The following is a 144,179-nucleotide window of genomic DNA, read 5'->3' as shown; positions in this document are numbered from 1 at the left end:
TTTAATAGACAATTTTCTCTCTTAGAGTAACAAGACATTTGATGCTGCAATTAATGTCTTCCAGGTGGAATGGTTCTGAAGTCAGCTCTTGCACGTTATAAGTTATTTTTCTTGCTTTGGTTTGTGTCTCCGCCTTCTGCTCTGCAGTCGCAGAAGAAGAGGGCGTGATGTGCAGTTTTGTCAGGTTTTGAGAGGGTGGCTGATGGCCAGGATGTCTTCTTTTCTAGCCTTGCTGGTCTGACTAGGGTCATTCAACAGTGGATCTGTGTTCAGCTTGCTTGGGTTTTGACTCCACAGCCTTTCTTCCCTCATCAGCTAATTCAACTTGGCTCATTAAAACCACTGGTGTTTAATCTCAGATACAGTTCAAAGAGCCAAATCTGAAATGTGAAATCTGAAACACAGATTTGGATTTTTACAGGACTATTGTGTATTGTATTGTGCTGTCATACAAGTGTGGCATTGTAAACCAGTGATGCCATGTGTCTTAGATTTTTTCTGTTTAGCAATTTTACTGAAATTCTGTCAAAGTGGACCCTGTTTTGTCTAAAAATTATTAGGTGAGTCTGGAAAATGTGAAATGAGGCTCATGTGCATATAAGAGACTTATATAGTGCAGTGCACATGGCGTGAGCTAGTGTGGTAGTACTCTGCTCGAGTCCAGTCTCAAGACCATGTCTTGTTCATTTGGCCTTGTCTTGGTCTTGAGGTAAGGTGGACTGAGTGTGATGCCTCCAACCGAGGTAACTGGAAACTGAACATTCTCTCTATTATTATTGAACATCAACATGATCTTCAATGACAGTCTTTACTCGACATGTTTAAATAAAATATGTATACTAATTGATTTTCTTCATGATGGCTTAACTCGGTATTATTTTTTTGTTGGTGTTCAATGGTTCCAAAATTGGAACATCCCCTGGTGGCAGATTGAATGTTGTTATTACTATCATTTAGAAATAAAAATGATGCATGCTGTTTGGTTTATATTCAGTTGTGTTTAGATGGTAAATCTGAATATGTTTTAGAAAAAAAGGACAGAGAATAACCTCACTGTCACCTGCTTCCAAAGGTGTTGGTGCACAGTTGGACTCGCGTACTACAATGATCTTTTAATGATATTAATAATATTTTAAGGCTGCATATTTATTTTATTTAGCAAAATATATTAGAAAATATAAGTTAACAAATGTGCAATGAACCACAAATGAATTTCATTCTTCTTTTTATTATTTGCTGAACAAACCTTAACCTTGTTCCAGTCTTCTCTCGGACCTGACTGCTACAAAGTCTTGGTCTTGATGTGTCCAGGTCTTGGTTTAGACTCTGACAGGGTCTCTGTTCTTAGTGGTCTTGACTAAAACACTAGTGTGAGGTGCACCTTTTACTTGGCGCTAAGAAGAACTTACTAATAAGTAGTACTTTACTTTTTTTGGATCTACATAGTCACGAGAGGCATTACTCATGACAGCATGACAGAGAGATAAAGATAAGGATAAAGATAAGGATAAAGATAAGGGGAATACCACTGGAAAGTACTTCAGATTTATATGCTGTTTTCCAGCTAATGGTCACTATTACCAAAACTGGTCAGAGTAACTGAGAGGTTATTGTTGTGGGCAATCTCTAACCTTTAATGGGAATTTGGTCAGTAGCCACATTAGGTTGACAGTGCATATCAAAACATTTTCCATGTGTATTTTCAGGCTTCAGGGCGGCACGGTGGCGTGGTGGGTAGCGCTGTCGCCTCACAGCGAGGAGGGCCTGGGTTCGATTCCCTGGCTGGGCGACGTGTCTGCGTGGGTTTCCTCCGGGTTCTCCGGTTTCCTCCCACAGTCCAAAGACATGCAGTCAGGCCAATTGGACGTGTTAAATTGCCCCTAGGTGTGAGTGTCTGTCTGTCTGCCCTGCGATGGACTGGCGACCTGTCCAGGGTGTATCCTGCCTTCCGCCCGAAGACTGCTGGGATAGGCTCCAGTACCCCCCCGCGACCCTGACGGAGAAGCGGCTTAGAAAATGGATGGATGGATGGATTTTCAGGCTTCAGTAGTGCTAACATATTGGCATTTCTCTAGATTCAAAGAAAGTCACAGAATTTGGGCGCAAACTTGTCAAAGAAAACTAAGTTTTGGTCAGACACCAGTACTGCAAAGAATTATTATTATTTTCTTTATAATGAATAAACACTACAATGAACTTTTACTTATATAACACATATTATACACTATAATGCAGTTCAACATGCTTTCCAATGAAAGGAAAAACATTATTATTATGTGAATGATCCTTTGCAACCAACAAGTGAGAGTGTACACCAGTGGTGACTGACCACAGTGACCAACCCTGAACCTTTCAGCAGAGTCTAGTTCCAACTGCAATCTGCAACACATACTGCAGCTAATGAACTTCAGAAGCTCCTGATTGGCTATATGACATGCATTAGTGTTAAGTAAAGGGGGCAGTATGTTAGATGCAGGCTCCAACTACACTCTGCAGGAATGCAGATCTCCAGGACCAGGGTTGGTGACCACTGCTGTAATATGACTCTAAAACGTGTTTATTTCTCTCTGGATAAACACAGGAACCACACCCACGTGGCCCAATCAGGTCTCTCTGACCTGATGCTGTTGTAGTTCACCATCTGTCGTTTTAGTGTTTAACATGAATAGTAGATGTAAGAAACATGCTGATGGATTCATACTTTGCTGAGAATTTTTTAAAGTATTTTAGTGAAGAAAGGAGTTTGCTTTTTACTTAGTCTTTCACATCTAGCTCCTAGTGTTGTTTTGACTGCTTTGCTTGTTGCTCTCCCTTGTTTCTTTTGTGCTTTAGCATTTCATTTTAGACCAAAAAGAGAAGACCAGCAACTGATAAACTTCAGTTCTTATGCTGATAGATGGTGGATGCTAAGAAATTGCACTTCAATTTCTATTTATTCTATTTATTTATCTACTTATCTTTTTTGGTATCTATCTTTATTTCTATGTTTGCTCAAAGATGGCCTAAACTTTACACTGGGCACCATGATCACAGTGATTGTGCAGAAGCCTATTGCTGTTCTTTAGACGTGTAGTATATTTACATATTTCACTGCGTTAGCTGGCACAAGATATGCAAAGACATGACAGATTATGCAAATAATTCTGCCTGCACTTTCAATCTGATCACACTCACTGTGAAAGATGGGCTCAGTTTGGATTAGGCCTAGCCTTTTCTAAATTGCAGTGCAATTTATCCAGTTTTTTAAAAAAAGGCATGTGTAAATGAATCCTAAATCCTATATGGTGGGACAGCTGTATATCACTATTGTCAGGATAAAACCTTGTATCTCCAAAGAGTTTTAGGGAAGAAGGAAGAACAATTTGATCTTATAATGGAGGTTAATGTAAAATTGTTGAATGACCATACCTTAAATAAATACCTTAAATAAAATTTAATTAAGTAAGACAGCCCTGTGTTCACTGAGAGTGTATTCGTCACTGGAGGGATGTTGATTATTTCCCACAGTCAAATTTGAATCTGTTTAATGTAGAATATATTTCTTACACCAGGGAATAATAATTCTTTGGTGTTTGTGTCTCTGTGAGCTCTGCGTCTTCTTTAAGAAGGACGCTGTGGCATAGATAAAGACTTGCTTATGCCCATCTCCAATCGATCTTACCAGGCATAGCCGTGGCTGATGGTATACATGGAACAGGGTATTTCCATCACTGTAGAACTGAGGGAAATGTGAACATTTGGCAACTTTCAAGGCCTTAAGCCTGACTGAGAGTGGCTCTTGCTGTCGTTGTTAAGAGGGACGCTGTCTTACACTATGTTTAGTTAAGTTTATGAACCAGTTCAAGTCAAGCATTGTGATAGTTTTGATTTGTCAACAATTAGATATGTAGACAGAGCCATTAGTGTTTCAGCCATAGGATACCCAGCCACCTATAGAAGGTGTAATGCATTGTAACATATTATTACTTTCCCCACCTCAGTAGAGCCCTCTTAGGGACTAGGGCTCAAGTCTGAAAAGCGCTGTAGTCAGATTTCTGCTCAAAGAATCTAAGCAACATTAAACCACAGGACAGACAGGGCAAAGATCACAAAGCTCTGTGTTTCTTCTAAAGTAATAGGACTTTTTTTATTCATGCTGGCATTTCCCCAAAAGAACAAACAAAGAAAAGGAGTAAAGTACAGTTGTTAAAATGCTCAGGATGTCTCACAAAATGTTTAAGCTGAACACTCTATAGTTATAGAGTTATAGAGGTAGAGCTGCCAAAATGTAATTTCACAATACTTCAGGACGTTTTTTAAGATACACAATATGCCATACTTTTTCTCACATCTGATAAGTTGAACAGACAAAGTAGTGCCACATTAATATATATATATATATATATATATATATATATATATATATATATATATATATATATATATATATATATATATCAAAAACTATGAATCCAACTAATATTCCACATTTCACACACTGCACTGCACTTAATCCAAACATGATTCATTATTCCCTCTTGTTAATCAAACATGCAGTTGGAAAATGATATTTATACACTGACAATATCCACAATATGCTCAGAATAGTGATGTAATGTATTTAGATAATAATGAATATTGTCATACTCCCAGCCCTACTTTGAGGACACGAACGCTTAACGGTAGCATAGAGACAAAAATGAACTGGGCCGGGTTTTCTGTGTTCTCGGTGCTTCTGTAAATACAAACACGCCCTCTGGTGGACGAGACCTGCTATGACGTTCTTGTGATACAAACGCTGCACAAACACAAGGCTGAGGATTATGAGGCTGGCGCTGTCCTTTACATATCTTGGGCATATTTACACGTTTTCCTGCCTAATCTGGCAATCATGATCATATATTTGAAGATTATGCAAATACTAGGCTCTGCAATTGAGCATGGCTGAAAAGTCCCTAATTTAAGTTACTGTACTGCTGTACGCGGAGAACACTAAGCTACATGCTGTACAAACGAACATTACAATTCGGACAGTTCTGGTTCTAAATTCTGATTGGCTGAGCCGCGTTCGAAGCCTTTAAGAAATACTTTAATAAAATACAACATGAAGAATCCTCGTGCTGTTAAGACCCTAATACTGCTCACACCACACTGACCGCCGGGTGTACTGATGAAGTAAAAACCTGGTTTTGTTTTTAATAATGATGACAACTTATTTTCTTCACATAACTAGGTTGGTCAGCTAGCTAACAGTCTAAAAGACAGCAAACAGGCTTAACAATGCCATCATTAATATCACAGGCTTAAACTGAAGTACTTACGTTATGATTACGTTATGATGGGAGGACAACCAAGCCTGAGCCACAACAGTTTTAACGTTCTCCCCCTCCCCCATGGAGCTGTTATCTTTCTAACTTTGCCCTCGTTTTCACCTCCCTGTGTCTCTAACTAGCCTTTTCATGCCGTGGTTTCGGAGTGGCTGTCACTCTCACTTCCCTCCAGTCTGTTTCCTGTACAGACGCTGAACATCATTTCTAAACTTTCAAAACAAAATGTTATAGATGTGGCATATTATTATTATTATTATTATTGTTAGTAATGGTGGTAGTAGTTTAATATTGCCGCTTCCTAATGTGCTGGGGATTGTATTTGTGCGACGCGGCGCCCCTATAAAAGGGTTTTGGGTAAAGCTCCATGGTCTCTGCCTTTGGTTCCCCCTCCCTTTCCGGGTCACTGCTCTGAGGCTTTATTTAATGATTTGTTTTATTTAGTGTTTATCGCCACTGGCCTCTGTTCAAGCGTGCTTGCCTGAGCCAGCGCGCTCCAGCGTTCAGGTAAACGTGCAGGTGTGTCTGTAACGTTGGTCGCTTTATCGCGTTGGTTGTGTCCTCAGCGTGTTGTTTGGTTTGTTTACTCACCTGCTGGGCCTGACGGCGCTTGACCAATCAGCCAGTTTCTCTGCGGCGTTTCTTTCATTCCGTGAGTGTGTCGCGTCTGCTAGGAAACTCTTGGCTTTAATCCAACAGCGCTTAAGCTCATGTTCGTTTATAGGCATCAGTGGGACCAGCGAATATGGTGCCGGCCGACGTGCCCGTTGTATAAACGCTATAAGGGGCCTGTATCTGGGGAATAAGCGGCCGTTTTGCCTCACGGAAACTTAAAACTCAGGGCGCGCGTTTAAAGCGTCGTTGATCGTTTTAGCGTCATTAGGCCGTCGTGCACTCGCATTATTGAGTGGGCGGCTGGTATTTTAATGTTTATTCTTTTGGCTGTTCTATATAATTGATGTGTTTTTGGGGGACTAGGGCGCCCATTATTTACCTTTTAAGAACTAAATGACCGTCAGAGCAGCGGTATGTTAGTCTATCACAGCCTAAGCTGCAGCTATTATGTTAATTGGAATGGTTTAGGTCATATTTGTCAGATAGAACCCTGTGTGTGAAGCTGGCGAATTCAAAATCCTCCTCTGTTCCCCTGTCATATGGGGTTCCACAGGGCTCAGTTTTAGGACCTTTACTATTCTCTCTCCTATCTGCTCCCACTGGGTTCCATTTTAAGAAAACATGGCATCGCTTTCCATTGCTATGCTGATGACACCCAGATTTATGTCCCATTGAAGAAGAAAGATGCCTTTTCTATTAAACCTCTTCTCCTATGTCTCGAGGACATTAAAGCCTGGATGTCTGTAAGCTTTTTAAATTTTAATGAAGATAAAACAAGTGATGGTGTTTGGTCCCAGTGGTTTCGGTGGAGCCCACACTCTTGTGGAATTGGGCCCCCTTAAGCAGTATGAGAGGAAAGTAATTTCTAACTTGGGTTTTAAAATGGACAGTGATTTTAAACTGGATCACCAGATTGGCGCAGTAGTGAAGTCCTGCTTTTATCACCTAAGGCAAGTGGCGAAGGTGAAGTCCATTTTAGCACATGAGCACTTTGAAACAGTAATCCATGCCTTCATTACATCTCGGCTGGATTACTGTAATGCACTTTATTTTGGAGTCAGCCAGTCCTCCCTCAAACGTCTCCAGGTGGTGCAGAATGCAGCTGCCCGGCTACTAAGGTCACGCAAGAGGGAGCACATAACTCCCATTCTGACCTCCCTCCATTGTCTGCCTGTGCATTTTAGAATTCGTTTTAAGATTCTCTTATTTGTTTTTAAATCCTTAAATGGACTTGCCCCGCCTTACCTCTCTGAGCTCCTCCATCTGCATGTGCCCACACGGTGCCTCCGGTCAGCTGATCAGCTACTCCTGGAGGTCCCGAGGTCTAGGCTTAAGCTCAGAGGGGACCGAGCCTTTTCAATAGCAGCTCCGAAATTATGGAACGAACGGCCAGTTTTTATTAGACAGGCCTCTTCTTTGTCCAGTTTTAAAACCAGCCTCAAAACCCACTTTTATTCCTTGGCCTTTCATGTAACATAATTTTATTCCTGCATCTTATTTGTGTATGGTTTTATTTATATTTACTTTTATTTTTATTTATTATCTTACTGTTTATAGCTTATATTATTGGTTTACAGGTCTATATGTCTGTTTTATACCTGCAGTGTTCAGCACTTTGTTGCAGCCTCTGTTTTTAAAGTGCTTTACAAATAAATTTGAGTTGAGTTAATTTGCTGTGGGTTGCCATCGCCTTGTTATCCTCTTTTTTTGGGGGAATTTGGCTGCTGAGAAATACTAGTGCTATTGTTTTGTGCACTTGGCGCATTTAATGTAACAACTTTGTAGTTCAAGCCATTTTTTGGTGGTGCCTAATATTAAGCCCAGTAACCCACTAGCTGAGCAGCATTGCAGCCATTGTCTCCCTTTCTTTTTCTGTGTTGAGTTGGGTTGATTGTAATGTAGGTGCTGAGTGTTCCAGGGGGAGAGGCTTATTGTGTTCACTTAACTTTTGGGAATCTGTATTTTGGTTTGCTTCTTTTTGCACGGGTGACTTATGTTGATTTTTGGTATTGCTGTAGGTAATCTGCCTCCCCTGATGAGTCTCTGCCCTACAGGGTTTGTTGTGTGTGTGTGTGTGTGTGTGTGTGTGTGTGTGTGTGTTTTTTTTTTTTTTTTTTTTTTTTTTTTTTTTTTTTTTTTTTTTTTTTTGTATTTTATTGAATCAGCTAGCAGCCAAAAGATTTTAATTATATTATTTTTAATAATTGTATTAAATTTCCATTTCTAGTTTGATCAAGCTAGTATTATATTGTTGCTGTTAATAGACAACTGCAAAAATAAGGTCTGTCTAGTTTGATTTTAAATTTGATTTTGATTAAATAAAACTTTTGTTTGGCAAATCTTCGTCTCACTGTTCCTTTGTGGTACCCACGAACCTGTGTCCTTCACTTAAAATTCTCTGGGTGCAATTCCCAGAGTGGCGTAGTTGGCTACACTAGTCTTATTTAATTATTTAATCTTACACAACTTCTAGTTCCCCGCTCGCCACGTTACATGAGGACCCTCTGTGCAGGTACACACTTGAGTGAAGCTGGCCTACTCTAATCTGCTGGTCCCTATAAGCATATTCAGTATACTATTACCGAAGAGTAAATAATGCTATACGAGAGTAAATAATGCTATACAATTGATATTTTCCACAAACGCCCATATAAAGTCATACGCTTATGCGCTTTAAATGTCCCTGTTTGCCTTTGATATCTTCACTCAGGCAGAATCTAAAATGGCTCTGTACTCACTAAATAGTGCGCACGTGCTATGTACATTTTCAAATTCTAGCTTCTACAGTCAAATAGAACTTTCTGTCGAGGATGTGGTCCAATCCAAATGGCTATTATTTAGCTTTATTATGAACTGTTCGCACCACGTAGGGATCCATCTGAGCTCGAGCCCCAGAGACGAGGGCGACATTAGTTTGGTGCTAAATATGACTCGCGGTGGTATTTTAAAAAAGTACATATAAAATGTTCACTAAATAGTGCCATGTGATATGCTCATTATATGATAAAGTTCATGAAATGACCTCAACAGACTGATCAGCGACTGAATGGTTTTCTCCCTATGCGGTGGTCCATGGTCGCTCGGTAACGATACCACACTCCAAAGGAACTACATTTCTTTGCGGAATACTTGTTCATGTTGATTATATTATATATAACTTAACTCACTGAAAATTGTGCATTTTATGTTTTCTGCCATTTTAAAAAAGCATGTAAGGTACACAAGGATGTGCGTTACTATTACAATTTGTAGAGAGGTTTGTCAAACACTAGAGGGCGCTCCAGAGCGAGTTCAAAATGAACGGTTTAATATCAAGCATTTTGCGCAAAATCATACTTTATAAATTTTAAACATGCTTAAAATAATACGTACGTTTCCAGAGCATGTGCCAAAAAAATATTTTAACACAGCTTTAAACTCCAGTTATAAGTTTAACGGTGCCTCATGTATGTTCATGATGTCAGCAGAGTCACCTGGCCATTCCTTTCCAACCCCCATTACATCATGCCAATTCAATTTCTTAGCACATCACGTTATGCAGCATTTTACCAAGACCAAAGAAATCAACGGTAGATCATATGTGGCTTGAAATTTACACAAAAGCAGAGTTTTTAGATAAATGGACCAATGCTAATGGTCTGTTACCTCAACTAAAGCTACTATCTGAGCCCTTTTCAGCTTTTATCTTTCAGCTCCAAAACAGCCTGTGAAGAGGTAGTAAACTGATACCAAGAGTGATGAGTGATGCTGAACGTTTGATTTCATTCAGGTTATCCGCGTGTAAAAATGAACCTGAGTCTGCCGTTTATCAGCTCTCCCTGCTGGCATGTCACCAACCGTGGTTACTGCCTTGGTCTTTACAAACACACATTTATGTCTGCAGTATGTTATATTTCCTAAAGACGGAACCTAAGCCACATTTGCAAATAAAATACATGGCAATCGGAAAAGCTCTGCTTTACCATTTAATTTGCACATACCAACAGTCATCGCCCTTAATGTACAAATGTACAAAAAAAAAATTGTTTTCAGATTTGACCATTTAATTTTTAAATCCATAATCTTTCCATCCATATATCGTTGTCAGCACAAAACCTCATATCTCCAAAATAGTACCTTTACATGAGAATAAAAAAAATACTTTACTTTTAATGTCAAGTAAAATTAAATTAAAGTCAGTGGAACCTGACGTTTTTCCAAGTAAGTTTTGGTCATTTCTTTTGGTCCATTCATCATGAAATTTTGACGCAATATAGAGGACAACAGACATTTTTGAACCAAGTCAAAAACTGAAAAATGGCAAAAATGGAGATACAAGATTTTGTTCTGACAGCAGCGATATGTATATTTTCAATGACTTTGTCATTTGTGTATGCAAAGAAAGTTGACCCTGAATTCTGTGCCAGCATTCATTAATAACTGTGAAACAACTGTGCAAGAAAGTGCTTAATAATAAACTGCCCGTTCCAGTCAAATAAACAACGAAATCTGACTGAAAACCATAAAGATTGAAAAACACATTAAAAACAAAACAAAAAAAAACTAAAATATTTTAAACATTAATTGCACATGGACGGCATTAAACATTACAGTTCTCCTGGGCAAATTATCAGACAAAACTGCTCCTGAGAACATCTGTGAATGTATCCAGCTTCCTTTACAGCTGTGTAATGTGTCTTTCTTGGGTGTGGCCACCTGAGGGGATTTTCCATATAGGTCTGACTGACTTTGAAAATTTGGAGGACAGCTGTTTGGATACAAGTACGTTATAGTGCCGGTCATCCTCTGTGATTAGATTAAGGTAAGGCCAGTTTTTCTTGTGGTCATCTGGATAGTATGTGATGAACTCTTCAGTGTCAGTCTTGTAGAGGCGATAGACCTGGATTGTCTGTTGTAGTGAATACCCAAGCAGAAACATCTCCACCTGTATTAGACAAAAGGGACAATGCTTCATCATCTTCATCTAACACAATGGACTGGTGGCTAATCTGCAAAAATACAGAGATTATATGCAGGCAAACTATCGCTTGATATTCTGTTGCTCACTCAGTGTCTGAACAAGTTTTGTAGTTTTTCCATTTGTGCATTAGCTGGTTTTCTTGCAAAAAAAGAAAAAAAAAAAAGATTACAATGAAACCCACAACAACAAAAATAGAAAATATGGGCATATGTGAAGTTGCTTTGTAATACATGAAGTTTATTAAAAGGGCTAGGATGGATGTATTGAAATGCTCCACAGATAATATCTTGCTCAATATTTATTTCAGAAAGCTACATGACAGCTAATTGGGCCTTCTATTGGGCATCCTTAAGACCATGTACAGACTTTCCAAAATAACTTTTTACAGTAATAGATCTATACAGTAATAGAGCAGCAATGTTCTTGTACAGTCATTTGCAAAAGTTACATTTAAAATAATAAATTAATTAAATTTCATAAGTGAAAGTTACACATTCCCTAGAACGTGCTTAAATATGACATAGTTCTGCAAATTCTAGAGTACAATTTCTATTTATTTGCTCAGTTTAACATATTGGGAAAAAAACAAAGAAATAAATAAATTGGGCCAAAATGTTTGCATTTTTCCCCCAATATGTTAAATTCAGCAAATAAACAGCAATTCTGCATTAAAATGTGCCAAAGTGTATTTTATGTAGAGAATGTATAGGATGTCATTTGACCAAGGTGTTTATATGGCAATACAGGTCTTGATTTTATAACACATAGCTGACATAGGTGATGCTGCTGAGATGGACTAGGATGAAATTAATTCTACATATACTTCTGTACAACTGTCCAAATTTCATTAGAGGAAAGGAACAGAACATTAAATTAATGCTAAATGCTACATTTGTAAATCCTTTTAAAGGCATTCCTTCTAATTCCCTGTTCACACTCTAGTTCCTCATGCTTTATAAGCGTCTTTGGCTAAGACTCCTAACAGTACCTTTGCCTACCTGTGTAAAATGATCAAACTGTAAGTCACTCTGGATAAAATCGTCTGCCAGATGCCACAAAACCATTAATTGTAATTGCAAATTCAGTATGTACAGAAATTTAAGGGTTATTCCACTATAAAGCAGTTTAAAGGAAATTATGACAGAAAGCTGCACTTACAATCAAAATCAATAATAAATACATTTGAAATCATATCAATATTTGCTATTTAATTCAATTGTTAATTTAATTGTTATTTAATAAACACTACCTCATACAGTGTAGACTGAAATTCCATAACCTTCTATGGGCTAGGCACCTGAGAGATCTTAGAATGTTTTAATTAATATTTCAACATGAAATTATTAACTGATAATAATAATAATAATAATAATAATAATAATAATACACACACACACACATCTAAGCTGCTTTTCTTCCTTGGTCATGGGGGGTTACTGGAGCCTTATAAAGTAATAATCTATTTACAGTCATTTCAGTTCTCTGCTTTGAGATTTGATCACCGAGACATTCTTTATGATAATTTTTAGAATCATGAGAATCATCTACAGCTTTGTTAATCGTCTGAGCACATCTAAAAACGAAGTTAATTAATTTTTACAGCCTTATACAAATTAGCTAACAATAGTAGCATCTTGTTACAATCATTTTATACATGTGCAGGTACCTGCAAAAACTGGTTTTATGTTAAAGAAAACTCCAATTCCAAACAAAACTGAATGGTAGTGTATTAACATGGAGTTTCCTACAGAGGCACTGAGACATAACTCAGAACTTACCATTAATATAAAATATACTGATGGTCTTCTTTACCTAACTGTAGGCAGAGTTCTCACCTGTTCCAGCCCACCACTGAAGCCCACGTGTCTGAGATGATTGGTGAAGAAGCTTCTAGGGCACTTGGATGTGTCTCTGGCGAAGAGGAGCCAGCAGAACTCGGGAACCTGTGAACCCTTCTCCATGTCTGAGTGAAGCTGGACAGCTGTTCTCAGCATCAGGAACTTCAGGGCCTCCAGCAGCTCATATTCCTCATTTTGACCCACAAACACCTGCTGACAAATATGCTCCTTCTCCTCTGGACTCGCACACTGCACCGCCTCCTGCCACTGAAGTTGAGATGGTAGAAATAACTTTTTTTTTTTTTTTTTTTTGGCAGAAATCATGATTATTTTTCCCTTGAGCACGTCACACATTAAAAACACTCAGGACACAGGCATACAAAAATGATGCACTAAATAAAAGCAGTGCATCAAATCTCCCAGACCTAGACCAATGTAATAATTGCATTCTGTGAACAATGTCTGGTACAGCAGCTACACTGCCTTGACCACAAGGCCCTTAAAGGAGCGGTGAGGACGGCAGAAGCTATCATAGGCAACAAACTTCCAGTCACCCAGCACACAGCCTGTTCACCATCCTGCCATCAGGCAGGAGATTTCGCAACATCCAGGCTAGAACAACCCGGTTATGAAACAGTCTCTATCCACAGGTTGTTAGGCTTCTGAATAAGCTGTGAAGCTGTGGGTCCTTCCCCAACTACCATTTCACTCAGTCACTCTGTCAGCAATATTATTATATCAGATCATCTCTGCTATGGACAATAACATCGTAACACTTTAAAGTCAATAACACAGTCACTTAAGCCACTTAAAAATGTATATTGTCTCTATATTTTGTTTATATTTTCTCTAGATTTTGTGTATATTAAATATTATTTCAATTAGTTTTTTCTTTTTATATTTTACTTATGTGTTTACTTTCTGTAGAGTACCTGATCCTCACCACAAGCATTTCAATGCAGACAGCAGGCATTTCTTGAGAAACTTTTCACTGTGATGGTGATGGGTATGGAAGCATATCAGCATCAACATTAAAATGAAAATGTAATATGTAAAATGCCAATGTATTTGTATGATTGCATTTAAATCCCCCTCATATATGCAATGTTGAGCTCAAAATTCAATACTGAACTGAACTCCTTGTCAGCTGCTTTTTTGCATTTTCCAGTCAACCTTAAACAGTGCAGCAGTTACATTCTGGTGCCTCAGTGCACCTGAATGTTACAGCAACAAAGTTTAAAGTGAAATGAAAAATTCAAAAGAGGAGCTAACGAACTTCTTTTCATAAACTAAGAATGGTGGTTGAAAGTGAGAGTGAACTTAGAGATTCCTGTTGCTGCCATGCAAGGATATCTTTTACAAAGTGAGAGTCAGTGTTGGATATATTGCTCTGCCATCACTTCAGCTGCTGATGCACTCCATGAATTCAAAAGGGCGTTAAGAGAGGTAAAATTGTTAATGCTAGCTAATGCTACATTCCAAAACAGGTTCCTCATCTATTGTTTTTAAGCAGCTGGCTAACATGATCCAGCTCACTGTGAAACACACTTGTCTACGTGTTCCAGAACAGTTACAACTAAATCACTTTAATAGTACACTTTACGTGACAGAGAAAGTGGAACACAGAAATATAACCTCATCTGATGCTCACTATGTATGCTAGAAAATAGCCCTTGGTGCTAGATTAAGCTTTATCTGTATCCAACAGTCAGCTGACTCAGACAATATTTTTGACCAACTGATTAAAACTGAAAAATCTGCAACATGTTTGATTAAAGAACCATCACAAAATGATATACGGCTATGTTTCGCTCCATCTTCTAAAGAAAGATTGGCCGCCATGCTATCAGATAAAGCCTTTTCTGCTGGGCCTGCTGGTGGCCCTGCGGTATGAGCCTCACGGTATGATTGACAGGTTGGGAAGTGCAATCTGGCTGAATGCATCTAGAAAGGCAGAGAGTCACTGTTTCCCATTTACATATGAATTTTAATCTCTTTCTAGCTTGGTGTTCTCTTTGATAATTGAATTTAAATGCATTATTAAAGAGTGAAAGTACAAATAAGAAATTACATTTTAATTTTCACTTTGACAATTATTGCAATCTCAGAAATACATTTTCATTTAAATAAAGCTACCCATAAAGCATCTAAGTCTTTGTGTAAATTAAATAACAATACTAGTATACCCAATGGCATGTTAAAATCGCAGCATGGAATGTGAATTATTTTGAGCTCAACATTGCCCGCACACACACACAGGTGTAGAAAATGATTTGTATTAGCTGTGCTGAAAGTGGATAATGAGGTACAGATGACAGTTACCCTCTTTCTTAAGCGCTTCAGACAGCATTCCAGCTGCTCTACTGCTCCTCCTTCATTTTTATGATCAACTGGAAACCTCCACTGTTTCAATAAATCCAGCTCAGACTGCATTTGTTTTGGCCACTAGGAGAGAAAAGTAGTAATACACATAAGGAACTATGCAATTATGATAATAGCCAACACACACACACACACACACACACACACACACACACACACACACACACATATATATACATATAAAAAAAAAAAAAAAACATGACAGAGACAAAAAGAGATAATACAATATTTACAAGTGCATGCATACATGATATAGAAAAATAGGGAATGCAGCATACAGTATTTTTATAGTTATTGCAAGAAAAATGACGGCGTCAAACCTGACTCATATCAGTGTCTTGGAGCCAGGCTGGAAGCTTTTCAGATTGGCTGAGGATCTGAAAGAGGGTCGCCCTCAAAGCACAATAGTTATCACCTCTCACTCTGCGCAGACTCTCATAAGATCTCTGAGCTACTGCCTCATAGCCCTAAAAGCAATGGCACAAATGATTATTGTGCTGCAAAGAGAGACACATGACAAAGACTGCAGTTGAAATCTCACCTTTTTTATTAGGCGACTTTTGGAGGTGTTGCCTTTCCACTCTCTCTCACCGTAAGGGAGAAGACTCTCAGGAGCAGCCACACTGTTTTGGTCCTCTAAATTAGGTGCTGAATAAAATAACTAGTGTTCAAAAATTTTGAAATCACAATTCAAATGTTTGGATTCAATGCTTTTTTTTGCAGGAACATGTACAAAATGATTCTAATATGAACATTTTACTGCTCTCCATCTTCACAGGTTTCAACCTTTTGTATGAAGCTGTAAAGATGTAATGAAACTGTACGTGTAGGTTTATATGATTAGATAAGAACCGAGAAAGCTGTAAAACACTGAAAATGAAGTTATAATAAAATGAACACTTGCAATGAAATTTCACGCTGGAAATTACAGCTCACCACAGTATATATTTATCATTGAATAACATCTTGGTGTTCCTAAAAAACATGAAACATTACTTACAATATTCTTAAATACTTACAATACTTTTAAACTAATCACTGAATATTCAATTGAAGGAATTAAAAAAAAAAAAAAAAATCATACTTTAACAAATGTTTCGCTAGTGACAATTTTAGTAAATTTTTAACATAACTCAAAAACATCAGCTAGTACATGACAAGCAAATACAGCTCTGAACAGGTACACAATGCTCTAAAACACAGGGTGTGGCTAAAATAAGGCTTTGTCTATGCACTAAATCTCTGTTTCGAAAGTGACACGAAAATGGGGAACAGCAACGTTTTAAATAAAAAATTATAAAACTAAATCTTTCAATTTTACTTTAAAACTAAAAAATTATTTTTTTATAAATCAATTATAAAATTATAAATCAAAATTTATGCATTGGATTTAAGACAACAACCTACTAATTAAAAGAAACCTAAAAAATTATGATTTTGCATACATTTAGCTTATCACAATCTCGATGAATGTCGAATTTAAATATTTCCCCAACATAATCCTTATACAGTCTGAATAGCTAATTGCTGTAAATAGTGTTTTTTACTGTGGGTCCGCAGTCTGAATCAACTTGGTAGATCTATATCTGACAATAATACAAGTGCCTGAGCTCCAACAAATTGTATAGCAGTTAAAGAAAGTTCTTGCTACAGTTAACTCTTTTCTTAAGTTCAAGATTTCAGCTGGTTTGCTGTACATAGATCATGAATAAGATATATTTCCATCATGCAAAAGACCAAACAGCTGATCATTACTTGTACATCCTCTGATTTACTGAGCATGATAATCGCTCATACCTGCACATGACTGTTGCTTCTCTTGCTTTTCTTGTTCTATTTCCTCTGCTCCCCTGTAGAGGTCCATCTCACTGTGGATGGATTGACAGAATGTTGTCAAACTGCAGGATGTTTAAAGAACACAATGCATTCTTGGATATTTCACAAGACAAACATTCCTAACTTGTAGTACCTGTTTTCATCCTCAGCATCTGATACCCTTGTTGGACACTGCTGGCAATCCTGACCTGAAAGCTTGGCTCCTTCTGTCTCAGGTGTTGACTGTGTGTTGGAGGTCACCTCTCTGGCTTCCCCATGTTTAGGGTGACTGGGATTCAGCTGACCAGCAGCTTTTACTGTTTGACTGGGATTCTCCAGAGCTGATCTAAAAGAGACAAGGTGCACTCAGCAGGATGATGAGCATAATTAATTTAATGACATGGTGATGGAACTATGTTAAATGGGCATTCCAGCCTAAAACTAGGGAATATTATGTTATTTCTTGGGTTATGTAACATTCTGTAGTGCAGCACTGCACCCTCAGTCTTTTCAGTTTGATAGAATTCATGATTATTGCATATCATTTTCATGTTTCCATTCATCAGTGCTCTCATTACAATGTCCAACATGTATGACGCAAATACACCATATATCCATTGGGAATCCTTTCCCAATCCTGACTGCTGGCCTAGTTCGTCATCTGAAGGCTAATAACAATTCAACAAAGCTAGCATTAGAGTCACTCTTGCTTCTGCTGTTGAACAAAATGACTAAAAAACAGTGATTCTATCTTTATTCAGCAAAAATTGATGCCAGACACAAGTTACTTCTGCCAAACTGGGGTAAGGTATCTAGATAGCCAGCTACCCTGCCAACTTCAGCTTTAAACTTGTTGTCCTACTTATCTGACAAGTCAGTTCTGTCGTGTGAGTAATCCATTGTAATGATTATTCAGAGCCAGTTACTAAAATTATACGACTGCAATAAGATATTTGGCTTCCTAGCAGCAATGTTAACTATCTGCCTTCTACACCAAAGCAGCTGCCTGGTCTCTCACCTTTAAGACACATCACATTTTACTTTCACTCCACTACATTTCAAAGTCAAATATCTTAGTTTTTACTCCACTACATTATGAGAAATCTGTCGTTCTCTTTGGCTTATGCGTGCATAAAAACATAACATGTCAAAATGAAAGAAGCGCAAAGAAAGAACACCAATCAGGACACAGCACGCACTTTGTTTTGAGCTTGGACATACCGACCCAATGCAAATATACAGTTCAACGATAGTGTAAAGCACGTTTGGAGTGCCTATTCCAACATAAATGATGGAAGAATCTTCTGACTCTAACCTAACTTTAAATAGACTAATTAATGACATTCTCTTAAAATATGGGTGTTATGAGAGTGACGCTAGAATTTTTCACCTAAAATTGATAAAGCAAGAGTCTTCTTACAAAAATGATAACAGGACATTAGAGTTATAATTAATATTTTTGTACTTTTACTTTTCATAGGTACATTTGAAGGCAAATACGTTTGTACTTTTACTCAAGTGGAGGTCTAAAGGGAGGAACTTCTACTTTTACTGGAGTAATATTTTACCTACTTTAACTCAAGTACATGATTTGTGTACTTCGTCCACCACTGCTTTAAGGTAGCGTACACTTACTTGTGAACCTTGAATTTTTTGCTCCGGCTTTGACCACTGGACTCAGGACTGGGGTTCACAGTCTCCCGGGTTGCTTTGGCTTTGCTAGGCTTGTGATTTTGAGCACCTTTTCCATTTGACCCAGCAGGTCGCATGGTGAAAGTGCTCAGGGAGTCGCCTCCTTCATAGGCGACACACCTGAACGGGCAGAAAAGAAACGTGGCCCTTCGCAGTAAGCACTAGATAAATGTTGCGCATTCAATAACGTTTAAACTCAAGTTTTCGACAGGTAGCTGTACTTCCGCGAGCTGTCAGGCTAACGTAGCTGATAAGCTTTACACAGTCAGCTAACATAAGTAGCTAACCAACTTAGCCGTTTATGTAATGTTCGCCAAATGCATGGAATAAATACAGGTACGCAATGCATCAGTACAACGAAGCCTCTAAGAAAAGAGTATAATTCACTCTTTAAACGTTTATTTACCTGTTGACTGGCCACGAAACCAAATTGGCAACAGCGGTTAGCGACGAATTGATAATCTTCAGCTTCCTGTTATGTGGGAATGCTGGGAACTGGAGTTCTCTGAACGACTGCTGGCCACACTTGGACGCTTTTACTCTTATTCTTTTACTCTTTTACTTTTGCTTTAATACATTTTACTTAGTTATTTCACACAGCCATAGAGAATAAAGGCAGACGACACGTTTCGCTAGATTTACTAATGATTTATCACAGGCTGTGTCACATTCGTGCTTTATCCTAGATCTGGGCAATATGGCAAAATTATAAAATTGTGATACTTCAAGAAATTTTCCTGATACACAGTATTTATTTTGTCAGAATTTTGATCAGATGGAACAGAGAAAAAAAGAATCATTAGTGCTACATAAAAAAAATCTATCAAAAACTGTGAGCACAATTATTTTTATTCATTATTTGACAAATCGAGTCAAAAATAACTAATTATGCTCTCTTTACACATGCAGTTGGTCTGTGTTCTGGACCAAGTACGGATGATATACACATTATGTTCAGAAACGCATATTGTACTGTATTTTGGCGTAATTCATCACAACAATATATACTGTATGTTGTTGTATTGCCCTGCCTCTATCCACTTCTACCAGTAGCCTCATGAAACCCATGTGTTTTTGAGCATAAATACCTTTTTGCTGTTCCCAGTGAACACATTTCTAGTGACCTTTTTTTGGATTCTTGATTTGCTTCCACCGTTGCAGTTTTCCCATTACTCTTAGTGTCCTCAAGGCTCCTCACTTGGAATCTGTGCAGATCTTCTTCTCTGTCTGCTGTTACATTGCCTGATGCAGTAATACAGAAGTTTCCCATTCCCGCCTACTGTCTTCATCTGCTGCTTATATATACAGAACATTCTGTCTTGTGTTTTTCATGTTGCCTGTAATCCCTTTCCTAGCAAATTTAAGGCTACGGTTCTGTTTTTTAAAGTCTGCATCGGTTTATTTAACGCAGCCTTCAGCGTTTGCTCGCTGTCAACTAATGCTTGTCTGTTGTGACTGTGTCAATTTATAAACTTGCCTGGATAAAAATAGACTCTTGTGGCATTCGACTAGTTCCCTGAGTTGAGTGTGTCATTTATTTTTGGTCCACTAGCTGGCAGGATTTTACCAAACGGAAATGAAGAAAGAAAGAAAAGTGTTTTTCAGTGCTAAGCCAGTCACTCTTCAACACATTTTTAACCATTTCATTGCTACAGTGATATTTTTGACTTGAAGCAGGTTCACAGCAAAATGCCCAGGGTTGAATTAACACCCAGTTGAACACATATCAACTCTAAGTGTTACTGTAAATATACAGCTAAAGTTTAACTAAACATACATATGTAAATATGCAGCCTATAGAACCAGTACTGATCCCCATTTAGTCTATGACCAGAAACTATAAATTACCAGTACTTCCAGTGGTGTAAAATCAGAACCAGTGAAAGGATCCAGAGCTGACTGTACCTCCAATCAGATCTCAAGATTGACAATGCAACTGGCCAGTCAGATAGCAGGATTGCAAAATTCTAAAAGCTAATCACATTGCAAGATTAATAATGCCACTAGCCAATCAGATTGTAGGATTTGTTATGGAGTTAGCCAGGCAAATAGCCAACTATCCAACTATTAAGAAGATCTGTAGAGGGACACAAAGGCGCTTACTCTTATGCAGTTAAATCACCAGAAAAGAAAAGAAAAAAAGAAGGATAATACAACCCCAATTCCAATTAAGTTTGGACGTTGTGTAAAACATAAATAAAAACAGAATATGATGATTTGCAAATCCTTTTCAACCTATATTTAATTGAATACACTACAAAGACAAGATACTTATGTTCAAACAGATAAACCTTTTGTTTATATAAAAATATTGTTTTTTGCAAATATTCACTCATTTTGAATTTGATGCTTGCAACACATTCCAAAGAAGTTGGGACAGGGGCATGATTACCACTGTGTTACATCACCTTTCCCTTTAACAACACTCAATAAGCACTTGGGAACTGAGGACACTAATTGTTGAAGCTTTGTAGGTGGAATTCTTTCCCATTCTTGCTTGATGTACAACTTCAGTTGCTCAACAGTCCGGGGTCTCCGTTGTCGTATTTTGTGCTTCATAATGCGCCACACATTTTCAATGGGAGACAGGTCTGGACTGCAGGCAGGCCAGTCTAGTACCCGCACTCTTTTACTACGAAGCCATGCTGTTGTAACACGTGCAGAATGTGGCTTGGCATTGTCTTGCTGAAATAAGCAGGACGTCCCTGAAAAAGACGTTGCTTGGATGGCAGCATATGTTGCTCCAAAACCTGTATGTACCTTTCAGCATTAATGGTGCCTTCACAGATGTGCAAGTTACCCATGCCATGGGCACTAACCCACCCCCAGACCATCAGAGATGCTGGCTTTTGAACTTTGTGCTGATAACAATCCGGACAGTCCTTTTCCTCTTTGGCCTGGAGGACACAACGTCCATGATTTCCAAAAACAATTTGAAATGTGGACTCGTCAGACCACAGGACACTTTTCCACTTTGCGTCAGTCCATCTCAGATGAGCTCGGGCCCAGAGAAACTGGCGGCGTTTCTGGGTGTTGTTGATATGTGGCTTTCACTTTGCATGGCAGAGTTTTAACTTGCACTTGTAGATGGAGCAACAAACTGTGTTCACTGACAGTGGTTTTCTGAAGTGTTCCTGAACCCATGTGGTGATATCCATTACAGAATGATGTCGGTTTTTAATGCAGTGCCGCCTAAGAGATCGAAGGTCATGGGCATTCAATGTTGGTTTTCTAACTTGCCGCTTACTTGCAGAGATTTCTCCAGATTCTCTGAATCTTTTGATAATTTTATGGACTGTAGATGATGAAATCCCTAAATTCCTTGCAATTGCACGTTGAGAAACGTTGTTCTTAAACTGTTGGACTATTTGCTCACGCAGTTGTTCACAAAGTGGTGAACCTCATCCCATCCTTGCTTGTGAACGACTGAGCCTTTCAGGGATGCTCCCTTTATACCCAGTCATGACACTCACCCATTTTCCAATTAACCTGTTCACCTGTGGAATGTTCCAAACAGGTGTTTTTTGAGCATTCTTCAACTTTCCCAGTCTTTTGTTGCCCCTGTCCCAACTTCTTTGGAACGTGCTGCAGGCATCAAATTCAAAATGAGTGAATATTTGCAAAAAACAATAAAGTTTATCCCTTTGAACATTAAATATCTTGTCTTTGTAGCGTATTCAATTGAATATAGGTTGAAGAGGATTTGCAAATCATCATATTCTGTTTTTATTTATGTTTTACACAATGTCCCAACTTCATTGGAATTGGCGTTGTATAAAGTTTATGTTCTAAACATATTTGGAGGAGAATACTTCACCAGTCTTCATTTCACCAAGACTTTTAAAAGCTGCCTTTCCAAGAGGAGCATACAGACCTGCAGTGTCTACTTCAAGGCTGTCAGATAAACTTCCAGGGTACATACGTGAAATCTGAAACTGGGTATTTTTTATTGTGTGCTATACTTGATGAGTCTAGTGGGCGTGGCTTTACCCACTGATTTAGAGCTTCATGCCAAAGACTTCTAGTGTATTTTGTATCTGTATGTAAACTTTTTCTGCTATTTATCTAATTATTGTTTTTATTTTGTGCAATTTAAATAAATGGACAATAAAGCTTATTACATTCTGTTCTACTCTATACGGTCCCTGAAACTCACCCCTGCAATCGTGACTGCAGATGCGTTCAGACGACAACATGAGAAGTCTTTTTAAAAGGGTATTTGGTTAATGATAAAGTCTTGATTGGGACCCAGTAAACTCCCATGATATTGCAGTGCTGTGAGGCCTTTTGATTTAACATAACTAAAGCAAAATGAAAATAGATATTGCAAAACAAGCAGAGTAATACAATACCAAACAAGAGAATAATGCATACAGCTTTGAAGAAAGGCCAAGGAAACAGAAGGTCTACATAAAAATAATATAAAGAAATAAGAATGATTAACAACTTTAAGTGTAAAGTACAAAATGTCTTTACACTTTGTAAAAAGTATAAGACTAACTGAGGAACTGTTCAATAATGAAACACCTCTTGATCAGACAGAGCATTATAAATTCTCTCACACTGCACAGCTATTTTCACAGTGCATGCACAGAGATATCTAAATGATCTGAAAAGCACAAAAGACAGACAGAATCGTGTAAGAGGTGGAAAGTTGTAAGCTTCAATCAACTGCAAGTAGGTTAGCTTCAGAGGACACGTTGCTATGGTGATACAACTGGCTTACCTTATGGCATGCTTTATATCACTAAGATGACTTCCACATGCTGGACTATTTGGCCAGAGTAGTGCATCATCTAGGTATGTTTGGCATACTGGAGAAACTCATGTTGGTCATATCCTGCATACGTATGTAAGCAGGATGTAAACTATGTTGAACACAGCCTTTGCTTTCCATCCTTTGCCGTCATTGCAGGGACTCCTAAAAAAAACGTTATTTACATTTTAACATTGCGTCTAACGAAATGTGAATATAATTATTAAAAAATGTGTTAATACTGTATCAAGAACAATATCACATTTTTACATTCTTGACTGTAGTTTGTAAGAGTAACAGGGTTAAAAGTAACATGGTTGAATTTTTTAGCAAATACACAAAATGTGGTTAACTAGCATCAACGCTTAAGGCATAATGCTATTATAGTCATTCTCATGATTTACTTAAAATGTTTTTTTAAAGAATTATTTACTTTCTATCCATAATTTGGGTGACAGGGTTGAAGGTAAGCATGTCCGTCAATATTATAATGCCACCATAAATAAAGAAAAAGAAACTGGAGATCTCTTCTTCATATGATTCTCAGAAAATATGGATGATAATTCCTGTTAAACATGTTTTTGAATATTCCAGAAATTTCAATGTGTGAATGTATTCAGGTGACAGGGTTGATTGAATGCTGTGGGACACAAAATTTTGAATAACCTACAATGGATGACTCGTGAAAATGGAAGCAAGCCATGTTGAATGGATTTACACATTACTGTCTTTTTGGAGTATTTTAAAGATTATATTTCAATATAAAGGAAACCATCAAATGCATTTAGAATTAGCCTTTGGTTAACTTTTAAACCAATATGATCCTTGTAATATCAACCCGTTATAAAAGCCAAAACACATTACAAAACAATCAGTAAACAAGCTAAACACTTATTAGTTTCTATGGGTTTCTCAGCAGAGACCCCAGTCGTAGCGTCCATAAATCTCCTAATACTCTTACACTTACCAACCTGTAAGCGCGGGTTTTTCCATTTAATTTGTTTCTGTGTTGTTATTTTATTTGTGACCTGCCATTCACAGTGGCCACTGTAGCGGTTCCTTATCGTAATGCGTGGCCCCTCTTCTGTATGCTATAGACCACTGTAGTCGTGCGTCATTCTGTAGTCCTCGTTATGCCCATATAGGAACTCCGGGTCTAAGCTCTATTTCTATTTGGGCAGAATGAACAGAGTTTTTGAAAAGTCGCCTCTATCGCACCCTGTGTTAAATAAAAATGTTCAGAACCTGATACGTTTTGTCCTGTGAACATTCTTCTCCTGAATACCACTGGATCCTCTGAATTAAGAGGTTGTAAACATGTCAGTACACGAAACCAAGGCGGGCTGAGCCGGTGCTCAGACAAGTTGTGCTATCTTATCCATGCAAACACAGTTATGTTGTGACAATGTAGTGTTTTGGTGCCCACAATGTTGTCTGCTTGGTGCTCTCGATATTGAAATGTTCTGCTGTAGCGCATATTTATGGGTATACTCATAAGTAAAACCTCTATGTAGGATGTTTTGGTAGGCTAAAACCAGTGGTGGACAGTAACTAAGTAAATGTAATTTGTTACTGTACTTAAGTAGTTTTTTCATGCATCTGTACTTTACTTAAGTATTTCCATTTTGGGCGACTTTTTACTTTCACTCCACTACATTTCAATGTCAAATATCTTAATTCTTACTCCACTACAGTTTGAGAAATCTGTCGTTCCTTTTGGTTTTTGTGTGTATAAAAATGTAACATGTCAAAACAAAAGAAGTGCAAAGCAAGAGCACCAATCGGGGCACAGCGGTCACTTTGTTGTGAGCTTGTTTTGACCTGTTTGTCATAACACCCCAGTGGAGCACACGGTTCAACGTCAGTTCAGCAGTGCAAAAATTCGAGAGCATATACATCTACCTAAATGATGGAATTAACCTAACTTTGTGTAAATACACCACAATATAGGAATATGTACACATATGCAGTCGTGACTGAAGCGTCTTTTTTTCTGAATTTATACAAACACCATTTCATTTTATAGCAAATTAGTTTGGGCTGGTTTATGTTTATGAACAGAGACCTACAGATCAATATAATAAAGGAAACTTATTTGTAATCCTGAGTTTAAAGCCAGTTTTTTATTAAACTTAAACTTGGAACTAAGTTGTAAATAAATCTTAAACTGAAACGTTGCTTGATTGTAAAAAGTGATTTCAGAGCCACTTGGTTCTCCCTGATGGAAACTGTTTACCTTCAGTGTTTTGTGCTTATGATCATTTGAATAGATGTCAGTGTCACTAATTAATGACATTCTATTAAAAGACTGGTTTACCAAGAGAGACGCTGGAGGATTTTCACCTGAAATGAGTTCATGAAGCCAGTCATTTCAGACAACAGAGCCATAATTAATCTTTTAGTACTTTTAATTTTGATACTTAAGTACATTTGAAAGTAAATGCTTCAGTACTTTTACTCAAGTGGAGGTCTAAAGGGAGGAACTTCTACTTTTACTGGAGTAATATTTTATCTACTTTAACTCATGTACATGATTTGTGTACTTCATCCACCTCTGGCTAAAACACCTTATACTACCCGTGTTAAAACTACGAGGCTGAATTTAGCTTCTTTTTTTGCCACCTCACCTTTTTCAATGTTCCCGTTCCACCTTAAATGGTGCAGCAACTGTGACTATCACAAACATTAGCAAACTAGACAAAATACTGACCTGTCGGTTCTGTTAAACAGCAAAATAAGTTACTATCACTCAGCTGTTAAGTGGAAATAGAGAAACCTTCTCATATCAGGGCTTTCAACCCTCCATGAAGCTGAAGTCAGCTTCTTAATGTTCATATTTTAACTCTTTAATGACCTTGGCGACCCCTAAAGGGAGCAGCCGAAAGAAGAAGACGAAGAAGAAGAATGACCTCGTAATTCAGATGATCAGTGGTACTCAGGAGAAGAATGTTCACAGGACAAAACGTATCGGGTTCTGAACATTTGTATTTAACACAGGGTGCGATAGAGGCGACTTTTCGAAAACCCTGTTTATTCTGGTCGGAGAGAAACGATGTTTAGGCCCGGAGTTCCTAATATGGGCATAGCAACATGGCCCAGACTACAAAATGACGACACGACTACAGCGGTCTATGGCAGCCCGGTTGTAACGCCTCAGCCAAGCCAGAGAAGCAGCAGCTCAGAGTGTGAGTCACTGGCAGCTACGAGTCTGAGCCGAGCCGAGCCGAGCCGAGCCGAGCCATGCTCAGGCTTAAAGGGTGAGACGGACAGGGTTTGTCAAAACAAGCATGTTGAACAAAATAAGACTTCGGTGTCGTGTGTATTTTGTGATTAAAGCTTTCGAACAACACTGCATTAGTGTCGTTTAGCGAAATATGGCACGAAAACGACGAGGGCTCGTGTTGCATCCGGGTCCTGTCGCTTTAAGAGAGGTTCCGCCCTCCCCCGCTTCTCCCTGGAGGTGCTGAAAACGCTCGGCTCGCTTCAGTACCAGCAGCCATGGCCGAAATAAAGACGGGGATTTTCGCCAAAAACGTCCAAAAGAGGTTCACTCGGGCTCAAGAGAAGGTAAAGGCACATATTTCCAAAATGCTTCCTATGCGTGTCTAGCTCCCTGGGGATTTCTCAGACAGGATAAGACAGCAGCTTTTATTTTCTCTGTCAGAAGGAGCTGTCAGGAAAGATGCTCTGGTAGGTTCAGGCGGAGCAGGTACAGCTTATGGTCGATGGCTGTGAAAAATTCCTCATTCGACATGAAAACCCGAGCTTTTTTCGTTGTAAACTGTGCCCATGCGCACAAACCACATTTTAAGCCGTGCTTATGCTTCTTCGTTTCGTGACCAAATAAATGTCTTCGCATCTCCTGACAGTTGCAGTGTCAGCCTGCAATCTTCTCCAGCACTGTCAATGGAAAGATACAGATGTAAGGGTGCTTCATGGCAGGATTCCCTCGCAAACCACAGCTGTGTTAGGAAAAATAATACATTTTTATTTAAAATGGCAAGTAGGATGTCCTGGGGCAGAAAGCTGACCCCAGTATGATTTCAGGGCACACACGTAGCTGCTTCAGCTGGGTATTATATCATGTCAGGGAATGAATTGACACGGTAAACGGGGCAGTTGGACCCAGCAAGGCTGTTGCAATCCAAGCCAAAAGCCTTTATTTATTAATGCTGCTCCTCACCGTTTGCTTAAAGATGCAAGCTCGATACTGAAAGCTGTGCTTCAGAGCTGTATTATTCCTGCAAGGTCAGAGGAAGGGGAAGAGGAGGGGATCCCCTCGACTTTGCAGTGGTAGTGGTTGCTCATGGGTTTGTCATCCATTTGTAAATGCCTGGGCCTGGCTTGTCTAGTAGATGACACCTAGTAGGTGTGCTGTGTTAGGATGGGACCTTTGGCCTGCCATCACTCTTTCTTTATATTTGATTGTATCCTAGAATTCTTTGGTAGCCTTGCTGTTTCTTCCAGCTTAATTCACTACCCAATAGGTTTTGAGACCCGTTAGTCGTCAAGACAGTACTGGTGTTCCCCACATGGTCCGAGAGTCATGTAAGAGGATTGCTTTTCTTTTAATATCCACGGTCCTCCCCAGCAGAGCAGGCAGAGCGAAGTGACATGCTCACCATGGCTGTTGTGCGTTGTAGACGGGTACAGACAGCCAGTACAGTTTATTTTTTCACTACAGGGGTGGTAATGGTTTTAGGAAAGCACATAAGATTAATGCCCACCATGACCTAGAGCTCTGGGATGCTTTATCTGAGTTGTGACTTAATCTGTCCTTTTGAGCAGCTTCTTGATACTGATTCACTCACTGTGTATATCACAATCATTACATCTCTCGCGGGAGCTGATTGACAGTATGCATTGTTCGTCTTATGGTTCAGTCACTCAGGTTTTGGGCAGTTCAACAATATTTGGTTTGTCTCAGAGGCCTAGGTTTCCATGATCATTATAAAATGGAGTAGGGCTGCACAACGTGTACTAATATTGTTGATGGGGGCAAAAGTAAAAATGATCCTCTGGTAAATGACTGAATTAAGGCTGAATAATTTGGGGAAAATATCTAATTGCATTTTTTAAGACAAAAATTACAGCCGAGATTTATTTTCGGATATTGGCTGTAAATGAACCCTCAGGTTTTATTTGCCACATAGACCAGCATATAAATTCTTTTTAGACTTGAATGCTCAATGTAGTGTTTACAAGCACTACGCTATTAAGTTATTGTTCCCAATTAAAATCTGTTTGGGCAGTGCTGAAGAATGTTGGATTTAGTCAAAATTGCACTCTTCAAATTGTAATTTCAGTACAAAAACAATTCATTGCTCTGCGCTACACTGAATGAAAACTAACACAGGCCAGGTTTTCAGCATGTCACGTCAAGTCCTCGCTAATGTATTTTCAGTATATTGGAGGTATATTGCAATTGCAATATAGTCATTTTGACTCCATCTATCATAGTGTTTAAAATCTAAAGTTTTCCCCAATATCTTTCAGCCCTAAGTTTCTATGCATAGTGCAGGCATTCAGTTCATCCTCATTGGAATGACAAGTCTTGGGTCACAACAGATGATATGATAAGAGCTGTAAGAAATCTCTTTATCTGACCTCCAGCTGTGTCAACATACATTCCATTCAACAGGAAGCACTCAATTTGTCAGTAGTTTCTAACAATTTTTCATCACAAGGTTGTAACCATGTTAATTTTACTGCATCCCTGGAGCTGGGTTTGAGAAACAGCAGCATTTAAGATCTTTGGAATAATAATGAGTCACTAGTGTTGTCAATCAGGCTAATTTTAGCAGAAATTCATGAAAATTGACTCAGCCTTTAAACTGCCTCATTGTGTTTTGCATGGCGGATACAGGCCGCTCACAGAACACGAGACAACATGCATAATTAACACTTCATTTTGCCACTATTCCCTGTGGTGATAATCAATGAATGCTTTTCATATTTTCAGCCAAAACCAACCATGTCTTAATATTACACTTGTAGAAAAAGTACTGTAGTGAGAATTGAAACCACTCCTTGGCGTGGATTACACAGAAGGCCTCTGCAGTGGCTTATCTGCTTTTGGGGCCCAAGCACTGTTAATATTTCATAGGCTGGCTGCCTGAGTCTCCAGGCAGTTGGGCATAAGGTTAATGCCAGGCTGACATGTGGAAAGCAGCATTGCTGTTGAATTCCTGCACCTTCTTCCTCAGGCTTAGAATTGTAAGACATTTGTGGTTTCGTACGCACTTAAAGTCTGAAAAATCTGCTTTTTAAAAGTTTGCCTGTTTATATGGCCAATATAGCTAAGACGTAATGGAAGGTTTTCCCATATTAGCATCATGCAAACTGCAGGACTGCCTTAAATCATGTCAAGTGGTTAAGTAATAGCAAACATACTGTTAACTATACTGTTATATTGCTGGCTTGCTTAAGTGTAAAAATAATTTATGCACCCCAGAATCGTTACTGGTGTGTTGATTTCAAGCAAAATTCCAGTAATCAAAAAATGGAGGGCTCCACACTCATTTGTTGCAGACATCAAGGATTTATTTTCCATTTAGTTTCCCCCATAGGCTTTGTTAGGTCATTGAGCTTGCTAGTTGCTGTATTTGTTAATATGGAAAATAAATCCATGGAGACTGCAGACGATGAGTGCTGATTTCTCTTATTTTTTGATACTGTTATCTGGAAAAATCAACAAAACTATAAAACAAACTCTGGCTTCAAGATGGCTGCTACTACTTTTGTCCGTTTTTAAAGGCACCAGACATGACTTGGCTGATTGACTACATTTGGGCTTTAAGAGCTGCTCCAAGGTTTTTTGTATATTTCTTTTGTATTTTCGTATATATTTCTTGCATTTAGAGAAACGCGTCAGATTATATATGTGTACGATAATAGTAGTGCATAATCTGTTTCGAATATTATCTTATGCCTGCTGAGATAATGACTTTACAGTCTATTGATGCTTGCCATGTCCCCTGCAGGTAGACATGTGTGACAGTGAGTGAAAGAGAGGCAGATACGCAGATGGAATACGACTGTTAGCCTGCAGCTCTAGCTTTGTTATTCCTGTTGTTTGTGTGTGTGTGACATTATTCGTATCCACGAGTGTAACGTGGTTTTATTGTACACAACACTTAGGGAAACACTTGTTAAGCACACTGGGCATTGCGTGTGTGTAGTGGGTGTTCAGTAAGGGGAACACATTTTAATGATATTTTTCCACAACACAGTTCAGTGGTTGCATTTTCTGCTTCTCACATTCCAAGTAACCCAAACACATATTGAGGTCTGGGCTCAAGGGTGGTCCTTTGTTCTGAGCATGCAAACAGTTTCTTTTTTTTCTTTAATTATTCTTCTTCTCTTTGTAAGGGCTTAGTGGCAGCTACACAGCCTTTCAGACTCATAGTGTTGAGTTGTCTTCTCACAGTGCAAGGATGTACAGAAACTCCTGTAGGTTTCTTCATATCTGAAGCAGAGGAGTTCAGTGGAGATTGATATTGTCCTCTATCAAAGTTGAAAGCTTTATGTATTGTTTTTTCTGATGGTGACAGTATTAGTGATCTGTGATTTCTGGCACGGTTTTCTTAATAGCTTTTAATAATTTCTTGAACTTTAGTTTTATAAACTCCTGTTTTTAGCTGTTTTCCTTTGACTCTCCCCTTCATTAGGTACATCAAATCTCCTCAAATAGCTCTTGTACTGTTTGCTTTGACTGGAAATTAAATGAGCAAAGGGTGGTCTCTGCTCACTATTGTATGTGTGATATCTGTGTAATGATGCCTATTCAGATGAATGACTGGAAGACTGTACCTGTACTGTACTGTATGCTGTACCAAACCTCAGGCAGGTTTGTCTTTTTAGGACATATGTAGTTTGGTTGGTAACTCGAGCTTACTATAATTTTGATAATTTATACCTTAAAATTACATAAAATACAAGCAACGCTGAAATAAGGGTGGGCAATATAATAATATTTTCCTTATTGTGACAAATGATGACACAATACATATTTCAGAGTATATTGTTGGTGTAATCAGTAATTCCTATGCTTTTACATGTCGGCATATGGAAAATCCATTGTTTACCATAGAGTTGCGTCTGAAAACTTTCCGCAGACTGCAACCATAAAACTGTCTGGTGAACTTTTGCCATTGACTGCAGTGGTTGAATAAGCTAAATGTTGATTTTTTGTTTTTGTTTTTTTTTGCGAGCCATAGAATTTCAGATGAATCCAGCATTATTAAAGAAAAAATAAAAGAATGCAGAGTGCCCTTCTGCCTTTTTCCACCTTGAATACACAATCTACACTCTCACAATCATCCATTTTTGCCAGTAGCACAGTTAACATGTCCATGTTTGTGTGGCTTCATGCAGTTATGAAGTGCAGAATGGCATTTTTTCAAACATGTGAATGCAGAATAAAACACTCAACAGGAGCGTGTATCATAAAAAAGATGGATTTAGGTCAATTATAGAGAGTCTGTAAATAACCAGTGTATCTCATAACTGCATAAAATGCAATGAAACAAGAACTGATTGGATATTGTATTAATTTACTGTTTACCAACTGTTAGATTTTTGTTCCTGTTCCTTCTTAAATAGTTTTCCAATAAATATTTTTCATAGCTAATATTTTTGACAGACTTCTTGTTTAATGGTTTGTCTGTTCTCAGTTGTTGGCAAACCAAATAAAATATTGTGACGTATACTGTGTATGGTGAACATGCGTTCAGTTGTTATAATATTATAGTTTTTCCATATCGGCCAAACCTCGGTCTGAATAGTACATTCTGCATATCCTAAATGTCTTTAAGAATTAAGACACAATGAATCCACAAGGCTTGTTTCCACAGTGGTCCTCAGTTTTGTAGGTTTTTGTGTGTGGGAGTTGTTGCACAGCAGGATCAGCAGTGTTAAATTAACACCTATAGTGTTTACAGAAGAGCCTTGTAGCAATATAGTGTGAGCCGAAGACCAGTTTAACACTCTAGGTGCTCATTTTAGCACTGCTGAATTTCACTGGCAGGCAGATATTTAAGACACATTTGTAAGCAGATCTTTCTGTGCTTTAGTATTAGATTTGAGCATTAGTATCTCTTGAAGGCAAGATATTTTGAGATGTTAGTTGTTCTTGAAAGATAGGAAAGGTTTAATTATTAATTCTGTATCATATTGCAGTTATACCATATTGATATATCTTCAAATGTTATAGAAACACATTAGCGAATGCCTCATTTCACATGGTTAAAGGAATTCTCCAGCATTTTTATACCTAATCTCTATCTGCAGTATCTATAACAATTATTATATTAGATTTCTGCCTTGCATTTTGAGTCAACAGTTTTTTGTTCTTCTGCTTAGTACTGCTGTTGAAATTATTTGTCCAATATAATTGACTGTAGGGCAGTAGTTAAGACCACCTTTGTGGAGTCAAAGAGGATTTTTTTCTCCAATATACAGAAAAATAACTTTCTGTAACATTGTTACAGAAACTCACAGGGGAAAACACAGGGCTTAAATACAGGCACAGGTTAACGAGACACAGGTGGTTAACAAGAAACAGGTGAAAACGGTCAAGGGCGGAGTCTAGAAACAAGAGGGCAGGACCAGGAAGAAACAAAACAAGGAATCAAAACAAAAGCACATGGAGGACTGGGAGGGGCCAATCATGACACTTTTCATCATTCAAATCATAATAAATCTCCTCTTCTACCTATAAACACAAATGTGGTAAGGATTTCAAGTTTAGAGTATTTCTAAATTTAGTCAGCTCTCTCAGTGTCTCTGAAGACAGTTATGCATGAGAGTTTCTTGGTGTTTAGGGCCAACTCTGAAGCATGGCATAGCAGATGCCATATGTCAATATATCAGGGTCATGTTATCATTACTGTGGTCATGACAGACATCGCAATGTTTAATGCCATGATGGCTAACTAGAGTACCCAGCAAAATATAGTATGTGATGCAAACTGTCATGTCATCAAACGTTGACAATTACAAACGCCATGGCAATTACAGGTAAAGGTAAATCTGTCATTAGAACTCATTTCAGAAATGACATCTTCCATGACATGTTTACAGTATGGTTATACCAGTGTTATGTTGCAAGGTTCAAGCAAACTGTTACTTGAACATACAAATGAATATAAATTTTTGTAAAATGTAGTTGGTCTCAGTCAAGCCTAAAGACTACATTTAGTTAAAACACTGATACAAGTCCATTACAAATACATTGGAGTCCAAGTCAGAGACAATAGAAAAAATGTCTTGGGTCTGAAACCCCTGTATTTCTAATGTAAAGATCATATGTATGCTAATGTGCACACATACCTGTCTTAGGGTCCTCGGTTTTGCTACTTTATTTAGTACAACATGTCCTGTTTGTCTTCATCTTTACAGATTTATCTAGCTAGCTACTAGCAAATGCTTGAACATGCATACTGATTAAGAGACCCTTATTAGTCCCACAACGGGGAAATTTCACCTCCGCATTTAATCCATCCGTGAAGTGGAACATCACACACACACTAGTGAGCACACACACACACTGTGGGGCAGTGAGCACACTTGCCCAGATTGGTGAGAAGCCCTATCTGGAGCACCCAGTGAGCAGTTGGGGATTAGGTGCCTTGCTCAGTCATGTACTGTTGGCTCTGGGGATTGAACTGGTGCCCTAAACCACAGTGAATGTTGGGATGCTCCACCCCCTTGCTCAAGACTGCACAAAGTACTGACCACGTTCCCAATAAACTCTGCAAATACGTAACAGCTAATTATAGTAAAATCCATCATTTTAACCTCTTGACCTTTATCTCCCAGAATGCACCATTCTTAACAGCAACATGCAGTATTTAAGGAATACAGTAGATTTACATCAGTTCTTTACTGTGTGTCCTTGATGGGAGCATTTGGCAGATTTTTATGATTGCCTTAGAAGATCAGATCCCACAGATGCCACAAGAATCTGCATCATTCAGTATAATGGCAGCAGCTATCTTCTTTGTGGCAGCCATTTTCATGTGTTAGTCAGAGTGGGAGGGGGGAATGGTCTTGTGACTAGGGTCATCGTCTTGGCTGAGGGACATAACAGACTGGAAAGACTGATTTCCTCCTCCCTTTGGTGTGTATATGTGTCATGCTCTACAGAGAGTGTATCATGTCAGACACGTTACTCTCCACTGGAGTGCTTCCCTGATACCAATTCAATGTTCCTCTGAGTCAGAGAGTGTGAATGGGATAGTATCAAGCTTTTGCATCCTGTTCGCTGTATACTTTCACATCTCACAACATCAGTCAACAAACATTTTTACACCAGCCCATTCATTAGTGTTGAGGTTAAGGTCATGCTGCATCTAAGGATGTGTGAGCTAACAGAACTGATTCTATGGCTGAGCTCATGAGAGGTATAAAGCCTCCATTGGCTGGATGTTTGGTATCTCAGACACTCTCTAGAATAGGACGGAATACACACACACACACACACACACACGCACGCACGCACACACACATTTTCTAGGTCACTTCTCCCTCAGGGTCGTGGGAGGACGGAATATATTGTGTTTTAATTATTAATGTACTATTAACCTCTGCAATACTGATATTAGCAGGCTGCAATGTGCTAATGAGCCCTCCAACCAATCACAGTTTGTTTTTTAATGTGTGCAGTTGTAAGTGAGTGTTTCCATCGGTGAATATACCATGTAACAGTATCAAAAACATGTCAGTGAAGCCGTCATGGTTAACGGAATGGTTTGGCAGAAAATCAGACTACGCAATTTTCCTCTCACCCCAGATGTAGGTGATCAGCCAAGACGTGTTTGGTGTCCAAATTTAGCCCTTTTTGTTTAGCATTGGAGCTACGAGGCTTACAAACCAAATCCGGGGCCATGCAGACTTGTCAGTGTGGCTTAGGATGCAGTACGATTTACTGAGCTATAAAAACGAACTCCATAGCCGAAAGCCATTTTACACAACAGGTGTTGAATTCTAACTCTCTAGAGTCTGACACGCCTTCCATGGGCGCATGTTACACAGGCTAGATTAGACTAGTGATATTGTTCTTAAACATATATATTCTGGCTGAAATTCGTGATTAACAGAATATACAAACGCAACAGAAACCTGTAACATAGCATCTATATGCCTGTGTGACGTGCAAGCACACGACAGGCAGTCAAAATGTTCATTTTTATAATTCACAGTAAGTCATGCTTTCCTTGACCACACTGACAAGTCTGTACATCTTGAATTAGACCTGGATGTGGTTTTAATGGATTGAGAGAAGTTGGCATGTATTTAAATGATTTGGGTGGCTTTTGACTTCTAGTGTTTGTTACCGACATTAGCCTGGACACCAAATTTCAACTACTGGGGTAATGGAATTTTGCTGTGATGCTCCTTTAAAAAAATACTAACATATTTCAATTTCAATCTCTATCTGCTGCATCTGTAAGCACATTTATAATAGAAGCCACTGAGCAGCTTCTTTAGCACTGGTCAGCTGGCTTCTACTATAAATATGTCTTAACTGATTTTCTTTTTAGTAAGCACTGGGAGACGGGTCAGAATTATTGTTTGTGGTTATTCACTGTGTGCAACAAATAGAGATTAAGCAAGTGAGCATCTTGACTAATCACAACAAGGTGTTCTTTTAATTCAATGAAAATACATTGTTTTGATTAACATAATGCAGGCAACTCCTTAAAGTTCACAAAAGTAGTATCATTTTTAGTAATAGTATATTACTAAAAATGTTTATATTACTAAGAATTTTTATATTACTAAAAATATTACTATATAATAGTAACATTTTGGCAATATCAAGCAGCCCTACAGTAGAACCCAACCTTTGGGTCAAAATCCATTTCTTATTTTTACCCCTTGCCCTGAGTGTCACATCTGCTAGGAAAACGAAATCACTTTCCCAGAATCACCCGGGAAATCACATTCACTATGGATTCCTACTTCCTCCCAAGACACTCACTTGGACTCGATCTCCCAGAATACATTGGGAGATCAGCTGACTCCAGATTCTCCCTCACGCATCTATCAGTGTTCTCAATCACCTGATTATTGAATGGTTCCACCTGTGTGTGTATCACATGTTGTTTTTAGTTAGTATTTAAGCCCTGGCTTCAGATAGAACCTTCGTTTAATGGCAATCACTGAGTGTGTTTGTGACAGCCGTGTATGATCTGTGCTTTGTTTTTCTACGCCTCTGTTTTTGGGTTTCTCCGTTGGACTTATCTCTGAAGATTTCGCTTTTGTGTTCCCTCATTTGTGTATCACAACGACAACATTGGACTGCCCCTTTGGTTTGTTTGCTCCCATTGTTACCTTTCCATATTTTGAGCTTTCTGCCTGTTTATGGATTACGATTTTGGTTGTGGATCTCAACATTAAAACCGATGCCTATTTTAATGTCCACAATTGTCCACAAATGTCTGAATTCAGTGACACCGTTACACTGAGTTACAAGGCATAGTGGTTGAAATCTTCCACTATGAAATGGGATGACCCTCAAATAAAAAAGAACATAATTTCAGTAACAGGCTACTAGTAGTGCTCTGTAGGAAACCCTACAAGTCTGCAGTGACAGAGGAGGGTTAAGTTCAGCAGCCTCACTGCTGAACCTGCTGGTTGTTGTTATATTTAGAGCATCATATTTCTTCAGGGAGGGGTATATTATCCTTAGTTATCCCTCCCTAATATATTATATTAGGGAGGGATATTATCGCCCACCCCTGGTTTTTCGGTCATATAAAGCTGAAGTCAGCTGTTTCTCAGCTTCTTGTTCACAATTTCCTGTTCCACCATAAATGGTGCAGTAATTCTGATGCTTGAGGCGCTTTAACGTAGAATGGGAAATTTAACTAGCTAGCTACCCTTATATCAGCATACTGCTAGTGATTTTTTATACTTGTTATCAAAAAAAGGACCATAATCCATTGAAAGGACACTAAACTAATGATAATGCAATGGTTATTGTAATTTTTAAACAGAAAAAATACATTTGTGCATTTCTGTGGTTGTTTGCCCAGCCATCTTGCCTCTGTTTGAGGGATCGCATAGCCCTAACACTTTGCCCTACTTCTCTATCTAAACAAAAATCAGGACACCCTAACCCCTAGGTGTGACCCTGCAAAACTGAGGGGTATAAAGGCTGAGTGGTAGGGACAAGGATGAAATAGGACTGGGGCTAGATCATCTGAATGATTTATGATTGAGTTTTGCAACAAAACTGCTAATCTAGGACAAATATGGGCTCCACCCACATGCGTTACTAATTTGTCTTACATTGCATAAATAGAACTACGCTATAAGACAGAAAAATGCATACATTAAATATTTAATAAGCAATAATTGGCCTTTAACCATTTAAACTGCAGGATTATTATTGTTATTCATCTGATTTATTGATATATATTTTTATGATATATATATATTGATATATTATGATATATATTTTTAAATCATTTAGTAACTTTGTGAAGCTAAGATATACAGTATGTAGTTGTGACCGAGCAAATGGAGCCACAGATGGGCTCTTAGGGTTTATGGGGTTAGCATGGTTCTTATTTAAATAACATATGTTTTGTGTATAAACTGTTTGCTTATTTAGTTTGATGTAGTGTTATTATGTAGTGAACAGGTCAAGTCAATGATTTCTCAGCTCTGCTTTCCCTTAACCATTCAGCTGTATCTTTTATATTATTGCTTTTATAGAGGGCTGGCTGGGGCAAAAGCAGTAAAGTACACTTTCTAAGAGGATTAACTCCACGTGTCTTTGGCTCTGTGCCATATGCTTTTTGTTTTCTCTCCAGTGATTCACTTTTGTTTTCAGTACGAAATGATTTAATGCAGTAATTTCAATACCTATATTTATTTTCTCTTCACTGTGATAAATTAATTGTCCTTGTTTACTTTGCGGTGGTGTTGATGATCCGAAGGCCATTTGTCAAATGTTCTGGACGCTATCAGCTTTATTGTGGGTGACAGGGATGTAACAGACACTAGTTTAATAGAACATTAAAGAATTATGTTGTTGTTGTGAAGTATATGAGTGTCCGTGTGTTAGTGTAGTGACTGATGTTCTCTCCTTCTTCCAGGTGCTGCAGAAGTTGGGGAAGGCTGATGAGACGAAAGATGAGCAGTTTGAACAGTGTGTGCAGAACTTCAAACAACAGGAGGTACAGCTCATATCCAAACATAGTGTTTTCTACAGATTTGAAATGTACATTGGCACAGGGTTGGGGGAGACACTGACTCTAAAGCATAAACAAACAACAAAATGTCTAACAGTAACTTTTTTTATTATTGATTTCTTGACTGATTGCACTTGGCTGTTACAAAAACAAACAGGTTTTCATTTACAAGACTATGTAGTTATATCCATTTCATACAAATATTAATAGCTAATAAACTTTTGGTTAATTTATACAGTATATCTGTTCCTTATTTTCATTTTTTTGAGCATGAGTGTATTTTTCCCCTGTGAAACTGCATATTATGATGTGTGTATGTATATAAACATATGATCTTATCTGTTGAGTGTTTCATTTTATACCTGGCGTTTTGTTAGTATTGTAAAATATGTTAATTGAGATCCATTTCTGAGCCTTTTTGTTCCAATATGCTGCCCTACAGCCTACCAGCTGTTTTTTTATACTCTGCAGGACAATATCAGACAATAACAGTTTTATGACTGGCACTTCTCTGTAAATTCTGGGTATCTAGGTATCTGATCTATGAGTCTCTCATCTTTGTGAAGCACCTTGTAAAATTACTGATCTCTTAAATAAATATTTAATGAAACACTTGTAACTGCAGTCAAATTTAAAGCATGAATTAATAAAAACGCTAAATATTTTTTTAATGGGTAGACATTTACTTGGGTGGGTGTCAGTATACCTGGGCACACCGCCAAAGTATAACCTGTGTGTGGCAAGCACAGATATATATATATATATATATATATATATATATATATATATATATATATATATATATATATATATATATATATATATTTAACAATTTGATATGCAGCGTGTATCCCTTTAAAGTGTCAGGAACCTAAATCTGCATTTTCTTTCAGTCTAAATCTTGTGGGTGAACAATGCACATGACAAACCATGTCTAATGAATTCTGGTCCAATGGCCGTTAAGTTACCAATGTATTTTGCCAAATGTCTTCCTTTTCCATAAACATAGCTAAAACTTGTATAATCCTTATCCTCCCCAATCACAAAGCTGATGTGGCTTGACCTGCCCACACCACAGGAAGGGAGGTCTAAAATGTGATGAAGTGCTTGTTTCACTTATTTCTCCCTGCTCATGCAATTTATATACTTCAGTATGAGTGGCATAGTTGGACTGAGGGATGTCTGTCAGCCATGCTCATTTGCATAATAAGCCATGTCCAGGCATTTTTCAGATAAATCTGATCAGCATATTTTAAGCTGTGCTTATTATATTTCTGCCTTGATCCCTGGGAGCCTAATAGTCTGAAAGTGGGCCAGCATGTCAATTCCTCACTCTCATAACTGCATAACTTGCATATAATTGCATAGTTTCATAGGGTGCAATGAATGATAAGCCTGGTTCTGTAAGCATTTGTGGGGTAAAACTGATATAATGCTTCACCAGAAAACAATACATTGATCTTAATTTACAGTGGGAAATTTTCTTAAATTCTGTTAACTCGTGTGTTAACTTTAAATGCACAGTAACACCTTCCCCATCCTCAAAATGCATGTGTAATGTGTAAATGCTGATCAGAAAATAAAATAAGCATACATGGAGCCATGCCTTTTCAGGTGCAGCCATATTCCTGCTTCTTTTCTCTTCACTCTGAAAGCTTTCCAAATGGCTCTGCTGTTGCTTTGACACAGCATTAGTGCCACACTGCTCACTTAACAATGCCAGGGATAAGATTCTCTCTTAGTGCCACATGAGAAGATTAAAGGGACAGTTTGAACCCAACACATGTTCATCATATTCATATGCAGTACTATGTGAAAGTCAGAGGCCACCTGTTTGTTTATTTAATTTCAAATCTAAGCCACCATTTAGTACAGGTTATTCAGTTTTCAGTGTCAGTAGAAAACATATATTAACAACTCAAGATTATATACATACATACACACACACACACATACATACATACATACATACATATATATGTCTATATATACATGCCTTTTCAGGTGCAGCCATGTTCCTGCTTCTTTTCTCTTCACTCTGAAACCTATATATATATATCCACTCTTTGCCTTTATTACAGTTCCTATTCTTTTCAGGAGACTGGGGTGGCCAGACCATTGCTTTGTGAACACCGGCAGGTTCTTTGTTTGATGTACAGGTGTTATTTTTTTTTCTCTATTTCCTTTTCACAATAAATGCTTCTTGAAAGCTACATGTCCTTTCAGACTCGTAGCATTAAATTGTATTCTCACAGAGGAAGGACAAACAAAACCATGTTTTTTCAGATCTGAAGCAAGAGTGGAGCTTGATTTTCTCCTGAAAGCCGTTGTTTATATGATAGTGGTAATTTTGGTGTTCTGCCAGGTCTTGCATGATTGTTAGGAGTTCCATTTTCTCTCTATCTTTTAATCATTTTTTAACTCCAGTTTTGGAAACTCCTGTTTTTTTCCACTTATTTTGCTTTGACTTTCCCTTCATTCAAGAGGTTATCTAATCTTGAAAATATATTCTGAAGAATGAATTGCTTGTACGTAATGGCTTAATGAAGGGTGGTCTTACACTTTTGCACAGTGCTTAAGTAAGATTGGCTGAGCTGTAGCCTCACATAGAGGCTTTGATAGTCTTTTACTATGAACTCATAAGTTTGAAGTTGTGGGAAAATGTGATTGGATTAGATTATGTGAGGTTATGATGATTGTAGGTACGTATATCAGAAAAAAGTGGTAAAGAAATGAGGAAAGAGAAAGTATGTTTCTTGGTGGTGGTGTATATGGTGGAGAAAAAGCAGTAGTCTAATCCCGCCTTCTCCACCTGTCCTCACTAATCCTGATTAGAGTGCTTTATGCACCAGCCTGCCAGGGCTTAGAGCAAAATATCTCCTCTCCTCTCCTGTTCTCCACTCCTTTATGAATCACTGTCCTTCAGTGTGCACTGTTGCTGAGTCCTCTGCAGTCCCTGCCACTGCTGCGTTCTGTACAAAATCACGATGAAGGAGACCAAGCTTAAAATCTGCTGAGTCAGTCTGTCACTGCTGCTGCTGCCACTGCTGCAAGAGGATCCCTGTGACAGCCAAAAACACATCCCACGCGCCAGATAGTGCACCAGCCTGGCTCACACTAAATACCCCCCAGTGAAGTAGCAACCACCCACACTTTAGAACAGCCTAGAGGAACAGAGATAGGCTAAGTCACACTGATGTGGATAAAAAAATTGAGTAGATGTTTGCTATCATGATATCAGTGACCCAAATTATCTGTACTCAGTGTATTCAAGTCCCAGGGAAGACTATAAAATATTAAAGCATGTGCATGATACTAAAATGAGGTGCCACACTTGAATAGTACACAAATATAATAAAACATGGCTAATCATGGCTGTTGTTCTAATGAGCTCACCTGATTGACAGTCCTCAGTCCAGCACTCAATCTGCTGTTACAGAAGCAGAACTAAACACAAACAGAAAGAAATGAATTAAATGGACTTCACATATAGTCACTGTTTAACCCTAGATTTTGAAAATAAGCCTTTACATTGTGTTAAAATTTCACAGAAAAACTCTAAAATTACTTAATATTTTCCATTACCTTCCATCCAAAGTTACAGAAGTTTTTTCTTTCCTCTGTAAAGGTACCTTTTTGGAGGTTTGAGGGTTTAACCTACTTAGGAACAGAACATGGATTTAGGTTTTATGGGGCTTTAAGAATCACTGATACACCTTGTCGTTTCATCACAGGTATCATATCAGTCGAATACAAAAGATAAGATAACTGCTCCATCTGCCATGTTTTTTTTTTTTTTTTAACAAACTAGCTGGTTAGCAGACACAACACATATGGTGACTCCATTGTTCTGGTATGTGCTTTGCGTGGAGGCTGTAGGCTGCTTACTTCCACTGTGACTTGTCAAAAAGATGAAAGTAATACGCGGTTATTGGAGTTTGCAAAAAAATTAGCAATAGTATGATTATCACTGGGTTTTATATTGCAGGCTATGATTAAATCTGAATGTCTCATCCCCACTCGCCAGTACAATCACACTCAATCGAGTTTCCCATTAACATGCACTGGAAACCACAATGCATTTTCCTTCCTTAATGTAATGTGCTTCAGAATGAAAATTTGGGCAAAAAATAATTATAATCATATATTATAATAATGACATTACTGATATTACTGCTGACATTGGGAGAGAGGGCAAAATCATGGTAGTATACAGTAGGAATAGAAGCAGGGAAGAACATGCTGATATTATTTGTTAATATTGTTTTTGCCTGTCTGTGTTGCGTGGTAACATAATCAAATGTCAGAGGGTGTTTAGGGGGCCAAAAGTCATTGTACTGTAAATCAGAAATTACAGAGAAGCTATGTTGTTTTTTACATGCTACATTTTAAGAGAAAAGGGCACTAAACTACAACAGTAGTGGGACCCTTAAGAGTGTGGCTTTAGTATGTGTAGTTAAGGAACAGAATTGTACCATATTTCATTGCAGTACTTTAAGTTGCATTGAGCACATACATGTTGTCTCGAGCTAGATTTTTATTTTATTGTTCTGTTTTAAAATAAACGGTTATGAAATGGCACAGACATGCCTCTTAATCCTGGAAAAAACGTATTAAAGGCACACAGTTGGACTTTAAAAGCATTGTTGTGGCTTTGCAGATACATTTATATTGTTTATGCCTTTATCAACAGATGTGTAACCTGTACAGTCCCCATTTACTTGATGTGTTGTACTTTTTGCATAGACTAAGAAAGTGCTAATACTGTCCAGATGACACATTTAGACCAACATTAGACCTAAAAAAAATCAAGCTTGGAGGTGATAGAACAAGCAATTTGTCCTAAAATTAAAAAGTATTTTTCCTGCAGCCCTCCTCAAACACCTGACACACCACAGGTGCTTAGTACATTTCCTATAATAGTAGGTGTCACCACGTTCAGAATATAATAACACACAGGACATAACACTGATAAACAGTGTTGAGAAAGTGTCCTAAATATATAACAAGCTAAGCTACCAGTTACTCCACAAAAATAGGGGAACATTTTCTACCTTTCACTTTGCAAGGTAGAAAAGGCCAGGAATGAAACCTTGTTAGCAACTATAACCAAGGGGGTGGGGCTTAGCAAAGCATCAGATCCAATCAGATGACTCAGAATGCATGACTTGATTGATTAAAATATATTTTTTATGCAATGTACAAGGAATTGAAACAGTATAGTTTGTCTGCGCTACCCAGCATTATTCACTCAACATGTACTTGATTTGGTGCCATGTGACAGCACTATTATCAGGCTACTGGAAAATATAGTTAAACTAATAGCTTACTACTAGCAACTACTTGTAAGGGTGCTACTGCACAGCACTTATTTCAGTCTACCATTTTAGAGCTTTTATGTGTAATTCATAAAGCTGTCGTTATGGATGAGTGTATCATTTTGACCCTTCAATACATTTTTGACTGTACTATGAATTTCACCACAAAAACCCTCCATGGAAAATGTCTAGCATCTGAATTTAATGACTGCCTTTCACAGCGCTGAGTTCTTGCTAGTGCCTCTTGCTGTGGAGATAACGGTTCAGCACCATGGACAGCAATCACTCACCATTGCCCACAATTGCAGTTATCATGCTGGCAAGCAGGCACTTCAATTTCCCATGCAGTCCAAGTCGCCAGAGGCTGACTAATCGTAAACCTGGATGTTTCCATTCATTTGGTGGATAAAATCAACTGAGTGCACAGTTATAATTTCATTCTCTCAGGCTTTCATTATTGAATCGGTAGCTGCGACTGTAAGTCCCTCAAGTGCTTGTTAATAAAAATGCAGTCTGTCGGTGGCAAATTTGATAAGTAGCATGGTTTCTGTCCACTGCTTGACAAGTCATGTAGTTATTGATCTGCAGGTGCTTTGTGTTCTGAGGCTCATTTTCTTTTGTCTCCACAGTCAGAGGGTGCCAGGCTACAGAGGGAGATGAAGGCTTATATAGCAGCTGTGAAAGGTCTCATCCTAACACACACACATATACACATGCAGCTGAATATGCTGGAGTGATTGGTGGGAGGGGTTTAGCTGACTCCTCTCTGTGTTTGTACTGCAGGAATGCAGCAGGCCTCCATGAATCTGACAGAATCGCTCCATGAAGTTTATGAGCCTGACTGGCATGGCAAGGATGATGTTATGTCCATTGGAAAGGTTAGTGTCATTTCAGTTGTTAAAACTACCAGTACAGCTGGAAATGTTGGGGGCTGTATTTTGCATTTTCTGGTAATAATGTTTATGTGGTGTATATTCAAAACGGTTATTGTTCTTTCTTACATCACAGTCTTTCAGCATCTCTTTACCCCTTAGAATTAAACTTGATGGTTTTGTTGCTGATATGTTGCATACTGATATATGTAAGTGACCTTTGAACTTGGCTGCCCTGCATTGTGGGTCATTCAAAAAGTAACTGTTAGAGGTGGGCAACATTGCAAAAATTCACAAAGTACAACATGTTTATGCCATGTTAAGAAGAAAAACTTTCAACAGTTATGAATCCAATGATTTAACATTTTATGTACCATTCTCCAATAAATTCAATGAACCCCTTTAAATGACATATTAAGGTTTATTATTCAGTAAATACAGGGATTTCAGTAGAAACTCGCTGAGCTATTCTCAGGTTATAGAGGTGTGTAATAAAACTTAAGGCCCTGGTCATTTAAGGGTTGAAACAGGATTAATTGTGCTGTCTTTGGAAACAACATCTTTATAAAAGCATATTGTTGCATAATTACTATCACAATAACAATAAGGATTGTCATATTGCAAAGCCATATTAACTGTTATCATCATTGAAATTCTCAGAGATATCAGTCACTTGTTTCAAATGTTTGAGTCCTTTGGAAGGCTGTAGTGATACATGTGTCTCCTGTCAGCCAGGAACAGCATAACATTTAATCGTTTTCACCACATCTTCACAGTCAAGAACTCTAGTACAGACTCTCTGCAGTAACAACACTCCTTACCACTTCAACATGAATGGGTGGGACTAACCTGCTATAGGCTGAATGGCAGTGAAATGGAAATATGCCCATGGTTTTGACATCCTTATTTATTATTAAGTGCCTTCAAGTCAATTCTGACTCCTGGCAACCATATCAATTGTGTTTCTCCAGAATAACTCATCTTCTTTTTGGGTCTTGAGGCTACTGTCTGTTTTTCTATGACACAAGTTCTTTAAATCAACACAGCATGCAGCCAGTGCATTTGCCAGCAGTGGATACTGCACAGTTGGAAGTGATAGAGACAAATGTCTTGGTCCCTGAGAAAGGCTTTGCTAACTAGTCAACCACATCTCAGATGTTGGTGTCAACTTACTGGGCCATGAGAAATCTGCCTGTGAACAACTCAAGGGAGGCCCTTAGGCTTTGCATTTCAAACGTGCCTGAGAAAGGAGCTGCCGAAAGATCAAGGTGAGGCGCTATTGAGTTTCCCCCAGCACGTTGTGTGTGCGCAAGGAAATAGTTATCCGCTGAGAGAAAATAGCATGCTTGTTTTTAATGTAGCCTGAGATCTACATTCTTCTGGAAGAAGTGAGAAAACATCTCTAGTGTTAGTTTAAGCCAAAAATAGCTGTTCAGGGAAGAGTAGGCATGCTTGACAGGCTTGCCTCGGTCAATAGAGGACTGGGCGATTTGTTCTTTCTGCCTGAGCCAAAGCCTTAATGTTGGGGTTTTCAGCAAAATGCAGGTCACCAAGTCATAAAAGATGCTATAGTGTGAGAAAGACATGCGTCACCGATAGGGTGTGTGAGCAGAGTGGGCTCAAAGGGATTCATGCCCGTTGGTTCAATCTAACCACATACTGGGATTTTAATAGCCTATATTATAGCCTGCAGCTTCAGTAAGCTGTTTTGCAGCACAGATTATAGTGCAACATGACATTGCTTTGCTTCACACTGAAAATATAATGCACTGAATTTACTGGATTCAAATGTATAATTCCACATGAATATAAAATAATATATCAACACAGTTACAGCTGTATTAAGTACAGCTGTATTAAAGTAAAATAAATTACAGAAATTGGTGATTAGGGATGTACCAATCCAGCCTTCTCTCTTCTAGTACCAATTCTAATATCTGAGTTTGATACCAGAGATTATGTTTTGTAGAAGCAAAGCACATAAATACACAGTAGTGAGTGTCTAATTGTGACATTGTTTATTATATAATAAACATATATAATATATATATTTCTCTGATAAACTAACATATTGGAACATCATGCACTGAGGAGAAAAGACCACATGTTAACTGTGGTTCTCATTAGCTTCAAGTGTTGTAGTGATTAGCTGTGTTAGCTCTAAGACCGTCTGCGTTACTTGACACAAAAGCCTACAGATTTTTCTCGGCTATCTCAAATGTATTCCTCTGCATGCTGCAATTGTTTGTGCAGCACAACCCTACATTGTTTGTGCAGCCTACAGCATTACAGAAATTTTAGGCAATGTCAGTTTTTTCAGTTTTTGCTGTTTCTTTCCCATTCATCATTTATCTTTACAGATTCTCCAATATCAAATTTAATTGTAATGTACAAGCCTAATCTGATCCATTTAATAAGTGTAGTATAGGTGAAGATAATGAACCAGTGCATCAGGTCAGGGTAATAACAAATGTTGATGCAGTAATGTGGAAATGAGGTACACATTGGGATCAAGTAAATTCAGTGTATTACCTTTTTCAGTACTACTTACCCCAAAATCAGCTCACAAAGGAGACTGTTTGTAATATTCAATGATCGTTTGATTTGCATGCACAAATCTTTAATTATGGGAACAAACTGTTGGGAAAAAGTCAATGCCCTGATAATCCTGGAAAAATCAAACTATGTCATCTCTGCCTCTGTCTGCTAACCCCCAGATGATGCTGATGGAAGCAGACAGCTATTGATAGCGTCTGTTGAAACGTGTTCTCTTAAGAGCTCAGATATGACAAAGCCCTCAGAGTATTCTGCTTTCATTTACCCAAAAGACCATCATTTTTGTTATTTTTGTCTGTAATATTTGCTTTCAAGCCCCTGAGGAGGAGTAGAGTGGATGCTGTATTCAAAGCCTTATTTGCAACACATCCTTGCTGATGTAAAAGAAGCATAATTAAATGTTGATTTTATTGTTTTGTGAGTCATACATCCTACACCACTAGTAGTGTAGGTTAAAAAACAAGTGGAAGCAGTTGAGTTCTGCAAAAAAGCTTAATTAAGGTTGGCACTTTCTTTAATGCTATGACTGCTAGGCAGAATAGGCTAAAATTTTATTACTACTGAGTATTGAATAATTGGATGTCATTCAATCTCATGTTTCAGTGCTTTAATAGTCTTATCAGCACTCATAGCCAATATTAACCAATAGACATACTTTGAAAGGCTTAAAAAAAAGTAATAAATCTAAATTGTTTATTGGGATCAGTAAATACTAAGTTTAGTTTAGGCCTAGACAATATCTAAAAGTAATTAGTATGATATTTTTAGTAAAATATCACAATTATTGATAATATCAACCCCCCTTCTACTGGTACTGATGCCAGTCTAATATATTTTTCTTCAAAGACCACTAAAATGAGCTTGGTTTGATTGAATCACTTGTGTAAAAGTAGCATGCTCAAACTACTTAAACACCCTACTACCATAAAAACTACTAAGCTTTCAAAAAAGTTATTTTTAATTGAAGCATTTCACTTCAGGTGAAGTCTAAAAATAGACTATTATGATTAAACTAACCAAACACTGTACTAGCCCACAGGAAAAACTACACAACTAACAATGTCACATCTCACAGCTTGTACCTGTGCTATTTCAGGATAGATTTGTTGCAGGATTGGATCAGATCATTTGATTATTTTGGCCTTATGCCAGTACCTGGTATTAGATTGGCACCATCTCTAGCTACAAGTAATTTTATGATATTTCAGCCTAGATTTATAGAATTGAGTACTGTGAGTATCTCACACAGTACTTTCCTCAGGCATCGAACTGAAACTGATACTGGGTATTGAATCAGTGCCCTCACTAATCGTTAGTTTTAAAATGGTTTGCACTCAAAAACCGCACTTTTCACTCTCTTCTAGAACTGTGATGAATTATGGGAAGACTTCCATCAGAAGCTGGTGGACTCCACAGTTATCGCACTGGACACATATTTGGCCCAGTTCCCTGATATCAAGGTATCCTGTAATTATTATAATGTTTTATAGTTCATTTTTAGTTTGTATTAGATTCACAACATTAGCTGTGTGGTCAAAGGAGAACTGTATAGCTTATATTTGCTGCTTAGCAAAGGCCAACTAGAATGGTATGGCAGAGATTTAATGATGTTCTTTTTTTTCTAGGTTCGAGTAGCAAAGAGAAGCAGAAAGTTAATTGATTATGACAGTGCACGGCACCATTTCGAGACCCTGCAGACTTCCACTGTGAGGAATGAAAAAAAGATTGCAAAGGTACAGAAGAACAAGCTTGATTCACCTGGCAGTCTGTGTGGTGGTTTGAAGTTAGTATTGTATTTAAAGCACACAGCTTGAATGAAAGTGTGGAGCTTGCAGTGTTCTCCTCTGAAAAAGCACATTTTGTTTACACACAGGCAGAGGAAGACTTGAAAAAAGCCCAGAAGGTGTTTGATGATCTGAACGTGGATCTTCAGGATGAGCTGCCCACTCTTTGGGACAGGTGAGTCATCAGTGCAGAAAGCTGTCAGACTGTAATAGCTGTAGTAACAAAGTCATAGTAAAAGGCTGTGTGTGTTATTTAGTGGTTTAGTGCTAATGCTTTTTGTTTATAGTTGTATCTTTGTCTGCCTAGGAGAAAATTACTTTGGAGACAATGCAAAAGTTATAAGACATAAACGCTTTCCTTTTAATGTGGCTGTAGATTAAAAATGCTAATAAAAAAATTTATATATAATTTACCAGCTGTCCAAATCCTTATTATGTTTCATTCTGTTACCCTTATCTTTTGGAAAAGGCTGTTTGGGGCAAATTTACTAACGTTTCCACCATCAAAACTCCTTTATTCGAGTTAAAATGTAGGTTTTGTGATTTACTGCATAGGCACATTGGCTCTTTAGTGTACACAATAATATGAAATAGGTGGTCACTGCTCTTTTGCCTCATTGCATTACAAAATGCTTGGTGGGGAGGAGTGATTATTTTAATGAAGCACCCATTCTGGTTTTTAACTGATGCGCTTTTTAACATGTAATATTTTTGCACTTTGGTATTTTTAAATGTTAAATGTATAAAAATGTTAATGTTCCTTTATGTAGACCTGCCATATTTAATTATTCTTATTTCTAAATCATTGTAGTAAAGCAATTTTAAAAAGCTGTGTATTTTCCAATACTGATTCAATAGTTGTGCCTAATTAATAATTTCAGAGTCATCTTTTCCTGCCCATGCTATAATTTGGACACTATTGTTGGAGTCCAGTCAACTCACTACTTGTTTTGACAATTCCTTGAAGAATTTTGTTCTTCACACGCTCTACCCTTGCTGACCGTCACTGTGTCCTTGGGTTTAGTAACACAAAGCTTTAAAATTAGCTTTCTCATCATGGATTAGTCTAAGCAACAGAACCATGACAGTTTTCATTGTTCTGAAGAAGATTTATAATACCATTTGTACTATTTATAACGTCCTTGTATATACTATGTCCCTTGTTTGTGTGCAAAGTAAAAAGGAGGGTAGAGAGGACATCCCTGGAGATCTGGTAGAAGAGACAAGACAGTTAGTTCTTTTGCCTCAGACTGCAAATGATTTGTTCAAAGATCAATAATCCCACCCAACAAATTAAATCCAATGACCTTAATTACCAGTTTTTTCTCTAGATATGGCTGAATCATAAGTGACAAAGTCATGTGTGGGTTTTGTCCTTCCAGATAATAATTTACATCAGCTCCTAGCCAGCACTGCATGATGGTTTTCCTGCTCAGACACTTCTGATTCAGCTCAGCAATGTCAGTGGTTTAATGTGAAATGGTTCTTTATAGAGAAATGCACTGTTTTACTTGAATATCCATTTTATTTCCTATTCAAAATGACTGGTGAACCTACACCTGTCTTTTGAGTGTTTTAAATGTAATTCTGATGATGGTAAAATAGTGGTAAATCTAAAAATATATACTTCTGCGTTATAATGACCTCCATGTATTCCTCCACCATGAATGAATTTTATGAACTATGTTTTTGGCCAAAAAAATATGAAACATGTCTCAGGCATCAGACAGGTAACTTTGTGAAGGAGCTTTTAGAGGTAAAAGAAGCCTCATTGGATGCCTTGTTCCTGCCATCACTGCTGAGGACCATTCTGACTCGATATGTCTCTCTAGAACAGAAGATTACACATCAAACCATTCTGAATGACTTTGTCTACACCATATCCATTTAATATGCAAAAAATATAGAAAATCGTTGAAATTCCTGTTTTAGAAAGAAAACAAAATATCTTTTTTGAGTTCATTGAATATCAGCAATGAGTTAACAGAACAATAATTTGACTGTGGATCACATTCTGTTAACTTACTAGGTAAAGTTCAATAAAAGTACAAATTTGAGGCAGCCTGGTTACTTCATTTTTACGGTAACGCTATCTAACAGTAGCATTAATTAAAATTGTAGCTGTGAAATTATAATTGGCCTGCATAAGAAACTGTAACAGGTATTAGTCATACTAACATAGAGTCTGACATTGAGATCATATTTATTTAATAAAATCACATTTCAGCAGACAGCCTGAAAATGGGTTGATTTAATTCTGCTTCCACTGCACTATAATTAATAGTTTGTCTCTCTCATCATTCCATAAGACAAAAGATAAAAAGACTTCATTAAGCTGGAATGAAAGACACACGCATGCTGAGTGTTATCTGCTCTACATGCTGGAGAGATAAAGCTTGTGTGTCATGCGTCAGATTCTGCATGGTAAAGACACAAAGAGGGAAAAAGAAAGAAAAGCAGACATTCATTTGCATTTGGACAGGAGCACCCAACACTAGCACTTTAACCCACTGTTGTTTTACTTCAGCTGTCTTATATTACATTGAAAAGGCTCAATAATTAGCTGTGTGTGTCTTATGTAACAGAAGCTTTAGTGCATTGGCCCTGAGGAGATTCCCATCCTGTCTGTGATGAGGACATGATGATTTACTAGTCAGATCCTCCAACAGAACGCTGCTACTGTCAATAGTATTGAATTCATTTTGTCAGTTGTTCTCTCGGGAGTTCAGTACAGTGAGAGTAACCAGCAGTCCCAGTCCCAGCAGTTAGTGTGACATGGCAGCTGTGCACTCATGGCATCATCACAGTTTCCGAGGACAGGTAGGATGCTGAAATATGCTGAAGTAGGCTGGTCTGGGCTGTTGACATCAACTCGCTGTAGCAGGAGATTGTTTTTCTGCTGCTGTTTGTTATCAGTATGTATTCTTGTGTATGCTGACAGGCATGTTAGTGGTTTGTAGCAGTAGCAGTACTGAATTGTTCTATCAGTCTTTTTAATGATCCATGGAAACCATGTGGTTTAATGTTTCAATAGCAGTGGATTAGGGCTGGATGATATGGACAAAGTACCATATTGTATAAGTGATGTTGCTTGCGATCAGGGCACAGAGCCGTTTCTGTTTCTTATTTCTTTATACTAAATAAACTGATAATGCAAATTTTGGCTCATTTTTATTAGCCATTTTTAATATTAAGCTCACACTGTGGGGACACAATAGCTAATTTCTAGTACTGTTAAAATAGTTTGCATTTGAAATATAAAAAACATTTTTGCCTTTTTTACAAAAGTTAATGCGAGATTCTCTTCAGATCAGCTTCTCACATGTAGAACTGTGAATGTTAAAAGTTAATGCTGAAGAAGTTGACACTGTACATATGTTTAGGGTATCAATCTATTATTTAATTCAGCAATTAAAGGTACAGACTGGTGCACCTTATAAACCGACAGTTCTGTGCCTTTTCACTCAGTGAAATGTCTTACTACTGTGTATTTACTTTGCTTTACTACGTTGTTACAAAACAGGGGCACCTTAATTTGGCTCAGAAGACGTATAACTGCCTCTCATCTAACCTTAAAACTGTTCCTCGTGTACTGATTTAATGCAAACCTGGCTAAAAGTTCTCTTTTCACTTTTAACTGACTGAGACAGTTAAAAACGTTTATAAACCTCTGTCTGCTTTATTTTTCTACATAATTTAAAAGATTTTTTGATTCTCATTGGTTGAATGTAAACTGTACCTAAATAAGTTAATCCCATATAATGCCAGGCTTATTTCATGGAAATGCTCATGATTCTGTAACTACAGGGACTTAAGTATAAACTGATTGAGCTATTCTTAGGTAATAGAAGCTTGTAATAAACTTTGGGACTGCTGGCAGGCCTTGGCCATTTAAGGGATTTATTGAGTGGTCTTTTTTCGGTTCTGTGACAGCTAGATTTTAAATTCCAGATTAAATTATTTCCCTAAGATAGGCTATCCAGTTTTATCTGCAAAGGACTGTGTGGCTGCAGGTTTTCACTGTAAACAAGGTTGAGTACACCTGACTCCACTTGTTTAATCAGGTGGTCTTAGTCTTCAAACATTTCATCAGGTGATCTGCTGCTTTGTTGTAGTGAAAACCTGCAGCTACACCAGCTCTTTGTGGATAAGACTGGACACACCTGCCATAGGATAATGTCCTCCCCAGCCTTAACACCGCATAATTAGCCACATTGCTACACAGGTGAGCATCAATTGTTATATAATATATATAAAACTATTTTATATTATACAGTAACTTTGTACATGGACATAATGCATGCTTGTAACTGGAACTGTCAATGTCCTATTGTAGATGGACAATGTATGCTTCTAATTGTCAAAATCACCAGAATAAGAGTATGTGTGCAGATGCTAATAAGAGAATGGTCTGTGTTTTTGGACCCACACTGCTCTGTACTACATAAATGTCTAATAAATTATATCTTGCATGTTACTAATTTGTAAAAGTAATATCTCGGCACAATTAAATTAGCAGGCAGCAAAACTACACAAAAGTACACTCTATAAAATGTGGGTAATGATGTGGTTGTGGCTGGCCATGTGTTTTGAATCACTAGAGTTTATCCTGCAGTTAAACTGTAAAACAGCAGAAGTTCAGCTATGTGATGCAGGCTTAGTTCCATGGTGCAATAACAGGGACTGAAGTCTTACACATATTTTATACGCAGTTACAGCTACACATGATCTAAATGACATTTGATTGGTGAGTAGTTGTCATTGTTGGGGGTAATACAGTCTGAAGTAAATTTTTACAGTGATGTCCTCATTTTGTCCTGTGAGGTAGCATTGGCAATGAATAAATTTAATCAAGCATAACTGGCTATATGTGTTTAGTGTGATTGGCTATTTCCTTCGAAATAATGTACTGAAAGAACTATCGGGTTTTCTTATGCACTTTCCAGTTGTAAGTGTATCTGAGTAACTTAGAAATAATGTAGTGAGTACTAAGTAATTTGTTATGGATTACTTTTTAAGTAGTTGAGTAACTCTATGTAATCATACATTCTGCCCGTCAGAATTTTGGGGGCAGCTTAATTACTATTGAAATTTGAAATTAGTTGCAGATATTTTAAATATTTAACCAACATACCTGCTAAGACATAAAAACAGATGTTTACTGCATTAAATTTCTTGTTCATCAGTGTTGCTAGAATAACTGAACAGTTTTCTGTTTTTGCTAGGACATTTTGAAAATCCTTCCTACTGGAAGCTTTGAGTGTTAATGACTGCAGACATCATAACAAGGGTCTGAAATGTGTGGAGTTTGTCATTATTCCCATGGCAAAACTGTCATAAACTGTCACCAGTACTGTCACAAATATTTACTGATACATATATTTACACAAAATCTATATATTGTTAGTTATTGAAAACAAGTAAAACGTGCACATTTGTAATAAATCATTTTAAAAATCTAAGTGTCTACATAAGTTATGCTTGAAGTGAAACACCACATACACACTAGAGGGCAGTGAGCACACTTGCCCGGAGTGGTGGGCAGCCCTATCCACGGGATGTGGGGTTGGGGGTTAGGTGTCTTGCTCAAGGACACCTCATTCATGGACTGTCGGCACTGGGGATCAAACCGGCAACCTTCCGGTCACAGGGCCAGATCCCTAACCTCCAGTCCACGACTGCCCCATTAATATCATAATAGTATAGCTATGCACTAGCATCACTGTCACTAGTATGCATTTTCATATGCACAGTTATATTCCTATTTAAGACCCTAATATGGAAAATTGTGTTTGCACTGATGTTTAGAATCTTTCTGTGTAGTATAGTAGGTTGCTGTGCTGGGAATCAAGTTTAATTGGTGATGGGTTTGGTAAGTACAGATTTTGTGTCAGCCATATGCTGAGTACAGTGCTGAGCTGATCACGTCTGGCTGCTCACTAAAGGAGCAGCAGTCTGGTTACATAATCTATCCAATCATGAGTGGCCTTACAGTGCCTCTAACCCTGCTCAGTCCTTTTAGACCTAGGCAGTGTGTAGTATCAGCTCTGTCCACTGTTAGCTTCACAGTCTAATTTTTAACCACTTAAACCCTTTAGGGTTTTTTAATTTACTAATCTTAAAGTCCCAGGGAATATAATGTAAAATATTATATAATTTTTATAATACTCAAATTGATGATCCATTAAACATCCAGAAATAGAACTACAACTAGAAAAATCTGAGAAGAAAGTGCATCCTTGTGGGTAGTTTTTAGCCTGCCTAATGTGATCATTTGTGTGTGTGTGTGTGTGTTTGTGTGTGTATATGTATGTATGTATGTATGTATGTATATATATATATATATATATGTATGTGTGTGTGTGTGTGTGTGTGTGTGTGTGTGTATGTATACACATTATGTGGAGGTTCTTTAAACTTTAGAAAGGTTCTTAACAATTACATATCTCAGTTATAAGAGCTTTAAGAGTGTGTGTATGTACTTGTAACAACGCTGTTTTCTTTGCTTTTCTGTGCATTTATATTTCATTTCATTACTTATCTGTATTATTTTTATCACCCCAAATGTGCACTTTAAAAGAGAAGAGGTGTTTAAATTCTAGCAGTGTGCGATCAAGTGATGTGTATTTATGCAGTCTTACTGGATAAGATGAGAAGACAAGATCAATTCAAGAAAAGTCTTTTATTTGCTAATGTATCATCTACTATGATGGTGGTATGCTAATGAACATGTGATAACAAACATAAGTGCTTCATTTTAACAGACTTCTCCTCATGTCTTTGCAGTCGAGTGGGGTTTTATGTGAACACCTTCAAGAGTGTCAGCAGCTTGGAAGCCAAATTCCACAGGGAAATCTCCTTTGTAAGTCACTCTGGCACTTTCTGTCACTCTTGTAAAAAAAAAAAAAAAACTTAAATCAGAAACTTCATAGAAGAAAACAACTTAGAAATGTTAATGTTAAAGTTTCTGTTAAACCATTTATCTTGAAAGGTTCACACAATGTAAGATGAAGCTGATGTTTTCAAATAGTGGAAAACTATTAGGAACTAGAGCCCAGGAAATAGGAACTAGAATATTTGCCATATTCTTGTTTGTGTTTGTCTTGTTTGTCTTGTTTGCTGCTGAATGACCAACAGTGATCCCAGTGTATCAGTGAGCCCAGGACAGCTATTTATGGCCTATTTAACCCTCTAACAGTTCTGCACATCTTCCAAAATACTCATGAAAAAGAGGTGGACATGCTTCAGAACAGTACATGTACATATAAATATGACTGTGAATCCTTTACATGTACATAATATCATATGTAATATTCCCCATGTAAAGCTGTTTATTAACATATCAGATAAAAAAAATTAATTACAAGCAGATGTTCAACAGACATTGCTTTCATGCTGTAAAGAAAAAAAACCTACTTGGTTTTTAGAGAGGGAGTCTTTTCTCCACGGAGCCAGAGACTGTTGTTTTTGCCCACTCACTCTCATCTTCCTCTCAGCTGGTTTCTGCAGCTGATGATTAGAAATGAAAGGCTTGCATTCTGGCATGTGTAAGTTCACTAAATTGCAGAGCAGACATCAGATATTTATGGCCTATTTAACTCTAACAATGCTGCACATCTGCTGAAATTTCCATGAAAAAAGGAATGGACATGCTTTTAAAAAAATTTGCTCTCATGTAGGATTTGCCCATTGCACCTCGCAATTGCAGTTACTTTTTAATAAGGTTTACAGTGGTTAAAAATTTTTGTAAATCTGTTCTCATAAGTCTTACATATCTTTGGGTGGCTCCCTTAGCTTTGAGAAATGCAACAAACACATTTTCGAGACCTTGCTGTTCCTTGCATATTATCTGGCTTATAGATCTGGATTTTTATAGAGAGCTTTATATTTAGGTGCTTCAGTTTGGAAAACACTCATCGGTCAGTTCACCTGTCACTCAAGTAGCATTTATATTAGCACTAGAGGTGATGATGTAGCTTCTGACAATTGCACGTGATGCATTTGTGCTTATTTTAGCAGTAGCTCAGTGGGTGTCTGTGCCATGGGCATCAGTGCATGGCTAAAGACTGCCATAGCCAGCAGGGAGCTGAAGTCACCCACTATTATGCTCTGTCTGTATCTGTGTCTACTTTTCCACATGTAGACATAACAGCAGTGCAGAGAGAGGGCTATTACATTGATTGTGTATTGTCTGTGTCTGCTGGTGTTGGTGGTGTAACTGAGGGTCACTAATACAGCCCACTGATGTCAGAGCTCTTTAAAGTCTTGTCACAGCAGCCTGTACAATGTAGACTGGGAAACTCAGTCGTTTTGCTTCTCCTCCATTTTGACTTTGTTAAGAGTGACAAGCATCCTCTTTGCTGCCTTCTGCTGGATAACTCATGTGTTACACTAACAGAATGCTTTTGTGCTAATCATACACTGAAGATCAAATTTATTCATATTCAGTGTGCCTAATTGGTATCCTCAGAGGTGGAAATGGGCAAGATGGATGGATGGATGGATGGATGGATGGATGGATGGATGGATGGATGGATAGATAGATAGATAGATAGATAGATAGATAGATAGATAGATAGATAGATAGATAGATAGATAGATAGATAGATAGGTAGGTAGGTAGGTAGGTAGGTAGGTAGGTAGCAAAAAAGAAAGTATTATAATTGCCATAAACCTGTCTAGACAGCTGTGCCTTAGTTAGAATGAAAAGACTTTCACTCCTGGAATGGTCCATTTCCACCACTGTGTATACTTAATTTCTGACAGAGAGGGTTTATGGCACTGTCGTAAAAGTCAAACCAAAAACCAAGTACCAGTGACCAATCTAATTTGTTCTTTTCTTCAGCCCATTGCTTTTCCATGAATTTCCTTATGGTTGACTTCCCCATTTTATTGTTCCTTTGTTTCACTAGCTCTGTCACAAGCTGTATGAGGTGATGAACAAACTCGCAGAGCAACACTCAGACAAAATGTTCACTATACAAGGAGCACCCAGGTGAGCTTTTATGATCTATAGATTCTTGAATAGAATCTGTATTCTTCTAAATAAAATTGTATAAGTCTAGATAGTCATATGAAATTAATGGTGACATGATGTTTGCTTTTCAACTGAAAAAAATTAAGAAACATTGTGCAATTATTTCAGAATTTTGGATAAGAAAAGAAACAAAATATTGTAGGAACCTGTTTTTTTCCCAAAATATTTGAGAATATGTGGTTCTCCCTGTGAATCGACTGTTCATACTATGGTTCTTGTCTTTCTCTTATAGCAGAAAGAGAAAGTAGGTGACAGACAATATACAGGACAGATAACTTGGGGCTGTAGTGTAGAGTGCTTGTACTGCTTGTCTCTGTGATATACTCCATTATTGTAAATGCTAGAAACATTATAGTGGTTAGCTGTATATTGTGTGTGCTGTGGCAGTGAGTAGCATATTAGAATGTTATAATGATCACTAAGTATATTTTTCTTATACTTATTGATCGGTTTGGAAGCAGAAATCATAACGTTTTCCCTACTGTACTGTGCTGTATTTATGAGTTAAGCACAATGTCAGCGGGGACATTTAACTGCTGTCAAGGATGAAAAAACAAAAATCAGAAAACAGAATTTTTGATTTATGAAATTAATTCAGTGGTTAGGGAGCTGTAAATTTTTACACGATAAATTGACTCAATTCTTTAGGAAACAATGTATCATGTAATGCCAGATTTTATTGTAATTTGATTCAGTTTGATTATTTTGGAGCAATTCTGATTTATTTTTAAAAATACACCAAGTACACAAATGTGACTGGCCAAAAAATTAGCACATATCTTATAGAACCTTAAAATCATCAATTAAAATTGAAATTCATATTCCAAAATCAATGCAGTTGAATTGTCACCTTTGAGATAATGCATTATGGAGCACTGATTCAGTTTTACAACCCTAGTAATGGCTGTAGTTAATAGCACAATTTGTTTTCATTTACAGTGATTCAGGGCCCTTGCGCCTGGCCAGGACACCAACGCCTCCCGAGGATGAGAGTCCAGAGGGCAGTCCTGCTGTCAGTCCCAACCACACACTGAGACCTACTTCACCTGGTCCTCCTCGACCTAAATCCCCCTCACAGGTGGGTTCTGGAACCCCTGTAATGTGTTCTCAGTGTACACTACAATATGAACCAAACAACATTCAGTATGGGGTACAAACTCAAGCTCTAAAACTTGTCAGTATTCCGAAAATATTTACTTAAAGAACACTACTGTGTCAACAATTAAGAGCTAAAACACAATCCTTAAGTACAGTGCTGTTCAGAATGCACTATAGGTTTCCCATGTGGATGTGCGAATGTCCTTTTAATAAATACATCCAGGATGTTGTTGTGAGAAGGCACAGTATTTGTTGTTTTTGCTCTAGGACACTGAATTTGAAAAACTTTAATAGTAAATTCATGTTACGTGAACCTGTTTCCTTCCTATACACAGACACTTATAAATAACTTGCCAGTAAATTTACACTTAATACTTGGTGGTAAAAAAAAGAAAGATGACAATTTTAAGTATGATGAGCATAGTGGAAAACAGTTGTTCCAATTAAGGCATTACGTTTTAGTCTCGGTGTATATGAATACAGACAAAGGACTCTGCTAATCATGTTTGCTTTATTTCTCTCTTGCATTTTACAGAGTGAAGATGTAAGTGTAACTGTAGCCTGCAGACTTAAAAATGTAGCAATCTTTTTCTTTTTAGATAACGATTGGTAGATGTAGCAGTTATAGGTGGATACTTAGAGGTTTCTGAGCTATATTGTGAATTTGTATGTTTGTCAATTTGTGTAGTGATAATAAATGAGGCTGAAGCTAGATGATAAGGTCATTAAGTGTATGTATGTGTCCATGACATCAGCTCAAGATGGGGCCTCCAAAGCCTCCTCCTCCCAAAGTCACTCCAACCAAGGAGCTGGCACAGGAGCAAATCATTGACCTGTTTGATGGAGGCTTTCCTGAGATCAGTGTCACTTCACCACAGGTGATTACACATTTGAAACAACCTTATAAACAGCAGTTGTTTTAGAATAACTGCTTTGAAATTTCCATTCAGTGTCACCATGCACTTTTTTTTCCTTATCATTGATTTTCTCCAGCCGAACGAGAAACCCGGAGAATCTCTCCTGGACTTGGACTTTGATCCGTTCAAACCGGACAGCAATACACCCATCGGTCAAACCCAATCACCTGCATCTCAGGTCCTTATCTGCCTCACTTCTTAGTCAGTAGCATAAATGGACAAGGCCTTGATTATGAATAAAACTCATAATGAATTATTCTGTGATCTTGGGCTTTAGGTAGCACATGTTAATGAGTTCTGGCTGTAATTAATGAATGATTTAAATCTATTTTATGAAATAATGTGAATCTGATACAATACATTTTTTTGTATTTTTCTCATGCACAGGCACTATCCTGGGATCTCTGGGCGGTGAGAAATCTTTTTCGTTCTGTGTTTATTGAAATAAATGGAATTCTATTCAGGTTCCAAAATAACCAACTGACTTGCTTTTGTTCTTACTGATACTTACTTAATTCGAGTAGTTCTAATGTATATGAACATCTTTGAGAACACAATTAGTAAGATTCTCATAACAATTTGTATTAAATTTCTGGTGTAGATGATTTGTTATAAGAGTTTAACAGAAATGTTTGTTTTTCAGGCAAATACAGAGGCCCAGCCTGTAAGTAACAAATGAATTATAGCTTATATGTGCAGTCACAGAGCAAGTAATTACAGTTTTGTGCTATGATAATGATTTCTGGTATGTGTTTCTATACTGTATGATCTAAGATTATGTAAAGTCTTTGTATTCCCTTTATCCTTGCCCTCTGCCACGAGGCAGACTCTTGGTTTGTTGTTACTTTGGCCATGAAGGATAATGGTTCAGACAGTAACCCTTTACCTTCTGTGATCAGGCACCTGATGCTGGTTTCACTGCCAACTGGACAGCTGACTTTGGTTCTGCTGGAGACAGTGCTGAAGATTCAGGGGCTGTTCAGCCTGCAGCTGATGGGCAAGGCTGGCCTCCAGCAGATGGCTGGCCCACAGAGGTAGCACCTCAAGGAGAAGCAACCACAGACGAGGTTAGAAGCTGGGATATGGAACACAACCCAGAGACAACCCCAGACTCTGATCCCTGTACTGTGGGGGTTGGCGTGGCCAAGCAGCAGCTGGGTCAGAAGGTCACAGAGGCAGGCTGCACCACAGATCAGTGTCAGTGGGCAGGGGGCCAAGAAAGGTGGGGGAAAGGAGAACCAACTGCAGTGTTAGAGGAGAGAAGACAGTCCATGCCAGGGATCATATTCACAAATGAGTTTGGGCAGGAGGTACCAGAGGCCATAGAGGATAGTGGGCAGGAACTGTACACAGCACAGGATGGGGGAGACAGCTCCAAGTGGTATTTATCAGGTCAGACAGATGTGGATGGGTCAGGATCTGACTATGAGACTGCTGAAGAGTGGGGGGATGCACCAGGTCAAAATGGAGGATGGATTAGTGCGGATGATGAGCTTGACTCTGCAGAGAATGAGGGGCCAAACACAATAACCCAAGAGGGTTTTGCGGACTGGGGTACAGCTAGTACTGTTTCACCCCTCCAAGAACAGAGCACTCCAGCTGGTGTAGACTTTAGCGGCAGTACATTTACAGTTAACTGGGACCAGCCATCTATGACAGAGCCAGTGAAACCTAATGAAGTTACAGGGTTTGTTCAGCAGAGTTCAATATCCAGCACAACAGATCCTACAGAGCAGAAAGAGAGTGTAGGCAGTTCATTGTTAAATATTTCAGAATCCACTCTGAGCTCAGACCCATTCAGCATCTCAGAGAGTGACCCATTTGGCAATGATCCATTTGCCACATCTGGGGGCGATCCATTTGGCACTGGAAATGACCCATTTGCCAACTCAGAAAAATATCTATTTGGGCAATCAGAGGCAGATGCATCAGAGTTGCCTATGAAAGATGCTAGTGCCCCAGAGGGTGATCTTTTTGCCCCTCAGTGTTCAAGCACACAGGATCAGACAACTTGTTTTGCTTCAGATCCATTTGCATCCCAAGCAGGAGATGCAGGAGAGTGGGCAGGAGATCCTATTGCTGATGAGATCACACCAGACCATTTTGACAGTGTGAGCACACAAGAGCCTTTTGCTAGTGAGAGTAACCAAGACCTCTTTGCCAGCAACAGTAACCAGGACCCTTTTGCGAATGAGACTAACAAAGATCATTTTCCAAATGAAGCCACACAAGATCCTTTTGAAACTGAGTCTACACAAGATCATTTTGCAAGTGAGACCACACAAGACCATTTTGCAAATGAGACTAACCAAGATCCCTTTCCAAGTGAGGTTGCAAAAGATCTTTTTGCAAGTGAGACCACACAAGATCCTTTTGCAAATGAAACCATCCAAGATCCTTTTGCATGTGAGGCCACACAAGATCCTTTTGAATGTGAGACTGCAGAAGATCCTTTTGCAAGTGAGACCACACAGGACCTATTTGCCAGTGAGACAAACCCAGACCCTTTTTCAAGTGTGGTCACACAAGACCTTTTTGCCGGTGAGCCTAACCAAGAACCTTTTGCAAGTGAGGCCGGACAGTATCCTTTTGCCAGTGACACAAACCAAGACCCCTTTTTTAGGGAAACAACCCAAGATCCATTTGCTAGTGAGAGTACCCAAGACCCTTTTGCCAGTGAGAACAACCAGGGATGGCCAGGGGGCTGGGAGTCTGCAAGCATTGGGCAAACAGGTGGGGAAGGGACAATATGTAGTGGACAGTCAAATGGGTTCGCCCAGTGGGCAGCCTTTTCTCCCCCTGATATTGATATAGAGAGATCCAGTAAGGGTTCCTGGCAGGAGGTGAGTGGCAGCAGTGGCTTCTTCTCCTCTGATGGCCAGGGGGACTTCATTGCAGGCTGGCCTGGTGAAAGTGGTCAGACTCAAGACCAGTTTGCTTCCTTTCCTGGTCAAAACAACATCCCTGGTCCAAAGACTACAGCTGCAGAAATTCCAGCCGGTCTTAAAGAGCCAGAGAACTCTGACCTGTCTGAAGATGAGGTTGCGAATCGGAGATACGGAAAGTTGTACCAAGAAATAGATACAGAGAAAGACGAGGTACCTGAATTCCTCCCCTTGTTTAGTGTAGCATAGAGTAGACCTCAGTGAGAGATCCCCCTCTTTTCCTGCCCACGGATGAAGTACCGATTTCCTGCTACAAACCCCCTCAGACCCCGGAATTACCCACAGTCTACAGACCCTAGTCGTCTGCTCCTCTCTGTCCTGTGCTTGCTTTAAATATTTGTTAGTTTTGTTGACAATTTTAAATAGCATTCCCACTCCCTTTTTACTTATACAATACAAGTCTGTTGAGGGACATGCTAACCCTTTTTTTGATTTGATTTAGGTGACCAACAAAGCTTTTAATGGATTTGCTCAGGTAACTAGGCAATTGGATGTATTGATTAAGCATATATGGCAGTTAAGACTTCATAGTGACAGCTATAAAATGTTTTTTGATTAATTTCAGGGTAACCTCTCTGCAAAAAGGCACAAGTTGCATAGCCCAGCATTAATGCAAAAACTTAATTTTATCTATCTATCTATCTATCTATCTATCTATCTATCTATCTATCTATCTATCTATCTATCTATCTTTGCTTATCTGTCTGTCTGTCTATCTATCTGTCTATACATGAAAAATCAAACGTAATAAGAAATGCTGAATAATGTCATCAGGTGAAGGCAGTCTGTATATTTATAACTATTTGGCAGTCTCCTGGACATATTTGAACTTGTGCTAGTGTCTTCATGTCTTTAGATAATGCATGTAACACTGTCTAGAACAGAGGTTTTCAACAGTTCTACAAGCCACTATCCTGCACAGGTATTCCATGCTGTAGTACTCCTAATCAAACTTAAAGGGCTGATGAGTGGGATCAGGAGTGCTAGAACATGAAACAACATGAAGGTGTTCAGGGCAGTGGGTCCCCTGAACTGGAATTGAATACCATGGTCTAGATTACTGCTATAATGATCCCTACTAATATCTTTTCCTGAATGATCCCCTCAAAATATTTCTCTCTAGAAACTATTTTGAAAATGTCTAAGCTTGACAACTAACCTTGATGTTAATATTATGTTTAAGATGTCATAAAAACATACCTCTTTTGTTAAAAAGCCTTCTTTTTATATTCTGTCCTATTGCTTCCCAAGACGGATGCATCAGCATCAACATTTGTGGCAGACTTTGATAAAATGGTGAGTGACTGTTTTTTTATGATTACAAGTAGAAGTGTATTAATTATTTGTGTTGACAGTCAGATAACTATTGTGCCCTGTTTATGCTAGTGTTGTGGAATGAACAAACAGTATGCACTAAATGTATGCTATGTGGAACTATTTGTAAGTGGAAAGTGAAAAAAGCTCAATGGCCTAACCTACGATATTTCAGCTGTGGTTTAGCTATTTACTTTGTGTCAAAAACAGTTAAACTATTCATTTTTGTTTTATAATATATACAGTCACATGCAAACGTTGGCATATCCCTGGTCAGATGACATGTTTTGTTGATTTTCTAAGTGAAAACAAGTAAGGCAAATTGCATTACATTAACACGCTACAGAGAATACACTTATGCACGTTTTGATACTCACTGTTTATTTGCTGAATTTAACTTTGTGAAAATAAATGAAACTTGTAAGTAAAATGTGTCTCAAGCAAAGGTTATGACACATTTTATGTTTTAGTTTTTTGCAATATGTTAAACTCTGTAAATAAACAGTAAAATTTGCAAAAAAAAAGTTGTTCTCAGTAAAGTATCTGGTAATGTAACTTAATTTGCCAAGCAGTGTTAAAACGTTTGCATACCACTGTATTATAGATTTTCTAAATTTGTAAAGGCACATTGAAGGGACTCAAAAAGGACTGTTTTGCACATGTAAAACTGATTTAAAGTATGAAAGCAATTTTTTGAGACACCATAAAAGGATTAACAAAATGTATGAGTTCAGAATATGTGATACACAAAGCACACACTAAACGAGAAGTGATATCTCTGTAGCATTTTAAAATAATTGTCAGACTAGCATATTTGATCTAAATTTGATTTGTTTTGCTAATTGTAATATTGTGTGTGGCTGTATTATCTATGACAATACAAATGCCAGATCAGGACATCATCAAGCAGATACACAATCTGAAATGGGATCGAGGAAAAGCCTGACAGAGACATCTCTATTTCTAATTCCTGTACTGCATGTGTTGTGTATATGTAAAGCCTGAGGTTGAGGCCCCAGAAGGGCCAGAGGCTGGTACAGAGCCCCCCCCAGAGGATGAGGGGGTCCTAGCACCAGAAGGTGAGGGAGCCCCTGCACCAGTTGCTGAGGCTGGCGAGGGGGGCGCTGTCACCACTCCTCCTGCAGACACCACAACTGAACCAGCAGAGTCCACTGCTGCTTCCAGCCCTCCTGCAGAGACAGCTCCTGTGAGTGCTTTAATGCACCCCAAATATTATCATCATGGATGAGATGACCTAATTTTTCATCATCACCATTGCCATCATCACCTTCTTCATTCTGCCACCACCACCATTATCTTCATTACTTCCATCATGTCAACAGCATCACCATGGTCATCTGTGTCACTGTAATGGTCTTTTTGCTATCATTCTGCTGCCATCTTTGTTGGATCATCCTCCCATTCATCTTCATGTTTTGTTGCTTTCTACATTTTTTTCAGCCACAAACTATTTTGTTTGCATTTTAAACATGAAATGATCAAAGTGCAATGCTGAAAGCAGTAGCTAATGATGCTTTCCTGTGTGCTGTGCTGCTTATTAAGAGCACAGTGGAGTCTCCTACAGCTGCTGAAACTGAGGCAGCAGAGCAGATTGAGGTATGTGCATTTCTCCCTTTTATCAGCCTCACACAGCCTGCACATCTTATTTAAGCCCCATTATTAAGCTTTAAGAGATATGCTACAGCAATAACATTCTTTTTTTTTTTTTTTTTACTTGAATGTGTAAAAATGGATTTGGTTCTTTTTGTTATTTATGCATATTTTGATGTATTTTTTTAAAGATGAAGTCTGAAATATATTTAGTATTTATTATATGATATGTTTAAATTTAATTCAGTTAGGTGCCAAAGAATGATCAGCAAACTTTCTTGGTGTTTATTAATTTTATTCATTTTTTCATTTTCGTCATTGTTTTATGTATTTCATTGCTTACTGTGAAAGCTGTACAGTATATTATCACAAGGCTGTGTCCATATTTGTAATTTTTAAGGTGCATACTCAACTATTTTTATATATATATATATATATGTATATATATATATGTATGTTGTATTTCATACATTATAATTGCCTCCATATCTGGGGAAGCCTGTAGTAACTGGGGTAAAAACATCAGTTTTTGACCTTTTATGTGTAGACAACTCCACCTGAAGACACAGAGAAAGAGCAAGTCAGCCAAGAGGCACTGGTAACTATTTATGATATGAATGGCTTAAGGGAAGTTCAAACTATATGTAGTACTGCTTCATATGAACTTGGCTTCATACTGCGCAAATACTCTATGAGATGAAGCATTCCTACAATCTTTGTGCATCTGTGATCTGCTGGTGCAAATTAATGCAACACCAATGACTTATGCACCCAGTAAAAGAATAGATTATGTTGTTTTTTGAGAATGTGTAGCTGTAAATCGCAACAGTGTGAGGTTTTTTTTTTTGCTGTATGTAGGAATCTGCTCCAGCGGCAGAAGCAGGACAGGAGCCACCTGCAGAGGCTTTGGTAATACTTCACTAAATCTTATGTATGATGCAGTACAACCCCAGTATAGTCTTCAGGCAATTCTCCAAGCATTTGCTTTTTCTTTTGGGTGGCTAATAACAAACTAGAGTGATCAATTTTGCTCTTTCGGGTCATAATGAGGGTATTTGGGAAAGTGATGCATTCTTTGCTTTAATGTGTTCTGAATTTCATTATTGTGTTAAAAGTGTTGAAGCAAAAGTATTGTTACTCCGTCTTATTCTGTCAAGCTAAATACAACTGAATGTATATACAATGTCATGAAAAAGTATTTGCCCCCACCTGATTTTTTTTTCTGTTTTTGTATATTTGCCACACTTAATTGGTTCAGATCTACATCAGATCAAAAATTTCTCTGAGAGCATGGTAATGACTCATCCAGGAAGTCACAGAAGTACCCAGACAAACATCTAAGGAACCAAAGGCCTCATTCACCTCTTAAAAGGTCAGCACTTATCATCATTAGAAAGATTCAGGACAAAAATGGTATCCACGGCAGAGCTGCAAGAGGAAAACCAATGCTAACCAGGAGGAACGTGAAAGGTCATCTCAACATTTACCAAAAAATAACACCTTCAAGCTCCCCAAAACCTTTTTGGGCCAAAAGAAACAGGCAGGTCAAGGTTGAAAACCCTCCAGTGTGGCTTAATTTAAAGCGATTTTGCTTCACTGTGAAATCAAAGTGTAATCAGATATTTTAATCATTTGGTTACAGTAGTTGTTGCTAAAGGTAGCAAAACCAGTTATTATGTTTAGGGGAGTATTGCTTTTTGACCTGGGAGATTACAGATCATTTAAAACTGAAATGATGTTTTGTATGAGAATCTGAAGTCATGTAGTGTGGCATATATTCAAAAATAAAAGCATTCAGGAGGGAGCCAGATATATTTTCATAGCACTATGTACTATATAGATATATTTATCATTGCATTTATTTGTTTGTTTTTTTGTTTTAGAAAACCATTTTACGGTGTTTAAATTGAAACATTTAAAAGACTGTGGAGATTTATTTGAGAGGGATCCCTACATTTTTCATTTTTGATTCTGCTGACTGTATGTATGGATTGTTCATTCACATGTTTCTTTTGTGTGTAGGCCTCAGCGGAAGATAAAGAGTCTCCTATTGAAGAGACTCCGGTAACTAAACACTGATTAATCTCAATACTGCTACCCTGGTACAAACAGCCCACAGCTCTAAAATGTTATTTCAGTGTTGTTTAGAATTCACACTTTTCAGCTATTGTCTGCTATATATACTGTCTCAGCATGAAGTCAAGCATGCCTTCTTCGTATATAAAGAGATTGTTTTTGATTAAAGGCTGTACCACATGGCCTGGCAGGTCATGCCATGATTTTCATGTGACTTTAACAGCCTTCACCCTTTTTGGAAGGCTTTTCACAACATTTTGGAGTCTGAATTTTTGCCCATTCAGTCAAAAGAGTATTTGTAAGGTCAGGCACTGATTATCTAAAATGGGTTTTTGTGCTGTAGCATAAACATTACCTTTCACTGGAACTAAGGCACTGAAAAATAGCCCCAGACCATTATCCCCCATCCACCAAACTTTACTGTTGGCATTATGCATTTTGGTAGGGAGCACTCTTCTTCTTTTTTTTTCTATGTTTATTTGGGAAGGAAAGGCCTTACATTCCACTTTTTTTTCTACATATCAAAAGAAAACATGAATACAAGGCTTCCTCCTGTTTTCCCGGAAACATAAACATAAAACGTACATGAATAAAGTAAATGATAATAATAACAACAACAATAATAACAATAAACAAATAATAGTTTAAAAACATTCTCAGGCACAGTGTTTTACATACACACTATACTTTAAGCAATACATCATTAAATCTTTTATTTATCCTTGTAACGGGGAGCACTCTTCTTGTGCTGATGCTGCTTCCAGAGGCAGCTTGGAATGCTGTTGCAAGTAATGCAACATAGAATAGATAGGTTGGACATGGTCTGTGATTTTGTGAACCACTTTATCTACTGCTACCTTTTCCAATTCACAACAGGTTACAGTTGACTCTGTCACAGGATAGGGCAAACTTTAAAATTCATAACAAAAAACTATTTAGAGTACAGTTTTGAAATTTTGCATGAATTAAATAGAAGATTTTGCTTGAAACTTCAGCAGAGACAGTATAAATTAATAGACTGAAGTGGATACTTTGTACTGCGGTTCTGAAAATCCACTTCCACACTAGTCATGTTTTTGATAAAATGAGTGTTTTATGTCATTTGCAACACTTGTGGATGGAGACTATATGACATTCATTTAAAGTATATTTTCTGATTGCACCATTATTCAACATAGCTCAGAAAACTATTTAAAGTTTAGTTTTAAACTTTCAGTGGATATAAAGTCCACAAGTTTTCTGAGCTAAGCTCTTACTGATGTAAACATTCTTGTTTATGTACAATTTTTTTCCTTTATTTTATTTGTCATTTGTTTGCTATATAGTTTTCCTTTTTTTGAATTATCCCAGGTGCATATTACCCAAAGTATTTGAACCATGACACCACAAGGTCAAGGGTGGCGATAAAGGCAGAAGCCAAATTTTTTTTTTAAATGTGAAAAACTTTTTAAATTTGAAAAGCAATTATATTGTTAACTAGGTCAAATTCTGATTCTTACTCAACTGACAATTCGGTGGCACTGATGACCTTTTTTGGTTTCTATGGTGACCCTTTTCCCTTTTCATTGTAATGAACTATTTGCTATCATTTTATGTTAAGATATAGACATTCAAAAACTGTAAATGCCTGGTGCATTTTGCTGCTTTTTGCTTGTCAATTTCAAAGCAGAATGTGACAACATACTTCAGGTATAAAGGCCCGGTCACCTTTTGTGATTTTGTTGGTGCAATTAAATTAATTTAAATGGAATGTCTGGCAATGAGCGATTTTGACTTCAGGGGTGAATAAATTTTACGTGCACAATTTCCTGTTGCATTCAATTTGGTAAACTCTTGTGTGAATTCAGGTCTTCAGGACAGCTTTGGCTTTGTTGATCTCAAAGGAGCAGGCCTTCAGAGCAGCATTAAATATCCAAAATTGATAAAACACTATTATTTATTTTTTAAGAGTTTAAACATTAACTGTTTACTATTGCCTCTCCACTGGCAGCATTATTATCATTACTTTTGTTGCTTTACTCTTTGCATTAGATGAGATATTCCGCTTGTTACCTGCAATGTTAGCTGCCTGGCTCATCGCAGCTGCACAGAACTCACCCCACTGCTGCCAACCTGGCCAGTTATCTACACTTTTTTGCTACACTATGCTGTGGCAGACATATAGTTATCTGACACAATTTCCTAGTGAATTGACTTCTGGTCAAGCTTCAATCACACTCAATTTGCAAAGCGACTCAAACTGCACATATCTGTAACTGTGGCTTAAGGCCAAAAGCATTTAGAAAAAAAAATTCTTAGTGTATTTTCCTAAACCTAAATAAATGTCATTATAGCAGAGGACATTTAGACATATATGTGTAGAAGTAGGAATTGAAGAAGGGAATGGCCACAAAAGCTACTTTTTGGTTAAGAGAGGTCACTCTGAAGTCAGGAGTCTTGGCTCTAGAAGTCACACACCTCCAAGCAGATGACCACCCTGCCTTTAGCAAGGCACCTACCATGACATCTGTGCTCCCAGAACCCTTCATTGTGCCTAGTGAACCTTTCCCAACTCAAATGACTTAACTGTTGGTGAAACACTAGTCAGTTTACCACTAAACTGACACTCATCTCCTCATTGAGGACAGTTTCAACCACAGCAGTTAAACTGGTCCCTGCTCCCTTCATTGTGACCCACACTGAGTGCTCTCCCATGTGCTGCTCTGCAGCGATCCATCCAAATGAGTGGCTGTTATTAAGTGTTCAATTACTGGCTCTCACATCTGGATGCGTCTTTTAGACCATAGAGACCAAACCAGAAGATGAAGCTGGTACCGTAGAAACCAAACCAGAAGATGAAGTTGGCACAGTAGAAACCAAGCCAGAAGATGTAGCTGGTACAGTAGAGACCAAGCCAGAAGATGAGTCTGGTACAGTAGAGACCAAACCAGAAGATGACGCTGGCACAGTAGAAACTAAGCCAGAGGATGAGGCTGGTACATTAGAGACCAAACCAAAAGATGAGGCTGGTACAGTAGAGACCAAACAAGAAGATGAAGCTGATACAGTAGTATTCAAACCAGCTGATGAAACCAGTAAGGAGGGTGCAGAAAAGGAGGTAGATATTCAGCCATGATTTTGTACCTTGGTACAAATGTCTGATGAGAACCAGCTTCTTTGTGCAAGTGCTCTGGACTTAGCATAAAGACTGTCTGATGAATTCTAAATAATGAACTTTTTTGTGTGACTGTTTTTTTTTTCAATTATATAATGTGATGTTTTGTTTACAAACCTTTTGTTTTTCTTTTATCTTATAACTATATTTTATGCCTTGTGTTTGAGTTTAGTACATCACTTAAGTTGGCCAAAGTTGCCTTAAATATATTGCAAATTCTGCACTGCAACAATGGTAATGGAAGAGTAAGTTTGCTCTATGATCACAGATTAGTACACTGTGTAGTAATGTCTTGTTGTCTATTGTCTTGTCTCAGGAGAAGATGCCTATTCCTTCTGTAGTAATTGAACCTGCGTCCAGCAATGAGGGCGATGATGACCGTGATGGCGACATAATATCTCCAACAGCAACCAGTGGAAATGACGTGACACCAGACAGCCAAATAGCCAAAGACATCTCTTCCTCTGGCATGCCTCCAGGCTTTATGTTCAAGGTCAGTTCATGGCACATATCCCATCAGTATGACAGTATGTACATATTTGGTAAATTGTAGTGCTACACAATATATGGCTATAAAATGTGATGTCTGATAAAGTTGCTGAGTATTGCGTTGAAAAAATGAGACATGTTAAATTATACTTAAAATACAGGCTATTTTTTGTCATAAACATAAATCTAGCTAACATAACAGTAGCCATTACTGCTTCTCACATTTCACCTCTCATCACGTGTATAATAATAAAGCATTTTTACAGTCTAGTAGTGAAGGATAGAGTCATTTTTAAGCTCTGTGTGTGCGTGTGCGTGTGTTTTGTAAGTGGCTGCATAGCACAATGGTTAAGTCATTTGCTCTGCTCATGAGACTGAGGTTTGAGCCCAGCTCAGGGAAGCACACCTCTACTTAGCTACATGCCCAATCTAACTATGTTCTTCTTGTGCTGTTGTGGCAGTCTTTAACATGTTTACTGTGGAAATTTTATGTATCAATAAAAATGCTATAGATAATGTGAATAACTGTCTAGTAGCGTGGTGCGCCTCTTAGGGCCTTGAATTCTTCAAACTTAATTGTCTTCTTTTTTGGATTCTGAGGTTATCAAGCTATTGTAGCTCACAGTAGACCTGTTGGAGACAGTGTAGATGTTGATTATCAGCCTTGAATTTGGGTGATATCCTCTGAAATACACCTTCACTCAAACTTGGCTTCTTTCTTGCAGGTTGAAACAATGCATGATTTTGAGGCTGCAAACCCTGATGAGCTTGAGCTGAAGAGAGGAGACATAGTTCTTGTTGTTCCCACAGAGCTACTGGAAGATCAGGTATTAACAGTTTTGTTAAGGAATCCAGCATCCAGGAAGCATTTACTGACACATTTATACATGAACAAGCCAGGGATTCCTTCACACATTGTTTTTTCCAAATACATAGTCATTTGCAGCTGGATTATCAAATATACCCTGTAAAACTTAAGCAACTATAAATACATATGTGATGCACTCTCATGAAAATAAAATTATGTTCACATTACTAGGCTGAAGTGTCACAAATCTGATTTTTTGCCCTAATGAGACAGATCTGATGTTTTCAAAGCTGTGTGACCAAAAAAATCTGATCCTTTTCAATCAGATTCAAGCCACTTTTATATGTGGTCCTAGATTAGATACATACTTCATTTGCAGCCATGTGACCTTAGTGAGATTACATTGGAATTCATGTGTTTTTTATCCACTCATGCATATTACTATCATTGTCCTGTGTTAGTAGTGTGGCAGCAGCAGCTAATTTGAAGTTTATACCAGTAAACTCTACAGAAGTATTAAAGGGTGTGCCCTGTCCCCAATCATGTGACGTTACTGTTTAGGATGTGTGTATGCAGGTTGTTTTAAGGGCACAGGTTTATTCACATTAAGAGGTCTAAAGGCCAGCATATAAACACCTTCACTAGTAAGATGTGTTTCATGTCCACTTTGTATCAGGATATACTTTGACCAGATTCAATTTACTTTTATTTTGTTTATACTGAAATGTGTCTCCTGTTTGACCACATGAGATCTGTTTTTACTTTCCTGTAAAAAGCACACCACATACATCACTTCTGTTTTACTTCTTGTTACAATACAAAGTGACAATCTTGGCTGGAACACGTTCAGCAACCCAGAGTACAAAAAAGCACTTTTCTGCTTACCTTACTGTTTGCTGATACAGAAAACACTCCATTTACTCTTGTACTGAATGTGGTCAAGATCTACCTCTCAATCTGCCTATGAATGTGGTTTGAAAAAGGGTATATATGTGATATTATATCCCTTTATCTGATTTTTTTAAATCTGATGACTGCTTTAATCCAACCCAGGAAACATGAGTATGCTGTTTTCTTGACTACTTAATTAATTAGATAGTAATTATGTTTGCGTAGTTGATTACACCTAGCTGTTCACACAATCAAGTGAAATCTGAATGTTGTCCAGTCAAGGAATATGCATGTTAATGCAAGATGTAAACAGCCTCTTATGCAGATGAATGTGAGCCATCAAGGCGGAAAGATCAGATCTGAGCAAAAAGTCAGATTTGAGCAGTAAGGCTTGAAATATGAAGGTGGTCTTATTTCCTCTCTTTTGAGTATTTTTAAATCCTTGGCTATCCGTGTACTCATAGTGACTGGCTTGTACTGATTACCTCTCTCTGCTGACTCTGCAGGATGCCGGCTGGCTCACTGGCATGAAGGAGAGTGACTGGCTACAGCACGGCACCTCTGCTCAGAAAGGATTGTTTCCAGAGAACTTCACACAGCGTGTGGGCTAAAGCCTCAAAGCATGCCAGAGCAGGGCATGAAGCAGCCGAGAGCTACAGACAGACCCACTAGCATGGAGTCTGGCGCCCTGAATGACAACCGTCAATCGGAGCGAACAAAGCAAACTATATCCAAGAGGACAAAACACAATCAACAACGAGTGGATACACAAACCCCTACTCAGAGCTTAAAGAAAATAACAGAGCATGATGCGATAGTATGGTCTACCTTCCTCTCGAATCAAGACCTCTTTGTTTTTGTTTGTTTACCTGTAAGCAGCAGCAAATTGATGTGTGCTTTGTTGGAACTGTGGTGACCTCCACATGTAACCCCTATCTGTTTAAAGGAAAACTAAAAACGGGAGTTCTCCTCTAAAGACAAAAAAATTAACCTTATCTTCTCTGCACCAAGTGTATTGTATTGAGTTTGTTGCTCTGCAGCAAATTTTATCAGAATTTGTAGTGATATGATCTATTTAACCGTTCTAAGTGTTAATGCGAGACTTCAATGTTTTCTTTGAGACATTTCAGACCTAAATGTTACCTTGCATCATTGTTAGTGTTCTCTGTAGTTTTCATGGCTGGGCGTGTACGGCTATGGTGAAAACATTTGGCATAACTGACATCGGCGCTTGTTCGTTGACAAGAGTGCTCTTTGCCAAATGAATTAAATCCTAGGTATGTTATGAGCATGCAAAATATTTCAAGAAGAATAGCTGGGACCTGGCATTTGGCAAATACAGCTTTGCAAAATACTAAACGTTGTTCCCTACTACAAAAACGTCCGTATATCCACAATTAGATAAAATAATGAAATTATCCTGTGAACATGTATGGAAAAAACAAGATGTTGAATGCAATTTTACGTGTTGAGAAATTCTATTTATTTAACTTTATATTTTTTAAGCTGAAGCTCACTGGGAGAGTTCTGGGGTGGGGTATCTGCAAAATATGCAATATATGTCATTTGGTTTAAAGGTAACCATTGTCTTGATTGTTTAGTTTTAAGAGGTAAAGGTCACTCCTGTGTTTGTACTGTTAGTCTTCACTGTAGAGATTTTCGTGATGTACATATCCGTGTTAATTTATCTATAAAGTGAATAAAGAATACTTCATATGGTTATATGTTCATTTTAAGAGATTAAAGTTTGTTTTTTAGCAAAATCACGCATAAACTGGCACAACACAATGGACCTACAGAGTGATTCAGACGTACAGAGTGATTCCCTCTAAAGCTCAACAAGCACCATTTCTGAACACGTGGGGACCCTTCATTCACCCCAAACATAGGATTTTATGCTTCGTTCAATAATGCAGTGGCAAATGTGCGGCCACCAGGGGGAGCCACTGGCCTGTGTCTTGTCACATACCGTTCAGCAAATTCCTGTTTGTCAGTAGGCTTATGGTCACCTGCTGGCCCTCAGTATTACCACAGGCTGCAATGGTTACGTGACTCAGCCTTTGACCAAAGTCTAATCTGGATTAAAGTTTAGGGCTCAAGAACAACAAACTGGCTCAAATTCAAAACTACTGAAGGATGGAGTTGAGGGTCTGTTGCAAAGCACGAATAGACATTCAGTAACATATTTAACCAAACTTAATCGTTTACACTTGTTGGTTTGTACAGGCATCTATTTTGTGTAACCTTAATTATATTCTATGCAGTTAAAGTTGTCCTGTAGTTCTAGCCGAGACTGTAGAGTATGTTCTTACAACATCACAGCTGCACGTGTCAAGGATTACCTAATTTCCGTATGTTTTCACATAATTGTACATATGCCTACTTATACTAACTAAATCTGTATATTTATTTATTTATTCATTATATTTTATTGGAACCTGTCCAGGGTGTATCCTGCCTTTTGCCAAATGACAGCTGGGATAGGCTCCAGCACCCCCTGTGACCCAGAAGGAATCGGCTTAGAAGATGTGTGTGTGTGTGTATTTTATTGGAAATTCACACAGCTGCATGACTTACAGTAAGAACAAAGATCAAACACAAGCTCATGTATGGAAATGACTACAAAAATATAGGACAACATTAAAATAATATTTGAAATACGTAAACTAGGAAACATCCCATCTCACCACATAATTATAAAAAGCCTCATTTTAGGGGATCCCAACACAAGACTCAAAAAGAATGAAATCAAAAATAATTGGCAAACTGCTTGCATTAATTAATTTCTGGCCAATAGTAGCGCAGAAGGAAGGGCTTGTTTGAGAAAGGATGGAAACGTCACTGCGTTGTTATATGAACGTTATGCAATATAGTGGACTGTTTTTTCAACCCTTATACTTTTTCATTAACAGTTCTGCTCAAGTGGCTGATAATATCAAAGTAACAAGCACGGTTAAAAAACCTGTTTTTTTTTTTAAACCTACACGTCAGTTGGTGACTTACCAATAAAATTTTGTTTAAATTCCCACAGTTCTCTATTTAAATGGCTCATGAGTATCTAAACATATATAGTTATTATGTACTAATTGGAAAAGACATAATATCACTTTCACATAAGGGCCAGCAACCTGGCAATATTTACCATTATACAATAAATTCATCCCAATAGGTCACACCGTGCTTTCCTGAGCATATCATGGATATTGTCAATAGTGTTGTACTTGAGTCTGGTCTCAGTCTCTAGAGCAGGAATGTCAAACTTAACCACTAAACGGGCCATATTAAAAATATCTCAACAAATCTGTGGGCCAAAGAACGCCTATGATTTCATTTCATTTTTAATGAATGTTGTGCTGTAACCCAAACTGGCCATTGTTTATTCAAAATACATAAAAACTTCAACAGTAAAATACAGGCACTTGTAGTAAAATAGTGAGAGACCATTCTTGAGACCAGCCAAGTACAATGTCTCCATCTGAAGTAACTGGAAACTGAACTGTATTGTCATTGTTGAATATCAACAACACTTTTAAAAAGAATAAAACAGCCCTCTCCCTACATGTTTAAATGAAAGGCACTGCTGGTTGAGGATCTAATTGATCCTTTCCATGATGGCTTAATGGCATATTATTTGTTTGTTGATGTTTATTGGTTGAAGAATTCATTCGGACATCTCTTGATGGCAGATCTATGGAGCCCCTAAGGTGACATGGTGAGTAATCCATTGAGGCAATGTGTTAATATTTTGAGGCCACAAGTTAGTATGTTGGGACAATGAGTTAATGTATTGAGGCCTTGAGTTAAGTTGGTTATGTGGTCTCAGTATGTACATTTGTGACCTCAATATATTAACACAGCTGTTACCCACCCCTCCACCCAAACCCCCTCAGGACGTAAAACAACCTATGACACTGAGCTGAAGACATAATCAGTGTTGTACCCGATCAGTGTTGCAGCCACCAGGGCCTGTGGAAACGAATCCTTTAGTAAGCTCTACGCTGTAACATAGAAGTGCAATGGCAAAGTGTGACCACCAGGGGGAGCCCCTGGCCTTTGTCTTGTCACATACTGTTCAGCAAATCCCCCAGTTTGTCAATAGGCTTGTGGTCACCTGCTGACTGGCTCTCAGCATTACTACAGGCTGCCGTGGTCACACGAGTCAGACACACAGAGTGGTCACACGAGCCCAGTCTGGATTAAAGTTTAGGGCTCAAGAACAACAAACTGGCTCAAACTGAAAAAACACTGGATGGAGTTGAGGGTCTGACACCAAGCATGTGATATATATATATATATATATATCCAAACTTAGTTGGCTTGTACAAACATTCATTATTATTATCTATTATTTACAGAAAGTATATATGTATATATATATATATATATATATATATATATATATATATATATATATATATATATATATATATAGTTATTATGCAATAGTTCTATAGAGAACACTAAGACTTGGTCTATGTAAAAGATTACATAAATGAAGTACGCTGTTACCTTATAGTTCAGTATATAATACATACAACTAACTCTTGGTCTTTTTATTTATATATTATTTATTTGGAATACACGTTGTTGCGCCACTTACAGTAAGAAGAAAATAAGGGGGAAATCACATTTTAATCACACCAGATATATATAAAAAGACATTTAGGTGATCGATGCACAACCCTTATAATCTCACTCGCTGTCCTTTCAGATAAAATAATTGGCGGACTGCTCGCGTCAATGCATTCTGACCTATCGTAGCGCAGGGGGCGGGGCTTGTCCGAGTGCGGGTGGGAAAGTGTCTGCTCGGTTCTGTGAGCGCTGCTCGATGTAGTGAGATGTTTTTTTCAACCCCCACTTTTGTTTCTGCTCATTAACGGTTCTAACTGTCCCCAGATCCGCAGGTCAGTTTATTTAACTCCAGCACGCCGGAAGAGCTCATAAAGTTAAAAGGGGTTTGAGAAAGTTGGAAGAAAAAGCTGACCATGTCCCAAATAACAACAACCTGCTTTATTGTGCTTCTGTTCTTCGGTGAGACCGTGTTTGTTAATCGTAGTTAAGAGTTTCAGCAGAAATGCGGTTCACTCGGGCGCACGTTATGTCATTTTTTTGTCCCTTTTAGGTTGTATTACTGCGCAGATTTCCCATGAGAAATTTTGGGAGACCGTGCGGGTCGGGAGAAACAAAATCATCAAGTGCAGCGTGGACTCCTCGATGTCCCTCAGCAGCACTATCGTCCACCTGTACAGACAGAGGCCGGGAGAAGCTATCCTCCGCATTATGCACTTTCAAGCTGGGGCTAAATCGGCTACCAACGAGGCTGGCATTCCCAGCAGGTTCAACGGGAAGATTCGGGAGCAGACGGTGTCTCTAACTATCTCGAGCGCACAGAAACAGGACGAGGCCACTTACTACTGCGCTCTGTGGAAGGGCGACACCGTGCTGAAGAGCGGCGGGGAGGCAGTACACAAACCTGGGGGCGCGTCCCAAATCAAACACTGCGCACTACACCCTTACTCTCACCATGTACTCTCTATGGTGGGGCGCACTGTTCTCCCGGCTTAGCCTACAACACAGCATCTGGGGAAATGTAGGAGTTTTCAGACAGGCTGCAACGGACCAGAGAACTCCAATATTAATGACAAACATACCTGAATAGTGTGCCTGTGCTCTTTGGAGTGACTTAATGTGTGGTGATCATGCAGTGGACACCCAAAGACAGTGTTTTTTTCTGCAGGAAATTAATGGCAAAATCAAATCTAACTGCCAGAACTGCAAATCTGTTGCAGAAGTTCCCTTAAATAAAGTTCACTCTTCTGTTCAGTTCATCCCAAACCAGCTCAACAGGATTTAAGTGTGAAGACTGTGCTGGCCACTCCATGTTTTCAAGCTTACCATCTTGTTCTTTTTTCCTGAGGTAGTTCTGGCATAGCTTGGACTTATGTTTTTGGTCATTATCTTGTTGTAGGATGAACCCCTGACCAACTAGGCGCATACCAGAGGGTATTGCATGGCTCTGCAGAATGCTGTGGTAGCTGTTTTGGTTCAGGGTGCCTCTCACTCTGTAATCTGTAATTTCAAATTTTGATTCATCAGTCCATAAAACCTACTTCCAGTCTTCAGTAGTCCAATGGCGGTGTTTTATTTCAAGCTATTCATTGGAGTTTAATGACTTGAATTGAAATAAATAACTAGAAAAATTGGGGTGTTCTAAACCTTTTGACATATGTACAGTACTGCATAGTAAATAAACAGTAGTTGCACACTACATACACATACCCACCCATACACATATAAACAGAAATAAAGCAATTATTACAAAAGTACATTAAATTCATCCTACTAACTCTCGCCCACACTAATAGCAGACACACACACACACACACACACACAAACCCCTATCATAACTAAAGATAATAACAATAGCAACACCTTTGCAGACATCTGAGACGCCAAATCAATGACCTAGCAACACAATGGGGATACTATAACGATGGCCTTGCAACATCTTGACAACCACCTGGGATAGCATATGTACAGCCTAGCAACACCTTAGCAACCACATGGAGGACCATAGCAACAGCCTAGAAACATCATAGCAACCACCAGGGATAGAATAGCAATGGCTTAACAAAACCTTATAAACCACCTAGGATACCATTGCCACAGCCGAGCAACACCTTAGCAACCACCAAACAACAGCCTAACAGCAATTTTGTAGAAACACTATCACAACTTCCTGGAATTGCTCTTTAAACCCAATGAAATTATCAAAAACAATTAACGATTCTCTGCAAGTGTTATTCACTGTCTTTGTCAATCCAACTTAAATTTGTTCACAAACTTTACTGTTCTGGTTAAATATATAATTTTACTTAAAAAATATCGTTCCATTAGGTTGTCTGTACTGGACATTTACGTTTGTGTATGATGTACAAGCCCACTTCCAAGATCACAGTACATGAAATGCTAGTAAAAACAAAGCAGTGATATTCAGTATACTGACACTAAGTATCTGCATTCAGTTACATTTTGTAAAGGCTATATTCAGAATACAGTTACTTTTTATATTTTTAAGAGAATACATATAGAACACTTACCCACTAAATCAAAAAACATACAATCTTCAGAAGAAACACCATCAATGCTTTCTTGTTAACCCCTTAAATTTTACTACAAACTTCTATAACCTAAGAATACCTCAATTAAATTACACCGAAGCCCCTGTAGTTACTGAATAAAAAGGCTTGGTATGAAATAAACCTGGAATGTTAGAAATAAACCTGGAGGTTGCCTATTTAAAATCAACTGATGGCATGTAGTATTTAGCATGAAGTTCTTGCAAAAACCTGGATAGACTGATAAATCAAGGTGCTGTGATCAGGTATTTACCTCAGCATGCCTGTCCCTCAGCTGAGATCTTTGGAAGGATGATCAAACTAACAATCTCTCCAGTAGATGTGTTCTAAATGTATTCCAAATATGTTATTTTCTTTACGTACTTTAACAAAATACAGTACAAAACAAATTTACAACAGTGTATATATTCCCTATTCAGCCATCACTACTTTTTAAAGTATAGTGCCCAAGTTTGTGAATAAATTTCTTTTTTTTGTCATATTTTGTATATTTTCCAGATTTTTGTACTAATAATAAAATGATTAAAATCAGTTAATGGACCTTTCATTATAGATACAAATTACAAAGTACAATTACTTTACTTACCACTCCTGTCCCTCCATTTTTTAAAAACTTTCTGATATGAAATGAACATCTTAACAAACTTCATGCAGTTTTTATTTCAGAACATCATTATAAAGTCAAATCAAAGACTAGATCAGTTTAGAAGTGCTTAGCATCATGTATAAAATGCTGTAATAGTCTTGTTTCCCTTTAAATAAAAACCTCCCAACTACTAACTCTCTGGGAATCTCGTCTATATTTCTATGTATGTTTTATAATAAGTTTTTCTATCTCTGAGACAACACAGCACAGACATACAGTTCAAATAGAGCATATTGATATGAAACACATGGGTATATGTTATATGCAAGTGCCTTTAAGGTGAATTTAAGACAATTTGCAAAAATTGAGAAAATGCCCTCAGAGCCCAGAGGGTTATTCACCTTTCCTCTCTCTATTTTTCTCTGATTTTCTATCAGCATTTTTAAATCTATTTCGTCTTGTTTTTTTTCCCCATATGCCCAGTGTTTCTTTTTTGGTCCTCAGATTTTGATTGATCTTTATTTCCTTTTCTTCTCATTGTAAAAAATAAATAAATTAATGAAGTAAGATCAGCTTTCCACATGGCTCTGTACTGTATTCCCACTCTGCAGTCTCCCAGACTGCTGAGGGAAACACACATAAGTAAGCTGCCGTTAACAGAACACAGGTGCAGATTATTACTCATTACTTCACCAGCTGCCACTCCACCACACCTCCTCTGCATTACTACCAACGAAACTGACATTTCCCATTAACCAAGGAAATTGTTAACAACACAAACTTAGATAAAGGCCTGAAATACATGCAAGTATTATGAATCCTGACTCTAACCTTTGCTTTATTTAGCTAACAAGCCATTTACATGAATATCGTATGGCAGTAGTGTCCCAAATTGTAGATCATGCACTTAATCAAAAGCAATTTATGTGCAAACCCAGCACTACATTATTTACGGATTCCAAAAGAGTCAACAGCAAAACATTCCTAGCAGAAAGCCAACAAAGGCAGGAATATTAACGTCATAACTGAAGGACAGCTATTATTTCTAATACTGCCTTTTGGCAGCTGATGGTAGGTGCACAGCCAGCTACAGCACATATAAAGAGTTCCACTGAGTTTTCAACATTTCTGTATAATTCAACCACTGTAAACAATGTAAAAAAAAAAGTGGTAGTGATAGGAACCAGAGCCCACAATGTCTGTGACACAAATACAGCCATTTACCAGTCATTGTGAATAGTAAATAAAAATTAGACACTAGAGGTTATTCTAAGATGTTGTATTCAATATTTAAAATAATTTTGGCGAACATCAACATGACTTGTTGATGACAAAGTGACTTGTTTTGTTGATGACAAAAGTCTGAAGTCACTTTGAAAATCTAGAACTGTACAAACAAGCAATAGAAAGTTTTACAATTTTGAAAAAAAGAAAAACAAAAAAAAGAAAAATTATTAAAAAGTAAAAGAAAGAAGACATTAAAGATTCTGTACTGTTTCTAGACCTCTTCTTCTTTCGGCTGCTCCCTTTAGGGGTCGCCACAGCGGATCATCTGCCTCCATCTTGCCCTATCCACTGCATCCTCTACTTTTACACCAACCATCTCCATGTCCACCTTCACTACATCCATAAACCTTCTCTGAGGTCTACCTCTTCTCCTTCTACCCGGCAGCTCCATCTCCAACATTCTTTGACCAACATATCCACTATTCCTCCTCAACACATGTCCAAACCATCTCAACCTGGCCTCTCTGGCTTTATCTCCAAACTGCTCCACCTTCACTGTCCCTCTGATCTGCTCATTTCTAATCTTGTCCATCCTTGTCACTCCCAACGAAAGTCTCAGCATCTTCATCTCCGCCATTTACAGCTCAGCCTCCTGTCTTTTAGACAGAGCCACAGTCTCCAAACCATACATCATAGCAGGACGCACTACTGTCGTCTTCCCTTTCACTCTTGCTGCTATCCTTCTGTCACACATCAGCCCTGACATCCGTCTCCACCCACTCCATCCTGCCTGCACCCTCTTCTTCACCTCTTTTTTGCACTGTCCATTGCTCTGGATGGTTGACCCAAGATATTTGAAGTCATCCACCTTTACGACCTCTACTTCTTGCATCTTCACCTTTCCACCTGCCTCCCTCTCATTCACACACATGTATTCTGTCTTGACTCTACTAACCTTCATTCCTTTCCTCTCCAGTGCAAACCTCCACCTCCAGATTCTCTTCCACCTGCTCTCTACTCTCACCACAGATTACAATGTCATCTGCAAACATCATGGTCCATGGAGCCTCCTGCCTGACCTCATCTGTCAACCTTTCCATCACCATTGCAAACAAGAAGGGGCTCAAAGCTGATCCCTGATGTAACCCTACCTTCACCTTGAAACCATTTGTCACTCCAACTGCACACCTCACCACTGTCTCACTATCCTCATAAATGTCCTGCACCACCCTAACATACTTTTCAGCTACACCTGACTTCCTCATACAGTACCACAGTTCCTGTCTTGACACCCTATCATATGCCTTCTCTAGATCCACAAAGACACAATGTAGCTCCTTCTGACCTTCTCTGTACTTCTCTACCAACACTCTCAACGCAAAAATTGCATCTGTGGTACTCTTTCTGGGCATGAAACCAAACTGCTGCTCACTGATCTGAACCTCTCGCCTTAGCCTTGCTTCAACAACTCTTTCCCATACCTTCATGGTGTGGCTCATCAACTTTATACCTCTGTAGTTACTGCAGCTCTGCACATCACCCTTGTTCTTAAAAATGGGGACCAGTACACTACTTCTCCACTCATCAGGCATCCTCTCACTCTCCAGGATTTTGTTAAACAACCTGGTTAAAAAGTCCACTGCCTTCTCTCCTAAACATCTCCATACCTCCACAGGTATTTCATCTGGACCAACTGCCTTTCCATTCTTCATCCTTTTTAAAGCTGCCCTCACTTCCACCTTACCAATTCTCTGCACTTCCTGATCCACTATCTCTCCCCCCGTTGTCCTCCTCTCTCTCTCGTTTTCCTCATTCATTAGCTCTTCAAAGTACTAGTTCCATCTAGTCAACACCCTCTGTTCACTCACTTGTACATTTCCCTCTCTATCCTTTATCAGCCTAACCTGCTATACATCCTTTCCAGCTCTATCTCTCTGTTTAGCCAAACGATACAAGTCCTTTACTCCTTCTTTACTGTCCAGCCTCTCATAAAGCTCATCATAGGCCTGATCCTTTGCCTTTGCCACCATTCTTTTCGCTATGCGACTAGCCTCACAGTACTCCTGCCTACTTCCTTCATCTCTCTGGTTATCCCACTTTTTCTTAGCTGCCTTCTTCTTCTGAATACTCTCCTGGACTTCCTCATTCCATCACCAACTTTCCTTGTCTTCTTTCCTCTGACCAGACGAAACACCCAACACATTTTTGCCAGTTTCTCTCACCACCTTAGCTTTAGTTTCCCAGTCCTCAGGTAGCTCCTCACTGCCCCCAAGGGCCTGTTGCAATTTTTCCCTGAACTGCCTGCAACAATCCTCCTCCTTCAGCTTCCACCATCTAATCTTTGGCTCTGTCTTCACTCTTTTCCTCTTCTTTGTTTCTAATCTCATTCTACAGACAACCACCCTATGCTGCCTTGCTACACTTTCCCCTGGTACCACTTTACAATCTCCAATCTCCTTTAGGTGGCATCTCCTGCTAAGGATATAATCCACCTGTGTGCACCTCCCTCCACTCTTGTATGTCACCATGTGTTCTTCCCTCTTCTGAAAATACGTGTTCACCACAGCCATTTCCATTCTCTTTGCAAAATCTACAACCATCTGACCTTCCGCATTTCTATCTTTCACACCATACATACCCAGCACTTCTTCATCCCCTCTGTTCCCTTCACCAACATGTCCATTGAAGTCTGCACCAATCACTAATCTCTCTGCTCTAGGGACACCATCTACCACTTCATCCATCTTACTCCAAAATTCCTCTTTCTCCTCTAACTGACAGCCAACCTGTGGTACATATGAACTGACCACATTCAAAATTACACCATCAACCTCCAACTTCAGGCTCATGATCCTGTCTGACACTCTCTTTACATCCAGAACACTTTTCACAAGCTGTTCCTTGAGGATTATCCCTACTCCATTTCTCTTCCTCTCTACACCATGATAGAACAGTTTGAATCCACCTCCAATGTTCCTGGCCTTGCTTCCTTTCCATCTGGTCTCCTGGACACACAGAATATCTACCATCTTTCTCTCCATCATGTCTGCAAGCTCTCTGCCTTCACCAGTCATTGTCCCTATGTTCAGAGTCCCTACTCTAACCTCCACACTCCTGCCTTTCCTTCTCTCTCACTGCCTTCTAACCCGCCTTCCTCCTCTCCTCTTTGATGGTCTTTGACCTACAGTAGTCCAATTTCCACCAGCACCCTGCTGGTCAACAGCACCGGAGGCGGTTGTTGTTAACCCGGGCCTCGACCGATCCGGTATGACAATCATATTTGTGATCCGCATGATAGTTTTGGCACCGGATTTGGCAGCGGATTTTGGCACCGAAGTTTACGCCGGATGCCCTTCCTGTTTCTAGACCACTATTCAAATTCAAGCAAAGGTTATGACATTGACCATGTTAAGGCTGATGTATAAAAAGGTCAGATTTTTTTTGAGTGTTATCCCTTCTATTGAAGTTTGTGTTTAGATGACTTTGATCTACTCATCTGACGCTTTTGTCACTGTTAGTGATCGGAGTCTTGTTAGCTCGAGTGCTAAATTGAGACACTACGAAATTATGAAATTCATGTTAAAATTTCAAAGATTCCAAAGGTTGTTAGGCTGATAATATAATTCAGCTTTCAAGCTTTGTATTAAATGAGAGGAGAATGCAAAATAATATAATTTTCACGGGTTATCTCAGGCTTTTGGACCCCTCTGAATTTCTATATCTAATACAGGCACTATTGTCAGGTTATTGGCTTTCCAGATTTCATCACTACGAAATTACAAGGAATCCTGGAGGTTCACATTATTATAACTTAATTCCCTGTGTTCTCCTGCTTTCTCAGTTATTATGCAATCCTCTATAGGTCTGTTCATCATTCTAGACACATCTAACATTTTTTCATTACAGTTTTCTACAAATGAGTAGAAACCCACAAAGTAGCAGTATCATAACTGAATCAATTTATACATGTACTTGCAACCAAATTGTTTTTGTAATATTGGAAACAGCAATTCAGAGTTTTGAGCAGTGTTCCAAACTTTGAAACAGCCATGCACTGATTGCATGTCTAATGTATTGAATGTGCTTTGTAGATGAGCATCTACCAGTGAGGATTTGTCAGCTTTCCTGCTGTTTCCTCTCCCTTGCTTGTCTGTACACATTGCTGTGTTTCTTCTGATGAGCATAGTGTCACAGTGTTCCCACAACAATGCACCTTCTACCCATCTCATCATCTTTGCTGGTTTTTGCAGTCATCACCACAGGTATGGCTTTGTCTTTGCACTATGCTTTGAGTATAGATGCTGTGATCCATCATTAAGTAGAGCAACTACCCTTTGATACGCAGAAGTTTCATTGCCCCTGATCAAATTACGTGTCTTGTGGAATTTCTGAGGGAAAATAAGTTACACATCCTCTACAGAGAACACACTTCTGCACATTTAATACACAATTACTGTTTATTTGCTGAATTTTACCAATTGGAAAATTAGAGGCTGGCTGGGGCAAAAGTTATGGAACATTTCATACTTTATGTTTCATTGTTATGTTAAACTGTGCTAATGTGTTATTAACTTATTTTCACTTAGAAAATTAACAAAGTGTCCTTTCATTTCATGGGTGTTCAGACTTTTGCATACGACTGTTAGTTACCTGTTCAGTGATGCTACATGTGTTATTTAACCTGCTTTGCTTCACACAAAGAGTTTTCTCTTTCCAACAGTACACAGTGCTGAGAAGCTCGAGCAGAAGGTCTTAATGACCAAAGCTGCAGCTAAGCTAGCCATCATAGAATGCACGTTCTCTACATACTGTCTCAATTATGTCCACTGGTACCAAAAGAAGGAGGATGAACTTAAGAGGGTCCAATATGTGAACATCAATGATGGAACTACCAAAAACATCCCTGTTTTTGAGTACCTGAAATCCGCAAGGAAAGGAATCCGCACTTTTGTTTTGAAAATCCCTCATTTAAAGCCTGAGCATTCAGCAACTTATTACTGTGCCTGCTGGACTGGTTACCACAGTGAGATGTAGCACATATACCACATGCAAAAAAGCACTGAGTGTAAAGACTTTCACTTCAGGAAATGACATCAGGATGTTATAGGCTAGAGATAAAAGAGCAGTTCATTAAACATATACATTATTGCATATAAATGCATTGCATATCACTGTTGTTGGATCAAAATCTCCAAAATGATAATTTACAGGAAAAAGAAAAGACATATTTTATCTGTTAATGTAAGTGAATGGACCCAGAAATTTTTCCACGTAATTCTGGGTCATTTCTTTTGCTCCGTTCATCATGAAATTTCCATATAATTTAAAGGGTGAGAGGTAATCTCAAATTAAGACAAAAACTGAAAAATGTCAAAATTGGAGGTAAGAGGTTTTGTCCTGACAACAGCGATATATATTATTAACAACCTCACTGAAAGATGCTCATATATATTCACATCAGTCTCATCACCTCAGTCCTGCGTGAGTCCCACATGAAAGTATTCAACCTGTTAAAGGCCCAGATAGCCTGAATTACATAATTTTGGGAGAAATAAGAACAATATGCAGACTTTCTTAAACATATAAATTAACATAAACTGATGTGAGTCTTTTGTCATTTTTTTTTCTTTTGCTGGTGAAAAGAAAATGTATAACAAATAATCCACCATGACTAATTTCCATTTCTGATCACAATGACTGCGCTGCAACCTGAACCTGGACAAAGGCAGTGGGTAAAACAGCCTTTTTCAGCTGCAAAGTGACTGGTCTGTCCAGGGGCAGTTACATCCACTTCTACCAGCAGAAAGATGGTGAGGGTCTCACTAGAATTCTCTACATTAGGGAAGATAGCAGTGACCATTCACATGACTCCAACCATAGCCAGGCAAAAGACTTCATTGTGAAGGTGGACAAGAAGTCTAATGTGCATTCATGGGCTGGAGGTTAGGGAACTGGCCCTGTGACCGGAAGGTCGCTGGTTTAATCCCCAGAGCCGACAGTCCATGACTGAGGTATCCTTGAGCAGTTTATTACTGTGTCTGCTAGGATGATGGTAGGATGAGGATGGTAATTATTCACGTCCTGTACAAAAACCTGAGACTGGACCTGAGAGCAATGATTCATAATGCTTTTTTTGCTCTTTTGACTTTTGAACTGACACAACAAGGATTTGAAAACATATGCATGTATAAAGTATTGTAGTGTTGACGCAGATTAAGACCCAAGAAAAGCCATGGTTCTGCTGCAAGTAGTGCTCTTTTATTGAAACACCAGGTAGCAAGGCACATAAACACAGCTATTCATAACAGACAAGGTCACTACTAGCCATAGCTCTTCACTCTATGATCAATGCAAAGTCACCCTAACTAGCCCCACTGTCCAGCACAAATGACACAATAAGCACACATTGCATGCTTTAACCCCCCTTTTAAAAGGGATTGTGCACCTTCCATGAGCCTTTTCATGGCATCGCCACCCTAGCCTTTCATAGCCACATTCAAATAGTAGTGGGATGCTACCGTTTACAGAATGAAACAACTACTGAGTTTTACTGAGATGCTACCGGGCTGGGAGTGTGAAGGCTAACACATTCTCAGAGTCATCAATAACACAAACAAAGCTGGATAGCTAGCAAAATGCTTCATTGGCTAAAAGAACTAGTTCCCCTTGTAAGAGGTAGTGTTTAGTTTAACCATGTGTAGTGTGTTCTCTGCACTCGCAATCAGCTTAAATTAGGAAATTGTTTGAAGAACTTTTTTCATTCACACTAACTTATGTTTCATCCATGTGCTAACAACAGGGTTATTGTCTGTTGGACAATACAGGCCCTCTTCTTGGAGCTCCACCTTCACCTTCACCTTTTCATTGGTTTAGAAATTTCACTTTGAATGAAGCTATAGAAATAAACTTGCCTTGCTAACCTTGTACTATTACTGCTTTTTAATCACTGTATACTTTATTTTATTGAAAAGGGTTAACTCTTAATGTAACAGTATGTGTTAACATTTAAAGCTTACCTTGATACACTTAAAATGTCTATATTTTAAGATTCACTTAAGTATATTTTTGGGTCCATACTTTAACTTTTCTTTAATTAAGATTTTGAAATTCTAAATTCTACACAATGCCTACCACAGAAAGATCAAACACTACCCTGATCATCTGGAAAGTGGAGCTGGGTTTTTTACTTTAGAAGCTGAGAAAGTTTTGGATTAATATAGGTGGAAGACCAAATTTAATGTCAGAGCTAGTAACATGCAACTCTAAGGTAAACTAAACTTAATGTAGGTTACTGTATTTGGTAATGTAATATATAATAATCAATACATATTATTGTACTCATCTGAGTAGAATTCTTTATATTATTCGCTAAAAGAGGTTGCATAAAAGACAATGTGAGTAAGAATGTACATTTAAGATTAATTATGAAACAGTAAACTCATTTATGAGGAGTTCTTGATTGTGTCATTGGCCTGACTTTTACTGGCCCTCTTTACTTTGGACACATATGGCTAAAATATACCCATTGCCGAAAAAAAGGTTTAATACCCTTAGTTCAGTGATTCAGATGTAAATCCTGACATTTGTGTAGGTTCATATTGAACCCTGCCTGTTTCTTATGGCCTTCCATGAAACCAGATATGGTTAAGTATTGCTGCACCTGTCGTAATTGCCGGCTGTGGGAAAATCAAAACAGGATATTTCACTGCTCTGATCATGAGTCCCATATGGATGTATGAATGAATGGATATTATTGGACTTTTTCATGTAATTGTTATTATGCCACTATATATTCTGAAAATTTGTATTTTGGTTAAAGCCTTGAACCATTTTTTGCATACAATTGGGTAGCATATTGTTTTGAAAAACTGGGAAAAAAATTGGACTGAGAGGATGCTATTTGTAGTGTTTGCAGTACAGGAGTCAACTGGTTTTAGCCTCCCCTAATTAGTTTTAGATATACTGTGCATTAACCACTGAAAGTCCTACGCTCTTAAAAATTATGGCTCTTTAAGGGTTTTGAAGAAAGTGGTTTAATATAGAACCATGAACACTCAGAAAACCCTTTGCATGAACAAAGGGTTCTTTATGTGGTGAAATTGTTTGGTCAGATTGATGAAGAATGTGTTGCAGATGGTTCTATATAGAAGTCTACTTCAGTTCTATTTTACAACCCCAATTCCAATGAAGTTGGGACGTTGTGTAAAACATAAATAAAAACAGAATACAATGATTTTCGACCTATATTCAATTGAATACACTACAAAGACAAGATAATTAATGTTCAAACGGATAAACTTTATTGTTTTTTGCAAATATTCACTCATTTTGAATTTGATGCCTGCAACACGTTCCAAAGAAGTTGGGACAGGGGCATGTTTACCACTGTGTTACATCACCTTTCCTTTTAACAACACTCAATAAGCGTTTGGGAACTGAGGACACTAATTGTTGAAGCTTTGTAGGTGGAATTCTTTTCCATTCTTGCTTGATGTACAAGTTCAATTGCTCAACAGTCCGGGGTCTCCGTTGTCGTATTTTGCGCTTCATAATGCGCCACACATTTTCAATGGGAGACAGGTCTGGACTGCAGGCAGGCCAGTCTAGTACCTACACTCTTTTACTACGAAGCCATGCTGTTGTAACACGTGCAGATGTTTAGCTTGTGGCTTGGCATTATCTTGCTGAAATAAGCAGGACGTCCCTGAAAAAGATGTTGCTTGGATGGCAGCATATGTTGCTCCAAAACCTGTATGTACCTTTCAGCATTAATGGTGCTTTCACAGATGTGCAAGTTACCCCTGCCATTGGCACTAACACACCCCCATACCATCAGAGATGCTGGCTTTTGAACTTTGTACTGATAACAATCTAGACAGTCCTTTTCCTCTTTGGCCTGGAGGACATGACGTCATGATTTCCAAAACCATTTTGAAATGTGGACTCGTCAGACCACAGGACACTTTTCCACTTTGCGTCAGTCCATCTCAGATGAGCTTGGGCCCAGAGAAGCTGGCGGCGTTTCTGGGTGTTGTTGATATATGGTTTTCGCTTTGCATGGCAGAGTTTTAACTTGCACTTGTAGATGGAGCGACGAACTGTGTTCACTGACAGTGGTTTTCTGAGTGTTCCTGAGCCCATGTGGGAATATCCATTACAGAATGATGTCGGTTTTTAATGCAGTGCCGTCTGAGGGATCGAAGCTGACGGGCATTCAATATTGGTTTTCTGCCTTGCTGGTTACTTGCAGAGATTTCTCCAGATTCTCTGAATCTTTTGATGATATTATGGACTGTAGATGATGAAATCCCTAAATTCCTTGCAATTGCATGTTGAGAAAGATTGTTCTTAAACTGTTGGACTATTTGCTCACGCAGTTGTTCACAAAGTGGTGAACCTCGCCCCATCCTTGCTTGTGAATGACTGAGCCTTTCAGGGATGCTCCCTTTATACCCAATCATGACACTCACCTGTTTCCAATTAACCTGTTCACCTGTGGAATATTCCAAACAGGTGTTTGCAGTCTTTTTTTGCCCCGTCCCAACTTCTTTGGAACGTGTTGCAGGCATCAAATTCAAAATGAGTGAATATTTGCAACAAACAAAGTTTATGCTTTTGAACATTAAATATCTTGTCTTTGTAGTGTATTCAACTGAATATAGGTTGTAAAGGATTTGCAAATCATCGTATTCTATTTTTATTTATGTTTTACACAACATCCCAACTTCACTGGAATTGGGGTTGTAGTTTTCAATGTGTACCGGAGCAGTCTCTTGTTTTACCTACGCTTAGCAAAGCTTACAATATGTAAGTTTAACTTTGAGAACAACTTCATTTAGCATGACCTCACTACAACAATCCTAGTGATCACACACACACACACACATTTTCTAAAACACTTATCACCCTTGGTCTTGGGGAATAGGGGGTTGCTGGAGCCTATACCAACAGTGAGCGGGCACCCTGGACAGGTCACTAGTCCATCGCAGGGCAGATTTTTGTGATCACATGATAGTTTTACCTGTGTCAGGATCTTCTGTGCAAGAGTCTGCTCACACTACTGGCTGCATGTTAGGGATGTGCGATGTGTCATGAAAATATAAATTATGTATAAGACCAAACAGTGGCTCATATACAGTTTTGATTGGTCAGAGCTTTAAATTAGTTATAGTGTGCATGAAAAGGGGTAAATTGGAATGACTGGTAATCCCTAATCAGACAACTGATGATTTAGCAACATGCTATTGCACCAGGGGATGGGGGTTGTCCTAGAACAATTTCTATTTGTACCACCATAAAAAAACAAACAAAAGGGAAAAAATGACGAAGAATAATATCCACCTTTTGCACTGAGTATGACAGATTAAGGGCTTGTATGGCAGCACCTAGTGGTCAGATTAACAGTGTTTCATTGCTCTTAGTCTTTTGTTAAGACACTTGGTTCAACCTAAAATTTAAATTTACTCTGATTTTTGCTCTCTAAAAATGACCATAAAAATGCTAAAAGAAATCCCGGTAAATATACTCACTGATCATGAAGGGACTTGAAGATGACAGAAAGTCAATTCAGCACTTTTTGTTCTTGAATGTCACACTGTGGCAATGAGAAAGTCTTCGGCTCAGGGACAAGACTTTATGTCACAGGTAAGACAATTGCATTATTTATAATGTTTATACATGTGAATGAGAAACCAGGAGAAGTTGACAATAAAAAAATGCATCTGACTCTAAATCTAAAGCTGGAATCTTTCAGTTACTTTGGATGAGGCTGTATTTATTTAATTTGCAAGATTAGTATTTTGACCAAAGGTATTTCTTACAGATTGTATGCGTAACAAGTGTAATGCCAGATATTGCTGTATAAACATATCAAACTATTTCAAACTCAACAAATTATGAACATGATTTCTGTGCAAACTGTCCCTGCAAAACCGATCTGAAATGTGTTTGTATGTTTTCTGACTTAATATAAAAATAGTTCTCAGCTCTGGATCAGACCTTGTCTCAGTTTACTTTTTCATTTATAGACCTTCTTAGTTGGGCACAGAAACAAATATGACATTCACACAATTTTGCAGTGGAGTGAAACAACCGTGTTCAGTCACATGCAAAAGTTTAGCCTCCCCTGGTCAAATGACATGTTTTGTTGATTTTCTGAGTGAAAATAAGTCACACATCTTCTATAGAGAACACTTTTTTGATGAACAGTTACTTTTTATTTGCTGAATTCAACATACTGGGAGAAAATAAAGCATGAAACATGGCCTTTACAAAAGTTATGGCACATTTTATATTATATGTTTTCCAGTATAGAAGCAGCTTAGAAGATGTATGTGTGTGTGTATGTGTGTGTGTGTGTGTGTGTGTGTGTGTGTGTGTGTTTTCCAGTATGTTAAATTCAACATACAAATAGAATTTGTGCACTAAAATGTGCAGAAAGATGCTATATTTAAGAGTGTTCTCTGTAGCAGATGAGTTACTTATTTTCACTTAGAAAAACAACAAAACATGTTATTTGATCAGAGTTGTTGAGACTTTTGCATATACACATTGTATGTGTTTCTGCTTCTTTGTAATAATGAAAGTAAAGCCTATTGCAGTTCCAACTGTCACTCTGAATGACTTCATTATATTCTATTCATCTGAAGGATTCTTCTAAAATTGGATATGGGAATATGTATACAGTCCTCTAAGAAGTATAAAATAATTTTAGAAAGTTAGAAAGAAAACAAGGAAAAAAAAAACAGTAAAAATGTAATAGAAGTTAAACGAAGCAAGTCAGAATGTACAAAATAAACCCTGTGAATGAGTGAAGGACTGAAATGTTTTTTATAAATAAATTATTTTAAAATAAATCATTTTAATAAACAAACTGAGTTCAGTGTAATGTTCTTTACCTCAGAATTTCCATCTTGAAGAAGATTGGAAGTTCTTTTGTTGCAATAGTCTTTACCTCATTTACTAAAGTCCTGTCAGATGAAGAAAAAATTTGTAGGCCTAATGTTTATAAATTAAATTAATAAAGAAAAGACTGCCACTATTTTAATTATATACAACCAAGATGCAACATATACAATTAATTCAGTATGCTAGTTCTGTATTCCTCAACTTTCAAATGATTAGCAGGAGGCTGCATTATATCAATACTGAAGTTAATTTAGAATAAATGTAACTTCCAGAGTGTGAAAAGTGTGAAACTTGTCGAAAATTCCTGTAACTGAAACTGTACATAGAGAATTACAGTGTCTGCTTTATAATATATAGTAGTAAAATAGTGAACACAACATCTAAAATACTTTTAATGTATAGTTTACAAGATTTAAAGTTGTTGTATTAAAAATATCAAAAATTATTACGAATTAATATGTTAAATTAATATATTAATATAACAAGTGACTTCAAATTCAGAGTAATGGTGCAGTATATCTATCTTTTATTGTATTAATCTGCCAAATCTGTTAGTAGTTGTCATTGTTTCAGTCTGTTAGTAAACGTTATCATTCTGAGTGGAATGGTAGATTATATTTTTATATACATTTTAAATAAAGTATGTAAGTTAAATATTTAAAATGTACATTTTTAATTGAAAAATTAATTAAAAAGCAAGGCTGAGCTGGGGAACTTCAGTTGTAACATGCTGAGACAATTGCCTTTCCCAGAGGTGGGACATAATAAAAAACATTACTTCTGTTACACTATGATTTGTAAAAATCTGTACTTTGTTATCTAGCTCCACTATCCATTTCTCTATTGTGTTCTCCTTCTATATTTCAGAGAAGATCATGTTTCTGGAAATCATAGTGAACCTTATTTATTGGTTTATTTATTGTTCATCAATTTCATCCATGGTGTGCAAATTTGAGCCTAAACATTTAACAATCTGGAAAAAAATGTGCCATTTGAAGTTAAGTAACTGAAATTATTGTCAATATCTTCTATAATACCAATAATAAAAACAAAAACAGAAAATAATAATACTAATAATTTGTGCAAAAGTATCTAAAGTAGTGATTAGGGAACTTCTCTGTATTGAGTGAATTAGCTAAAGTAGTGATTGGGAGCTTCTCTGTATAGAGTTTATTAGCTAAAGTAGTGATTAGGGAGCTTCTCTGTATAGAGTTTTGTGGTGTCTGGGGATAACCGCTAGGGGGAGCCAGTGGTATGAGAGAGTTCAGAGTTGTGCTAGAAGTGGAGTGAAGTAGGGCTAGGCAAGTGTGCGCGAAAGGAAACGACTGTACTGCATTTTACGTTACATTAAAAGTTAACTTGTTTTCGTACTGCATGGTTCTTCTGAGTCATCAAATTGGAATACAACAAGTTTATTAGCTAAGATAGTGATTAGGGAGTTTCTCTATAGAGTTTATTAGCTAAAGTAGTGATTAGGGAGCTTCTCTGTATATAGTTTATTAGCTAAAGTAGTGATTAGGGAGTTTCTCTGTATAGAGTTTATTAGCTAAAGTAGTGATTAGGGAGCTTCTCTGTATATAGTTTATTAGCTAAAGTAGTGATTAGGGAGTTTCTCTGTATAGAGTTTATTAGCTAAAGTAGTGATTAGGGAGTTTCTCTGTATAGAGTTTATTAGCTAAAGTAGTGATTAGGGTGTTTCTCTGTATAGAGTTTATTAGCTAAGTAGTGATTAGGGAGCTTCTCTGTATAGAGTTTATTAGCTAAAGTAGTGATTAGGGAGCTTCTCTGTATAGAGTTTATTAGATAAGTAGTGATTAGGGAGCTTCTCTGTATAGAGTTTATTAGCTAAAGTAGTGATTAGGGAGCTTCTCTGTATAGAGTTTATTAGCTAAAGTAGTGATTAGGGAGCTTCTCTGTATATAGTTTATTAGCTAAAGTAGTGATTAGGGAGCTTCTCTGTATAGAGTTTATTAGCTAAAGTAGTGATTAGGGAGTTTCTCTGTATAGAGTTTATTAGCTAAAGTAGTGATTAGGGAGTTTCTATGTATAGAGTTCATTAGCTAAAGTAGTGATTAGGGTGTTTCTCTGTATAGAGTTTATTAGCTAAGTAGTGATTAGGGAGTTTCTCTGTATAGAGTTTATTAGCTAAAGTAGTGATTAGGGAGCTTCTCTGTATAGAGTTTATTAGATAAGTAGTGATTAGGGAGCTTCTCTGTATAGAGTTTATTAGCTAAAGTAGTGATTAGGGAGCTTCTCTGTATAGAGTTTATTAGCTAAGTAGTGATTAAGGAGTTTCTCTGTATAGAGTTTATTAGCTAAAAGTAGTGATTAGGGTGTTTCTCTGTATAGAGTTTATTAGCTAAGTAGTGATTAGGGAGTTTCTCTGTATAGAGTGAATTAGCTAAAAGTAGTGATTAGGGAACTTCTCTGTATAGAGTTTATTAGCTAAAGTAGTGATTAGGGAGCTTCTCTGTATAGAGTTTATTAGCTAACGTAGTGATTAGGGAGTTTCTCTGTATAGAGTGAATTAGCTAAAAGTAGTGATTAGGGAGTTTCTCTGTATAGAGTTTATTAGCTAAAAGTAGTGATTAGGGAGTTTCTCTGTACAGAGTGAATTAGCTAAAAGTAGTGATTAGGGAGTTTCTCTGTATAGAGTTTATTAGCTAAAAGTAGTGATTAGGATGTTTCTCTGTATAGAGTTTATTAGCTAAGTAGTGATTAGGGAGTTTCTCTGTATAGAGTGAATTAGCTAAAAGTAGTGATTAGGGAGCTTCTCTGTATAGAGTTTATTAGCTAAAGTAGTGATTAGGGAGTTTCTATGTATAGAGTTTATTAGCTAAAGTAGTGATTAGGGTGTTTCTCTGTATAGAGTTTATTAGCTAAGTAGTGATTAGGGAGCTTCTCTGTATAGAGTTTATTAGCTAAAGTAGTGATTAGGGAGCTTCTCTGTATAGAGTTTATTAGCTAAGTAGTGATTAGGGAGTTTCTCTGTATAGAGTTTATTAGCTAAAAGTAGTGATTAGGGTGTTTCTCTGTATAGAGTTTATTAGCTAAGTAGTGATTAGGGAGTTTCTCTGTATAGAGTGAATTAGCTAAAAGTAGTGATTAGGGAGCTTCTCTGTATAGAGTTTATTAGCTAAAGTAGTGATTAGGGAGCTTCTCTGTATAGAGTTTATTAGCTAACGTAGTGATTAGGGAGTTTTCTGTATAGAGTGAATTAGCTAAAAGTAGTGATTAGGGAGTTTCTCTGTATAGAGTTTATTAGCTAAAAGTAGTGATTAGGGAGTTTCTCTGTACAGAGTGAATTAGCTAAAAGTAGTGATTAGGGAGTTTCTCTGTATAGAGTTTATTAGCTAAAAGTAGTGATTAGGGTGTTTCTCTGTATAGAGTTTATTAGCTAAGTAGTGATTAGGGAGCTTCTCTGTATAGAGTTTATTAGCTAACGTAGTGATTAGGGAGTTTCTCTGTATAGAGTTTATTAGCTAAAGTAGTGATTAGGGAGCTTCTCTGTATAGAGTTTATTAGCTAACGTAGTGATTAGGGAGTTTCTCTGTATAGAGTTTATTAGCTAAAGTAGTGATTAGGGAGTTTCTCTGTATAGAGTTTATTAGCTAAAGTAGTGATTAGGGAGCTTCTCTGTACAGAGTGAATTAGCTAAAAGTAGTGATTAGGGAGTTTCTCTGTATAGAGTTTATTAGCTAAAAGTAGTGATTAGGGAGTTTCTCTGTACAGAGTGAATTAGCTAAAAGTAGTGATTAGGGAGTTTCTCTGTATAGAGTTTATTAGCTAAAAGTAGTGATTAGGGTGTTTCTCTGTATAGAGTTTATTAGCTAAGTAGTGATTAGGGAGTTTCTCTGTATAGAGTGAATTAGCTAAAAGTAGTGATTAGGGAGCTTCTCTGTATAGAGTTTATTAGCTAAAGTAGTGATTAGGGAGCTTCTCTGTATAGAGTTTATTAGCTAACGTAGTGATTAGGGAGTTTCTCTGTATAGAGTTTATTAGCTAAAGTAGTGATTAGGGAGTTTCTCTGTATAGAGTTTATTAGCTAAAGTAGTGATTAGGGAGCTTCTCTGTACAGAGTGAATTAGCTAAAAGTAGTGATTAGGGAGTTTCTCTGTATAGAGTTTATTAGCTAAAAGTAGTGATTAGGGAGTTTCTCTGTATAGAGTTTATTAGCTAAAGTAGTGATTAGGGAGCTTCTCTGTATAGAGTTTATTAGCTAAAGTAGTGATTAGGGAGCTTCTCTGTACAGAGTGAATTAGCTAAAAGTAGTGATTAGGGAGTTTCTCTGTATAGAGTTTATTAGCTAAAAGTAGTGATTAGGGTGTTTCTCTGTATAGAGTTTATTAGCTAAAGTAGTGATTAGGGAGCTTCTCTGTATAGAGTTTATTAGCTAAAGTAGTGATTAGGGAGCTTCTCTGTATAGAGTTTATTAGATAAGTAGTGATTAGGGAGCTTCTCTGTATAGAGTTTATTAGCTAAAGTAGTGATTAGGGAGCTTCTCTGTATAGAGTTTATTAGCTAAGTAGTGATTAAGGAGTTTCTCTGTATAGAGTTTATTAGCTAAAAGTAGTGATTAGGGTGTTTCTCTGTATAGAGTTTATTAGCTAAGTAGTGATTAGGGAGTTTCTCTGTATAGAGTGAATTAGCTAAAAGTAGTGATTAGGGAACTTCTCTGTATAGAGTTTATTAGCTAAAGTAGTGATTAGGGAGCTTCTCTGTATAGAGTTTATTAGCTAACGTAGTGATTAGGGAGTTTCTCTGTATAGAGTGAATTAGCTAAAAGTAGTGATTAGGGAGTTTCTCTGTATAGAGTTTATTAGCTAAAAGTAGTGATTAGGGAGTTTCTCTGTACAGAGTGAATTAGCTAAAAGTAGTGATTAGGGAGTTTCTCTGTACAGAGTGAATTAGCTAAAAGTAGTGATTAGGGAGTTTCTCTGTATAGAGTTTATTAGCTAAAAGTAGTGATTAGGGTGTTTCTCTGTATAGAGTTTATTAGCTAAGTAGTGATTAGGGAGTTTCTCTGTATAGAGTGAATTAGCTAAAAGTAGTGATTAGGGAGCTTCTCTGTATAGAGTTTATTAGCTAAAGTAGTGATTAGGGAGCTTCTCTGTATAGAGTTTATTAGCTAACGTAGTGATTAGGGAGTTTCTCTGTATAGAGTTTATTAGCTAAAGTAGTGATTAGGGAGTTTCTCTGTATAGAGTTTATTAGCTAAAGTAGTGATTAGGGAGCTTCTCTGTACAGAGTGAATTAGCTAAAAGTAGTGATTAGGGAGTTTCTCTGTATAGAGTTTATTAGCTAAAAGTAGTGATTAGGGAGTTTCTCTGTATAGAGTTTATTAGCTAAAGTAGTGATTAGGGAGCTTCTCTGTATAGAGTTTATTAGCTAAAGTAGTGATTAGGGAGCTTCTCTGTACAGAGTGAATTAGCTAAAAGTAGTGATTAGGGAGTTTCTCTGTATAGAGTTTATTAGCTAAAAGTAGTGATTAGGGTGTTTCTCTGTATAGAGTTTATTAGCTAAGTAGTGATTAGGGAGTTTCTCTGTATAGAGTGAATTAGCTAAAAGTAGTGATTAGGGAACTTCTCTGTATAGAGTTTATTAGCTAAAGTAGTGATTAGGGAGCTTCTCTGTATAGAGTTTATTAGCTAACGTAGTGATTAGGGAGTTTCTCTGTATAGAGTGAATTAGCTAAAAGTAGTGATTAGGGAGTTTCTCTGTATAGAGTTTATTAGCTAAAAGTAGTGATTAGGGAGTTTCTCTGTACAGAGTGAATTAGCTAAAAGTAGTGATTAGGGAGTTTCTCTGTATAGAGTTTATTAGCTAAAAGTAGTGATTAGGGTGTTTCTCTGTATAGAGTTTATTAGCTAAGTAGTGATTAGGGAGTTTCTCTGTATAGAGTGAATTAGCTAAAAGTAGTGATTAGGGAACTTCTCTGTATAGAGTTTATTAGCTAAAGTAGTGATTAGGGAGCTTCTCTGTATAGAGTTTATTAGCTAACGTAGTGATTAGGGAGTTTCTCTGTATAGAGTGAATTAGCTAAAAGTAGTGATTAGGGAGTTTCTCTGTATAGAGTTTATTAGCTAAAAGTAGTGATTAGGGTGTTTCTCTGTATAGAGTTTATTAGGTAAGTAGTGATTAGGGAGCTTCTCTGTATAGAGTTTATTAGCTAACGTAGTGATTAGGGAGTTTCTCTGTATAGAGTGAATTAGCTAAAAGTAGTGATTAGGGAGTTTCTCTGTATAGAGTTTATTAGCTAAAAGTAGTGATTAGGGAGTTTCTCTGTACAGAGTGAATTAGCTAAAAGTAGTGATTAGGGAGTTTCTCTGTATAGAGTTTATTAGCTAAAAGTAGTGATTAGGGTGTTTCTCTGTATAGAGTTTATTAGCTAAGTAGTGATTAGGGAGTTTCTCTGTATAGAGTGAATTAGTTAAAAGTAGTGATTAGGGAGCTTCTCTGTATAGAGTTTATTAGCTAAAGTAGTGATTAGGGAGCTTCTCTGTATAGAGTTTATTAGCTAACGTAGTGATTAGGGAGTTTCTCTGTATAGAGTTTATTAGCTAAAGTAGTGATTAGGGAGTTTCTCTGTATAGAGTTTATTAGCTAAAGTAGTGATTAGGGAGCTTCTCTGTACAGAGTGAATTAGCTAAAAGTAGTGATTAGGGAGTTTCTCTGTATAGAGTTTATTAGCTAAAAGTAGTGATTAGGGAGTTTCTCTGTATAGAGTGAATTAGCTAAAAGTAGTGATTAGGGAGTTTCTCTGTATAGAGTTTATTAGCTAAAGTAGTGATTAGGGAGCTTCTCTGTACAGAGTGAATTAGCTAAAAGTAGTGATTAGGGAGTTTCTCTGTATAGAGTTTATTAGCTAAAAGTAGTGATTAGGGAGTTTCTCTGTATAGAGTTTATTAGCTAAAGTAGTGATTAGGGAGTTTCTCTGTATAGAGTTTATTAGCTAAAGTAGTGATTAGGGAGTTTCTCTGTATAGAGTTTATTAGCTAAAGTAGTGATTAGGGAGCTTCTCTGTATAGAGTTTATTAGCTAAGTAGTGATTAGGGAACTTCTCTGTATAGAGTTTATTAGCTAAAAGTAGTGATTAGGGAACTTCTCTGTATAGAGTTTATTAGCTAACGTAGTGATTAGGGAGTTTCTCTGTATAGAGTTTATTAGCTAAAGTAGTGATTAGGGAGCTTCTCTGTATAGAGTTTATTAGCTAAAGTAGTGATTAGGGAGCTTCTCTGTATAGAGTTTATTAGCTAAAGTAGTGATTAGGGAGCTTCTCTGTATAGAGTTTATTAGCTAAGTAGTGATTAAGGAGTTTCTCTGTATAGAGTTTATTAGCTAAAAGTAGTGATTATGGTGTTTCTCTGTATAGAGTTTATTAGCTAAGTAGTGATTAGGGAGTTTCTCTGTATAGAGTGAATTAGCTAAAAGTAGTGATTAGGGAACTTCTCTGTATAGAGTTTATTAGCTAAAGTAGTGATTAGGGAGCTTCTCTGTATAGAGTTTATTAGCTAACGTAGTGATTAGGGAGTTTCTCTGTATAGAGTGAATTAGCTAAAAGTAGCGATTAGGGAGTTTCTCTGTATAGAGTTTATTAGCTAAGTAGTGATTAAGGAGTTTCTCTGTATAGAGTTTATTAGCTAAAAGTAGTGATTAGGGTGTTTCTCTGTATAGAGTTTATTAGCTAAGTAGTGATTAGGGAGTTTCTCTGTATAGAGTGAATTAGCTAAAAGTAGTGATTAGGGAACTTCTCTGTATAGAGTTTATTAGCTAAAGTAGTGATTAGGGAGCTTCTCTGTATAGAGTTTATTAGCTAACGTAGTGATTAGGGAGTTTCTCTGTATAGAGTGAATTAGCTAAAAGTAGTGATTAGGGAGTTTCTCTGTATAGAGTTTATTAGCTAAAGTAGTGATTAGGGAGCTTCTCTGTACAGAGTGAATTAGCTAAAAGTAGTGATTAGGGAGTTTCTCTGTATAGAGTTTATTAGCTAAAAGTAGTGATTAGGGAGCTTCTCTGTATAGAGTTTATTAGCTAAAGTAGTGATTAGGGAGCTTCTCTGTATATAGTTTATTAGCTAAAAGTAGTGATTAGGGAACTTCTCTGTATAGAGTGAATTAGCTAAAAGTAGTGATTAGGGAGTTTCTCTGTATAGAGTTTATTAGCTAAAGTAGTGATTAGGGAGCTTCTCTGTACAGAGTGAATTAGCTAAAAGTAGTGATTAGGGAGTTTCTCTGTATAGAGTTTATTAGCTAAAAGTAGTGATTAGGGAGTTTCTCTGTATAGAGTTTATTAGCTAAAGTAGTGATTAGGGAGCTTCTCTGTATAGAGTTTATTAGCTAAAGTAGTGATTAGGGAGCTTCTCTGTATAGAGTTTATTAGCTAAGAGTAGTGATTAGGGAGTTTCTCTGTATAGAGTTTATTAGCTAAAGTAGTGATTAGGGAGCTTCTCTGTATAGAGTTCATTAGCTAAAGTAGTGATTAGGGAGCTTCTCTGTATAGAGTGAATTAGCTAAAGTAGTGATTAGGGAGCTTCTCTGTATAGAGTTTATTAGCTAAAGTAGTGATTAGGGAGATTCTCTGTATAGAGCTTATTAGCTAAAGTAGAAATTAAGGAGCTTCTCTGTATAGAGTGAATTATCTAAAGAAGAACTTCACATTTCAGTGTGCAAGAAACCTATTATTGATCCCTCACTTTCTCCAACATTCTGTGTTGAGACAGACTCTCCAGTAAAGTCTCTTAAGCTGTCAGCATACCCCATCTCTAAACCAAACAATGGGAAGCGCACACTGCTGTGTCAGGCCAGGGGCATGTTTCCAGACCTGGTGAGGTTCACGTGGAAGGATGCAAGCGGCACGGAGGTGAAGCAGTCAGACACCTATGACCTGCTGGAGCAGAAAGACGAGGGTCAGGAGCTCAAAGTGACCAGCATGCTCATCGTAGACCAGCAGAAAGCAAGTTCTACTTCATATACCTGCTCTGTCCATCATGAAAATGAGCAGAGTGTCACCATCCAAACAAATAGCTCCGGTAAATTACATGTTTCTTTACAGTGGATTTGAAATCATAAAACCAGGATGAGCACATTTATCTTAGTACATTCAATTAGTCCAACATTTTGGCAGATTTCAGTGTGCTATGCTCTCCAAAATTATTTGCACCCGTGGTAAATATGGGCAATAAAATCAAATATGAGTAAAATCAGACATTTCAGTGATGTAAAATTCAAAGAAAAAAATTACTATGCCAATATTTATAAAACGCACTGAAAGATTACTAGTACTGTGCAGAACTTCTGTTTTTTTCAATATGTTATTATAAGTTATTAGCGATTAATATTAGCAATTAATAAAGGCCTTGTAAATAAAACAATAGCATTTGTAAGCAAGCTTTGAGATGTGGTATGTGTTGAAATAATGCATTAATAAGGTAAATGGTTAGCAACTGCGTTGATTAATAAGAGTTGTTTAATTAATAGTGATATTTGCAAGCATATTTGAAATATTTTGAAATATATGTCATATGTTAATCAAGGAATATTAACAGGTAACAGGTAAATAAATCTGAATTCATAATGACCAAACCGGCTTGCAAATGTTAGAAAAGGGTCACTTTACAGTTGCAAGGCCATCTGTATGATCCGTACGATGGTTTAAGAAAAAAAAAAAGATCTTACAAATGACCTGGAAACAGATCACAAAGACCTAACTACATAATGAATCAGCAGGACTGTGACTAAAGTAAAACATATTAATTCTTAATAACTACTGCCTTAAAAAGTGTTAACAAATAATGTCTCTGTTATAAACTGTTAAAAATGGACATTAGCGCCCAGACCAAGGGTTGGCAACACACAGCTCTCCTACTGCCCTGTTGTGGCTCCATGGCAGAATAAGATTTTTCAGGTAAAAATAAAACGATCCTCCTTTGCAGTAAAATAAAGCTCTGACGGTTGGTGCGCAGACTGCTTGTCAAATAACTTTTTCTCTGATGTCTTCTCCACAGTACTGTACAGTTCCTCATTAACTAGCTTGATGCAAGTGCTGTAACTTCCTATTATTTAGTAACTATATAACTTTGGCCAGACTTTAATCCAGTTATTTAGGTTATTCAAGCATTATAAGCTTTAAAAAGAAGCTTGTAACACTTAAAAAGATGGTTCTTTAGTAAAGAGTTCTTTAGTAAAGGCAGTGGTTCTATTTGGAAACATGAGTTCTATATATAATCATTTGCATGCTTAAATGTTCTTTGCTTAGTGAAATCGCACTTCAGACTGATGAAGATTGTATTCTTTAAAGAACCTTTTTGAAAATCGATTTATGTAGCACTGAAAAAGGGTTCTGCTATATGTCAAGATTTTGGTACTATATAGAACTGTATACAACACATTCTTCTTCTTTCTGAAAAACCATTTCACCGTGCAAAGAATAATATGAGTGTGCAAATGATTCTACATGGAACTTATGGTTCTAAATAAAGCCATTGCCTTTACTAAAGAACTTGTGAAGAACCACGTGGTATGCAAAAATCACACTGCTGTTTTAATATTTCTTAGATGAAGAGAAAAAAGTTGAGGTTGACCCAAGTCCTGGCCCTGCCCCAACCTGTGCACCCTCAGAAAACAAACAGCAAGACCTAGACGATGAAGATAAAGAACGTGACCAAGAGGAAAAAGAAGGTAAAAGTGACAGCTAATGTAATGATTTGCATTTCTGGCATGTTTATAATGAGTGAAATATTACTTCATTGTTCATGTATATTGTTAAGGGTGCAGTGTGTGAGTTGTAGGGGGGTCCACTAGCAGAATTGGAATACAGTGTACAAAAGCGAGTTTTCATTAGTGTTTAATCACCTGTAGCTACAAATCACTTTGTTTTTGCAGAGAGTTTTTTCACTGATAGCAAAAAACAAGGTGAAAGTAAAAGATGTGGCAGAAATCTTAGGGCAGTATTTGGGCTGGCCAGTCAGATTTTAGCATTGGTGCTGGACACCAATTTGGGAGCACATATATTTACCTAAATGATGGAACTAACCTAACTTTGTGCAAATAGACCACAATATAGAAATATGTACACACATACAGCCGTGACTGACATGTTTTTTTTTCTGAATTAATACAAACACTTTCATTTTATAGTAAATTACTTACGTTTAGTTTATGTTTATGAAGAGAGACCTACAGATCAATACAGTAAAGGAAAACTTATTTGTGAACCTGAGTTTAAAGCAAGTTTTTATTCAACTTGTAACTAATTTACAAAGTAATCTTAAACTGAAGGTTTGCTTGTTTCTAAAAGTGATTTCACTTGGTTCTCCCTGATAAAAACGGTTTGCCTTCAGTGTTTTGTGCTTATGATCATTTTAATAGACGTCAGCGTCACTAATTAATGATTAAAAGACTGATTTACCAAGAGAGACGCTGGAGGATTTTCACCTGAAATGAGTTTATGAAGCGAGTCTTGTTATAAAAATGATAACAGGACATCAGAGCCATAATTAATCTTTTAGTACTTTTACTTTTGATACTTAAGTACATTTGAAGGCAAATACTTTAGTACTTTTACTCAAGTTGAGGTCTAGAGTAAGGACTTCTACATTTACTGGAGTAATATTTTACCTTGGGTATCTCTACTTTAACTCAAGTACATGATTTGTGGACTTTGTCCACCTCGGGTTTTAAAATGAGTTAAAGTCCTGTGTCCCTCTTCTCTGCAGGTCCAGTGGTGCTGGTGCACAGACTGTACCTGTTCAGTCTTACGTATCTGACACTGCTCGGTAAGAACGTGCTTTACTTCTGCGCTGTGTGTGTCATACTGTACAAGAAGAGAGCCGGAAACAGCGAGACTGTCAGCAGAAAATCTAGCCAACCGGAACAAGTGAACAAACCAAGAGCTTCATAAACAAGAGCTATACTGATGTGTACATTTGCCCTCGGTCAAATGACAGATTCTGTTGAATTTCTAAGTGGAAATAAATTAATTAAACTAATAATATAGAGAGAATACACTTCTACACATTTTTATTCAATCACTGTTCATTTGCTTAAATGAACAACATTTGCTTAAAAACAACAACAACAACAAAAATGTGGCACATGGAAAAGTTATGGCACATTTGTATTCTGTGTTTTATAAAGCCATATCTAAGTATGTTCTGTAGAGGAGGTGTAACTGATTTTCAACTTATTTTGACCTCAAAACTTTTGCATACAACTGAATATATTTTCTTGTCTTTATTGGGAAGTTTTATCTAAGTTTGCCAGTTGATTAGCCAGAGCTAGGACTTATTTTATGTATTATTTTATTTTATGTATTATTTTTTTCACAGTTTCTCTTACATTTAATATAAAGCATATCACAACAGACTGGTGAATAATTTCTCTTCCCATTTTTATGTGTTGCATTTAAAAATCTTATTTATCATATTTCGCTGCTGCTTTGTCCTCTTAAAGACATCTCTTAAGATCCCAACGTTTTAGTACACACTTCTACAAATTAACTTCAAATTGGTCCGTTTGCATTGAAGTCCCTGTAGCCACTGAATAATAAGCCTTAGTTTATCATAAGCCAGGGATTTTAAGAGGAGACTCTGCAATAGGTAAGAAGTCAGTGATACTTATTAAAAACAACACTCTTTGTCAGCTTTTGTGCATCAAGATTTAATCACCACATATTTGACATAGAAGATATTTTTGATGTTGTTGCAATTTCAGTCTCAATATTATACAGCTTTTCATTTATTGTGGAATGATCTACAGCACTATTCATTATACTGTATAACTCCAAACTGTCTTGTTTAAATGTTTTTAACAGGTAACTGCAATAAAGATCAGTAAGTAGCAACTTAAAAGGAGTAATTGCAAATTTTTGACTGGTAGTCTACACGAAAAGCCTTTCTTTTCTATTTCATTTTTGTTTTTATTCTGTACGTTGAATTCTGTATACTTATCTACAAGACACAGTTTGTACTTGCAGTAAATTAATAAAATAATTAAAACTCAAGGCTTTGTTCTTTCTTTATTTAAAAAATAATTAACAAAATAATCTGATAAATAAATAAATAAATTAGTGCAGTGAAAAATTTGAATAGTAGTGCAGTAGAATATATACAGGTGAGGCAATTTTACCTTGTTCCTGGCTGCCAGCCCAACTCAAATTTTTCACTGATTAAAAAAAATAGAATTTGAAAATGAAATGAGATTTTTGCTAATTGGATCTAAGCCACATTTGGAGGTGGTTTGAAATGCAATTCCTATCAGGTTTTACAGATGTGTTTGAGTCTAGATGCTCTGACGGCTCAAATGAGATTTCAAAGTGTCTTTTGTGCCACTCATAATGCTGCAAACAACAATGAAGTCAAATCCAGAATGTTTGTCTTATTAAATACAGTAGAATCTACACAGGTAAGGCAGTTTGTCTGATTAAGGACAGTAGAATCTAAACATTTGAGGCAATTTGTCCTATTAGGAACAGCAGAATCTACACAGATGAGGCAGTTTAACTTATTAAGTACAGCAGAATCTACACTGGTGAGGCAGTTTGTCTCATTAAGTACAGTAGAATCTACTCAGGTAAGGGGGGTTTGTTTTGGTCATTAAAAGGGATAGGTTTACAGAATTACTTTATTAGCTATGATGATAGCTAGAAGCTGTAAACTCTGCTTGCTTCAGTTTCAGATCTGTTTTTTTTTACTCTACTTGTAATAAAACTTACTTTTTAACTAGGCACGTCTCATTTTTCTTGCAAAGCAACCCCTTTAAATAAAAAAATTGTAAAAGTAAATGTAAAATGTCAGTATATGTAAAAAAAAAAATCTAAGTATGTACATACATCAACAAACTCATCATGTATTAAATGTCTCCCAGATTAATCAACATCTTTAGCAGAAACCTCTATCTGTTATTAATGAATTCTGTAATTTGCTTCCATTTCTGTTCTATTAATTATGAGTGCCATTTAATGCTTTAATTATGCATCTCCTGGAAAGTTCTGTGGTAGGAAAGTGTGGTGAAGGTCTGCATGCAGTGCAGCTGAAGGTGTTTACAGGAAAAGAAACAGAGAAGCTTCAGCTCAGTTTTCAGAGCTGATCAGCTGTGAGCTGCTGCAGAGTGACTGATGCTCTCTGATCTTATTTGTGGCTGCAGTGGTTTACAGACAGCAAACAGCACATATCACCCCCCACCCTCATCTCTGCATGGCCTTCCTTCACCTTCAACATGCACTAATATTCTAAAATATAACAGAAGTTTCTGCCAGTTTTATGACTAATTCACAACTACGTAAAGGATGTTAATTAGGTTTTAGTGCTCAGTAAGAAGACCACTCTTTATTTGACTCTATGACACCAAGACTTATTTGTGACCCAGTCGTCCTACTCACATACAGTATGCATACCCTACCCTGCAATATAGCCAGAATTACTATGAAAAAATGTATATCATTTGAGTGACTGTTAGATGTTGTTTTCTGCTTTGTCTTCGCTCATTGTGAGTGATTTTTTTGTAACATACCCTACAGCTACAAGGTTTAAAATCAGGTATGTATGAAAGGATATAGAGCTAATTTTAAGAGTTGTTGTTCTAATATCGTGCTAGAGAAGGGAGGATCCGTCTCAGCATACATTCATCATAACTGACGAGAGCTTATATGTTACATTGCATGATCTGAGTTTAATCTCCATTCAAGTTAAGAGAGATAATGATAATAAATGCTCCTCTATGAACCCAGACAAGACTGAAGCTTCGTGTTCAGTAAAGCTGATGCAACGATCAGTGTGTGTGCACCTGAACTCTCACGCTGGCGTTTCCATGAAATCATCTCTGTGGTTTAACAGTAATTTAATAATACAGCGTGTATTTTTGGTCACACAGAAGATTATTTCTGTGATATGTCTAACTGTAACCTGAGGCAACGTGCCTGACAGAATCGTTTGGGTTTTCCATAAATACTTTTGTAACCAATGAAAATTTGCATGGTTAAGTGAAGTCAGGTGTTTGACTATAGTTATACTCAATTAAATGTGCTCTTTTGTCTTATTCTTTTATTTATTTATTTATTTATTTTCTTATTTATTTGTCTGTCTGTCAGGATTACAGCAAATTCATAAGACCAGAGAATTATATACACTAATAAGTACGTTTAGTATATATAATTTAATATAAATGTTCACCTGAGATACATAAGTTCTCATTATTTTCTCTTTGTTTTAAACTTATTGATCATTTCCTAAGCCGCTTCTCCCTCAGGGTCATGGGGCTTATTGATCATTGTTAGTATAAAATATTTTTGTCAGCAACTTGGTTACCTTTTAGGTAGATTAAAGCTAAAGCACTAAATAAAACTGCAAAAGACTGATTACCTAGTTACCTAAACAGTAGCAGTGAATCTAAGATTCCTTAATGTATAACAAAAGTTAAGACATAATCATGTTTTACAGAGTATCCCTTTTGGTACCCAGCTCATTGATAAATTTAATAGTGCAATTTAGATTAAAACATTGTTATTGTAGTTGTGTGACACCACCATCATCTAGTAGTGATGAACATTAAAAGAGAAGGAAAAAAAAAAATTATTAGTACATAACTTCTATTACAGAAAATGTTCCACTTAGTTGTAATAGCATATAGCATCATCATTACAAACTAAAACAGCTTCACTACCTTTTGTATGTTTTAAAGATTTATTTCGCTGTTGGGACAAAACCTCATATCTCCATTTTTGTTTTATGTTTCATTTTTTGACATAAACTGAAAAGGCCAGTTGCCCTTAATGTTGTGTAAAAAATTAATGATGAATGGGCAACAGAAATGATCCAAACGTACAAAAATATTTCTCCAATAACTTTCAGTTAAAGGTAAGAAGGAGGAGATAGGAGGTTTTGTTCCAACAGCAGGGATTTGCTTTAATACAAAAATATATAAATTAGACATCATGGGAACATGGCTCTGTGTTACTCTGTGTAATCTGGTCCTATGTATGAAATGTGTAGCTTTTTTGTGGTGCTAGTACAATATGTAGGCCACAGCTTTGTCAGACCAAATTTGCAACCCTGGACAAACAAACAGTCTGTCAGACACACAGAGTCATATGCAGAAGTTTGAACACGCCTGATCAAATGATATGTTTTCTGATTTTCTAAGGGGAAAAAAGTGAACATCCTCTACAGGGATTAAACTTAAATATGGCATTATTCAATTGTTTATTCTCCAGCTAAATTCAGCATATAAACAGTAATTGTTCAAAAAAGTGTGCAGAAGTATGTTGTCTGTAGAGGTTATGTACCTTATTTTCACATAGAATGCCAACAAAACGTCATTTGGCCAGTGGTACCCAAACTTTTGCCTAAGACTCTAAGTGCAAAATCATTTATGCATGCAAAAATTATGCGAGTGGTATAGAATTATTATTTATATAAAAAGTGGTCCCCTATTGTTCATTCTGAAAGCTGATGTTGATGAGGGAGAGCATTGTGGAGGAACATAAAGCATAAAACACAATCGTAATTGTTTTTCGTGTTTTCCAACAACTAATTGAGCGTGTAATGAAAGTTTGACCTTGACTCCTTATCAGGACACATTTGTGTAGCACTACACTGTTCATTGTTACTCATGAACTTTTTACTGCTCCTCTGATCAGACTAAAGAAGAGGAAGGGAATAAATAATAAATAAACTAGGAACATAATAAACATAATAAACACTAGGAACAAAACACATAACACTGTTCCCCTCTAGTGTCAGAATAAATGCCACCTGTCAAGCTGCTTTAGGACTCTTGTGGGAGTCATGATGGCCTATCAGTGGCGCAGTTTACACACTGATGTAAAAACAGGTCACAAAGTAGATATAAGAACAGAGGTGGGTAGAGCAGCCAAACCCAATCACAAATAAAAAATATTGATACTGGAGTAAATTAATGACTATTAAATGTGAAAGGACCTTGTTAACATTTAACATTAGTAAAAGTACAAAATCAGGTTAAAAAACTGCTTAAGTACTGAATAACTTACAGGACTGAAGGAGAACTTCTTAGGAAATCCAACATCTATCTGCAGAGGATAGATGTTTGTTGCACTCTATTCTTCTCTTTTTCTTCTCTTTTTGGGATTCTTTTGGTCTAAAATGAAGTGCTAAAGCTTAGAGGTGTGACAAATCTCAAAGTAGAACAGATATTGGCACCAGCAAAACAATCACATAAAGGAATCAGTAACTAAATAGGAATGGCCAAAATGTAATAGAGTAAAAAGTTGATTCCTTTATTCACTAATATACTTAGGTGTATACTTGAGTGTATTAACAATCTAGATGGTCCTTTCTGTCTTTGCCCGAGAGAAGACAACATCTGTAATTTCCATAAATCATCTGAAATAATTCTGGACATTATTGATGCACGCAGTAACAGACAGTGTCTCTTGACTGTGGTATTCCCAAGTGCATGTGAAGCATGCCAGTTTTTAAGGCAGTGCCATCTGAGAGATCAAAGATATCGGCGTGTGGTTGGGGTTTTTATTTGGATTCCTTGGATGTTTTTGATGATGTTGTGCACTGCAGAGGGTTTCTGAGGCATTGTTGGCAAAGTGGGGACCATCCTCAACATCTTTGTTAAGAAAGAACTACACTTTTCCTGTATGTTCCTTTTATATCTACGAATGACTGCATCACCTGTTAAGATGTTTTTTTGAACATTTCACAATGATTTCTGGAACTAGTTTTGTACTTGAGTAAATGTAACTAGCATCTACTCACTCTGTACAGGAATAAAAGTATTAAAAGAGGGCTGCCCCAGATTACAGTGTTAATTAATGATAAACTAGCCTTAATAAGAAAATCAAAAATTCCATCCATTAACTACATCAGCAATACAATACTGGCTTCCAGTCTAGCCTCGCTAAACTCCACCTCAGGATGTGACATCATTAGTTTGCAACTGAAAGACTTCTTCAGTAATAATGTTCATGCAAACACAGAAAAGGTGTAACAGAGAGCTGTATTCAGTGTATATATTCACAAAAATGAAAATGCCTACAGTTGTATACACCTTTCTCTTCTCTTTGTGCATAGGTAAGTACCATGCCAAACACAAGACATTCAAATTTATGAAATAAAGTATGTCATATTTTTGACTTTATTATTGTTGACAGAAACTGTGCTGGGACTGACCATAAAGCAAAACGAACTCTCCTGGACAAAGACAGAAGGAAAAAGTATTTATATTAAGTGTGAAGTGGAAGGACTGAGTGACAGCAGTTATCTCCACTGGTACCAACAGAAAAACGACGAAGCTCTCAAAAGGATTCTGTATTTCAGTAGAGATGGTGGCACTGTTCCCGATGGTAACCATCCTGAAAAAGATGACTTCACTGTGACAAAAGACTATGATCTGAAAATAAATTCACTGAAGAAGAGCCATTCAGCAGTTTATTACTGCGCCAGCTGGGATGGTGCACAGTGACAGCAACTATTCACATCCAGTACAAAAACAGTTTGACACTTTACGCAGAGCCCAGAGACCCACAACAGGAAACTGTATTAAGCTGTATTGATGTTTTTTTCAAGCTCACAGGAAACTCACTGTTATGCCTATGTTCACATCAAATGTTTCACTCAGTCCATTTTCTTTAAATAAGTATTAAGTAAGCTATTTAGTTTGGTTCTGTTGTTTGAAAGTGAGTGTAGAACATCACCGCACTCAATTTGTAAAACCATCTCATATTGTCCACCAGAGATGGGAGTTGATCCCAAAAAGACTTCATTCCCAGATTCCAGGCATTGCTGCACATGCACTTGCCCACTTGTGGGGAGTATGGTGAAGGATGACTTTTTTCTACATCTTTGTGCCTTTAGTTTGTATTCCAGTGAACACTGCATGCTGCATTGCTGTCCAAAAAGAACCTCTAATGGAATCACTTTAAAAGAGAAGGGAAAACACAATGTTGGAGCCTTTGTATTGGTCCATTCATTATAAAATATTATTATTATATACAATATACAGTGTAGCTGCTGTGTTCAAATGAGGTAGAGCTTTTTTGGGGAGACTGACAATGTACTACCTTGAAATCAATAAGCAGAAAACATTGACTTTGTCACTGGCCTAGCATTTTACACACAGTAAGCTGTGTTACGGTTCTTTTGGACTGAGAGTTGATGTACTGCAATGTCCCACTAGTGGTGTCACTCTTTACCCCAGGAAATTAGATCAATATTTTAAATACTTATGCAGCATAAGTGCTCATGTTTGCACTGGGAAAGGGTATCTTAGACAGTGGTGTATTAACCATATATTTTACTTTATAGCCACATGAAAATGACCAGAGCCGCATGAACTTTTTTCTTGTCCTTTAGTGTTGGTACCATATCAAAGCCACTATTAGCCACTAAATATCATATGAGCCAAAAAATGAGTGCAATAAATATTACACTGGCTTATTCAGTGTTTAATGTTGATTATAGCAGCTGACCTGGGAGCAGTGATGAAGCAAAGTGAAGGAAAGCTAATGAAAAAAAGGGTTTAGCAATGAAATAGCAATACAGGACTAAAATAAGTCGTGGACAAAGGCCTGTCTTGAACTACCTCCTTCCACCTAAAATACTGTTACTACTCTTTTTGTAACTATCAATGTTACTGGTAGTTCTACTACTACTACTACTACTACTACTACTACTAAAACTACTAGAAATAATATCTGACACTATCAATATTGCTAGCTACTATTACTCTTAGTCCTTACTAGTATGTTATTATTGTTATTATTCTTAGTCACTAATCAAACAGTATAGGCTGCCAAAGAACTCAATCTCTGCCCCAGGATATGACATCACTGTTTCACAACTGAGAGATTTCTGCAACACCAGCGTTCATGCAAACACACTGAAGGGTTGTAACAAAGAGTATTGTATTAAGCAAATCCATTATTTTACAACAAAATGAAACTGTTCCCTGTCATAGGTGTTGTTATCTTCTTTTTGAGTGTTGGTAAGTTTCAAATCAAAGTGAGGCTATTTGAATTGGTTTAACATTTAAACACTGACAGTAAAAAAAATGCTAATTGTAATATATTTTTGGTCACAGAAAATGTACTGGCACTGACAGCGGAGCAAAGTGAACTGTCCTGGACAATGCCAGAAATAAAAAGTGCTTATATCAGCTGCAAAGTGATGCTGAAAGATAGAAGCTCTCAAAAGGATTCTGTACGTTAATGCAGGTGGTACAAACATCGTTCGCAACACTGACCATTCTGATAGGGAGGGTTTCACTGTGCCAAACGGCTCCAGTGATCTAAAATTACAGTTACTGAAGAAGAACCATTCTGCAGTTTATTACTGTGCCAGCTGGGATGGAGCACAACAACTTTTCACATCCTGTACAAAAATTCGGACAATCTGCAACCGGAAGCTGAGCTCCACATCAGCAAATCAAGTTTAATCATACAAAACTTAAGGATTACTCATATGGTCAGTTCCAGGAGACTAACACTTTGTAGTAGTGTGTGGCATTTGAAACGGTAACAGGGTTACATAAAAGTTTATAAGAGTACTTACAAATCCACAATATAAAGCAGAGGCAGAACAAACGTATAATAATTGCTCCATTATTAAAGGAGGATCGAGGAAATTCAAAAAGAGCTCAAGAAGCTGGTGAATAAGAAGCAGGCTTCAGCTTCATAGTACTTTAATGCCGATAGTATTTTTAAAAAGATCATTTAAGTTATCAAAATATCCTGCTTAGATGTTTTGTGTGCGCACTACCTATAAATATCCATTACAGTAGGACATTTCAACAAGCCTTACTTTTATGTAGCTTAGTGAGGTGAAATTGACGTGCAGCAGCATTAACTTGCATGTAGCAATATTATCATTACAACTGTTTAAGGACCTTGTAATTCAGAGGATCAAGTGTTATTTGAGAGAAAGATGTACACAGGACAAAATGTATCATGTAATGTGCTTTCTCTCCCTCTTTGATTCAGTGTGATGCTCTTTGGGTGCTTTCTGTCCCTCTTTGATTCAGTGTGATGCACTTTGGGTGCTTTCTGTGCCTCTTTGATTCAGTGTGATGCTCTTTGGGTGCTTTCTGTGCCTCTTTGATTCAGTGTGATGCTCTTTGGGTGCTTTCTGTGCCTCTTTGATTCAGTGTAATGCTCTTTGTGTGCTTTCTCTTCCTCTTTGATTCAGTGTGGTGCTTCAATTTCTTTGAAAATAACTCAACAGTGAGTACACCTCACAGTGTACATGTCCAAATTGTGCTCAAATTGTCAATATTTTACGTGACCATCATTATTATCTAGCACTGCCATAACCCTCTTGGGCATGGAATTCACCAGAGCTGCACAGGTTGCTACTGGAATCCTCTTCCACTCCTCCATACAGAGCTGATGGATGTTAGACACCTTGCGCTCTTCCTCCGTCTGCTTGAGGATGCATCACAGGTGCTCAATTGGGTTTAGGTCTGGAGACATACTTGGCCAGTCCATCATCTTTACCTTCAGCAAGGCAGTTGTCATCTTGGAGGTGTGTTTGGGGTCATTGTCATGTTGGAAAACTTCCAATGCGGTGCAGTTTTAGAAGGGAGGGGATCATGCTCTGCTTCAGAATGTCACAGTATATGTTGGAATTCATGTTTCACTCAGTGAACTGCAGCAGTCATGAAGCTCCAGACCATGATGCTATCACCACCATGCTTGACTATAGGCAAGAGACAGTTGTCTTGGTACTCCTTACCAGGGCGCCACCACACACCATGGACACCATTTGAGCCAAACAAGTTTATCTTAGTCTCATCAGACCACAGAATATGGTTCCAGTAATCCATGCTCTCGGACTGCTTGCCTTCAGCAAACTTTCAGCTTTCTTGTGCACAGCCTCAGAAGAGGCTTCCTTCTGGAATGATGGCCATGCAGACCGAGTTGATGCATTGTGCGGAATATAGTCTGAGCACAGACAGGCTCACCTTCCACTTTTTTAACCTCTGCAGCAATGCTGGCAGTATTGATGCATCTATTTTTTGAAGCCAACCTCTGGATATGACACATGAACATGTGGACTCAACAGTCAAGGCCTGTTCCGAGTGGAACCTGTCCTGGAAAACCACTGTATGACCTTGACCACCATGCTATAGCTCAGTTTCAGGTTGTTAACAATCTACTTATAGCCTAGGCCATCTTTGTCGAGAGCAACAATTCTATTTATCACATCCTCAAAGAGTTCTTTGCCATGAGGCGACATGTTGAATATCCAGTGGTCAGTATGAGTGAATTGTACCCAAAACACCAAATTTAACAGACCTGCTACCCATTCACACCTGAAACCTTGTAACTCTAATGTCACATGACACCAGGGAGGGACAACGACACAATTGGGCACAATTTGGACATGTTCACTGTGAGGTATACTAGCTTGTGTTGCCAACTAGATATTAATGGCTGTGTGTTGAATTATTTTCAGAGGACAGTAAATCTATACTGCTATACAAGCTGTAGACGGACTACTTTAATTTATATTTAAGTTCATTTCTATAGTGTTGTCCCATGAAAAGATATAAGAAATAATTAAATATTTACAGAAATGTGAGCGATGTACTCACTTTTGTGAGATACTGCATATATAGACCAAGAATTATTACATACTTATTGTAATAAAAGGCTTATTATTGTGTAATGTGTAAAAACACTTTGGGCCTGCTGGTTAAACCCTTTTAAGGTGACTAGTTTTCTTCTAGTGACTCAACACACTGTAGTGTCAGTTCCTGTTTTTTTTTTTTCAGGATGCTGAATTTTTAATTGCAATTCAATATCAACAGCATTCAGTCTAAGTAGTAAATCAGTATCTCACATTGAGACAGTAGTCACAGCGTAGTGTACCATATTAAGGCATTGTTTAGTTACTATTTATGAAGATACAGTTGAAATAGGGCCACCTGGCCATTACATAGCTTGCTGTACCACAAGAAGTTCACACAGCTCCTGCATAGATCAACAAGCATGCCATATAGCTTAGGAAAGGTCATGCTCATGTTCTGTTCCTGTGCTCCTAAGGCAAAATTAAACTCTGAGTATTTATGAAGAGAAAAAACTCATTTAATTTGACGTATAATGTGCTGTAGAGAACACTGCAATAACCACAGCAGCTCCTGGTGGTAAGATCAGGACAGGCTTGTTTTCTGAACATCCTACATTTTTATTCTTTATTCTAAACTAAATCTCTTGCATTTACATGACTGAAGTCAAGCTGAAATTCATATTCTGAAATAAACTCTCTGTGTATGTTCTCAGTGAGCCTGACAGGAACTTGTATCTGTGAAGACTGTGAGGTGTTTTTGTCTCTGAATGATATACAGTGGGAGGTGTGAAAGTCTTTGGATCAGGCACAAGACTTTATGTGGAAGGTAAGTAAAATGTCTTTTCAAACTCTTTCAGAAACTGTAAGAACTTTTTAAACAATCTCACAACAAAAACAAAAAAAAACAAAAAAACAACCAAAAACAGACTAACCACATGGCAGCACATAATGTAACTCTTTGCATCAGTGTCTTCAACATGAAGAGGAAAAGTAATGTTGTTCATGGTTTGGATTTGCAGCTTCTACCACTTTTACACACTGGATGAGGTTCATGTTTTGTACATTTGCCAGATAGTGGTTAAGATGTTTCTGTTGTCTCTGGTTCTAAGTGAAGATATGTCTACAGAGTATTTGTATATGGAACAGGGCTAATGGAGTATATATCTCACTTTATTGCCTAGATTCAGTTCATATTTAAAGCTCAGTTCAAATGAGCAAGTCCTCCTTCCATATTCAAAAACCAAAGGTTAAGAACTAAAACAAACCTTAAAATCTCTAGAGAAATTGCTTACTGTACATTGCTTAGAAAAACTGGAAACAAAATCTTTAATTATATGTGTGTCATTGAAATAGGTCATAATGGAAATTAGCCTAAAACCCAGAATATGAATTTGTTTATGTATATAATACAAATGTTGATTAATTACTACGTAAGCAAGAGTATTCATCCTTACATTTGACTGCATGCTGTAAATCTGTAAAACGTGATGCATTTGTAATCTAAACACCAGCTTTTAAACCTGAATGCCGTGATGAATTTAAAAAATAAACCTTTTCTTCTTTAACACTAATGTTTATTTGGTGCTGCAGTCAAACTTTCAATAGTTTGTTGCCAAATAAAGGATCAAGAGCTGAAATAACATGGTGACACAAGTGTTAGGAAAAATGACATGAACATTTCAATCCAGTGTACTGTTTGTATGTAATGAAAACCTTCACAGTCCCTCACACATATATCAACAAAATTGTTATATAAAATTGATATATATTGATCCTTCTGAATTATTGTCATTTTTGGCAAAGATGCTCAAAAAAAAATGCGACTATTGTCACTATTTAGTTTGTAGCTTATAAGTCTGGACTTATGTCTGGACACTGGAAAAGGTAAAAGTGTTCAAGACGACAACTACAAAATCATTAATAAATTCAAATACAAAACAAGACTTGTCTCAGTTACTGGCTCTTGAATTTCTTATGAACAAATTCCAATGGAATTTACTTTTAATGTGCTTTGTTCAAGATTATCAGAGTTTGTAAGATTTTTTAAGTAGTCGTCCACCACTTCATAAAATGTGATAAACTGTATGTCTTTACTATATAACTATTACTGCAGTAACTGATTTTAAAACAAAAACAAACAAACAAAAAAAAACAAATATGGTGAAATTGCTTGGAAAAGGACATAAACCTGTTCCCATCATGTGGGATGATCATTCAGATGAAGAATATTCTCGGTTCTAGAGAATAAGCAGGTTAAGTAGATCTTGAATCCACTAAGTCACCAAGGCTGAAGGTTCAGACTGATTGCTGTTGAATTCTACAAATATAATAGTACAATAATATATATTACAATAATAGTATAACAGTATATAATAGTAATACAATAGTATATAATATATATTCTAAATCTGGCTTTTAGAAAATGATTAGATTGTGCAATTGTGCTACATTACACACATTGTATAGATGAAGCACATTAAATACATCAGTATTTGAATGGATCAAATCAGATCAAATCACATTAACATATATCACTACGGCACTGTTTCCAATGTGCACACTTCCCTGCTTTGTATTACAGGGCTTTGTAAAGTCACGCCAGAACAAAGATTAGATAGCGGTTTCTGGACACAAAACCAATACTTTACTATTTAGTTTGTAGCCTCTTGAGCTCCATGGAACCACTGGTGGTTCCAAAACGCACCGTCATATTCTTCATAACTTTCATATTTTGCAAGCTACATTCAAAAAGTAAGTGTTATATGAGATCTGTAACTGTCTACTTTCTAGTCAAATAGATGGTGATGTAATTTTAAACCCTTATAATAAAAGAAGCTGAACTCACAATTTTTTTATCTACTGAAAGTTGATAAATGTTTCCACAAATCGGGGTAATAAACTATAAACAGATGGCAGCTCTTCAGTGATTTACTCTGTAAAAATAATGAAATAAAAACAGAGAGCATCAAAGATTTTTGGCTTTCTGCAGTAAATTGTAAGCATATAGCAATATGTGTGATCATAAAACACATTTTCTGTTGAGGGGAGCTTTTACAAAAAATAAATAAATAAAATTAAAAAACTGCATTCATTTCATGCAGTTACTGAATAATTTGCCTTAAGATTTGGTCATGGAAATTTGGACAAACCAAAACATACCCTGGAGCATAAGAGGTTAGTTAAGGTACATGGCATCAACCGTCAGCATCATTCCAGAGTTCAAAACTGGCTTTTCATTAAAATCATTCAATCAGATACCAGCCACAAAAGGGTTCAAAGATAACTGTAAGATTTGTGTGTGTCATCTTCTGGTCCAATTCATGCTGAAACCTGTTAACTAAAGGTCTTAAATGACTCCCTTTCTATGTGTTCTCCAAGCTTAAACATTATGGGACAGTAGTCAGTGCTGCTATTTGTGATCCGCATGATAGATGGAGCTGCCGGGTAGAAGGAGAAGAGGTAGACCTCAGAGAAGGTTTATGGATGTAGTAAAGGTGGACATGGAGATGGTTGGTGTGAAAGTAGAGGAGGCAGTGGATAGGGCAAGATGGAGGCAGATGATCCGCTGTGGCGACCCCTAAAGGGAGCAGCCGAAAGAAGAAGAAGAAGTCAGTGCTGCTATCTTGGTAAATGGTGGTCAGCATTGTTATCTTCATAAACTCATTCCTTAATATGAACTACGACAGCCATTCATTCTGAATGTCTACACAACTAAGAGATATAATAACAGACCAGATGTTTCATAATACAGAAAGGTGATCTATATATCCAGCACATTTCCAGAGACTTGTAGAATCTACACCAAGGTAGACTGAAGCTGTTGTGGCAGCTTCTGATGACTCAACACTTTACTTAGTGTTAGACACTTACTTAGACACTTTATGTTGGTTTGGACTTCAGTTTGTCACCCATCTATTGTCACTGATAGTGCAAAGCTGCCTCTCAGGGTGTCCTTTTAAATGCTGAGAGGAAGGGTTAAGCGCTAGTATACCTGACATGTGCCCTTTGGGTGTATAAACCTTTGAACATAACTACAGTTTGTTCAGTGAGCCAGTCTTTCAGTGTCTGGATCATTCTGTGTTAACGCAGCTGCTGCTCCAGTGGGACCTAAGCTGTCAGCGTACTCAGTTCTCAAACCAAACAATGGAAAGGGCATACTGATGTGTCAGGCCAGAGACATGGTTCCAAACCTGGTGAGGTTCACATGGAAGGATCAAAGTGACACAGAGCTGACGCTGTCAGAGACATATGACCTACTGGAGCAGAAAGACGATGAGGAGGCCAGAGTGACCAGCATGCTCATCATAGACCAACAGAAAGCAAGTTCTACTTCTTACACCTGCTCTGTCCAACATGAGGATAAGCACGATAAAATCAAAATCACAGCAGGTAAACCAATGAGGATTAGAATTGATTTAAAACCACTATCAAAACCTCATTAACTATTATTAAGTTCAGAAGTGCTGTAGCTCTTGTAGTTTGAAATAAATAAATGAGCATTTAGACGGATCATTTTATAAATTCACTCAAGGATTCTGTGTTAATGTTTGTTTTAATTACATCTACACTGTTGGATCTTCTTAGAACCTTTGAAGGGCTCTGATTCTGACCCTGTCCAACCCTGCCCGCCCCAACAAGGTAAAAAGAAAAAAAAAACAGCTTATATAATAATATATATTTGGAAAACACAATGTTTTGTTGTAAAATCATGTTCATTTATATTTACAGTATAATTCAGTATAAAGCTAACACTCTGAACACAGGAAGAGGTTTAGACATTTAGCATGAGGACAAAGCAAAATGCATCCTCTATAGAGAACACACTTGTGCACATTTTAAAGCACAATTACTGTTCATTTACTGAATTTGACATGATGGGGAAAATGTAAAATGTTTTCCAGTATGTTACACTATGTTAAAATAAAACTTGTGCAATAAAATTTTGCAAAAAAAATGTCACATTTAAGTGTGTTCTCTATACAGGATATGTCAACTCATTTTAACTTGGAAAATCAGCAAAACAAATAATTTGACCCGGGGTGTTTAAACTTTTGCATACGACTTCTTTATGTCTTTGGCAGGTTCGTTGGAGCTGGTGCACAGACTGTATCTGTTCAATCTCATGTACGTGTCTCTGCTGGTGAAGAACGTGCTGTATTTCTGTGCTGTGGGGATCTTACTGTACAAGAGTAGAGTTGAGAACAACAAAACTTTCAGCAAAACCAGTCCAACATCAAACCAGGACAAATGAAGAGTTTCAGATTGTCACATATATTTCCTTTTTTTATTGTTTTTCTTATTTCACTTGCTAGACAGAGAGTTAATTCTGTTAATAACATACTTCAACCATCTCTTATACATTTACACACACCTGCAATTTACCTTTGATTGCATTTATCATGTTTTAACTTGCTACTTTTAAAATATCACTTATCATACAGGAATAGTTTTGCATTGTTTTAGGAAAGTGTTAATGTCTGATACTGCAGTTTAAAGCAGTCTAAATAAGTCTAATAATTTCTTATTGGTATCTGTAATAAAGTGTCTGTTGGATTTTTTTTCTTATTTTTTTTTATTGGACTTAAAATAAATCAAATAAAACTCTTATTTCAGCAGCAGCTTTTTTCAAATGAACTTTTTGGCTATACATATTCTGTTTACTTCACACAGGTGATCTGGTGCAGAGTTTGCATCACCTTACATAAACTTTACAAAATGACGTGTTGAATTTTCTAATTTAAGTTATTTATTGAGATTAAAATGATTCTAATATACTGTTAACAATGCACAACTTCAAATAATTTGCAAGACACAAAGTCATAAATAGTGTTTAATATAAATTAAATACATTTTAGATTTTACATTTCAAGGCAGAAAACTTTACACTATTATTGTACACACAAACATTTAGTTTAAAACTTTAGTTTATAGAACACTCAAAAAACATTTTCATGATAAAAGGGATGCAATTGTTCTTCAGACTGATGGAGAATGTGTTGTATGTGGTTCTATACAGCACCAAAAAGACTTCTTCTATTGTTGCAATGTCAAGCTTTTTAGTGCTACATAGATCTACAGATCCATACACAACACATTCTCCATAAATCTGAAGAACTATTACACCATGCAAAGAATCCTTTAATCAAATGGTTCTTTGAATGTTCTATATAGAGCCATTGTCTTTACTCAAAACTTTGAAGAACTGAGGTGTATAGTGAAGAAGTGTATATTTATCAGTGAACCTCATGTTGTTCACAAAACTGAAATATTGATGTCAAATTCATGACATCAGTCTAGACTGTACAAAAATCTGTTGAATAAAATAGCAAAAATATTATTATGTCAAATGATTCCAAATTTTAAACAATAATGTAATTGATATATAATTATTACATATTAAAACATTGTTTATGTAGATATACAGACAATATACATTCACCGCCCACTTTATTATTTATTATTTATTGTTCAATTGCTTGTTAACACAAATAGCCAATCACATGGCCGTAACTCATTGCACTTAGGCATGTAGAGGTGGTCAAGAGAACTTGCTGAAGTGCAAACCGAGCATCAGAACGGGGAAGAAAGGTGATTTAAGTGACTTTGAACGTGGCGTGGTTGTTGGTGCCAGACGGGCTGGTCTGAGTATTTCAGAAACTGCTGATCTACTGGGATTTTCATGCACAACCATCTCTAGGGTTTACAGAGAACGGTCCGAAAAAGAGAAAATATCCAGTGAGCGGCAGTTGTGTGGATGAAAATGCCTTGTTGATGTGAGAGGTCAGAGGAGAACGGGCAGACTGGTTCAAGATGATAGAAAGGCAACAGTAACTCAAATAACCAACCAAAATCTCTGAGGAATGTTTCCAACACCTTGTTAAAAGTATGCCACAAAGAATTAAGGCAGTTCTGAAGGCAAAAGGGGGTCCAACCTTTTACTAGCAAGGTGTACCTAATAAAGTGGCCGGTGAGTGTACACTTCGGTATTATTTTTATCCAGTACTAACACTAATCTGAAGACTACATCTGGCCAAAACTATTATATGTAAATTAAAGCACAACTTTTTTTTATTAAAACATTATTAAACTATTAGCAGCTCATCATTTAGTTTTATGTTATTCTGTGCTGCTTTGGAAAGTTACTCTTACTGTAGGTTTAAGGAAACACAAATAGGTTTATTATTAACAGTATGCAATGAACTACAATTAAATAATGATATGGATAGACGCAGTCATATGCAAAAGTTTGGGCACCACTGGTGAAATTATGTTTTATTGATGTTCTAAGTGTAAGTAATTTATACATCCTTTACAGAGAGCACACTTCTGCACATTTTAATGCTCTCTAACTGTTTATCTGCTGAATTTAATGTATAGGGAGGGGGACAAAAAGGTACAAAAAGTTATGGCACAGTTTATATTTTATGTTTTATTTTTTATTATGATTAACTACCAGATAAACAAATTGTGCACTAAAATTTGACCAGGGTGCCCAAACTTTTGCATACGACTTTACATAATATTGTAAATAATTAACAGCCATAGTTAATGCACAGTTGACCTAATCTGACTGTAACCCCCTCTGTTGCACTTTAATGATGTACTTCTGCTGGAAAGTTCTGTGGTAGGAAAGTGTGGTGAAGGTTTGCATGCAGTGCAGCTGAATGTGTTTACAGGAAAACAAACAGAGCAGCTTCAGCTCAGTTGGCAGACCTGATGAGCTGATTAGCTGTGAGCTGCTGCAGAGTGACTGATGCTGTCTGATCTTATTTGTGGCTGCAGTGGTTTACAGACAGCAAACAGCACATATCACCCACCACCCCCCACCCCCCAACCTCCTCTCTGCATGGCTTTCCTTCTCCTTCAACATATGCACTGATGAGATGATAAAAAAAAAAAGTTATTTTATAATGCAGCTATTCAATTCAGAGTGAATGACTTAGTGGGGGATCATGCTCTTCTGATTTGACTGATATCAGTTTTATTCACCACTGGTTTTTATCTTTTCCTATATTGCATCATTGAGTTAGTGTGTCACATCTTTATATCCCCATGTATCAGGAGTGGCCAATCACACAATCATCACAGAAACAAATGCATTTTATAAATGTAAAAAAGCAAAAGTAGATTCAAAGTATTATTATTTCCATACTGCTCCTAATTAAGGCCTCATTCAACTGATGGTGGTGAAATGGATCATATATGGTTGGTGTGGATCTCTAATTTTATCCAATAAGGCCTTTAGTTGAGTTATTGGAAATAAGACACATGAAAGCAAAGTAAAGCCTATATCATAGTAATATCAGTAAACAGTAACTTGCAACAGCCCTTCGAACACACGCAAAAGGCGGAGGAGAAATTCTGACTAACCCTGCTGTGAAGTTCCTCTCAGTCAGTGTCGCTAAATGAATGTTCATTAGCGATGATGCACCTGGGCTGCCGTGGTGGTATTTCCATGAAAACTTCAAAAAAATAACTGCAGCTCAACAGTCATTTGATTTTACGGTTTGATTTCTTGATCACACAGAATATTAGTTTAATATTACACTGTCAAACATAGAAAACTTTGGTCTGCTTCATTTGGATTTGCTTCATTTCAATCTTTATTAAACACAGTTAAACTGCTCATTATCAAATTTAGTGTAATTCTTTAGACTGAACTACAAAATGTTTTTACAGTTTATATTTGTGTGTAACTTAATGGAAATAACCTTAATAATTTTGTTTTTTAATTGGTAGAGTGGGCCACAAACTAATGCAGGGTAAATGTGGATGTTACTTGTAGTTAATTAGGTTCCAAAACCCACTTTATGTATTATAGCATAATCTATGATTTTGACGTGTTGATTGTATTTCCCACACATAAGCTATACCTTATACCAGCTGGATGTCTCAGAATCTGAGACCCTAGTATTTTGAAGTAAACATTTAATGAAAAATCCTGGAATTTCATTTAGAACACTATGAGATTTTCTACTCCCAATGCAAGGCTTACAGATTAGAATAAAACACAGAATACACTATACTCCTCAGAAACGACATGCTTATGGACTTAAGGTTTCAAATCTATACTGGAGATGGCACAAAGAAGAAGGGTCACTTATCCATATGTTATGGTCTTACTTGTATGCAACACCTGGATGCATATTACAGAACATTTATCTAAAATCAATCACCCTGAAGATGGTTAAAAGTAGTTAATAGTGACTAATATACCACTATCTTCAAAACAAATGGTTTTAGGTGACATCTCTGTATGTAAACTCAGACAACTATTAGCTAAATTGATTTTATCTTCTGCATTTGTAGTCAAGAATTCATACATTCATGAAAAGAGCCACAACCACCTTCTTTAACTGCATAGAAAAATATTTTACTGGGAAATGTATTACTGGAGTGAATGTTCTATTCTTTCAGTCCAAAATGTAAATTATGGTATAAAATGTGGAACAAAACTGAAAAGTATTTTGACTTGCAGCTCTATAATACTTTATAATACTTCTGCATTGATTTGGTTATTTATTTTAACCATTTTGTAAAGAACTTTAAAAACAAATTCATGTCTATTCTCCTATCGACTGTTATTAAATATACTTGATGGGGGTTAAGATGGATTCATATACTGTATTCTTCTGTACAAAACAATTACAGTGAAAACAATAAAAATGTTATTGTAAAAGTGACGGACGCAACAGGTATTTCTAGTTAATACACGACTTCATTATTTGTAGTACAACCAAATTAGTTTATAGATAGCCTTCATTTAACTAGTGTAAACTAAGACTCAGTAAAGACTTCACACATAAACCTAAGTGTGGACTTGCACAAAACTGGAGCAACCCAGTCCAGGACCAGGAATAGGTACCTGACCTTAGAATAGCCATGCACAAATGCCAAACAACAGCAGAAAATATACTGAACAAACAGTGTGTATCTGCTCCTAAAGCTGCAACAGACTAGTGCATCCAGTAAATATTTTCGATTTGTCAGAGCCACAAAACAGAACAATATTACCCTCTGGTGTTAATCAGAATAAGCACCACTTTTTATAGTTCTTACCATGGTGCTCCACTAGTGGTGCAGTTCACATGATGGGAAAGCTTGGATTAAAGCTGCAAAGCAGAACACAGCCAAGATCTGGAGATGTAGCTGGGAACTCAAAGAAGAGACAATATGTGCAAAACAATGTATTTAGAGTGTAATAAAGAATAAAGAATATTGAAAACTGAAGACTCCTGCTAATCTGCAAGTTTAATTCCTGTTCTTTAAGATCTTCAGGAACTTTATTTATTGAGTTGGAAATAGTAAAAGAGCTCAGGAACAGTGCAAGAAATGGACCAGAGGAAAAACAGAAAAAGCAGAACACCTACATTAATTTACATTACATTACAAGACTCTATATCTAGCTTTATTTACTTTGGCTTTATTTGCTCCTGTCTCTTATTTCCTTGATCTACATTTGCTACATTAAGCTACATTTGCTGTTGCAGTGCATTTTAGTGTTGAGCCAGTTTGAGTGTAAAAGGCTTAAGTGTGGTGACATTAAAATGGCCTGTTCAGTTTATATGCATGTACTGACACCAGGAAATGACATCACTAAGCCCTGCAGATGACACTAGAGTTCATGCAAGAACAGAGAAAGGGAGCAATCCAGAGCATTGTATTAATTACAAACTTCATTTCTAACTAAAGATGCTTGTAAACGTGTATGTTGTCCTTTTCTCTTCAATTATAGGTAAGTACCATATCAATGTGAGGCTTTGTTGAAGTTACAATAAGAATGTCTTATATTACTAACTTAATATTGATTACAGTGGCTGTGCTGGGAGTGACATTGGAGCAAAGTCAACTCTCCTGGACAAAGAAAGAGAGCAAAAGAGCTTATATCAGCTGTAAAGTGACTGGACTGACAACAACATATGTCCACTGGTACCACCAGAAAGATGGTGAAGCTCTCAAAAGGATTCTCTATGTGAACGAAGCTGGCACTACCCCTGTCTCTGAAGCTAATGACTTCACTGTGGAGCTAGAGAAGGGTAATGATTATGTTCTGAGGATAGATGCAGTGAAGCTGAGTCATTCAGGAGTTTATTATTGTGCCTGCTGGGAGTCAGGCAGACACAGTGAGACAAACTGCTCACATCCTCTACAATAACTCTGCCACAGCTCAAGCTGAAAGTTCCTCAATATTCATTCCAATGTTCATTTTGAATAAATGACCTACATATTTTATGAAGAACTCCTAATCACATTGACATCCATCCCTCAACAGATTTTCTCCCTGTTCATCTCAAACTCCAGTCCAGTAGAATTATTAGCTTTTTATTTATCTGCACACTTTTCCAACAGAGAAAGAACCACTGTGTTAGGGTTAAAGTAAGAATTAACACCAAAGTTAGGTTCAGGACCAGGGTTGGGGTTAGGTTTAGGTTTGCTTTGAGCTGTAGGTTCATGTGAGGACAGATGGAGATACAGAGGGCAGCAGGGTTCAGCACACTCTTCTTGCAGGAGTGGCCAATCAAAGAACGCACACTGTTACTGCTGCACCACCTACAGGAAATGACCTCATCCCAGTTTTATAGTAGAGATATTTTGAAACTGCATGAAAATCCAAGTGTGTAAAAGTCAGCTTTATATTTAACACTCCAGTTAAAGATGCTTATTAATATGTATATTATTCTTTTCTCATTGACTCAAGGTGAGTAGAATATCAAACAAGGTCATTAAATGTGATTATAACTAACAATAAGCTTTTATAATGACTGATTTCCAGTTTAATGTTGATTACAGTAGCTGTGCTGGGACTGACAGTGGAGCAAAGTCAACTCATCTGGATGAAGCCAGTGGGGAAAAGTGTTTATATCAGCTGTAAAGTGAGAGATCTGACCACTGACTACATCCACTGGTACCAGCAGAAAGACGGTGATGCTCTCAAAAGAATCCTCTACATCAAGCACGATGAAACTCGCCCAACATATGACCCCAACTTTCAGGAGGCAAGAGAGTTCAGCATGAAGGTGGACAAGAAGTCTAATGCTTATGATCTGAAGGTGCAAACACTGAAGACGAGCCATTCTGCAGTTTATTACTGTGCCTGCTGGGACTCCACAGTGACAGTAACTCTTCACATCCTGTACAAAAACTCTGACAGTATGAAATCTTAAGCAGAGACCAGAGGAGGAAGAAGTACATAAATTCATTACTCAAGTAAAAGTGCTGATACTTTTACAAACATATCCCATGTTGGAAATTCTTTAATCAAACTGAAGTGCAAAGTCTCAAATTTACTTAATGTGAAGGTTTCACTTAAAACATTTTAAAATATTTTGAAACATTTTAAAATAATGTATTTTCTTTTGAGCATTGACCTGACTAAGAAAAAAAGAAAGGAAAATATAGTTCAGCTTTGGAAAGGGAATGTCTCTTCCACAGCGCTGACTACTTTACTGTAGGCAGGCCCAGATCATCCAATGGATTTTATGGATCTGTACCTGGGGCCCAAGTCACTAGAGGGCCACTGTGAGCAATTATGAGAAAATATAAACAGTGTTTTGAGTTACTGTGTGTTCCCTACACAGAGCTCCCTACACTGACGTACAACAGCCATGCGTCTCCCACTGCAGTTAATATTTTTGCTCATTTTGCTCTTTTTTATAATTGGTGCAGGTAAGTTTAAGTTTACCAGGTCAGGGTTTACTATTCTGTCTTATTTTGTGATCATGAAGACATTTGACAAATTTTCCATGTTTTACTTGTTTAGCCATCATGTACTGGGTTCTTGTCTCTTTACCAGTGGACAGTGCTGTGGAGCTGCACCAGAAGTTCTTAATGACTAAAGCTGCTACAAAGACTGCCATCATAGACTGTACCTTCCCTTCAGATTGTTGGAGTTACATTCACTGGTATCAGAAGAAGGACGATGAGACATTGAAGAGAGTTCAGTACGTGGATATCAGTGATGGCGACTACCAAAATGATCCTGGTTTTGAGTTCTTAAAATCAGAGAAGAAAACAGATGATCAATTTGTTTTGAAAATTCCCAACTTAAAGACAGAACATTCAGCAACGTATTACTGTGCCTGCTGGGACTATAGTGACACAGTGAGAAAACAAGCTGAACATCTGTACAAACACAGCTGTATGCTTAGTCAGATCCCACCAGACCTCACAGATCTGCATCTACATAATTTCATCTCATTAATTCAGGGTTAGAAAATAATAACATACAGTTTACATCATTTTAATTAGATAAATAATAATAATAATATTAATAATAATAATAATAATAATAATACAGCTGATTAACTCAGGGAGAAGGCAAAGATGAGCACTGGGACTCAAGTTTGCTCATCAGCTGATCCCACCCAGCCCTTAATTCATGTTCCAAATGCATCAACAATATAAACACATATTAACTGTTGAAATACATATGTACCTTTATTTGATTCATCCTGCACTTCAATACTGATTTCAGGGCAGAACAAACGCAGTTCCACAAGACACATCAGCTAAATACTCTTGAAGTTCAAAGTGCTTGAGCACAAAAAAGTTCCACCCTAGAAACTTGAACTATAACACAGAACACTGTTACTCTCTGGTGTCAATCGCTGCTTGTTATGCTGTTTTAATTCTTTAAGGGCTTGTGGTGACCACCAGCGTCCCAGTTTATATTCCACATACACCAACATCAAACTACAATCTACAAACTAGAACATAGATAACAAGATTCCACATTGTTGTACATGCACTCTCTGGCACATAGGGAAAGCAAAGAGTTTTAGTCTAGTACAAAAACTCAACCTAATGCTTAATAATATTATAACACCCCCACCACCACGATAATTATAAAAATAACCATTATCATTATTATTACTATTATTATAACAGTAACACTTTACAATACTGTTTCACAGTTAATAAGTAACTAATTAGGAACTAAGCAGGAACAAAGAAGTTCTGCATTAATGCTTAAGTATCAACCTTGTTAACTAATCAGTAGGTAATAGTGAACTAATTATTAGGGTAGTTCACAATAACTAAACAATAACCACTGAGTCTCATAGAGAATTTCTTAGCAACTTTGTTTCTTAGAATAACTACTCATAAATTACAGATCAATTCTGCATTAATTGTTGAGTCTGACAAGGTTCCTGATGAACTACTAAGTCATTCCAGCACTTCTAACAGTAGCGAAATACATTACACAGTGTACAGTCTCTACATTATAATTAATTATACCTTCCATTTCTATTCATAGAAACAGGTATCCTCAGAGAAGGCTGGGGCATCACACCACGCTGTACTGACTGGTGTCCCTCATGTGTTTGTTTTGATCAGAAACCTTAAAATACCAAATATGCACATCTTTATATTAAGCAGTGTGAACCAATTTGCAGATCAGCCTACAAATGGGACAACTACTAAAATACTTCAGTGTTCAGTAGACCAGTCTGCTTGCCTCTCATCTTTAGAAAATAAAACACCATTCTTTTCTGCAGGAGCACATGTGCCAGTGTTTCTTCTGAACAGTAGTTCTTCTTTAATGTCCTCTTGAGAGCAGGGTAAGTTGAAGAGAGGGCTCATGGAAATATCTGAATGTCTGTGTCCTGCCTTCAAATTAACTTGGTTCTACATATTACCAAGTGATTATGTAATTACTGTCTGTTAGATAATGATTGAGTTGTTACTATTCTTCATTAGGAGTTAATGATGATCAGGAACAATATAAAATGAAACAATGGTGACTCATTATTAATAAGACTAGGAGTTAATGATGATGAGGAACAGTATAAAGTGAAACACATGGTAACATGTAACACATAGTGAGACTCTCAGCAGCGTTAGGGCTCAGGTAAGTATTACTATTAGCACCATAGGTTTAGAACCAGGGTTGGGGTTGGGTTTTGAATTTGTTTAGGGTTATAGGTTGGGTTAAGGCAGTGTTGAGTTGAGGTTTAGGAAAAAATAAGCTAAGTGTAATAAATATTTAGCTAAAAGTAACTTGAAGGCACAAAGCATGTATAGTGGACTGCAAATAACATAATGAAGGCAGTTCATTCACACACTGCTTCAGTTATTTTAACATTTGTGGCCTTTCAAGGTCAAAACAAATGCAATAAAATGTATCTAATATATATATATATATATATATATATATATATATATATATATATATATATATATATATATATATATATGGAGTGGTCAATTAAAGAACAAACACTGTTACTACTGCTCCACCCACAGGAAATGACATCAGCACTATTTTATCTGATAACTCATATGAAAATGAAAATCCAAGTATGTGAAGGTTGGCTTTGTATTTAACACTCCAGTTAAAGATGCTTCTTAATATGTATATTATTATTTTCTCATTGACTCAAGGTGAGTACAATATCAAACAAGGTCATTAAATCTGATTTTAACAAACAATAAGCTTTTATAATGACTGATTTCCAGTGTAATGTTGATTACAGTAGCTGTGGTGGGAGTGACAGTGGAGCAAAGTGAACTTTCCTGGACAAAGCCAAAAGGTAAAAGAGTGTTTATCAGCTGCAGAGTGACGGATCTGACCACTGACTACATCCACTGGTACCAGCAGAAAGACGATGAAGCTCTCAAAAGAATCCTCTACGTTAAGCATGATGGCAGTGGCCTCAAATATGACCCCAACCATCCACAGGCAAGAGAGTTCAGTGTGAGAGTGGACAGGAGGTCTAATGCTTATGATCTGAGAGTGGACACACTGAAGACCAGCCATTCTGCAGTTTATTACTGTGCCTGCTGGGAGAGAGGCAGCCACAGTGACAGTAATTCTTCACATCCTGTACAAAAACTAAGTAAAATGTTACTCCAGTAAAAGTAGAAGTTCCTCCCTTTAGACCTCCACTTGAGTAAAAGCACAAAACTATTTCCCTTCAAATGTATTTAAATATCAAAATTAAAAATACTAAAAGATTAATTATGACTCTAAAGTCCCATTAGCATTTTTGTAACAAGAATCTGGCTTCATGAACTCATTTTAGGTGAAAATCCTCCAGCGTCTCTCTTGGTAAACCAGTCTTTTTATAGAATGTCATTAATTAGTGACGCTGATGTCTATTAAAATTATCATAAGCACAAAACACTGAAGGCAAGCAGTTTTCATCAGGTAGAACCGAATGGCTCTGAAATCACTTTTACAAACAAGCAAAGTTTCAATTTAAGATTTATTAGCAACTTAGTTACAAACTTGCTTTAAACATAGATTCACAAATGAGTTTTCCTTTACTATATTGATCAGTAGCTCTCTGTTCTTAATCATAAATTAGCCAAAACAAATGTATTATAAAATGAAAGTGTTTGTATAAATTTAGAAAAAAGACATGTCATGAATAGACTCTCCCAAAATTTTACACTGGTGCACTGATGTTGAACCTTACGCTTGCACTGGGTTGGTATGTCCAACAGGTCAAAACAAGCTCAAAACTAAGTGCGCTGTGCCCTGATTGGTGTACTTGCTTCACATTTCTGTCATTTTGAAATGTTACGTTTTTATACACACATAAGCCAAAAGGTATTACAGATTTCACATAATGTGGTGGAGTAAACAGTAAGATATATGAGTTTAAAATGTAGTGGAGCGAAAGTAAAAAGTCGCCCAAAATGGAAATACTTCAGTAAAGTACAGATACACAAAAAAAAACTACTTAAGTACAGAATTACTGAATTACATTTACTTTGTTACTGTCCAACACTGGTAAGAACTGGTAAACGTGTGATTACGTTTCTAAAATCTTAAATTTTCTTTGTGTAAAAGCTGCTCCTAAAATCACATTTCAAATTCACCTTACAAAACAGTACACTCTCTCAGCACAGTCACATCAGCAATAACTGCTGCCAATAAGCTAGATCTTCTAATTCAGTGTAAATATATGAATAATAAAGTGTTACATTAAAAAATTATGATGAAGTTTACTTTGCTTCTGTTCAAGTTTGCTCATTTGATTGAAGTGGCCGCTTTATTTTACAATCTTTATTGGTTCATAAATCTTAGATGAAATGAAAAGTGCTGCTGAAAGTTGTTATTACTGAGAATCTCTAGTCGTTATCTTTTTTTATATTGAAATTAACTAATTGTCCGTGTGTAAACTCATAGGAAAAGGATCATAACAGGCATAGACAGAGCTCAGAGGCCTTCATCTTTGTTATTTAACAGAGGCAGGTACTGTTGTTGTTATCAAGATACATCTTCAGCAAACTACTTAAGAAGAACCAGAAAGCTGAATGATATTCAGGAAGTGATGTCACTGAGACACAGCTGAAAAATTGCTGGAATTCATGCAATAAAGTAAAAAAATAAATTCATGCTCAAGAGTGAAGGTGCAATCAAAAACATTTTATTAAGAACAGACATCATTTCGCAACTAATTAAAAGATGCACATACTGTAGATATGGGTGTTATTCTCTTCTCATTGATTGTAGGTAAGTACCATATTAATGTGAGTCTTAATGGCTATGGAGTAAGAATCTGAATAATAATAATAAAATGCCTCATATACAGTGTAATGTTTATTACAGTAGGTGTTCTGGGACAGACAGTGGAGCAACCTGAACTCTCCTGGACAAAGCAAAACAGCAAAAGAGCTTATATTAAATGCAAAGTGACCGGACTACAGAACAACAATTACGTCCACTGGTGCCAACAGAAAGGCGGTGAAGCTCTCAGAAGGATCCTGTATGTTAATGAAGATGGTAGTAGCCCTGTTCATAACACTGACCATCCTGAAGCAAATGACTTCACTGTGGAGCTGTGGTTATAATTACGTTGTGAGAGTGAATGCAGTGAACCTAAGCACTTTAGGTGTGTGCAACCTAAAAGTTCCACAACAGCCAACATGTTTGCTGCTTTAGATTAGCCTCTGGCCTCTCAAAGATGTTTCATACTGTACATTCACACAGTATTTCATTCTCTCTCCCTCTCTGTTTTTGCCATTTTTTTGTCATAATTATTATTTATTTATGCCCTGGACAGAGCTGAGGGTAGGATCAATGAATCGATGATAGATTTATAGATACATTGATTGTGATGGCCAATAATTAGGACATTTTAAATGTCAGAAAAAAGCCATTAGTGGTTTTAAAAAGCACAAAAGTAAATCCTATTTATCTCATTCTGTATTCCATGTCCTACATCAGCCCTAATATGTTGTCTGTATATATATTCTATAGTAGTACAAGGCATCACTTTCTTTTGTTTGTTTTTAATGCAGGAAATGTGTCCATATAATAGTTTAAATAAGAGAAAGTAGTTTGAAAGTAGTTCAAACAAAGCACAATGGATTTCTAACTGAAGTGCTAAACACAGGGAAAATACTAAAGCTTCAAATGTTTACCTTTCTTACAGTATCCCCAGATACAGACAGTGGAGCAACCTGAACTCTCTTGGACAAAGCAAGCGAATAAACAAGCGCGTGTATATCAACTGTAGAGTGACTGGATTACATATCAGCAATTATGTCCACTGGCACCAACAGAAAGACGATGAAGCTCTCAGAAGGATCTTGTATGTCAATAAAGATGGTAGTAGCATCGTTCGTAACACTGAAGTTCCTGATGCAGAAGACTTCACTGTGCAAGTAGAAAATGGTAATAATTACGTTCTGAGAGTGAAGGCACTGAAGCTGAGCCATTCAGGAGTTTACTACTGTGCCACCTGTGTTTGGGTCTCAGGCAGCCACATTGAGACAAACTGCTCACATCCTCTACAATAACTGCCTGAATCCTGAAACTTCCTCAATATTCATTCTAATGTTGATTGAAATAAAATCATTAGACCTACATTTCTTAAATAAAATTACTAACCACACTGACCACAACACCTAAATAGATTTACATTTTTACATTTGACTACCTGGTCATCTAGAACTCCAGCAGAATTATTGGCTTCACCTTTATCTGCACACTCTTCCAGCAAAGAAAGTGGCTGAAATAAAGAACAACGCTTTCACTGGTTCTTTCTTCAAGCTTTCATTATTCTCCAACCTGTTCGAAAGCACAGCTGATACATTAACAGATCTGAAATCTTTGGTTTGAGTTGGACATTAGGATAAGGCAAATACAACAAAATATATATGTACAAAAACAACCAAAAAAGAATCAAACCCCCACATTTTTGTACAGCATTGTGTTATAGAAGAATTAGTCTGTGAACTGTGGTTCATGTGAGGACAGATGGAGACACAGAGTGCAGCAGGGTTCAGCACACTCCTCTTTCAGTGCAGGAGTGGCCAATCAAAGAAAACACACCGTTTCTGCTGCTCCACCCACAGGAAATGATATCAGCACTGTTTTATAGTAGAGATATTTTGAAACTGATAAATCTGCATGAGAATGCAAGTGTGTAAAAAGTCAGCTTTGTATTTATCACTGCAGTAAATATGCTTATTAATATGTATATTATTCTTTTCTCATTGACTCAAGGTGAGTAGAATATCAAACAAGGTCACTAAATGTGATTTTAACAAACAATATGGTTTTATAATGACTGATTTCCAGTTTAATGTGATTACAGTAGCTGTGCTGGGAGTGACAGTGGAGCAAAGTGAACTCTTCTGGGTGAAGGCAAACAGCAAAAGAGTGTTTATCAGCTGTAAAGTGTCCGATTTGACCACTGACTACATCCACTGGTACCAGCAGAAAGACGGTGAAGCTCTGAAAAGAATCCTGTACATCAAGCACGATGCCACTCACCCCACATATGACTCCAACCATCCACAGGCAAGAGAGTTCAGTGTGAGAGTGGACAGGAGGTCTAATGCTTATGATCTGAGAGTGGACACACTGAAGACCAGCCATTCTGCAGTTTATTACTGTGCCTGCTGGGAGAGAGACAGCCACAGTGACAGTAACTCCTCACATCCTGTACAAATACAGACAGTTAAACTTTCAGAAGACACCAGAGGGGGAAGAAGCACATATATTAAGTTCTCAAGTTAAATAAATAAATAAATGAATAAATAAATAAAATAAATTTTACTTTGTGTAAAAGTTGTTTATTTTTCAAATGTCCTTTCAAAACAGTGCACTCTCTGTTGAACATGACTATGCAAAAAAAAAACAAAACAAATGTAAAAGAAGTTGGAGTGAAGGTCATAGTGACCCCTGATCTCTCAAGTCTTTCCACACATTAGTCAGTCCTCTAGAAGGCTGAAACGAGGGAAAACACACCGAAACAGGCATTCATCAGTCTAGTGTAGTAGTGAGTCCTGGAAGAAGAACCAGAGAGTAAGACTTTAATAAGATAATGATCACCAGAAAAATTCTGTGCCTTCTGAGACTGATGGGTCTGTGATTTCTGTAATGATTAAAAAAAATAAGAAAAGAAAAATGAAAAATTTGACTCCTAACAACCAAAACTTAGACCATCACACTTAAAGCTTTCATCTTTCATTGATTGGAGAAAATCAAGCTCCACTCTTATACAGATGCTACCGGTCAGGGTCACTGCATAACAGTTTAGCACTTAATGGCAGTCTTGAAAATATAAACTTCATCAATCTGTAGCAAACTACGTTCTGTTTATTATTTACATTCTGAAGTATTTTTGTTAACTCAAGAAATGATGTTGCCCATTGTGTTGTCTCAATCTCTCCAAACATGCATGTTTAAAATAAACCCATGGAAACACAGGCAGATCTAGAGGCAGGGCCACGGTGCACTAGCCCCAGATAAAATCTGATTGGCCCCTTAAGTGTCCTTCCCCCCCAGACACTGGCCTCTTCAGTCACATTATTGACAAACTCGTAGCCCTTCAGTGAAATTTCTGGATTCTATTGGTGAATATGCTACTCACAGGAACTATGTAGATTGAAAGAGTCTCACAAGTGCTGCTGGATAATTTTAACATAGCTACACTTATTGGTAAATGCTGAATTAAACCTTTCAATCTTCAAAACTGCTTCTCCTTCTGGGTTGCGGGTGCTGGAGCCTATCCCAGAGGTTGGTAAGAAATAGATTATTTTCGAACAAATATTTCAGAATACGTGGAAATGCCATAATTGCCATAAACTCAATGAACTGAATCGTTCTACAGTCCTTATATTTCAAGAGTACCCAATCCTGATCCCTGAGATCTACCAGCCTGTAGAGATTAGCTCCAGCCCTTACATAACACACTTCATCCCATTAATAGATGTCTTCAGAGGCATTTAAAAAATTGAACACAGTTGGGTGTTGGATCTGAACTGTCGAGTGTGGTGGATCTCCAGGACCAGGCTTAATCCCCCTGTGTTCTACAACCCCATTTCCAAAACAGTTGGACAGCAACGTGTTGTTTGCTTCCCAGTCCTGTCTATGTGCTTCTGTTTTGGATTTCAGTCCTGCCTGCTTGGTTCATGGCTCCAACCCTGATTATTTCCACCTGTTTCCCACCTGTCCCTCATTGTCCTGGTTTGTATTTAAACCCTGTGTTTGCCCTTTGTATTTGCTGGTCTTTGTTTGTGCGTGCGGTTTGTTGGATGTACTGTTTGAAGTGTATGTATTGTTTGAAGAGTTTTGTTTATTTCTGGTCTGTTTGGAGTTCTGTGTTCATTTTGTCATGTCTGTCCCTCCTGCTCTCCGTATTGGCCATTTGAACCTGGACTGTCTTGACCCAGATTTTGGATTTGCCCATAATAAATCTCGCCTGTCTCCGCACATGCGTCCATCTGCTCATCGCTCCCCATCGTCACATAAAAACAATATTCATTGATGTGCAAATAATTTAAGTACGTATACAATAATAAAAAGTTAATAAAAATAAAATAGTAGAAAGAAAACCAATTAAAGGTTGAAACTGAGAAATTTGATAGCTTTCTGAAAAATATATACCCATTTTAAATTCGATGCCAACAACACATTCCAAAAATGTTGTGACAGGGTCATGCTTACCACTGTGTTTCATCACCTATTCTTTCAATAAAACTCTGTAAGCGCTTGGGAATTGAGGAGATCAACTGCTGGGGTTTTGAAATACTTGCCCATTGTTGCTTGATGTAGGATTTCAGCTGCTCAGCAGTTCATGGTTTCCTTTGTTGTATTTTTCACTTCATAATGTGTCAGACCTTTCCTGTGGTGACAGGTCTGGACCACAGACAGGCCAGTTTAGCACCTGAACTCTTCTGATATGGAGCAATGCTGCTGTGGTACATGCAGAATGTGGTTTAACATTGTCTTGCTGAAATAATCAAGGCCTTCCCTGAAAAAAGACGCTGTCTGGAAGGCAGCATATTTTGCCAAAACATGTATATATTGTTCAGCATTAATGGTGCCTTCACAGATGTGCACATCACCCATGTCATGTACACTAGTGCACCCCTATGTCATCATGAATACTGGATTTTGAACTGTGCACTCATAACAAACTGAGTGGTCTTTAGCCCAGAGGACACAGTGTCCATGATTTCCAAAAAGAATTTCAAAAGTTCATTTGTCTGGTACCAACAGAAAGATGGTTAAACTCTCAAAAGGATCCTTTATGTTAATAAAGATGGCAGTAGCATCATTCATAACACTGACCTTCCTGATGCAAATGATTTCATTATACAGCTAAAAAATGGTTAGAATTATGTTCTGAAAGTAAAGGCACTGAAGCTGAGCCTTTCAGGAGTTTATTACTCTGCCTGCTGGGACAGGAGCAGCCACAGTGAGACAAACTGCTCACATCGTGTACACTAACAAAATGTTGATTTGAAATGAAAACTTTAGACTTACATATTTTATTTGTTTACATTTGGCTACCTGGTCAACTAGAACTCCAGCAAAAACTCTGAGTGTGAAACCTTAAGCAGAGACCAGAGGAGTAAGAAGTACACAAATTCATCACAGTTATGGCCAAGAAGTACAAAAACTCAAACTAATACCTACATTGTAATGCTAAAAATCTCTTAATATACTCAGTGTTATAAACGATTTACAGAATCAGTGAAGTGCAGAAGCACAAACTCAAATCTATTTGTGTAAAAGATGCTCTTAAAATCACATTTCAAATGCACTTTTCAAAACTATGTACTCTCTCTTGAACATTAATCTGACAAAGAGAAAAAAAACAAATGAAAGAGGTGAAGCTCACAGTGACCCCTGCTCTCTCGTGGAAGTCTCTCCATACAAATGATGTGAGTCGGTGCTCTAGAAGGCTGAATAGAGGGAAAAGATGATGAAACAGGGTTTAAGCCATTCAGAGTGCTGTAGGGAGTCCTGGCAGAGGAACCGGACAGAAAGACTTGAGAATGTGATGATTATCACAAAAACTGTTTCACCTTGAACAAACATGAGTTTCCAAAAAAAAAAATATTAAAGATTTAGAGAAAATGTGTCTCCTAACAAGCATGTAAGACCTGGAAGGACAATAAATTGTCAGACAAACACACTTAAAGCTTTCATCTTTCAGAGACAGGATAAAATCATGCTCCACTTTTGTACAGATGCTTCCAAAGAGAAGTAGACTCCTGCATGATACTATTAAGCAGTTAACGTCCTACCATGCTGGGTGGCACATGCAAAAATGCTTCAGTCAAAAAGAGAGATGAACTTGGTAGTGTTTCAAGAACAGGGACTGAAGAAAAGTCATCCTTCATCATATTCTCCACAAGTGGGTGAGTGCATGTGTGCTGTACATCAAGAGAATGAACCGGACCTGAATGCTGAACCCCTATACAGTTAGAGGGTCCGTCCTCTCTGGCATGGTTTGGATCACCTTGTCTCCTAAGAAGGAAGGGTCATTGTAAATGAATAAAGTTTTTCTGACTGATCATCTTTACCCTATGATAAAGCATTTCTATCCTTATGTGAATACCCTTTTATAGGGTGACAATGACCTCAACCACAGGACACGAGGAGTTAATGAATGGTTTGATGAATACAAAAATGATGTAAATCACATGCTATGGCTCTCAGTCACCAGCTGAATCTCTATGGGAGACCAAGCAGCTTACCAGAAGGGGGCGAGAAGTGCACAACTTTCCCCTTTCCTTTGCTGCAATCACAAAAGCTTCCTACACTGACTGACAGAAGCCATGTATCTCCCACTGCAATTGACATTTTTACTGACCATTTTCCTAATTAGTGCAGGCAATTTGTTACCTGGTATTACTTTGCCATCTCAAGGTTTTGTCTTCTGTCTCATCATGTCTCACTTTTTACATTTGTAAACATATTTAACTTATTTCCCACTTTTACCATATTTCACTTGTTTAGCCATCATGTACTGGGTTCTTGTCTCTTCACCAGTGGACAGTGCTGTGGAGCTGCATCAGAAGTTCTTAATGACTAAAGCTGCTACAAAGACTGCCATCATAGACTGTACCTTCCCTTCTGACTGTGACTGTTACATTCACTGATATCAGAAGAAGAATGAAGAAACATTGAAGAGAGTTCAGTATGTGGGAATCAGTGACGGAGCCACTGAGAATGATCCTGGTTTTGATTTCTTAAAATCAGAGAAGAAAGCAGATGATCAACTTGTTTTGAAAATTCCCAACTTAAAGACAATTATTAAAGAATAACACACAATTTACAACCTTTTTAAAGATAGCGTACAGCTAAAAAACAGCTGGATAACTCTATGAGAAAGCATAGATGAGCATTAGCTGATCCCACCCAACTTCATGAACTTCATTCATGTTCCAAATGCATCAACAACATAAACACACATATAAACTGTTGAAATATACATATACCTTTATTTGCTTCATTGTGTACTCCAGCAGTAAAGAAAACTCTGTATGGCTTTATTTCATGAAAGAAGGGCAACATACATAAATTGTTCTGTCATGATGACACAATACCAGCTCTCTGTAAGAAATACACGGAAAAAGTAATACAAATAACAAGTATTAATTTGTATCTGTGGAAGAACTGACTTAAGGATAACAAACTGACACCAACCAGCATTCGTAACTGTTAACATGTACTGAAATATCTCTTCAGGCACGTCCTGTTGAGAAAATGGTACTGATTTGAGGGCAGAGCAAACCCAGTTCAACGAGACACAGCTAAATCCAGAAAGTCGTATAGCTTTAACGGCTTGAGAACAAAAAGTACCGACCTAGAAACTAGAACTATAACACAGAACACTGTTACTCTCTGGTGTTAGCCTGTTATGATGTTTTAGGTCTTTAGGATTTGTGGTGATGGACCACCAGTGTCCCACTTTATATTCTGCATACACCAACATCAAACTACAAACTAGAACACAGCCAACAATATTCCACATCACTATACATGTACTCTACTGTACACAGTAGAAAGGGTTTTAGTCTAGTCAAAAACTCAACCTAATGTCTAATAATACTACAACAACGACCAACACAACAACAATCATTATAAGTTTATTATTATTATTGTTGTTGGTATTAGTAGTAGTTGTAGCAGTAATAACCACTTCAATAGACTACTTTAGAGCAACTAGAATACTGACTGATATCCAGGAAATGACATCACTGTGTCACAGCTGAGAGATTTATGTTGTAGATTACACTGCTCAGTTCACACAAACACAGAGTGAAGGTGCAAGAGAATTTTATGAAGAACAGACTTCGCAACTAAATGAAAGATGTATATAGATGTGCGCGTTGTTCTCTTCTCAGTGATTGTAGGTAAGTATCATTTCAATATGAGTCTTTATGTTTATGAAGTAAGAATCTGAATAGTAATAATTGACAGTTTAATGTTTATTACAGTAGGTGTTCTGGGACAGACAGTGGAGCAACCTGAACTCTCCTGGACAAAGGGAGAGGGCAGGAGAGTTTACATCAACTGCAAAGTGACTGGACTACAGAGTGACAATTATGTCCACTGGTACCAACAGAAAGACGATGAAGCTCTCAGAAGGATCTTGTATGTCAATAAAGATGGTAGTAGCATCGTTCGTAACACTGAAGTTCCTGATGCAGAAGACTTCACTGTGCAAGTAGAAAATGGTAATAATTACATTCTGAGAGTGAAGGCACTGAAGCTGAGCCATTCAGGAGTTTACTACTGTGCCACCTGGGTTTGGGTCTCAGACAGCCACATTGAGACAAACTGCTCACATCCTCTACAATAACTGCCTGAATCCTGAAACTTCCTCAATATTCATTCTAATGTTGACTGAAATAAAAACACTAGACCTAAATGTACTAACCACACTGACCACAACACCTAAATAGATTTATATGTTTTCATTTGGCTACCTGGTCACCTAGAACTCTAGCTTTTGAAAGTGCTGGGAGTTACAGTGGAGCAAAGTGAACTCTTCTAGACAAAGCCAGTGGGGAAAATTGTTTACATCCGCAGCAAAGTGTCCGATCTGACCACTGATTACACCCACTGGTACGAGCAGAGAGACACTGAAGCCATCAAAAGAATACTCTACATTAAGCACAATGCCACTCACCCCACATATGACTCCAACCATCCACAGCTAAGAGAGTTCAGTGTAAGAGTAGACAGGAGGTCTAATGCTTATGATCTGAAGGTGGACACACTGAAGACCAGCCATTCTGCAGTTTATTACTGTGCCTGCTGGGGGAGAGGCAGCCACAGTGACAGTAATTCTCGCTCAAAGTCATCCCGCACAAAACTCCATTACGTGTAATTAACAACATTAAGTGTAATTACTTTTTTGTGACCAATATTTTATTAACAAGTAAACACAAAAACAAAACAAACCAAAAAAAAAACAAAAACAAGAACTATGCTCAAAAAACCCAGGCCATTCCCATAGAGCTTCCCACAACAAACATAGTACAGAGTCAACAATCATCGCTAGACATCAAAGTAGCAGTGGTCAGTGGCACATCCACATAAGAGGAAAAGACATATAAACAAATCAATACCGAAATAGATAAATGAATAAACTCAGTACACTGAAGTTTACACCCTCATATCAGTTAGAAAAGGTTTCTATGCTCTCATTGCTTTGAATAAATCTTTCTCAGTATTTGACCAGGACACAACTGTTCTTATTTTGGGCTTATTTGTCCTGGCTGTTGTACATTCCAAAAGAGCAATGTCCTGAAAATAAGTGAACCAAAGAAGATGCGTAGGCACGGAGAGTTCAAACCATATTTTCAGTATTGTCTTTGTGGCTGCTGTTAGGCCGATAGGACATGCCCAAAATATATGCATATATGTACCGACTATTGCTGAGTAACACAAATGACAATAAGGATCGTGTCTAACATTAAATTTATACAGCAGATTAGTAGTAACATAAGCTTTTTGTATGAACTTAAAATGAATTATGTGGTGTTGGGCTTTTTTAAGTAATAAAGCAATTTTTCCACACCGTAACCCAATTAAGTTTAACCCCCAATTAAATTCTTCCCCCAA

General features: G+C 37.4%; 5 protein-coding genes and 1 gene segment (V, D, J or C); 5 read left to right on the top strand and 1 right to left on the bottom strand.

Moving 5' to 3' along the window:
* Positions 1-10,140: 10,140 nt before the first annotated feature.
* otulinb (OTU deubiquitinase with linear linkage specificity b) lies at positions 10,141-19,987 on the bottom strand. The gene is made up of 9 exons (XM_017714232.2): positions 19,697-19,987; positions 18,552-18,728; positions 17,071-17,262; positions 16,899-16,969; positions 15,643-15,749; positions 15,422-15,568; positions 15,042-15,164; positions 12,717-12,986; positions 10,141-10,845 (listed from the first exon to the last, which is right to left on the bottom strand). The coding sequence occupies exons 1-9, from the start codon at positions 19,876-19,878 to the stop codon at positions 10,579-10,581; spliced, it is 1,536 nt and encodes a 511-aa protein (XP_017569721.1). The 5' UTR covers positions 19,879-19,987; the 3' UTR covers positions 10,141-10,578.
* Positions 19,988-26,636: 6,649 nt separating this feature from the next.
* amph (amphiphysin) lies at positions 26,637-75,176 on the top strand. Of its 10 annotated transcripts, XM_037547357.1 has the most exons (26): positions 26,637-26,931; positions 38,475-38,555; positions 44,518-44,572; positions 44,672-44,766; positions 48,681-48,776; positions 48,942-49,049; positions 49,190-49,275; positions 55,887-55,962; positions 58,013-58,095; positions 59,077-59,215; positions 59,991-60,113; positions 60,229-60,330; positions 60,540-60,563; positions 60,796-60,816; positions 61,052-61,219; positions 63,540-63,572; positions 64,349-64,393; positions 65,412-65,618; positions 65,975-66,028; positions 66,570-66,620; positions 66,881-66,931; positions 68,045-68,086; positions 70,878-71,195; positions 71,569-71,745; positions 72,467-72,568; positions 73,947-75,170. In XM_037547357.1, exons 1-26 carry the CDS (start codon positions 26,863-26,865, stop codon positions 74,049-74,051), a joined length of 2,511 nt encoding a protein of 836 aa, XP_037403254.1. In that variant the 5' UTR covers positions 26,637-26,862; the 3' UTR covers positions 74,052-75,170. The 10 variants fall into 10 exon arrangements, with proteins under 10 accessions (XP_037403254.1, XP_037403256.1, XP_037403265.1 ...); XM_037547359.1 differs by lacking the exon at positions 63,540-63,572 and having other exon boundaries at positions 26,639-26,931; XM_037547368.1 differs by lacking the exons at positions 63,540-63,572; positions 66,570-66,620; positions 70,878-71,195 and having other exon boundaries at positions 26,654-26,931.
* Positions 75,177-78,286: 3,110 nt separating this feature from the next.
* LOC108437245 (immunoglobulin lambda-1 light chain-like) lies at positions 78,287-107,298 on the top strand. 2 transcript variants are annotated; one of them, XM_017714216.2, is made up of 6 exons: positions 78,287-78,471; positions 78,563-78,874; positions 92,995-93,036; positions 103,019-103,327; positions 104,853-104,975; positions 106,013-107,298. In XM_017714216.2, exons 1-6 carry the CDS (start codon positions 78,426-78,428, stop codon positions 106,195-106,197), a joined length of 1,017 nt encoding a protein of 338 aa, XP_017569705.1. In that variant the 5' UTR covers positions 78,287-78,425; the 3' UTR covers positions 106,198-107,298. The 2 variants fall into 2 exon arrangements, with proteins under 2 accessions (XP_017569705.1, XP_037401627.1); XM_037545730.1 differs by having other exon boundaries at positions 105,990-106,195.
* A 4,972-nt stretch (positions 107,299-112,270) lies between these two features.
* On the top strand, positions 112,271-122,463 carry LOC108437222 (immunoglobulin gamma-1 heavy chain-like). Its single transcript, XM_017714176.2, has 6 exons — positions 112,271-112,354; positions 112,435-112,734; positions 117,633-117,674; positions 120,938-121,237; positions 121,433-121,486; positions 121,930-122,463. Exons 1-6 carry the CDS (start codon positions 112,306-112,308, stop codon positions 122,097-122,099), a joined length of 915 nt encoding a protein of 304 aa, XP_017569665.1. The 5' UTR covers positions 112,271-112,305; the 3' UTR covers positions 122,100-122,463.
* A 5,035-nt stretch (positions 122,464-127,498) lies between these two features.
* LOC108437216 lies at positions 127,499-129,012 on the top strand. Its single transcript, XM_017714170.1, has 5 exons — positions 127,499-127,583; positions 127,663-127,971; positions 128,312-128,382; positions 128,474-128,546; positions 128,639-129,012. Exons 1-5 carry the CDS (start codon positions 127,541-127,543, stop codon positions 129,010-129,012), a joined length of 870 nt encoding a protein of 289 aa, XP_017569659.1. The 5' UTR covers positions 127,499-127,540.
* Positions 129,013-129,443: 431 nt separating this feature from the next.
* Positions 129,444-131,373, top strand: LOC119264935. The segment is given in 3 exon segments: positions 129,444-129,514; positions 129,609-129,949; positions 131,347-131,373. Coding segments are annotated over 3 exon segments (429 nt in total).
* The last annotated feature ends 12,806 nt before the right edge of the window (positions 131,374-144,179 follow it).

The sequence above is a fragment of the Pygocentrus nattereri genome, chromosome 2 (genome assembly GCF_015220715.1).
Source record: "Pygocentrus nattereri isolate fPygNat1 chromosome 2, fPygNat1.pri, whole genome shotgun sequence".
Taxonomy (NCBI): domain Eukaryota; kingdom Metazoa; phylum Chordata; class Actinopteri; order Characiformes; family Serrasalmidae; genus Pygocentrus; species Pygocentrus nattereri.
Note: the sequence above shows the minus strand (reverse complement) of the source record. Positions and strands in the feature narration are given on the sequence as shown.

Excerpts from the sequence above, each read along its gene's own strand:
- LOC108437245 (XM_017714216.2), top strand. The coding sequence starts at position 78,426 with ATGTCCCAAATAACAACAACCTGCTTTATTGTGCTTCTGTTCTTCG. Across the intron at positions 78,875-92,994 it reads CTGCGCTCTGTGGAAGGGCG|ATGAGAAAGTCTTCGGCTCA; the intron begins ACACCGTGCTGA and ends CACACTGTGGCA. Across the intron at positions 93,037-103,018 it reads GACAAGACTTTATGTCACAG|ACTCTCCAGTAAAGTCTCTT; the intron begins GTAAGACAATTG and ends GTGTTGAGACAG.
- amph (XM_017714226.2), top strand. The coding sequence starts at position 61,235 with ATGGAACACAACCCAGAGACAACCCCAGACTCTGATCCCTGTACTGTG. Across the intron at positions 66,932-68,044 it reads AGCCACCTGCAGAGGCTTTG|GCCTCAGCGGAAGATAAAGA; the intron begins GTAATACTTCAC and ends TTTTGTGTGTAG. Across the intron at positions 71,746-72,466 it reads CTCCAGGCTTTATGTTCAAG|GTTGAAACAATGCATGATTT; the intron begins GTCAGTTCATGG and ends TCTTTCTTGCAG.
- LOC108437222 (XM_017714176.2), top strand. The coding sequence starts at position 112,306 with ATGAAAATGCCTACAGTTGTATACACCTTTCTCTTCTCTTTGTGCATA. Across the intron at positions 117,675-120,937 it reads CACAAGACTTTATGTGGAAG|CTGCTGCTCCAGTGGGACCT; the intron begins GTAAGTAAAATG and ends GTGTTAACGCAG. Across the intron at positions 121,487-121,929 it reads ACCCTGCCCGCCCCAACAAG|GTTCGTTGGAGCTGGTGCAC; the intron begins GTAAAAAGAAAA and ends TGTCTTTGGCAG.
- LOC108437216 (XM_017714170.1), top strand. The coding sequence starts at position 127,541 with ATGCTTGTAAACGTGTATGTTGTCCTTTTCTCTTCAATTATAG. Across the intron at positions 127,584-127,662 it reads CCTTTTCTCTTCAATTATAG|TGGCTGTGCTGGGAGTGACA; the intron begins GTAAGTACCATA and ends TATTGATTACAG. Across the intron at positions 128,547-128,638 it reads TCTTTTCTCATTGACTCAAG|TAGCTGTGCTGGGACTGACA; the intron begins GTGAGTAGAATA and ends TGTTGATTACAG.
- otulinb (XM_017714232.2), bottom strand. The coding sequence starts at position 19,878 with ATGGGAAACTTCTGTATTACTGCATCAGGCAATGTAACAGCAGACAGA. Across the intron at positions 16,970-17,070 it reads GATGCTGAGGATGAAAACAG|TGAGATGGACCTCTACAGGG; the intron begins GTACTACAAGTT and ends ATCCATCCACAG. Across the intron at positions 15,569-15,642 it reads AAAGTCGCCTAATAAAAAAG|GGCTATGAGGCAGTAGCTCA; the intron begins GTGAGATTTCAA and ends CATTGCTTTTAG.